This window comes from Mastacembelus armatus, chromosome 3 (assembly GCF_900324485.2).
Source record: "Mastacembelus armatus chromosome 3, fMasArm1.2, whole genome shotgun sequence".
NCBI lineage: Eukaryota > Metazoa > Chordata > Actinopteri > Synbranchiformes > Mastacembelidae > Mastacembelus > Mastacembelus armatus.
In genome coordinates this window covers 11,949,389-12,051,101 of record NC_046635.1, presented here as the reverse complement: position 1 = coordinate 12,051,101, position 101,713 = coordinate 11,949,389, and the positions used below count along the sequence as shown (strand labels likewise).

The 101,713-nt window shown below is 38.9% G+C and overlaps 7 protein-coding genes across 20 annotated transcripts; 2 read left to right on the top strand and 5 right to left on the bottom strand.

The window, feature by feature from the left end:
• Positions 1–1,881: 1,881 nt before the first annotated feature.
• On the bottom strand, positions 1,882–27,353 carry nedd4a (NEDD4 E3 ubiquitin protein ligase a). 3 transcript variants are annotated; one of them, XM_026319802.1, is made up of 29 exons: positions 27,097–27,353; positions 26,139–26,212; positions 24,381–24,459; positions 24,253–24,291; positions 23,975–24,028; positions 11,868–11,918; positions 11,413–11,474; positions 11,146–11,248; positions 10,437–10,600; positions 9,842–9,959; positions 8,928–9,092; positions 8,675–8,755; positions 8,286–8,405; positions 7,926–8,141; positions 7,634–7,711; positions 7,463–7,517; positions 7,313–7,371; positions 7,052–7,117; positions 6,658–6,887; positions 6,387–6,508; positions 6,209–6,279; positions 6,005–6,100; positions 5,826–5,899; positions 5,674–5,734; positions 5,513–5,572; positions 5,312–5,419; positions 5,068–5,164; positions 4,759–4,831; positions 1,882–4,104 (listed from the first exon to the last, which is right to left on the bottom strand). In XM_026319802.1, the coding sequence occupies exons 1-29, from the start codon at positions 27,139–27,141 to the stop codon at positions 4,002–4,004; spliced, it is 2,724 nt and encodes a 907-aa protein (XP_026175587.1). In that variant the 5' UTR covers positions 27,142–27,353; the 3' UTR covers positions 1,882–4,001. The 3 variants fall into 3 exon arrangements, with proteins under 3 accessions (XP_026175587.1, XP_026175585.1, XP_026175586.1); XM_026319800.1 differs by lacking the exons at positions 23,975–24,028; positions 24,253–24,291; positions 24,381–24,459; positions 26,139–26,212; positions 27,097–27,353 and adding an exon at positions 16,802–18,366; XM_026319801.1 differs by lacking the exons at positions 23,975–24,028; positions 24,253–24,291; positions 24,381–24,459; positions 26,139–26,212; positions 27,097–27,353 and adding an exon at positions 17,444–18,360.
• Positions 27,354–30,655: 3,302 nt separating this feature from the next.
• On the bottom strand, positions 30,656–49,551 carry LOC113137954 (DNA-binding protein RFX7). The gene is made up of 9 exons (XM_026319981.2): positions 49,403–49,551; positions 42,428–42,461; positions 39,550–39,635; positions 39,343–39,465; positions 37,828–37,944; positions 36,861–36,945; positions 36,561–36,774; positions 36,027–36,313; positions 30,656–35,553 (listed from the first exon to the last, which is right to left on the bottom strand). Exons 1-9 carry the CDS (start codon positions 49,528–49,530, stop codon positions 32,320–32,322), a joined length of 4,308 nt encoding a protein of 1,435 aa, XP_026175766.1. The 5' UTR covers positions 49,531–49,551; the 3' UTR covers positions 30,656–32,319.
• Positions 49,552–49,600: 49 nt separating this feature from the next.
• tex9 (testis expressed 9) lies at positions 49,601–55,528 on the top strand. 2 transcript variants are annotated; one of them, XM_026319988.1, is made up of 12 exons: positions 49,601–49,724; positions 51,876–52,012; positions 52,262–52,325; positions 52,488–52,564; positions 52,742–52,787; positions 52,883–52,953; positions 53,089–53,258; positions 53,710–53,801; positions 53,882–54,055; positions 54,222–54,356; positions 55,186–55,320; positions 55,394–55,528. In XM_026319988.1, the coding sequence occupies exons 3-12, from the start codon at positions 52,323–52,325 to the stop codon at positions 55,469–55,471; spliced, it is 981 nt and encodes a 326-aa protein (XP_026175773.1). In that variant the 5' UTR covers positions 49,601–49,724; positions 51,876–52,012; positions 52,262–52,322; the 3' UTR covers positions 55,472–55,528. The 2 variants fall into 2 exon arrangements, with proteins under 2 accessions (XP_026175773.1, XP_026175772.1); XM_026319987.1 differs by lacking the exon at positions 49,601–49,724 and adding an exon at positions 50,475–50,561.
• A 260-nt stretch (positions 55,529–55,788) lies between these two features.
• On the bottom strand, positions 55,789–61,293 carry mns1 (meiosis-specific nuclear structural 1). 3 transcript variants are annotated; one of them, XM_026319983.2, is made up of 10 exons: positions 61,132–61,293; positions 60,806–61,015; positions 58,756–58,883; positions 58,578–58,680; positions 57,917–58,146; positions 57,301–57,517; positions 57,100–57,207; positions 56,497–56,754; positions 56,017–56,142; positions 55,789–55,927 (listed from the first exon to the last, which is right to left on the bottom strand). In XM_026319983.2, exons 1-10 carry the CDS (start codon positions 61,132–61,134, stop codon positions 55,817–55,819), a joined length of 1,494 nt encoding a protein of 497 aa, XP_026175768.1. In that variant the 5' UTR covers positions 61,135–61,293; the 3' UTR covers positions 55,789–55,816. The 3 variants fall into 3 exon arrangements, with proteins under 3 accessions (XP_026175768.1, XP_026175767.1, XP_026175771.1); XM_026319982.2 differs by having other exon boundaries at positions 58,578–58,883; XM_026319986.2 differs by lacking the exon at positions 61,132–61,293 and adding an exon at positions 59,556–59,657 and having other exon boundaries at positions 58,578–58,883; positions 60,806–60,825.
• A 1,028-nt stretch (positions 61,294–62,321) lies between these two features.
• On the bottom strand, positions 62,322–76,226 carry LOC113138109 (zinc finger protein 280D). Of its 3 annotated transcripts, none has more exons than XM_026320261.2 (18): positions 75,902–76,226; positions 73,534–73,658; positions 73,105–73,310; positions 72,850–72,949; positions 72,523–72,747; positions 72,357–72,431; positions 72,116–72,222; positions 71,572–71,753; positions 68,354–68,511; positions 68,170–68,270; positions 67,933–68,079; positions 67,378–67,512; positions 67,040–67,272; positions 66,025–66,165; positions 65,857–65,922; positions 65,629–65,744; positions 65,506–65,530; positions 62,322–64,688 (listed from the first exon to the last, which is right to left on the bottom strand). In XM_026320261.2, exons 2-18 carry the CDS (start codon positions 73,649–73,651, stop codon positions 64,355–64,357), a joined length of 2,469 nt encoding a protein of 822 aa, XP_026176046.1. In that variant the 5' UTR covers positions 73,652–73,658; positions 75,902–76,226; the 3' UTR covers positions 62,322–64,354. The 3 variants fall into 3 exon arrangements, with proteins under 3 accessions (XP_026176046.1, XP_026176047.1, XP_026176048.1); XM_026320262.2 differs by having other exon boundaries at positions 65,506–65,527; XM_026320263.2 differs by lacking the exon at positions 65,506–65,530 and having other exon boundaries at positions 64,493–64,688.
• Positions 76,227–77,932: 1,706 nt separating this feature from the next.
• Positions 77,933–83,257, top strand: LOC113138033 (dynein regulatory complex subunit 4-like). Of its 2 annotated transcripts, XM_026320148.2 has the most exons (11): positions 77,933–78,063; positions 78,434–78,529; positions 78,653–78,850; positions 79,638–79,838; positions 79,980–80,034; positions 80,123–80,325; positions 80,587–80,742; positions 80,893–80,973; positions 81,067–81,276; positions 81,434–81,499; positions 81,603–83,257. In XM_026320148.2, exons 1-11 carry the CDS (start codon positions 78,061–78,063, stop codon positions 81,759–81,761), a joined length of 1,428 nt encoding a protein of 475 aa, XP_026175933.1. In that variant the 5' UTR covers positions 77,933–78,060; the 3' UTR covers positions 81,762–83,257. The 2 variants fall into 2 exon arrangements, with proteins under 2 accessions (XP_026175933.1, XP_026175935.1); XM_026320150.2 differs by lacking the exon at positions 79,638–79,838.
• A 20-nt stretch (positions 83,258–83,277) lies between these two features.
• On the bottom strand, positions 83,278–96,810 carry LOC113138034 (uncharacterized). Of its 6 annotated transcripts, none has more exons than XM_026320154.2 (13): positions 96,375–96,483; positions 92,339–92,409; positions 91,900–91,995; positions 91,661–91,729; positions 91,306–91,504; positions 89,978–90,044; positions 85,519–85,623; positions 84,996–85,103; positions 84,820–84,879; positions 84,621–84,737; positions 83,912–84,021; positions 83,727–83,795; positions 83,278–83,590 (listed from the first exon to the last, which is right to left on the bottom strand). In XM_026320154.2, exons 2-12 carry the CDS (start codon positions 92,360–92,362, stop codon positions 83,755–83,757), a joined length of 996 nt encoding a protein of 331 aa, XP_026175939.1. In that variant the 5' UTR covers positions 92,363–92,409; positions 96,375–96,483; the 3' UTR covers positions 83,278–83,590; positions 83,727–83,754. The 6 variants fall into 6 exon arrangements, with proteins under 6 accessions (XP_026175939.1, XP_026175938.1, XP_026175940.1 ...); XM_026320153.2 differs by lacking the exon at positions 96,375–96,483 and adding an exon at positions 92,522–92,720 and having other exon boundaries at positions 91,661–91,716; XM_026320155.2 differs by lacking the exon at positions 96,375–96,483 and adding an exon at positions 92,522–92,637.
• Between the last annotated feature and the right edge of the window lie 4,903 nt (positions 96,811–101,713).

The following is a 101,713-nucleotide window of genomic DNA, read 5'->3' as shown; positions in this document are numbered from 1 at the left end:
CTGAGCTGTGAGAAACGAGAAAAAAAATGGAAATGAATTTGTCCATTGTCTTGCAGTGAAAACTGGGACTTGCAGTAATATGGGAGCATTGATAGGAGCAGGACAGCTGCTGTGTCAATGCCAGTATTGATCCAGTGTCCATCACTTATTGTGGAGAGAACGATCAAACGCCTTCCCTCCTCCTCCGTCTGTGAACCTTTGTTCAACCCAGCTGGGATGTTCAGGCAATCAGGAAAAAACAAAAAAACGAAGTGCTGATTCAGCTCCAATAAAGAGTTACACTGCTGCAGAAATATTACTGCTGTTACTTGTACCACTTGTCAGCAATGTTAAAAACACTGTTTATTAATGTGGGGAAAGGTGCTGCCAAAATACAGATGATCCTGTGTTCAATGATTCAAACTGTCTCAGTGAATTCATTTTTAGCTGGGTGCTATGACCTCATTCATGGCCTGACCTCATCCATGCCCAAAAAAGTAAAAGTTGCAGTTACAACAGTCATATCCAAACGAAGAAGTATGCAAAGAGACATCAATATGAAAGCAAATCATCAAACTGTGTTACAGATAATGAATTTCAATATACAATATAATTTACAACTGGTTCAGCAATTTAAGATGTATAATTAATGAAAAAAACTATCTTTAATTACACATGATGCAAAGCTCTCTCTCACACACACGCAATTGACAAATCTATCTTATGTTTCTCTTTAAAGTACTTGTACTGTACTACATAACCTAATAATTGAGCGCAACTTGAGTTTTAGGCTGTGGGCTCATTTTTTATGTGAGAAAAGTGAGAGCCTGACCTCATTCGTTGCCAGCCAGGCTCACCCCAGGGTGTTTCATTAATCACAAATTCAGATTCAGCACCTGCCAATATGGCATAGTTTGTGGATGCACTGATGGTCAGCCAGCATGTGAACTCGGGTCAAGCTCTGAGGCCAGATCAATAGTGTAAAGTCATTATCAGGTTATGAATGTTGGTAAGGATGTGGGTAAAGGAGAACCAGCTTTCCCAAGACCTGCATCCACTGAGAGCTGTGTCTTGCAGCTCCACACATGCCCATCCCCACTGACCCCCAGGAGTGTCCAAAAGGCCAGCCTGAATAGTGTGTGACCTCTATGGAGGATAGGGGGTTTTAGTGCCACGACAGGGGGTGGTGGAGAAATTAGGTCTGTGGCTGTTTAGCTGAAACACACAAAAGACTCCAACCTCAGAGAAGTTGAAGAGTCCTCTCCACACACTGCTTCAGTACCACACACTGTTGGACAACATGCACACAGGAAAAACTAAATTAGTTTGAGATAAACTTAGACTGTGCCAGTCAGTTTATGCAGTGAAAAATAGTTTAAAGCAAATCCCACAATGAAACAATAAAGACAACAGTTTTACCTGAAAAAGTAGAATTCAAAGATCAGAGTTGATGTTTCACTGCCAATATGATCGGAAACAAATCAGTTTTGTTCATATGATGTAAGTTTTGAAGTGAAATGAGGCCCTTCATGAATAACTCGCAGTGTTTCACGTCCCCCTGCTGGAACAACTCAGAACACCTACGTCTGTGCAAAGCTGAACAAGGTTATAGTTTGATCATTCAGTCAAAAATATTCAGTCATTCATTACGAAACCATAAAAGTGGTCATTTAACACAAAGCCTACATTTGCGAATATGTGATAAAAACAAAATTGAATACACTGAATAATTATTTTTATATTTTTTATTTTACAAATATATTTATATTTAATTAGGCACTCTATAGCTCATCAACTTGGGATTTAAAAGCTACAGTTAATTTCACTCTTGAAAGTTGTAATGCACTTGTGTTATAATTATACGCTATAATAACTATGATATATCAGAAATGACAGTTACTCTTCAGTAGACAAAACATATATAACAGTATTTCCATTTTGAGATTAAAACATTACTAAACAATCATACTCTACAATATATTACAAATGAAGGCCTCAGTATTTCATTTTAAATAAGAGAATGTGCTCATCTTCAGCAATGTTCACATGTAAACATTTGAACACATGCACGTGAAGCATAGATGTTTTTAAGGAGTGGAGGAGCATTCTGCAGGTGACAGATTAGCAAAGATTCAGATAGTTCAGAAGTAAGACTCATCAATATTAACAAAGTGCTTCACTTTATAAAAGCATAAGTATAAAATTGTGTTATTGGAGACAAAAGATCTTTCCTCATAAATGACCTGTAAACATGGCAGGTAGTGTAAACACATGTTTTACCATTCAGAAAAGGTTAAAACTACTGCTTAAGTACAGTTACTTTCTTAGAAAGGTATTACAAGTGGTTACTAATTTTGAAAACAATCTGTACATTTTGACAACCAACTAAATTTTTAAAGTTGTACTCTTAAAAATAGAGCACTGTGCTGCAATTAGACACCCATGATGAGTAGAAGAAAACAAAATTATGCCATTCATTGACAAAAGGCAACAAAACATAATATTTCACATACTGCATGCAAATTTAATAAGTTCAGCTTGTCTGGTAATGTTTCTGTAAGCTACTGCCCAGGAGATATAAACTGTATATATCTTTATTTAAACAGTGTTGAACTTGAGTGTGAGTAGTTATTGATCATGACTAAAAAACAAAAAAGGCTACATAATGTAGAGGTGCACCAATAAGTATTTTTGGCTAATTTTACAACTTTGAGTAGCTTTACCTGCTTTAACAATTAGTTTAGTAGAAGCCAACGGTATATTTGTATATACATTCTATTTATGCAATATTTGAGAAATCAGGTGATATTACAAATAGGCGTAGTATTTTAGCACAACCTAACAATGCATATAGTCACTTCTTTGAGTCTGTAAACTGCACAGATCCAAAATACAACATAATTATTTTAGCCTTTTACTGGTCCTGGAATTGGAACATCACGGTTATAATGATGTCCGATACACTGATTGATATATTGATATTTACGTAACTGCTCAAACTTATATATATATATATATATATATATATATTGCACACCTTCTGCTACAACTGCTTTTTGAGGTGTACATTATCTATATATAGGCTATTTTGCATCAGTGTTTTAAATATATTGGAATGAAAAATGTATATATAAATGTATATATAAATGTAAATTTAAAATGACAAGAAAAAGGGATGGCAAATATCTTTGGGCTGAATTACTAATTTATAATGATGCATTACTCTTTAAAATTGCATATGCATTTAGAATAGACTGTTGTCTTCTTTTGATTTCAGAACCTCTGGAAGACATTTTCTTCCAATGTCATGTTTAAGGAGATTTTAGACTGCTGACTACTAAATGTTTGAGCTGAACAGTACTGGACATGAAACATGGGCTATAAGTTATGACCAAGTTGTACCATCCATCAGTCAAACACTAATACTATCCATACATTACTTTAACTTAGTGACCTCAACATAGTGCACTTGACTATTCTAACCCATGGTCCAACTTTACACCCCTAACATGTAGTCATGTAGCAAATGAACCCGTTTCCAACAGAAGCAACATAACTACATTCAGGCTCACAAGTACCTGATGTGAGAAGGCAATTCAGCCCAAATGAATGTTAAAGTTATATGTCTTTGTCATATACAGCTTCGCATTCACATTAATTCTGTAATTTCAGCATTTCACAGAATCAAGTTCTTTAAATATTTAAGCAAAAAAAAAAAAAAAAAATAAGAGTGATTACACTATCACAACTTACAATGGAGAATGAAATAATAATAATTTGTAAACATTACTCAGAGTGATTAATCCCTCCCTCACTCCCCATTTAATGTCCTTTCTGCTTTGGACCATAAGAGGACCGAAGTGAAGGTTGTTTGACTTTCCATTATCTTCCGCTTTGCTGTCATGGTAAGACGTCAGAGTCTGACACACAGCTCTCTTCTCACAACATCACCACTACATCATGCTGCCTGGCTTTACTCTGATAGGAGTAAACGTCAGCTCAGTTCATTCACTGCACCTGCACTAATCCACCCCGTCGAAGCCTTGTGCATTCTCAATGGCAATGTGAAGCTTCTCCCTCAGCTCCTCAAAGGACTCATAAGGAGGAAGGTCCAGCCGGTTGAAGCTTTAGGAGGTGAAAGTAAATACAGAGTGACTCAAGGTTAAAATCACATCGAAGCAGGAGTCATAAAAATATCCAATAACATTATATTTTGTGTCACATTAGCTGGTCACTGTTCGGTTCTCAAATGGCAGTGAGAGCTGTAACTGTATGCAGCCACTAGAGGACTCTGAACCACTGTGCGCAGCCGCATATTGTTTTATCACTGTCATTATCTCAGCCACACAAACCTCCATGTAAAGTCACAAATCCTCAACAAAACAGCACATTTTTTAGTGTTGTATCAATTCTGCAACTATAATAATGTACTATAGCGGCAGTGTATTTGTGAAGCGCCAGACACCCCAAAGTATAACTTTTCAAGAACTTGCAAGAACAGATTATGAATTGTGTGCACAGTGCATGGTGAGTTTATGATTTATAGTGAAAAGAATATTTGTCAATCTTCCTCAGAGCTCTGACAAAAGTTAAACTGAAATCTCTGATCTCAATATAAACCTCATTGAAAACCATGACTAACAAATTAGTAGCAAAGAGAGCTAAAAGCAAAGTAAGCAATCTGCTTTGGCCTATTCAAACCTCAGTACAGACTTTCAAGTAGGAAAAATGGTCTAGAGTTAGATATTAGGAGAAAAATAATTACAATAAAGTGCTCACCAAGTGTGGGCTCGGGGGAGTTTATCACGTGTTCCCCACTGTTCGATGGTGAACAGCTGTGGTCCATTAGACCCTGGAATATAACAGACAAACACAACATGACTTCAACTGGAATCAATTTACTAGAAACAAGGAAGGCTAGTGAAGACAAGTGTATACAGCATAGAGGGATAATATGGGATACACAGTGCACAGTCTCTCATCTGGACATGAAAGAAAGTCGCAAGATGAAAATAATGATTTGTGCTGAGTGGACAGAAGACAGAACAACTAAACAATGTGTTCCAAAAACACAGTAGAGTATCTCACCATAGAGTTCAGCAAAGCCATTCATTGGGACCCTGGATGTTCCTGTTACAAATTGTAAGAGCCGGATTCGCTTTTCTGCATCCATCAGCAGCACTGTCTATAACAAGAACAGAAAACATACAAGTAAACGACTAATACAACACTCTTCTTCAAGGTGAAAAAAACAACAAGAAAAAAAAAAAAAAAAAACAGGTTCATGCCACAGCTCCAACTCTTTGGCTCCAGGCATGGAAAGATGTCTTACTTTCCAAAACCACTGGATAACGACGTGGTTAGAGCAGTAGCCATTCTTGTACTTGGTGTTCTGTCTCCAGTCATTCACATCCACATCTCCAAGACCACACATGAGCAGCTGTTGAGGGGAAAAAAAAAAGGCAGGTAGATGGATCGCTATTCTTCTTACTGGAATGAATTTGACAGCACATCAGATCATCTAAAAACTCACCTCAAGCTCATTTTCATCAAAGATCTTGATCAGATCTTGCGGTATCAATTCAAAGAATCCCTAAAACACAAATGTGCCAGATTTTTTATTAATTTTGTCACCTCTGTGACAGTTGTGCTATGTTTCTGCAACGTTACAAAAAAATGCATCAAAAAAATTACCTCCTTGAAGGCAGACATCTGCTTCTGTATCCTGTTGACAAACCTCCACTGTATCACCAGACTATCAAACATAAACCACAGATTAGCATCACTGCCATATAACAAGATGATGAAAGGCGCATTTTTGTTAGGAGAGGAGGTCTTCTGCTTACTGGATGTATTCGCTCTTGTTTTCATTAGTAACGACAATCTCAGAACCGCCCGGTTTCAGTTTATGCTGGTGAGTCTGAACAGGAAGAATTAGATATTTCATATAAAATTCACAGAAAACCATTTATTACAAATTGAAATTTTTGAGACAGATGTTGAGAAGAGACAATGATGAGTAAACCTGTCCAAACAACTCTTCATCAATGGTGAACCTCAAATCCAAGTCTGCTGGATCGTTCTCTAAAATCCACATCAAGGAGTTGAAATATTCACTGTCCTGAAATAATACATCGGCACATTTAACAAAAGGAAAATGTTCCACATCATCTGCAGAAGTGGATTGAAGTCACCTTTATTATTTTATATTGAACAAAGTGATACTCACAACAGACTCCATGTCCTGAAGGGTGATTGGTTTCTGCAGCATCATCTTGTAGAAAGGCCGAATGAAGAAAGCTTTGAAGAGCACAAAGGTGTCAGGATCTACAAAATCCTTCTGAATTCAACACTGCTATCAATGTCCTGTGAAATGTCTTAATATTTATAAATACATTTTCACCCACCATCGAGCAGCTTTCCATGATATACAGCCATGCCTGCCACGCGGCCAATGAACTTGAAGTAGGACAGATGGTCCTCATTACATAAACCTGAGTTAGGGTTAATCTGCAGTGTGTAGTTGTCCCTGAAAGACAAATCAGAGTATAAAACATATGAGCAATCTTTCTTCAAGATAGAGCTCTTTTATGTGCTTTTACATTGCCACTGACAGGACCACTCAGACACCAAATGTATAAAATTATTAGGTAAGGTTTTAAACTGAGACAGCCTTACGTGGCAGAATACTCAAACAGTCCATAGTATGGGTTAAACATCTCCTTGGACATGAGAAAGAACCACTCTCTGGCTACGCCACCGTAGTCCAGGCCCTTTTCTCCCTCAAACTCCACCCACAGTCGTGCCTTCAACAGGTCTGTCCTCTTAACTGACAGGATGCGTCGGTATGAGTCCTCCAGCACAGCACTTCGCCTCAGTTTCATCTCAAAGCGGTTCGGGATGTCAGCCTACATTCAAACGTATTGAAATCAATAAGAAGAAAGATTACAACCACCTCCAGTTTAAACAATCACAGCATATATGAAAGGAAGGCTGAAAAACTAAGATCAGAGATAAAAGAATAGTTTTATTTATATTCTGTAAACAACAGTTGTCCCTTGAAGACACTTACAGGTTTTTTCAGCTTCTTGCGGAAGTAGTCATACTTCTGTTTATAATCTCTGGAATAAGGCACAGCCTACAATAAACAAAGAACAGTGTTCAGCCACAAGAAAATCATTATTAACCTCACGACCTACATTGTGGCTGATGGTAAATATTTACAGGAAACCCGTGAGCTATAGAAGGAGAACCGTCTTTAAAATCATACACTGATATATGTATATATACTCATATAAGGAATAATCTGCTTGTCAAACTCCGTAATACTCACTGGTCCAGTAATAGCTGACTTCTGTAACCTGGGATCATCCCATTGTGTGGTCCTGGTGTCTGTGAAATAAAGACCACTGATTATTAAACACACACATTCATTACTACATATGAGTCCAAGATATATTTTAGAATTAAATCTCCTACGCACTGTGATCTATGTAGAAAATCCTCCCGTCAGTGTGGACCCTCTCCTCCCAACCAGGCTAGAAAAGAAAAAAAAAAAAAAAAAAGATGGCTTTAGAGTATTAAATACTAAAGGCAGTACTCTCTGCTCCTTTCACTTGATTTGTAGGTGATTGATTGTACCCAACCAACTTACCGGCAGAGCGCCAAGATCAGTAGGGTCGAGTGAAGCTCTCCTCCTCACGTGCACAGGAATCTTTAGCCTGGGATCTTCCTGCTCAATGGAAAGCAAAGAGGGTGTGTTTCAGTCAAACAGGAAATACTTACATACACTTCACACACTCATGAGGACTCTGCTATTCACATATTTAAGTTGCAACCATGACGCAGATAAAAAAAAAAAAAAAAAAAAAAGCATCCAGATGAGTGTCAAACACCACTTGGAGGTAAACATAAACTACAAGCTCAGTTGTCTGCCACTTTCTCACCCAGGTAGTTGTCTTTGTATTGTGGTCGATGAAAAAAGGTCTGCCGTTGGGAGCACTTCGAACCTCCCAACCAGCCGGGAGGAAGCCAAATTCAGCTGTGGCCTCAGGGCCTGGGCTGCGCTGAAGAGACTCCTCGGGCGTCACTGTTGATTGGGATGGTGTACGGCTTCGAGGTAAACCTGCAGCACTCGGTAATGCTACTGCCTCTGATGTTTTCTGTCACAGAAAAAAAAGCATACATGACACACTAAAACACAACAGTGTTTATTTTTATTTCATCAGAAGGAATTAACAGTGTAAAATGTAATGGTAATGTAAACTGCAGTATACATAAATGGCATAAAGAAGCCCACTATGCACCTGAATGACAGGTCGTGTCCATGTAGTGGTTTGGGTGTTGTGGTTCACAAAGTAGCGTCTTCCTTTACTGTCCCACTTCTCCTCCCAGCCTGGAGGCAGCCCAGCTGAGGTTGGAAGCAGCTATTAAAAGAAAAATTGTACACAGTGTTCAATACTGAAAACCTCAAGTTTGGTAAGTTATACAATGTCCATGAAAGAAATATTTAACCTCACCAAAACTACCTCCTAGCATTCCAAACACAAAAAGTGACAGAAGTTGAAACGATTAAAGTATATTCCTGGGAATCTTGAACAGTTACGTCTGTTTGCATTAACAGCAACATTGTGATGCAAGACAAGTTTGATGAAACACAGGAAAGAGTGACTTCAACAGGGAAAGAAATACTCACCACAGGATTAACAGGATGCTCTTCTCCAGTGGAAGTCTGGGCACTTCCTCTGAGACTGGAATGGCTCAAATTAGCATGATCCTGCAGCAGATGGGAAGGATGTCAAAGACAACAATGATCATTTGGCCACAAATGCATATATGCTTTCCACCTCTCTGAACAAAGGCTCATGGTTCTTATTAATCTAATAGTGAGTCTTAATTCCTCTAACTTTCAGAAACCAGAAACCTGTGCTGCACATAAAATTGCTCACCATCTGGGAGGTGTGCTGCTCGCCAGCTGTGGCCCCCGAAACATGAATGTTTCGCAGCTCATCACAGAACGAGTGGAACTCCACTGCCGAATGGGGTGGAGGTGATGTGGGCGGGTTACTACTATGGAACAAGGTGGATTCATCCTCTGTAATAATCTCCCAGCTCTAGAAAATGAGAAAGAGACATCAGGGGACTGATCCAAATTGCTCAGTTTAAATATACATTGTAAGGCAACAGTACTGTAAGTACTGTTTTATAAGAAACCTATGACTCATGTTGTTCAGTGTTAATGAAAGTGGATCTCCTGAAGTCTTTATATCTAAGCCCTCAAAGGACACACAATGCTAAGACCACACCTGAACACCTGGCTCCACTGTGGTATCTGCATAGTTACGATTACATGGTACAGGTCCCACTCACATTTTACCTTTTTTTGTTCTCTACCAATTCCTGGGGAAATATCAGCTGTTCTCTGTCCCCAGCTAACATCTCTAGCTATTAAATGCTGCACTATGTTCAGCAGCTGGTTGCTAAGTGAGTGTCTGCGCTTTGGTTTTGAGCAGATAGTTTGCAGTGATTTTTCACTAAAACAGCTGCCAGCTGGAGCAAAAAGCAATACCATCAAAGAGCAGTAAAAATTAACCAAAACAATACACTGCAGGCCATTGCAGGCTGATAAACTACATCATGAAGAAAAACGCTAATGAGATCCATAAACTTAAGGACTTGTTGTTATATGGAAACACTTTACTAGGCATGCTGGGATTTAAAAATGTTTGGTTTTGTTTATGTGCATGTAAAAATTAACTATTAGCATTTCAAAACTAATCATTTAATGTCTAAACAGAGAGGAAAAAGACAGAAGGGGCACAACAAAAGACAACAGCAAATAGGTTAAATACATTAAAAATACCTCAGGAGACGCTCGTATGGTGGTCTCATCAGGATCTGAGATTTGTCTGCGTGTAATAAACGCATGCTCCGCCTCCACATTATTGTTCTGTCTTCTTTGCATCTCCAAATCACTGTCCCTGATTAGGTGACACACACAACACAGACATTCTTTAGGGATGCTTGAAAAAATGAAACACCTTTGAGAAGAAACCATTCAGGAAGTGAGCTTCCTGAATGGTTTAGAAGGGAGGCACCACCATCAACAGATTACAAACGACACCCACACAATGAAAATCATTTCATATTTCAGGTCCTTACAGGCAAAAACAAAACAATGACCTCTCCTCATAAATGACTAAGATTATTAGGGCTAAAGACAAAAACACATACACTCTCATACACACTTTGCTCAAATATGCTACTTTTGAAGTCATTTTAGATTATGCTGAATGCACTTCTACTGAAATCTAATTGTGATGTCGATTCCGTCCTGAGTTGAAAAAGGCGTCCCCAGTCAACTGGTGTGTGTTCAAGAATTTGTCCACCAAAAGTAGCAGAAGTCACACATACACACACAGTATAGCACAACAATTAAAGTGATGTAACAGTCTTACTGCATTGTGGGTCGCTGCCACTGCGTAGTTCTGTTCTCATGATTAACGTAGTAGATTCTTCCCAGGTTGTCCTGCCGCTCCTCCCAGCCAGGGGGCAGAGGAGGCAGAAGCTGACTTTGTTCAGGACCTGACATGTCCTGAGTCTCCAGAAGCTCCCACCCAGGCTGCACAACATAAACAGAACATTATAAATGGTAGCGACTAGCCAAGGTTTAAAATATAATCCAAGTAACTCATATTACTGTCAGGACCTTCCATTGTTTCTTCTGCTGGGTATGGTGAGAGCAATTGAAACCTGACTTTTGTCGCAGATTTATAAGCATGTAATGGATGTTTTTTATATAGCTCTGTTCAGACTTCGTAAAATAAATTCTATGTGCTATGATAATAATATCCGCTGTCAGTGGCTGCACAGAAATCTATATGCAAAAATATATATGGAAAAAAAACAAAAACAAAACAGAACTAGGAGAACACTTGCATGTTAACTCTGCTACAACTGAGGTCACCTTTAATTCATTGGGGACATTTACAGCAATAATAATGTAAAAACTCAGTGCCTGGTTTAATCAGAAGGCATTCACATTGACTGGAAGCCAAACTAAATAAAGTATGTTTGTTTCGCTCCAAAAAGTTGGAAGTGGATCTGTGATATTTGTAAATATCATGGGATATATAAATATGGTGAACAAGCATTAGCCGAACTTACTTCCATGTCCTCAGTGTGATCTGTTCTTTCCTCCTCTGAACCAGAGTTTTTTGGTAGATAAGTCATTTTAAGACGGAGATGACCTTTGACCCTAGATTTGTGGCTGCGTGACAAAGATTTATTTTAAACAAGCAAGAAATAAATACCACCAAGAATGTTTAAATTCAAAGTACAAACAGTGACCTATCACTTCTGCTTGAAATAAACATGTAAAAATGGAATGTGAAACAAAGAGAAAAGATTAAATAACCATAAAATCATGCCAACCTTCGTGGGTGAAGAAGAAAATCCTTGAATGTGTATGGTGTTTCTCTATTAGGATTTTCTGTCTGAGGAAAAAAATAAAAATAAAAAACAAAAAATGAAAATGAAATATACTGAATTCTTCAAACACATTCAAAGCTTTATGAATAAATCTATATCATAACACAGTGTTTACTGTATAAAGATAACATCACATAAAATGATGGTGACAATGCACTACAACAGCCAATTTGTGGGTGTTGTATTTATAATAAAACAAAAGCAGGTACAGAACATAAACGTGACAAACTGTTTCCAAAACTAAAGAGAACGATGTGGAACAGACACTAGAATAAGGGTGTGTTGCTTATATTCACATGGAGACATGGGTAAGACAGAGGCCAAAAAAAAACAAAAAAAAAACAAAAAAAAAAAAAACATTCAATATATGTGAACTTAAAGAAGTCACAAGGACTCACTGGTATCTGATTTAGGGGGACGTTGACCTGGCCCAGAAAGTCATCACGTGTCTGAAAGCGATGGAGAGAGAGGCCCATGTCAGAATCAGGACAATTTTTACCTGCTCCTCCACATACACACAAGCCTGCACACTTGCCCACACACACTTATATTTTATACCTTGTGGAGACATTTCAGCAGTAGAATTTGTATTGTTTTATGAAGTCTCATGGTCCCTGTATGAACATTGTTTAGCTTTACTTCACACTCTACTGTACATGGTCAAAACGACAATAAAAGTCCTTGAACATTAACTGAACACACACACACACACACACACACACATCAAAATAAAGCCGCATTTCTCAGGTAACCCATCTTTGAACACAGCACACATTCACTACCTTTGTCACAGTCTCAAAGTAAGAAGGCAAACACAATGGAAGTCAGCTATGTGACCAAATTAACACCCACAGCAGGTCAAACAGTAACAGGAGTATTGAGTGTTTACATCAACACATATAGATGGAGGCCTCCTTTTTCCTGGCCTTGCAGGTTTAATTAAAGGCTACAAATAGTGACAAAGACAGCATCCAAATTTGTTGATCTAGGAATTAAATCTTACTCAGTGGCAGCCCTTCAAGCCTCTGGATAAAGACTACCAGCTAGAATGGGTGCAGCCCTACTTTGTACATTTTAATTACTGAGCAAACTGACAATGACAAAATGTTATTCTGCAAAGTCCCAAGGTGTGCTTAACCTAAAGATAATACATTTACTATCAAGCCATGGCAAAGAAAGGCAGCAAATCCTCACAACTGAGAACAGTAACCAACTCATTTTAGTTTGAAGAATCAATACAATTAATCAAGTATAAATTTCTGCTCTGTCAAATCAAGCATATTTGCTATTTTTCTTGGAAGCTATAAGAGCAACCAATTTTATGGCTGCAGTGCACTTAGAAATGCATTCTGCACACTTTGCATGGTGTTCCCCTCACACTGAGGTCTTCTAAAACACTCAAATGTTCAAATGTACTACAGGCTACAAGATACTAAGCAAGTAATGTTTGTCTATCTTTTGTCATTGTTTACATACAACCCCTCCAACACCCATTATACTAGAAATATGCACTGGGTGACATTTCAAAACTGTATGAGTATTCATATACAATAATATTTTTCTAACTTTCACTTCACTCTTCCAATCAATCAATCAAGCACATTTTGAGGTGCACAAGCATCAGTGTTCAGAAAATGTGTCCTTTCGGTCGCTGATGAAGTTACTACATACATGCTGAAAATATTTAGGAGGATAAACTTATTTTAGCATCACATTCACAGCAGTTGTCACTGATCAGCTTTTGATCATCTAAAACAACTATAACCGCGGTATATTTTATCTTATGATACACTGCCCTAACATTCAACAATATGCACAGGGGCTCAGAAGCCAAACTCTACAGTTACAAACTAATTGGGCAACTGATCCCTCTGTCAAATACAAACTCAACTCTGCATATCATAAACAGTAACACAAACAGTTAAAGGCTAATGCCGATGGCTGTTCCTGCTATAAGGTGCCTGTATATCTGTAGCAAACTATGAAATTACTATGAAACTTAGGTCACATGTGAGACCAAACTTAAAGAGAAAGAAGTATATGCATTGGATACATCAAAGATTCCCAAGGTTAAAAGAAAACCACTATAAATGTTCCTACAGAGCATCACTGAAGGTTCATGTGACTGTACTTGTAACTCAGCTTAGCACGTGGCATTAAATAGTGCTAACCACACGCAGTAGGAGGTTATGGCAAACAGCTACAGACACATTTCAGTATCAGTGGAAAAGATCAGTGGTAATCATCTTAGCTCAGCAACGGCAAACTACTTTTCATGGGCAAACTGCAGCCAGTGAAACCTAAACTTCTGAAAATATGGTATCTGATGCTCCTGATCAGGACCTGCTATATCTGAGAAACTCTTCAACAAACACAAGTGGAAGCAGGTTACTTGTGCGCAAAGACCCATAAAGTGCAGGTATAGGTGGGTCCTGACACTATCAGAGCTGTAAGGACTATGCTGAGTGCCATGAAAGAGTTGGGTCAAACGGTGAAAATGGAGGTGGTCTTGTTTTCCAGGCCAAACAAAAGCCATATTATTTGCTTGATGTCCTGCCTTGCACTACTCATTTCTTATGCTCAAGGAGAATGTTGAAACAAAATACTCTTATTTTAACACCAAACAATGTGACAGCTGGACAAAGTTGGACCGTCCAATATGGCATCAAGGGGATGTTCAACCTCGTCCCCTAAAACAGTGGTTCCCAAAGTGAGGGTGTGACCCAATGAATATGGGGTCCTTAGGGTGCATAGATAGGGCATGGAGCTATTGCACGGAGTTGCAAGGCATGCTTCAGTACTGATAGCGTAACATAGGGCCCTTCCGGACTGGAGGAACTTTTTCATTTTTCTTAAAACCTTTGAGGGTTGTTCCCCTTTTTTGTGCAGAAACCACAGGAACAGAAAACTATAACAGTTCTTAGACTGCTGTTTTAGAGGACTTTGTTTTTTAAGCTCCTATTTAGGAGTAGCTACTTTCCAATACAATCAAAGTTTGGAAGCAAAAGACGTGTACATGTGTGTCAGTGTTTGTGTCCCACTGCCACTGCCCTAAAATGTCTGGCCACCAGAATTTTATTTAGAATTAATTATACTACATCCATATCAAGAGAATGTGGCTACATCAAAAATACACATTCATTATGTCTGACTGGGGGGTTGTTCAAAACAAGCGAGACATAGGATTCACGTTTTTACCTTTGCTGTGTAACATTATCACATCTGGTTGTTCATTAACTCATGACCTGAGGTAAATGGGCTTATGAGAACACTGCAGATAAGAAAGGCAGATCTGAAATTTGCATTGTATGACCCTAACCTCGCTGCATACCAATTTAAACATTCAACTGCATAGTTTAAAAGTTTTTTCTTTGTTTTGGAGTACTCTAAACAAAATTTTTTAGAAAACCCAGGAGGGTAGTTTATCTACAATCTTTATTAGATTTTACTAATTTCATCTCATAATTACCACATTGTAAATATTTTAAACTTATCCTTTAAACATATTCATCTTTGTTGGCCTGTTTGTGGGCATGAGATGATCCTTTTGATCCTGCTACTATAAAAGGAAGGCAAGATATTTAGACAATAAAATCAATACTTAATTAAACAGATTTGTGCAATAAGTGCTAACACGTATGTCCTTGGTCTTTAGTACACTTACATGCATTTCTGAGTTATCTGAAGATGTAGTTTTTGATAAGTGTCACCTTTAAAAAGTGCTGCCTTTGCTCTAATGTCGGTGGACATATATACAAAGATGCATTGTATCACATACAGTGACTGTGGAAAAATGCCCGGAGGAGCTGAAGTGTGTGTAAAGGTAACATACATGCTTTAATTAGTGACCAGTTATATTTTAGGGACATGTATCCATCCATTATCAATATCCACTAATACATGAGTGTTGTCATATTCAAATGACATGGGGTACACACCAGACAGGTTGCTCGTCAATCACTGAGTTGACACAAAGAGACATAACCATTTATACAAAAACGTGCAGGTCTTCAGCGTGTTGGAGGAAACCAGAGGAGCCAGAGAAGAAATGCAAACTCTGCACAGAGAGAACTGATTCAGGTTGCCAACAGGTTTAAACCCAGAACCTTTTTGCTATTAGGTAACATCTGTGCTACCTGCCCAGTATGAAAATATCATCTAGATTTACAAAAGGAAATGTAGATCTTTAAAAAGTAAATAGGCTGGCTAATTACGGGAAGAGATTTGACAACCTGCTAAATGCAGGGACGAGGCTGACACCTGATACTTCACAAACACTGCATGGTGAGGGGGACCCAAAGGGAAGGGAACACACCACCCTTTTACTAGGAAAGGCTCAGCCTTCTACCATGCCTACATGACCCCACCACACACAGACACATCCCATGTCCACAGATATCTGGCATGACTATGCACTGCTCTAGTATCATGCTGTTAAATTTGAATCCACGGGACTGGGCTGTGCAACAGACCACCAGACTATCTGGAGTCAGGGGGAATATTTCAGAGGCATTTATTTATATCAGCAAGGGGCTCTGCTTTTCCCACCACTAAAATTAGCCCGGGTAAATACTTTAGTCGATTACTCATAGCGCCAACAGAATAATAAAAATGGAGAACCAATCCAAAGTTGAGCTGACAGTTCACACAAAAAATGAACAGACTCCCAAAATGAATGATGGGCAACTTTTCCTTTTCATTCAGACTTTTCATGGAACCCAACATGCAAATGGATTTACTGTAATGTAACCAAATACCTCTGAATGTTTGTCCACATTGGGCTAGTAAATTGCATGACTTAGCTGCAGCGATCTTCTAAGTTACTGAATGTCACTCTAGCTTGTGGTGAATCTAGTGGCAGTAGACAGTTTTAAAGATGTGAATGGCAATAGCAATGAATGAGAGCAGTATTATCACAGCATATTATTAGATAATGATAAATATCTAGGACTGTACATATACATGAAAAATAAACTCTTGAACGATACATTTTCATGTATCAACGGTAAGAGAAAGCCTACCATAAATGTCAATTAATTTGTTTTGGTAGATAATTTTAATACAATCTGCCTTTGTAATATTACATGACAGCACAAGCTAGCATGACAACATTTTAGCAACCAAACCAAAGCAGTATGGAATCTACTTCAACCAGTTAAGCTGCATTAAAGGCAACTCCACAGTCGTCATTCATGGGACCTCTACGTATGTTGCAATTTGAAAAGATGCTTATTTGAGAGCTGTCTGCCTCTTAATTCATAGTGACTTTTCAGGTTGTTCCTGATGGTCAAAGTGCACCAGGAGAAACTGCAGAAAAGACAGAAACACTCACCTCAGTGTTTTGACCTGGACTCCTTGGTGTATTATTCTCTTTGTGATTTTTGTTTACACCAGTAACAGAGCCTGACAACTTAGCTGGGAAAAATGGAGACAAATGAATGTGCACATGGGGAGAGCAAGGGCTACTGAGGCTTGGGTTTGAAACGTGACATGAAATTCCAGTGTTAGGGTAGGGCACCTCCAGGGAAAAGCTCCTTTGTATGGCACGAAAACAGTGCTTTTCCCCAGGCCTTTCCTGGCCTTTTCCGTAGGAACAGAGTTTAAGGTTTTTCTCTGATGGTTTAATTGAGGAGAACAAACAAGCAGAGGTACTACGATACAGTTTTCTGCGAGGTTCTTGTTCAACCTCAGGGTGTGTGGCTGGGTTAGGAGCCTCAGGATATCCCACATTAACGGTAGCCATGGTTGTAGCTCCCTTCCCAGATACCACAGGTCTCTGGTGGGCAAAGTGTAGCAGCACACTGCTAGAGTGACGATTCGATCTGTCTAAAGATGCTGATAGTTCCATTACTTTACTACTGTCCTCCATTTTGTTTTTTGGTACATCCTGTAAAGGAATATTGAACTGCACCATGTGTTTGGTGTCCCTAAATTCAGCTAAACAGCTTCCTTTTGGGAGGCGACGGCCACTTACTGCCGTGGTGGTGGACCCTTTCCAAGGAAATTCTTCATCATCTTGTGAGACTTGGGTCTGAAGAGGTGATTGCTGAAAGCCACGGACAGATGGAAGAGCAGGTAGAGCCACTGGGTTGATTGGGGAAGCAGGTGGGGTGCTGCAAGGGCTCTTTGGAAATATAACCAAGGAGGAGCATCGTCTTAGAGGAACCTTGGACTTGCAAAAGTGTAGACTCCTCTCCTGGGTGGTCGAGGGCTTTTCTGGAGCCTCTGGTTCAAAGATGCTGTTGCTACTACAGTACCCAGCATCGCTTGCCATACTGCTGCTGCATGAGCCTCCGTCAGAGCCAGTACCTGCTCCTTCACTAGCTCCGGGGTCTCCATCCTCTATACTCCCATCCAACTCACCACTGAGCTTTCCACAGGGCTGCAGCGAGATCTGCAGAATGCTCTTCTTATTACATCCTCCAGTGTTAACCCTGGGAATGAATACTGAAGAGAACTGCTGTAAATTAGCATAGTCTGGTGACAGAGGAGTCACCTTCAAGTGGACAGAACTGTGCGCCAGACTCTCTGCGGGGCTATGAGCTGACACACCGACCTCACTCTCCTCACCATGGCTGCTGAGGCTTTCTGACAGAGGGTCCGTGTTGCTTCTCCTTGACGCAAAATGCAAGCGGAGCCGACGTGCCATTCGCTTAACTCTCTAATCCCTGCAGCACTGGTGAGAGCTGCATGATCAAACTTGCTGGTAGGAAAAAAGGAAAGCAAAGCAACTGCTCCGAGTACTGCACTGAGATCACAATCATTAGCGGGTGTACGTTGCCAAAATAGGTCTGGTGACAACCTACATTCCGCTCCAGGCTGATCCCAGCTTTTAAACAGCAGAGGTCAGTGGCTCTGTTTAGAGACATGAACCAAACATACGACCTTTGAAACCAGAACAAGCCCAGAGCTTTACTTCTAAGGAGTTTAGACCCTACACAAAAAATTACACTAAAGTTTAATGGGTAGTTTCCGCTGCTGATTGTTTTATAAACTTAGATAAGCTGCTAGTTAACTGTGCCTCCTGAATTCCAGCCAGATTAATATCAAAAACACCTGGCGTCTATTCCAGCTCGATTACTCCGGTTTACCCCCTTTGGGGGAAAAACTAAAGTTCTCTAGACTGCATCTTAGGAGCTAAGGTGCACTCTTACATCTGCCTCGGACCACTTACTCAAGACTCTACTTCCTACTGCAGCTCTGCTTCTAATGTTTCTGCAGCTCTGTGCTCCCACAAATATTTTTACCCACTGCTATTGAATTACACTAAATCAAAGGGAATGACTTTCAATCTAATTCTGCATAAAACTGAGGACTGGGGTGCAAAATTGAATAGCACTCATTAAAACAACCACAACATGTGAAAACATGTAAGAAGGTGGTTGTAAATCACAAGTCATCAACCATATTACGTGCAAGTACAAGTAAAGCCATAAAATGTCTGTTTTTTTGTTTTTGCCTTAAAAAAAAAAAAAAAAACATCGTTAAGCATGAATCTGTAACATTATCTCACTGAAAAACCACAGGAAGATAAGAATGTGAACAAACAGATAGTACACCTGCTACATGACACCTCGTGTAACAGTCAGCGCCGGTCTGATTTCCTGTCCATGGCTGTCAACAGCGCTGTTTATTGATGGAAGCCTTTGTGAGCCAGGCTGGCCTATTTCAGAGCATTACTCCGCTATCAAATCACTTCCAGTATAACGCTTTAACAGTAATAGACACAGCCAGGATAAAGACATGATTCACCAGAGGGACAACACTGCTGCACTGGAACTCCTGGACTATTTTTTTTAAACCAGCATGACAAATACCCAGGAAACCTCGTGACTAGATATTAATCACTCATCTGGTCTAAAGCAGGTTTAAATGATGGTGGTGCATGGTCCATAAGTTAAGACTGATGACGCACACTGCACAGTTATGTAAGGCCATACAGTTTGGTGTAATAAGCCAATTATAAAGCAAAGCTGTCTGTAATGTAGACATGATGTCAGCACTAGAATAAACTGTGTGCCCAAAAGAAATACAAGCTATATTTAATAAACTGTGTTATTACAAACTGTGTCAGTGGGATGTGGTTAAAGTAGACATTAGGCATGAAAGACAAGATGGCTCTATTAATCGGTATGCACACCTGTAATGAGGCCAACGAATTGCTAAATTTATGTGTTAAGATAACTTGTAGATGCTCTGCAACCCTGCGCACCACCTCTGAGTGGCAAAACAACCCTAAAAATCTCTACTTATTTCTCTCACTTACATGACAGTACATCAGTATTTATATTGGTGATCCTGGCCCTTTTAAACTTGGTATCAAATCAAAAACAAAATTTGCAGTGCTTTTTTCTTAATGACAAATGTGAATAATGAATGAATGACATGAATGTTATGAATGAATAACAAATGCAGTTAATAAACACATATACTACAACTCATGAGCCACTGATTCAGTCTTGTATTTAAATGGTAATATGGCAGGACTCATTTACATATTCATTATTTTTGCCATCAGTCACCTGAACAAGTGTGAAATACTGATATATTCACTACCCATAAACAATACATGATAATCAGAAGTGAGTTTAAAGTTGCTTTGCTGGTGAAATCCTTATTTCAGAATTGTGACATCATTTGACAAAAACATCATAATGGGAATAACAGCTGTCTTCTACCACCCATCCTCCCCCACTATCTACAGAGGGACCATAGAGAGCATCCTGAGCAGCTGTATCACCATCTGGTTTGGAAATTACACTCTACAGCGCATTGAGAGGACAGCACACGCACGTACACACACGCACGCAACTAACAAAATCAACCAACCAGTGGCCACTGAGTATAATTGACTGGGTCAACAGGATAATCAGCATCTTGCCCATTTTTTGGCTGCTACACGCAACAATATTGCACATTGTTCATCTGTAAAATTATGGATCCACATTATGGCTGCCAAACAGTGTAATCTTACATTTCATCACATATTATAAATATTTTGTACTACCTTGTAGTGACTGGTGCTGAGTGCCCTTAATTGGGCCTTTGTTGTGTACACTGTCTAATGTACTGTCTGTTCTGCTTGTATGTGCGCACTTGTCCGTCTTGTGCAGTTTTTGTATCTACAAACACTTGTTGGCTGTTAGGTTATTATTTAGCAAAAAACCTGTTTACTGTACACAATGAAACAGTCTGGACAGAGGGCTGACCCAGAGAGAAAAAAAACATGCATTTACAAAATGAACCTGCTCTGTGTTGATGTTTTCTGACTGTGGAACAAGAGAAAGTGTAAATGCAGTATTGCCATTAGTTTTCAAGACATGTTCTTATAATAAAACGCTGACCAAAGGATGCTCTTGATGGAACTAGGTGAAAGATCATGCTGCTGATCAGAAATTAACAACCTTGTGTATTCCCCCCCCCAGTCTTTCTGTGTCAGAGCAGCAGTGACTCCCACATTGACAGAAATACACTCATAGTGCTGCCACACCCTCCAAATACTAGGAAATCTACCTGAGCATGACAACATGTGACTGTCAAATAATTCTTGACTCGTTCCAGGAATATGCAGCTACACCAAAAAGAAATAACAACAAAGTGAAGAAGTTATATTTATGTATCTCTATTTAAGTGCCATTTATGTGTAAACTGTATGTTTTTATTTTTTGTGAGCTACATGGGGACTGACTATAAATTAACAAGAATACAAAATAATAAAGACAAAGAAACGAAGCACTAAAAGACAATGACAATCTGAAATGTTAAAGCTGACAGGAAGTGGGGGAAAAAAAAAAAAAAAAAAATCATGTGATTTTGTTTTTGGAGCACTGTTAATTCTGTGCAGAAGCTGTGACTGGCTGTGCATAAATGATTGGATTTTTACAAAAAGTTACAAATGGTCTGACACATAGCTGTGTGATGAGACTCTTCTTTTGAGAATTTAATGCTGCTCCCTGGGCAGACTTTACCAGTTGGACAGGTTGATGAAGCAGTCTTTAGCAATGGTGTGGACAGGACAAGTAAAGACATTCACAAGCTACAGATGTTAAAGCCAGCACCTACTGGAATATCAATTCAACATCCCAGAGTCGGAGTCAAACCAATTTCCTTTAAAAAGAAAAAAAAAAAAAAAAGGAATGGTCTACTGTGTCCTGTGAGCACAAGACCACTCACTGCTCTCACTCACTCAGCATGGACCTACATCAAAGGAATAAAAAAAAAGCCAGTCGGAGTAAAATTAGACAGGAGCAATCAGTGTAAGGCAAGTAACAGTTCTAGTCTTAGCAGTTACTTTGAAGGCACAATAGCTGATAAGTTCACCTGGCAATAAACCAAGCTAGGAGCTGTTTGATTCACCAGGACAAGCATCTGTCTAGTGTTAATTTGATTTCGACTCTGGAGCTAAGGTATACAATAACAAGTCTGAAGCATTTATATGGAAAAAATGCATCCCACTATATGATAAGGTGAAGCAGCACATGGACACAGTACAAAAGTTTGCTGTAAATCACCATTTGTAGATCACTAACACTTTTTAATTGTCTAGTCGAAAACATGCAGTGTACTTTAATTTCTGTATAGTTTGTCAAATAAAAGTTATGTTTAAACTGAATATCAACTGAACCGGATGGAAATTTCTGTGAATTCCACTGTTTTTGTATTGAATCAGGGACCATCTATTACAAAATAGATCAAATAACCTGAGAGGGTGACCTCATTACAGCAAACATACTTAAATCACTACAACATTACAAGAGTACAAAATAACTTTAAAGAAAATTGGAGCATAAAAGAAAACAAAATACAGAGAAATACAAGCTACTGTACTTTCCATTGAAAATCCTCGCCTACACATAGTACATGTGAAATATGCAGTAGCAAATCCATGAGGAAAACTATGTTGAGGCTAGGCTGCATTAGAGTACTGAATGAGCTTACAGTAAATTCTACATACATAGCTGTCGACATTTTTTCCAAATGAGCACATTGCTGTTTTTTTCTCATGTTATGTTAATTAAGTGATAAAAGTGTGTCACTTGTTCACTACATTTAATTATTATCATAAATAATTTATATCCAGACATCTTTGTGGGAGATGAGATAGTATTTGTAGAGGTCAAACTCTAGTTTGGGGCCATTCATGCTGGCGAACTATTTGACTGTGTTTATTTTACATAAACATAGTCTCGGACAGCAGCAGCGCTGTCTCTGGTTTGGCTGCTCAGGTCCCAGGGCCTGTTGTACATCAGACCGACCACCATGGAACTGGGACAGCGGGTCACCTGTCTCCCAAAACCTTTCACATTTCACTGCACTGACTATAATCAATAAAAGAACACTTTACTCTGCCATCACTGCAGCCTCCTATCTCCTAATTCAGTCTAAAGCAGAGGCCTCCAAGCGCTACTGTTCTTGAGCGCTACTGTCCTGCTTGTTTTCCAGACATCCCGGTCTACCCACTTCTCATTACCTGGATCAGGTGTGTTCAGCTAATCAGAAACTTGGAAAACCTGCAGGACAGTAGCACTCAAGGACCAGGGTTAGAGATGCCTAGTCTAAAAGCACACAACAACCCAAACCTCAGTTATGCAAAGCTGTTGCTACACACAGGAACCCTATGCATGTAGGTCACAACTGAAACTGTTTAGCTAGATTTCACTACATATAATATCTACATCATCTGCAGCACATCGTATCGATCACGCAGTGAGATAAGCAACTGGTTAAATCTCCATCTACATGTGTAAACAACATGTGTGTACCTATACTTATAGCTCTGAGCAGTATGGTATATTAAGTCTCCAAACTGTTTGCAATTTGAAGCCTGCCATGTCATGTCTCTCTAACAAAGAAGATCTTAAAATCAACTTCAATCCCTTTCTCATCATCAAACATCTTTAAAACAGGTTTAAAGATCCAGCAGCCCTGTCCATGAAAAGCTCATCCAGGGCTTTTAGGGACAATATCATTAACAACAAATGCTTTGAGCCTATAATTATAACAGCTACGCTCACATTTACCATGTTGTTCACTGTTTTTGAACATGTATGGACTTGAACATGGATGGCTGCTTTTTTTCTGTGAACTTACTACTAAGAGTACAAAAGTGATATATACTAAAAATAAGCCTTGGTGGAAAATGAAAATTTAAAAGTTGTTCACATCAAGAAATAGATGTGAACCCTATCTTTAACAGACCTACAGCTGCAACAATCATCTGATTAATGAATTCGTTGACAGACTATTTGAATAAGTCATAATCATGAGTCATTTTTCAAACAAAAAGTGCAAAATGCCCTTGATCTAGTTTCACAGATGTGAGGACTTGCTGCACAGCCATTTCTGTCAGTTTAGTTAATAAAAAATAACTGGAAGAACAACTGATAATATTTTCACTTCAACCCCCTCCATTTATCACACTCCACTGAACAAACATTTTGCAGAGAAAAAAAATCAGAACTACAGCAATTAAGGGATTAAGATTGAATCAAAGTAAATAACTTACCAGGCGGTTTTCATCAAATACCTCCAACAGCAGGCGGTGCTTTCTGGGATTAACCTGAAACACAGTATAAAGTGTACAAAGTCAAAACATAGAAGTACTCAGTTCAACAATGAACTATGGTTAACAGAGCAAATAGCCTGACTTTTAGCAAATATATTTCCTTCCTCCACAAACGTTCTGCTGGTTCATAGAAGACAAGCATGTGTGAATATTCAAATTATATAAGAGAGGCAGAATTGTTTAAATGTTTAATGTCATGTATTTTAAGACACACTTACTCTAAAAAAGAATTCTTCATTCCACTGCGGGTCCAGGGTCTAAATGCAGTATGAGAAATTAAAATTTAAAACAAGGTAAAATATCCAGAATTCTCTAAGTGTAGCTGAAAATACAGATATGCATTTACCTTTTTTATTGTTTTAGTTTGAAGACTTGTGATTTCTCCGTTGACGGGGTCATAGAGAGACAGCCTTGTATATGGATCACTGCAAGAAAAAGACACTTCGATTTGGATGTGGTGGAGACATCCATTTAGAAAGACTTGAACACTGGTGACCTAACTCCTGTTCTGTGTGTTTGTGGTTTATGTAAGTCTTCTGTCATGAGTCTACTTCATTTCTAATGGAAGTAAAACATGTTACGTCATCATGTGATCAGATCCAGCACTTGATGCATTTAGACCTGAGAAACATTAGCATAATGGTTTCAGCTATCTTATGCTCAACACAAAGCTGACTGGTAATTGTTATTTTATAATGGTTTTGGGCACCATGACATGAATTAAAACCTCATCCATTAATCACTCCACATTATCCATTACCCATTCTTAACACCACTTAGGGCCTGCAGCAATGTTTTGTCATTAGTAACATATTAGGTGCTACATTAGAGTTATACTAATGCAACATGAATGACTGAACCTACAATAGACAAAGACAGAGACATAACATTCCCTTAAAATCAACATTTTCTAAACTCTTAATTAGATTTCATTTTTATGTTAAAAAAAGAATAAAGAAAGACAAAGTGGGACATGATCAGCAAATATTTTCAATGGGGAATTAGAAAATATAAATTTAGTACACTATAGAACTTTTTTTGTTGTTGTTTTTTTTAACTATAGAATTGCCCAAAAAACCATTACCTAACCATTTCAGCACTTATGTCCCTACTCTTGGAGGAAGTGCCAGTATTGCAAAAGTCGGACAAAAAACACCAGAGAAAACTTGTTAACTCAATGTTTTAAGTCCATATTCCTGTTGAGGTTGATGATGAATTTCATCTGTATAAATTAAACTATGAAGGTTATAGTTATATATATATATATATATATATATATTAGTTATATATATATAGTTGTACTGCTGACTACTATATACTGTAATGTACATGTACTGCATTACTTATAAAAAATCATTACCTTCTGTTATTCTGCACCAAGGGTGGGCAACCGATGATCCTTGAGGGCCACCGCCCTGCTTGTTTTTCAACTGTCCCTGCCTTTCCAGTTTCTGATCCAGGTAACTAGCAGGGGGTAGGGTAGGAACAGTTGGAAAACAAGCAAGACAGTGGCCCTGAAGGAACATAGATTGCCCACCCCTCCACAAACACACACACAGAGGATGGAACTTCACTAAGTTCTGACTCAGGCTTTGCTTAAGATAATTTCAAAAAAACTGACAGGACGTGGGCACTAAGTTGAGCATGACACAATCTACATAATTTCTATGAAACTGGCAGGACATTCTGATTATTAACTTAACACTAAATCATTGGAGAACAATCTGCCTCCGGTCTATGAAATGTGAGGCTTTGCTGCTTTGTTATCAATGACCTGGGAAACTGCAGTAGACCGTTTTAATTCATTTTCATAGTTTTATGGACTAAACGGTTAATCAGCTATTAAAAAGTGGCTGATAGTCTAACGTAGAGGTGAAATATTTTCTGCTGAGGAACTACGAACAAACAACACTAAACTATATTGATATCCAGAAATCACTGAAATAACTTTTCAAGAAATTATGCCATATGTTTGATGGTATTAGTTTCTAAATTGTGGTGATTTGTCTTGTATGACAATAAACTGAATGTCTTTGGGTGTACGGCTGTTTATCAGACAAAGCAATATACAGTTCCGCTAAGTTAACACAGCTTAACAGCTTACCTGGCTCCAAGGATATCTTTTTTGGCCAGCCTAAGTCCAGCAATGACTTGCACTTTGAGGATTCTGAATTCATCCTGAAATAACAAAAAAAAAAAGTTTATAAACATCTGAATTCACACACCACAAGCCACTAGGACATTCAAAGATTGAACTAAAATCTTAATTAGAAACAAAACTAAAACTCGTGTAACACAGAAAAGCATTCATCTTCATAGAATCACCTAAGAAGCTAGAAACGACAGGTATTTAAGATTTTGTTGTTTATTAATGTTTTGTTGATCTACTGAACACTTAATTGAATAATGCTTACTGCCCTAGTCTATGGGAAATAATAACAGGTTAGTGTTTCATGATTTCAATAGTAAACCCATGAATCACACAGATGTGAGTCTGAGTTCCTGTCACATGAATGTTGTACACACACCCCTGTGCACTCTCGGGGATGATGTAAGATCCTGAAAAGAGTTCGCACATTTCCCATCAACAGCCCAGCTGCAATTATAATTTATTACGAGGTTTGTTTATTTCACGGCGCACTGGCCTGACGGAAAACACAGCATAAGGTTGTAGCCCGGTGCGATAGCCCCCGCTAACATGACTTATCGGAAATAGAAGTGAGAGTTTACTCGGTCTGTAGTTGGTGTGGGTGTGTTCAGGCGTTCACTGCTCAGGACCCTGGTCATGTTATGAGGACGTGCTTGCTGAGAAATTGCTCAACCAAAAGTCACAGATAGCATTAGCTTTGAAGTAGCTACAGGTGATCAATTACATCGATTTTGTATTAATAAGCAGCACAGTAAAACTAGGACGTAACTACTGTTATCACAAGTTGAGCAGCTAAATGAGTCGGGCGGCAAACATTAACTCAGCGCCGTGTCTCCGTCTAATTAGCGAGTTAGCTTCAGGTGGCTAACGACGTGCACCGTCTCATTAACGACTCGGACCGCAGGTGGTTTACCTCATCTGACCCGAGCCCTCGGATTTCTGGAGAAGCTGCAGCCATAATATCCTCGCCCTTCTTCCTCCCAGAGCGGTGGAGGGATGGGGGGGGGGGGCAGCAACAAGAAGACAGCAGCGACCGACAGTACACTCCTGTGGTGTGCGTTTAGCACTTCGCCTCTTTTACTCCCGCCGTGTGTTTACGCTAAGAGATACTGTGAACCTGACCTACTGGGTAGCTGTGACACCGTCGTCACTCCATCCTCTTCCTTCTCCTTTTCCTCTTCTTCCTCCTTTTCCTCCTCCTCCTCCTCCTCCTCCTCCCTTCCCTCCTCCTCCTTCTCCGTTTCCTCCTCCTCCTCCTGTTTGTTCCTCCTCCTCCTGTCACTGAATAAACAGCGTGCCCCAGGTATTCACACAAGCATGGGCGGATTGTGAGATAATCCTGGGCCCCCTGGGCGCAGACATGGAATCATGGAAAAGCCCCTACACCCCCCACAAGGGAGCAGGAACCCCAGACTGAAATAGACCCAAAAAGGCTAGAAGCAACACAGGAGTAGTCATTTCTGCACTTTATGCTGTAATTTTGTGTTTCTTTGTTTTGCATCTATTTATTTTTGATTTCTTGGTACCTAATGTAGGCCTTATTTTGATGCTAACACTTTTACTTACTTTAGAAATCCAAATACAGGACGTGTAAGAGAGCCTTTTTACACTGTACTATTTCCACTGCTGATGCAAACCAGTATGCAGCATTTTACTGTTGTCCCTACAAAACAAGAGGTTAATGGTGAAACCATGTACTTAAAAATGAATCTGAAAAATTACTAATTTATTCTGGTTTTGTGAGAGAAGTACAAAACCAGTGTACATAATTTCCGGTGAAACAACTAGTAAACTGTGATAAAATGCTGCAACACCAACTATTTTTCACCATATTGTCCTCTCAGAGTACTGAGTAAGAACTACAAAACTGACCCATCTGAAATCAAGCTACCAGTAGATCATCTGTAAAATCATAGGCACTACAATACAGAGCTCTAACAACTACTCAGGCCTGAGTTGGGTTGCACTGAAGCCCATTAAGTATGCGCACTACACTAAGACTTCAGAATGATGCATGAAGGAGTTATAGGCGTTTACATCTTTCTTACTGAACTTTTCACTACATAAATAATATGCTTTGTTTGGATATAGTTATTTCTATTAAAACAGTATGCCATCTTTAAAGACCTTGCACAACCACAGGGGTGTTTTCACATTAATAGCAGGTCTTTTTTATTCAGATGTTTCCGTAAGCAACGACAGTGAGCCAGCGTGCAAAACAGAGGGATTCCTGGACCTGTAACACATAACTGGAATGTTACCTTTATTTATTACAACTATGCTTTTCCTGGTATGACGTGAAAATAAATAGTGTGGGAGTAGTGGCATAAGGGCTAGTCAAAGTGTTTATCGGTCCCATTCTTCGAAACAGTAGGAAAAAATAAGCTATGAAGTGAACACCAGGCGACCCTTCTCTGGTCCTTCTTTATATGGTATTTTGTCATCGTTTGTGGCTTGTGCTATTTTGTATGTATTTTATTGCTGTGTTTTATGTATTTTATGTAGCCATCTTGTGATGGGCATTGCAAACTAGCTTAGGCCATGCATGTTGTGGTATGTGGCTTTGGTTCATGCTATATATAAATAGGTGTGCACGTGTTTGTATATAGATAAACATTAAATACATAAAATTGACCTTGAGCACTGCACTGTCACAACTAATAGTAAAATGATTCACTGTACATCAGCACACTGAAGCCATGTCTAAGTCAATGTCAGCTCACCTGCCAGTGCACTACATTTTGAGTATTTGAATTATCATTGGGAATTACATGCATAATGCAATGGCCTAAACATATAACTCCTATCCTCTACTCTTCATTGGCTCCCAGTACATTTTAGAATTGATTTTAAATGATTGATTTTTTTTAAAGCACTCTGTGGCCCAGCCCAACCTTATTTAACAAGACTTTTTTTATTCACTTTGGCTTTTAGTTTCTTGTAATAAGTTGACATGTTTTATGCTCTGCACTTTGGCCGACAGCACAGTTTTTGAAGTGCATTATAAATAAAGTTGGTGTGGTATGTAATATAACATATTACATATATAATATATATTCATCTTCTCTTTGTAAATTTTTCTCTGTATTTTTATCTTTGATTAAACAGTCATGCACTGAATCAAAAAATGCAGCATCCATAGCATGTATACTATAGTCTTAAAATGCATTGTTTTGGGTTTTCAAACTCCAGTCATTGTCACTAATCTACTGTTGTGTTTATGTTATTTTATTTATTGGCACTAGTGAACGAGGGAAGAATTTCTGACACAGCATGAGGCAGTTGCTTCAGAAATATTAGTGTAGGCCTGTACAAAAGTTCCCACATTTGTGAGTGCTATGAACATGAGTTTCAGATTAGATTAATTGGCAAATCATTTTCTAGTAACAAAGAAGAAAAAACACTGTAGTGTTACTGAAGATCTCATGAAATGATCTAATAGGGATTGTAATTACTAAAGCCTCTTTTGAAACTCAGTAATAAAGTGTAGAGGCAGGCGGTCTTGAGCCTTTTTCTACTTTCATGCAGATGGTAAAGAAGCACTAACTGATATTTATACTTACTGATACTGGTACTTAAAAAAGTTTATTACTTTTAAAAAGTTTTCAAAATCAGTATCGACAAGCACTTCCTCTTACAAAAACACTTGTTAAAATGAAAAAAAAAAAAATCACTGTACACTGACTACAGCAACATAACTACAGTGACGGCAGTTCTACAGCTGTGGCCTCACTTACATCAAGAGGAAGGGTAAAGTCTTCATTGAACACAAACATCAGTGCTTACAAAATAAATGCAAAGGTTTTCACAAACACACGTTAAATATCAAAACTGAGAGAACACATTCAAAAACTGAATATAATAAATAGAAAACGTTTGTCTAGAATGCTCAACCTTAAATTAGAGTTGACATAGGATTATATATTACAGTGATCTGCTTTTACTGCTATAACCTGAATAAAATAACTGGAACCGATTCAATGTTCTGTTTGAAGTATGTCATGGCATTAATAATACACCATATAGTTATGACTAATCTTTTTTCCATACTTAGATAACTTGAGTTTTGTTAAATTTACTCATTATTTGAAACAATATATTGGACAAGTCATGTGCTGCAAAAAGTAGTACTGCATATGATGCACGGTAATAAGCTATGATGCTTATGGTACACAACATAACAGTGCAAGATTAATGCAAGAGTACTGTGAATACACAAGCTTATATAGTTTGCAAGATTTACAAATAACTGTAAAACAAAAACACAGGGAACAACTGGCCACAGTACCAAACTGGACGAGAAATAGTGTGACTCAGAAGACTAATGCTAACAGAAAAAACAGTTCACAAATAAGTTAGTGTTTTTGCCTCCAGTAAAACTTGTTTAAAAAAAAGCATCAATAGTAAACCAAAAAATCCATAATATTGTCCTGATACAATGATTTTTAGTAACAAATGTTTTTTTTCCAGTGCATAAACATCACCAAATTTACCATTCTATCTTTCTTATGGCAGAATTTGCTCATTATAGCTGTTCTCAAACATAGCTATATGCAAGGTGTTCAGCACATATTATATTCATATCCATAGTGCATGGTATTGCAGGTTTACAAGTTTGTCTTTGGTATGGACAAAAGGCTCAGAAACCAATATCTTTCAGAGGCAACTTTGAGCCCTGTTTACATGACTTCTTTACACACTGCTGTCATCAGTTTTAAAGCTAGACTTTCACATTTGATCAGGAATTATTACGTATTTTGATTGATTCCTTATGACAGGCAGTGAAAATATTGCTTTATCATCCAAACTAAACCCAGTGCATTTTTGTACAGAAACACAAGCATTAGAGATTGTCAATGCAGTTTGATGAGTGCAGCATTACAAAATACATTATTCAATTCCTGTCAATTTTATCTTCTCAGTCCATTTTGTCATTTTCAGTCATCTGCACACAATATGAATAATGCATTTTCTCAGTGCTAAAATCATTTCAATTTTAATTTTGCCATCCTATCTTCCTTTTTTTTTTATTATAGAGATTTATAGTTGAAAAGTGCAAGAAACCCCCATTAAATGGGTTTATTTTTATTCTTAGGAAGACTTTTATAAATGTTATCCCTTTTTCCTAGTGGTTCAGAACTCTGCTCTTCTATAATTCTGTCCAAATTGTTTCCATATATCCCTGATTTTTCTTTATATATTTGGATTAAATAATTGACAGACACGTTTTGAACGTCTATATTATTAGAATCATGATTGGCTCTGAGAAGCTCAAAGTCTATGATTATAAAATAACATTTCAAGGCTTGATTATGTAAGGTATATGACTTTTTATGGTTGTGGTACATTTGCAAAGTATTAATGGATAACTTTTCATAGGTGAACAATCAGTCAAAGACACTGCATTTAAGATGAGATAAACAGCTATTCTATGTATTATTTTAAATGTATCCACATCCTGTTATATGCTAAATGCCAACTCTTTACCACATGATTTAATTGTAACAATTGTAACATTATATTAAGTGGTTTAATGCCTTGTTGTTGTCACCAAACACTATTTCGATAAACTGTATATATGAATATTTTAGGTCTTGTGATTAATACTGTTTTCAGCACCTAAAGCTCCTAACTGAATTTTTCAGTAAATCTACAATGCAGGCAATACATTATATCAATTATAACATATTCTTAGATATAAATATATGTAGTGATTTTTACGGTATATTTAGATAATGCCTGCTGTCGATACATTTAGACCCAATAAAAAGTTTATTAATGATAACCCTTTTTCATTGATTCATACAATTCTTTACACTAAGAAATCCATGACTGTTTTTAAATCACTGCTTATTCAGAAACATATCATAGTACACATCAATATAAAAAAAAGAATTGGTTTCGTTTTTGTTAGTAACTTTTGTCTACTTTTGGGAAATGCACATGATCAAAAATGTGAGGTGATGTTCTCTGATTAAAGGAAAATGACCAGCATTTTAATCAGAGCGTTGCAGCATTATTTCAGTTCAGCCTGGCACTTTACCTGGACTAACCTCAATGTGTCCAGTGTTGCATTATAAAGTTTAAATGCCTGAAAATAACTTAAACACCAACCACAGATTAATATGATCTATCCTTAACCCAACAAACCAACAGTTGGATGATCTTTACTTTCTAACCAGTCAAGTCCACTTGAATGTGCTGTCTCGCTGGTAATTTGTTGAAACAGCGGATCGTTCACCAACTCCTCTGGAGTAGCATTTTGATATTGCCCTTGCTGCTGACTGGGGTCAAACAGCAGGTTTGTGTCCAGCGCGTTAAGGTCATTGATGCTACTGGAAAGCTCTGACGTCATTCTAATTTCACAAGGGAAATCTGTCCCACCTGTAGTCAGCTCTGACACCTGTTCCATGAGCTGACTGCCAGTACTCAGACAGGTATTTGTCAGGAGGTCTTTGGCAGTGCTGCTGAAATCCAGTTGTTGACGCTGCTGTATTTCTTGCTGCTGCTGTGAGTTTAAAGTTAACAACATTGACTGGGCCTGATGATGCTCTCCAGATGCTGATTGTATTTGGCTGTCACCTGCTGAGAGAATCATTTGTTCATTAACAGCATTTTCTATGAGGTAATTTGACCTCTGCAACTTGCATGTGCTGGTGGAGTCAGAGGTCATTAGGCTGAAATGGCTGTCAGTGCAGGTGAGGCTGGGGTCAGACTCGAGGATGTGGGTGAGGTTCATACGTGCAGTATAACTGGGGGGTAAATTACTGATACCCAAGCCCCGCACTGCATCGTCATGGTCCCCGTCCATCTTGCTCAGTAGGACACTGGTGATGTTTTTGCTGTTGCACTGCTGGCCTGGCGTGGGATGGACCTCAGTTTGCATCATGATGTTGAGTGGCACAGAACGGCTCCTCTGAGCCATGCTGCTCACCCCAAGATTTGTCTGGCTGTTTGCAAAGATGTTCAACACCTCAGGTGTCACAGGAGAGTTAAAAGGAGACACTGCTGAACGAGGGATATTGGAAAGGTTACTGTTTCCTGTGGTTGCAATCAAAGTCCTCTGATGTACAGCAGGACTTACACTGCGACATCGAAAATTAGTTGCTGGTGTGGTGGTTTTATTATCCAGAGGGGCAGGCACGGCAAAACCCTCCTGCCGGGTCAGGTTAGCCATGCTAGCTACCTGCTGCTGCACAGGTGAGATAGGAGTCAAGCGGCCAAAATTGTTGTCGTGCCGTGCGTGGGGCACGGCGAAGGCATGAGCTTTCTGAAAATGGTCATCTATCAGGCCTTGGTAGCTGGGGAGGATTCCCATCCCACTGTTTGACTTGTTAAAGCTCCCACTCCCGCTGTTGTAACTGTTATTCATCCACTCCAGCCTGGTCTTGTCAGGGTGAGTGGCCATCGGTCTCTGCATGGGCTTCACAGGGCTGCTGGACACAGTGCTGCCATCATGGAAACCAGTGATGCTGGAGTTGATGGGTGTAAATGCAAACGGGTTCCTGCACTCCACTGGACTGGGTGGCACAGCGCTGCTGCAATTGGAGTGTGGAGTACCTACTGGAGTGTGACGACTGCTTCCCAGTGCGCTGTCCACGGGGGTGGTAGAGGCAATGCGAGAGCAGGGGCTTTCCCCAGTGAGACCTTGGGCTCCTCCTGTCATTTCTGATGTGGGTGTGGGTGTTGGGGTTGGAGTTTGGATTTGATTGTTGCTGTTGTCTGCAGAATGATAGAAAGTTGTCATGGTCTGATTGGCGGACATTATGTTGTCTGGCATAACAGCCTGTAGACTTTGCAGTGTGACACAATCTCCAAACTCTTGCAGTTTGTTAAGTTTCATCTGCTCCTCCATCTGAACCAGCTCCTCCACAATGCTGTCCTGAGTCACATCATCATCAAAGGAAAAGTAGTCCATATCTGTCTGCATGGGAATCTGATTGGTCGATGAATCATGATTCAAAAATTTTAAAGGTTCAGTAGCAGGGTTGGACTGAGTGTAGGTTTGTTGCGTTCCAGTCAAGCTCCCAGTGACTGTGATAGGATTGCTAACGTCACTCACACCTGAATGCTTTTGGAGGCTGGGGTTATTGGGTATGACCTGCATGTTAGACATTGCGTACCCCTGCTGTTGCTGATTTAATGTGTGGCTGGCTGAGGGGCCGGTTTCCATAACAGTAGGAGTGTTTTTCCTCTGCACTGTGCCTTGTGTTTTGGCAACAGAGTAAAAGCCACTGGCTCTGAAAGAAGAAGTGCAGAGAGCATGGACTTGAGTGGAGTTCATTTTCTCCTCCACCTCCCTGGTGACTGGTGCACTTTCAGGTCTAGCTGGAGCTTCTGGCCTGGAGATGTTACCAGCCATGTTTGTGATGCCGTAGTCAAGACCAGCAGTGCCCCCTACTGGCTGCTGAGGCATAAAAACCCTTTTCACTGGTGAAGGATCTGGGCTGAGGCCCAGGCGTTTCCTGAAGCTCTTAGTGGACAGGAAACCTTCCTTTGCTGGTGTTACACTGCTGTTTTCCCCAAAAGTAGGTGTTCTGCTGGTGTTCAGTAAAGTAACAGCATTGTTATTCTGAATGGACTGGTTTAAGTACAAAGTGCCTGTATTTGCAGCACTATTATTGCTGCTTTCCACTGCTGCCACATTGTCATTGCTAGAGGAGGACTTTCCATTGCATCTAGTGATGGATGTTTGCTCCTGAACCAGAAAGCCTTTAGTCTGAGGTATGGGTACACTTGCAGCCCTCTGTACAGCCCGTCCAGTTCTGTTTGCTATTGCTCCTTCAGTCAAAATGAGGCTACAAGGATTTTGCATTTGGCTGTTTTTATGTATAGCTTCAACTTCCATTTCAACATCAATGCTTTGAGTGTTAGCAGTTTGACCTGGCCTGGCCACAGGGGCCAGAATGGGGACTGCAGAGGCACTCCTCATGCTTTGACTGGAGCCGATGTCTTCTGCTGTTGTAAAACTGCTAATGCCTGCAGATGCTGGCCGCAGAGTGGTGCTTGCATGGGATGCGGTTGTGTTGCTGCAGTTGGGGGCAAGCGATATGGCTGTCATCTTGACTAAACTGACTGGACTGACATGACATGTAGTCATAACAGTCTTAATGGGACTGTTGGCAATGATCATGGCGGAGGGTGAGTGCAAAGTGACAGGTGTTGTGGCTGAAGGTTTGGGCAGGATTTGAGCATAGCGCTGTCGAGCGGTGCGTTCTCCCACTGGACTTGCCTGAATATTTTGGTGACTTTTGGGGCTCTGTTTCACCGGCTGAATTGGTTGGGATACCATTTGGAAATTAATGGGCAGCAATTTGCTCTCCATTGTTCCCACTGGACTGGGGGACATCAGCTGGCTGCTTCTCTGTACCTGAAGATAGAACAACCAAAAGATATATGATATGGCTCACATTTTACTCAATTTCTAGAATGTCCCATTTACAAACAGAGATATGTGCTCCTATTATGACTACCAACAAATACATTTTCATAAGCTGATATAGGTTAAAATAATACACAAGTACTAAAAAACTGATACTGAAGTAACAAAACTGATTACTTGTTTGATTTAATTATATTTAGTACTGATACGCTTTATTAGAATGGAAGAAAGTGAAGCTTAAAAATTAAATAGACTTTACCTGTCATTATTAAGCTATTCCTTATTGAATCTAATTTTTTTAAAGTGATTTTGGATACAATTTATCAGGCAATAAAGCATAAATAAAAATAAATAATTTATTAATATTTAAGTAATATTTCCTCTTACATGGGGTCAGTTCAGTAAATAGGACAACATTACACTGGACAGTATGATCTACACTAAGGGTCAAGAATACTCACTGTGATAGGGCTAGGGACAGCAGTGACCATGATGCCTATGGTTGGCTGAGGTGACGGAGGGGTGGGGCTGCTACAAGGTACACTGTCATCTGCCCTTTGGGTTTGTCCATCCCCAGGTGGTGGAGAATGCAGCTTCTGTTCTTGTTGCTGTTGTTTCCTCTGGATCTTCCTCTGGAGTTGCTGCTTCGCATCAACGGAAGGCGACGACAGGGTCGTCCCGTGAGGCTGGAAGGAATGAGCTTCCGCAGTGGGGATGAATGCTGACACTGTTGGTGGAGTTTTGACCTCTGAAGATGAATAATGAGACACTTTAGATATGTAGCTATCGTATGCTACTATGAGCAAATAATATCCAGTGGTACAAAGTAAGGCGATTTACTGTACAACAGAAGGATTTAAATACTTTAAGTACTAATAATATGTTACTGTATATCAAAGCTGGAGTCACATTCAGTGAACAGATGAAGTCAGTAAGTGCAGTAACAGGCAACTGCCACCAGATGTCCCCGTTGGCTTGTTTTTTTTTAGCCTTACCTGTTGCTGTACCAGTCACAATGGTGAGAGCTGCCAAAGACTTGTTGCTGATGTAATGGCTGTCGATCAGGAAGCGAGCCAAATCTTCCACGGCATCAAACTGGCGTTTCAGCACCCTTTGGGCCCACTCACACACCAGATCACAGGCTGCAAATCTCACCTCCTCCTTTATGCTGTTTAGCTGGCCCGGCGACTCGAGGACATCACACTGGACCTACGCAGAGAAGATATATGGTCACAATGCAAACAGGCTCAGGGATAATTCGAAAATACTGTCAATGATGATGTGAATGTGCTTACTCCATCCCCTGTTTTGTGGAGTTCCAGGGTAGGTAACGATGGCATGTGAATGAAGGGTTTCTTCCTTAGTCCACTATAGCAATATGTAAATTAGTGTTAAGATTAAAACACACAAGTCCAGAAAACAAATATGTCAATTTATCAAGATAAAATTAACATATGCTGTATAATATGGCTAGTCTGTCATCAGTTCAATTTTCCATGAAAAATCTGTAAGAAAAACTGGAAAACTACACAGAGAAGATGGCAAAGAAGGCTGCATGGAAAGCTAAAAGCAATCGACAGTTTGGTTCCGATAAGGCATTTCTATTAGCCGATATAGAGTTGAGGGAGAACAGCTGCTTGAATTAAAGTAATATTTACTACACATTAAATTTGTGTTGATCATAACTGCAGTTTAGTAATAAAACTGATACATAAACATTCTGTTTAATGGGATTGAGTGAGAAATGTAATGTAACTGAATAAATAATCAAACGTTTAGACCAACTTAAACACCTGTTGGAGTAAAAATGCTTTAATTTTAAATTGCATAGGAATCTTTTAGTTTGTGCTTAGAGTAGAAATATTGTATGGATGAAGATGAATCCTTGATTCCTTGGACACTGGCAGTTTCTTCAAGAAAACCTGGCAGGCAAACATTTATATTCTCTGTATCATAATCTAAAAAGTCATGACAATCTCAAATTATACAAATTATAACCATCACTCATTCATTAACCTGAATGAGTGATGGTTATGAAAAAACAAAGACTTCAGCATAACAGAAAAAAGCTATGAATGCATCATGAAGGTCAAGATCACAGGGCCTCCCGAGGGCCCCTGTATTATGCTTCTGCTTCTGAGGCAGAGGGGGACTTTATTTCATTTCACATCTATATTTAGCGAGCTTATGAATTGCAACAGCAGATGGTCTGTGACCAGAGACAGAGGCCAGACTGTTACAATCCATTCCAGCAAAGGATATTTTGATTTTCCTCTCATGCCAAGTCGGCGTGCCTTCATGTTCGGGAAGACATTTTTCATCATTTTTCCAAAGTCTGCAGCACTCAGTGGATGATAATTAAGATTGTCACAGAAGCTCCTGAAACACAAATGCAACAAAAGCAATTAAAAATACAGAATGAACAAAAAATGTGAAAATTTATTTCATACCAAACTACAGTATATGCCTCAAATCATGACCCAAAGACAACAATACAGGCCATTAATGCTTTGATTTGTTATATTTTGAAATGTTTTTAAAATGAAGGTGTAATCAGGGTATGAACAATTAAAGCTGCCCTAATGAATATTTCTTTATTAATTACATGTACATGTTTAATGCAATGGCGAACAATTTAGCAGCTAAAGAGCAAAATCTTTCCAAAGCGTGTCTTAGCTTAATCAGCTTCAGATGAATGCTAATGTTGCTCCATAGTTGCTGGATGTATAAATACGCAACTGACTGATATGTCAGCATTGTGTTAACAGCTTGGTATGTTGTCCCCAGGAGGCCCAAATTAAGTTATTGCCAGTTTAAAGGTATAGTAAATCTCCCATATGCAGACTAAAACCATCAATGAATTTTGTGTACTCACCATAATGTCACATAAGGTTTCATATTTTAGAAACATGTCACCTACTTTGGCTCTCTGCTGTGTTTTTAATAGTGTTTCGACCCCAATACTCAGTTGGACAAGCTAGATAAGACCAAGACCATAAGACAAAATCCTATCTAACATAGAATGACCTTAATAATATATCTTATATATTATATATATAATTATATATCTGAAACATGCACTATACAGACGTGTTTGTATTGTAAATGGTAGTTTATTAACATCCTTTTTTACCTAGAAGCTTCACTATCCCTTCAATAATAAATCCTTGTGATTCACGAAAGCACTGACACTGTTTACACAAAAAAAAAAAAAAAATCAAACCCTTTGAGTACAGTTCAGTAGTCACTGTAAGAAAGTTTGAAAAAGTTTGGGATGATGTGATTGTTAAACTGATTTTACTCTTCTGAAGCATAGTACACTAAGCCTTTTCACCTGTCGACCCTAAAGGCGCCAATATTTCTGGAGGGCACTGTATTTCTGTAGAGTTAAAAAGACACTTACATAACACTGTCAGAACATTTCAATGACTGTCTCAGACTTTCCATTCTAATATTACCAGCATATGCTGCTCTGTGATTCTCATGCCTGCAGTGTCTATTTATACTGACGCTTTAGCTGACAGTAGTTTAGAGGAGAAACTCAAACATCAGTAGCCCGGCAGTACAGCACCATTGATAAAGAGTCAAATACATAATGAAGGACAAATATGAAAAGAAAAATTATCTGATTCTTTCTGCCTCTGTGTTTTATATTTTTATGCAAAACTATCAGCAGAACAACAGAGTTTCAGGTTGATTAACATGAAATGTGTTCTTTTTAAAGACAAATATTAATGTATGCAACAAATACAAAGAAATCCCAGTGTTTACATCTACCTGTATTCATCATAGACCTCCTGTTTGGGAAGAGAGGTCTCGGGGTACTCCTCTAGATGAGAGCGGATCCAGCTGAATGCATGCATCTGCTGTGTGCGGCTTGATGACAGGGCACTCTGGTCACTGAGGGAAGATGTGGATCATTCAGTAAAATAAATAAATATTTTATTAACTACAAATACCATCAGAAAGCAGGTGCTTCCTTACCTTTTATCACTGCTACTGCTGGGACCAGAAGGCAGCTTAAGATAGAGGTAGAGTTTTTCAATGTCGGAGAACTTCTCTACATCTTGCTGTAGAAATAAAAAGAAGGTTTTCAATATTTGGCCCCCCCTGCTCATAAGCACAAACTTATTTCATGCAGTTAAAAGCAGAGTTAGCCTTGTTACACTTAAAAAAAAAAAAAAAAAATACAAATTTTGGATTCTTGGATTGGATAACGTTCAGAATTTGTCCTGACTTTGTGTTTGTGCAGATCTGATCTGCAGCTACCGAAGTACTGACCAGTTATTAAATCCACCAGTTCACTTACTTTGGTAATGCTTGTGTACAATAAAGATGCAAAAGATTCTAACTACAGATTATGTAAAAAAACATTGTATAATAGTGTGACTATTTTTTTCTGATTAACTTTTTTTTGTTAGAGAACCACATCCCACCCATGGTTGAAGGTAACAGACATTGGCATAAGGACTATGGGTAAAATATGATTATCATATCATTTTTAAAACAGAAAATAACAGTGGGCATTTTGTTTTATCAGTGGGCTTCATTTCAAATCCAATCCTTATAAATCCGTATGTATAATTCAGAGCACATTTTTGGCCTTTTTTGCTTGACTTACGTCCTGTGCTGCTGACTTTGACAGTCAGTGCACTGTGTCATCAGCTCTGCACAGTGAACTCCAGTCCTCCCTTAAGGCACTTATCTTGTTACCACTGTGCAGACACAAATGGACACAAGCTCCAGAGTACAATCTCTGTGCAATTAAAGTGTGTACACATGTGACTTCCAAAAAATGCAAACTCCATTGGCAAAATCAGAAAAAAAAAACAAGAGAACACCACAGCTTTGTCACTTTTCGCTATGCTGTTTTTAACAGCCTGCTTTAGGTTATGGTGGTTATTTCTGCACTGAATTTAAAGTAGAAGCAAACTGGTTTGTTGACAAGGTTCAGACAAGCCATTTAGTTTGCTGTGTATTAGCAGAAGAACAATAAGCTCAACAAGTTTCAGCTAATGTCTTTCTCAGTGTGCAGGCTCAGGAAAGTTTACTAATTGTTGCTACAATATTGGAAGACTGGTCTCAGACATAGATAGTTGATTAGATCATTTGTACTTTGTCTGTATTAAACAGTACAGAGCAATGAAAGATCAGAACTGGTGGATGATGTGAGACAACATAGGGTGCGTGGTTGATCAGTTTTTTAAGGCATGACAGGGATGATGGGAGATAAACTAGTCTGTATTTACAACTACATGACACCACACATTATATATAGAATATTACAGGAAAACCAAAGCCAACTTCCACTAGTCTTTTGCACTGAGTGGATATTTTATTAAAAGCTGAAACATAATGATGGGGTATTCTGCTAAAATGAAATGACAGCTAAAACTGCACATGCTGGTAAATGTTTAATTCATCAGAACTTTAACAAAAAAATTATTATTTCTCCATTATTTAACATGTAGTCTACACTCCCACACTCTTCCACACTTTCTAAAGACTGACTTACTGTCAGTAAATACCAACAGGAGGCCAAAATGTGCTAACAAGTACAATACCATACAACATTTTAGTGTGGTTGTCTACTATTGGCTGGCTCTTGTTAGTTCTGAACAGAGCATCACACAAAACCACTAAATTTGGGATAAACACAGCATCAGTCACAGTATATCTTGAAACTATGGACATCCCACCATAACTCTTGACAATTTACTGTGTAATACTACAACTACATGTACTGTAAAGCATAAAAGACCTCTTGCTCCACAAACAGCCAGAGATTAAATGTCTTACAGATATTTATGATCTACTAAGGGACCCTAATGGCTCTGTTGTTCTACAGTGGGTGCACAAAAAGACTACCACACAACTGACTGAGCCCAGTACAGCTACAACACTTATTTGGTTAATTGATTGGTCAATTTAACACAAATTTCTAAAATGAGAGGATTTCTGCTTGTTTTTATGACATATGATAATGAATGATTTTGTTGGTTGAATGACACAAGCAATTAAAGCAATCACTTTGGGCTCTGGACAGCTGTGATGTGTGATTTTCACTACTAAATGTTCATTCGCTTAATTATCATAATTAGCATTTTTATCAAAAATGAAAATATTGTTCCCAGTGCTTGACCACTCCATGAGATTTCACTGCACTGACCAAACTTAATTTGCTCCAATCGGGAGTAACCAATATACAGGAACTGCTTTACATTTTACCAATCACTGGTAAACACCTGGGAGAGTAGTATGTTTTAATATGTTTTGTCTAATGTTTTCCCATTGTGAAGTGTAATAAACTGGTCCTTACATGATACCACAGTAACTCTAATATAACTACAACTCCTACTATTTCTGTTTCAAAGTTTAAATTACAATGGTTCCCTCTAACCTTTAGAGAGTACAACATGCATACTGATTCATAAGCCATGTACAGAGGAGACAAACATATGACACTGGTCTACTGAAAGCATATTTGACCTATTTATGAGCTGCTGTCACCAGTTAATGTGTGGGCCCATCCCACAGACTTTACATTGAGCTGACGTCATGAATAAAAATAATGTTTTAGGCACTGGGATAATTTTACTAATATGAAACCTTAAAATATTAAATATTAATGCCATAACACAGAAAGTTATAATTGATCTTGTTGAGCCCCTGATCATCCCTCACTAGCTGACCACAGATGTAAAAAGCGGCAGACAACATTGATCACTTTTTGAAGATGCCAGAAAAGGAATAAAACCACCACAAAAATACATCAGCTCTAATAAGTCAGAGGCACTAATAAATTGCAAACAATATTTTAGTAAAACACAATCTATAGTTTCATCATGTCAAGAATACTCACCAGAATGTTTTCCACTTTTGATTGAACTGATTTGCTGCAAAATAGAAACATAGTATAAATTAGTATGAAGTTGGTGTAACATGAGCTCTTGTGTCTAAAGTGTATTTATTTATAAAGCAGAGGAATGTTTGGTATGAGGCGACCATCCCTTCAGCATCTCTCAGGTCATGTATCCCACCACCAGGAACACATGCTGTCATATGTGAAAAGGCACTGTGCTAACACTGACTCAGACAGAAGGCTTTTTATCACTCACAACTGGGTCATTGATTTTCACTGAGAAAATATACTACATGTCTGTTTCATCCTAATTGAATTGAGATTTAATCTCGAAGGGAAGAAACAACCATACTAGACCTTTACCCTTTACCTGTGTTTTATGTATTATGTTAAATCATATTTCAAGAGAAGTACACAGATTAATCCTTTAACAATCTTCCCAGATGTTTTATCATGATTTCTAATGTTATCCATATACACATTCCTGCTGTATATTCTACAAAGAAGCCAGTACAGGCAAAAGGTGCACAGCCAGTAAACTTATGCCAGTTAGCATTTCAACAGTCAGAAAGAAGAAAATGGATAAGCATTAGGCGACTCTTGCTAATTCAAAGCCAGATATACAGGACAGTATAAAAAACTTCTCCAGACCTAATTCCTATTCTGTTGACAGGTCAGCTTGTTGCTGTGAAGCAGAAGGTAGGTGGCATTTAAAGACTCTTACTCCTCAACACTGGGCAGGTCAGAATCAGGAGACGGCTCTAAGCTGTGACAAGATCAGTTCACTTTAATTCACTGTTACTAGGAGGCCAAGGCTGTCTTTAAGCTGTTTGTAATGCAGATTTAGCTGGTACACCAAATGACACCTGAGGTCTTTTTTTAACAGACTTTGATTAGAAAAAGAATTCAGTCTCTAATTTGAAATCTAACAGGAAGCCACTTGACCACAAGCTTCATATGAAGACACACAATGACAGTGTGGTGGCAAATGAACTTAATTTTGACTGAGTTTACCCGGAACAACTTGGCATGGTGTTGAGATGAACGTCGATATTTATGCTTTAATCCTATGAACCATTATTTACAGTCTGGCACAAGTACTGGAACGGGCTGCATTAGGCTTCTGTTGAGGTATTTCCTGCAAACAAGTCAACTCTGAAGTGTTGTGCTTTCTGGTAGGTCAGCCTTTTGACCTTTCACAGTAGTTTGGTATTTAAATGATAGCACATGAGTTCAATCAAAACGAAAAGGGTATTTACGTCAGAACATGGCCTTAAATCACAGCAACCACAAATCAAGTACACTAGAAATAGTTATTTTTCTCCCCGACCAGGGCATCACCAGTGCGGGCCTTAGGCAAGGTCCTTAACACTACTAACCTACCTCGTTACAAATGAGCGATAGAAATACTGGAGTCATACTGGCACGGACGTCGCCCGGGTCAACAAGGTCCGCGTCAGGTGCTAGGGGACCAGGGCAACCTGATGAGAAATGGGCTACTGGAACACGACACTCATGGACGAGGGCTGAGAATAGAGAACTGTTGGAATGCTACTACATGAGTAACCTCAGCGATAGGGGTTACATGAAGAGGATGTGGGACCTATGGAAACTTCGAAACCCACCATCTATACTAGGGCCAAAACAACTAGTAGCTCAGTGTTCCAACATCTGCAAACGGCAACTGCTATCACAGCTGGAGATCAAAGAGATACAACACAAATGCTACGGCAAGGGGGAACCAGGATGCAAGGTCAGGGGGGAAACAATACCATCCCCACCCAAGATTGGGTACCAAGCCCCAATAATAACAAGCCCCCACACGCTCAACACAAGAGAAGCTGACCTGAAAGTGAAGATCGTGAGTAAGATGGACACCTGGAACCTCCGTAGCCAGTTACCAAGACTAAGTGAAGTACCCTCTGAAAGTCTACTAGAAGATGTGAATGCAGCATTACGAACGATCCCTACTATGACCATCACTGAGAACAACAAGCTGATATACACCACGTCAACACTGATCCTTGAGATGCTTGGCCACAAAACACACACCACCACCAAGGAGCAGTACCCTGCATGGAGAAGGAGGTTGGAGGCAAAAATAAGGGCAACACGGAGATAAGTTAGCCAACTATCAGAACTGCAGAGAAGTGGGATGAAGTTGGGTAAGAAGTACAGCAAGCTCTCCGTATCAGAGGCCCTGGAGACTGCCAAAGAACGACTCACAGCGCTGGCTACACGCCTGAAGAGGTACACTAGAGAAATAGAAGCAAAGAGAATAAACAGGGTGTTCTCCACTGAACCGTCCAAAGTGTACTCTCAGTGTCAGGGTAGTAACATGAGAACAGAAGACCCACCAAGGCTGGAGAATGAACAATACTGGAAAAACATATGGGAGAGGGAGGCATCACATAACACCAATGCCTAGTGGCTGGCAGACCTGAGAGCAGACTACAGCAACCTCCCTGAACAGGAACCAGTAACCATCACAATGACAGATATCCAAGAAAGGGTCTCAAACATGAAGAACTGGACAGCACCTGGGCCTGACATGATCCACACATACTGGCTAAAGAAGCTAATTGCACTCCATGAGCACCTGGCAGCTCAAATGACCCAGCTGCTAATGGATGGGACTCGCCTACGACTCAATGCCTCACACATAGATCCTGGAATGCCTGGAGCTATACAACATCAATAGGACTCTAAGAACCTTCATAAGGAACTCAATGGGACTGTGGAAAACAACCCTAGTGGCCAACCTCAAGCCAATTGCACGTCTCCATCAAGTGCGGCATCTACCAAGGAAATGCTCTATCCCCGCTGCTGTTCTGCATTCTGAGGAACCCCCTCAGCCAGATCATGACTAAGACTGGCTTTGGATACCAACTACGAAATGGAGCAACCATCAGCCACCTCCTGTACATGGATGACATCAAGATGTACGCCAAGAATGAGCGAGACATTGACTCAATGATCCACACCACCAAGATATGCAGCAATGACATTGTAATGTCATTCGGACTGGACAAGTGTGGTCAAATGATAACAAAGAGAGGGAAGGTTGTCAGGACTGAAGGAGTTAAACTTTCAGAAGGTCAGCATAGTGGATGTTGAGGGAAGCTACAAGTACCTTGGAAATCCCACAGGCAAATGGGAACCAAGAAGAAGCCTCAAGGAAAGCCGCCACAACCAAATACCTACAGAGAGTAAGGCAGCAAAAGTAAGGCAGAAGTCAGCTAAATGGGAAAAACAAGGTCCAAGCCATCAACACCTATGCCCTGCTGGTCATCAGATACCCCGCTGGCATAATAAGCTGGCCAAAAGAGGACCTAGAAGCCACTGATATCAAGACAAGGAAGCTCCTCAGAATGCATGGAGGACTTCACCCCAAATCCAGCACCCTGAGACTGTACACTAAGAGGAAGGAAGGAAGCAGAGGACTGGTGAGCGTCAGAGCCACCATCTGAGATGAAACAGCAAAGATCCATGAGTACATCAGGAAGAAGCGATGGAATACTTCAGGCAACAGAAGCCTGATGCAGAGGAAGAGGAGCAAGAACCATCATGGCAGGACAAACCCCTGCACGGCATGTACCACCAACAGATAGAAGAAATGGCTGATATCGAAAGGTCCTACCAGTGGCTGGAAAAAGCTGGACTGAAAGACAGCACAGAGGCACTAATCGTAGCAGTACAGGAACAGGCTCTGAGCACAAGATTGATAGAGGCCGGGGTCTATCACACCAGGCAGGACCCCAGGTGCAGGCTGTGCAAAGATGCCCCGGGGACAATCCAGCACATAACAGCAGGATGTAAGATGCTAGCAGGCAGGGCATACATGGAACGCCATAACCAAGTGGCTGGCATAGTGTACAGGAACATCTGTTCCGAGTATGGGCTGGAGGTCCCAAGGACCGAGCTAAGATCCTGTGGGACTTCCAGTGACAGACTGACAAACTGGTGATGGCTAACCAACCGGACATAGTAGTGGTGGACAAACAGCAGAAGAAGACCGTAGTGGTAGATGTAGCAATCCCAAGTGATAGCAACATCAGAAAGAAGGAACATGAGAAGCTTGAGAAATACCAAGGGCTGTAAGAAGAACTAGAAAAGATGTGTAAGGTGAAGGCAACAGTGGTCCCCATGGTAAACGGCACCCTCTGGGCTGTGATCCCCAAACCGGGAGAGTGGCTCCAACAGATCCCAGGAACAACATCAGAGCTCTCAGTTCAGAAGGGTGCAGTGCTAGGAACAGCTAAGATACTGCGAAGAACCCTCAAACTCCCAGGCCTCTGGTAGAGGACCCGGGATTGAGGAAGACACACACACACACACACACACACACACACACACACACACACACCATATATATATATATAACTTTTATAATCCTGTATGTATATTATGTGATAATATCCATAAATTAATTACCTTACATATCTATTATATATTATAATATATTTTTAAAAAATTGAATAATAAATAACCTATTTTATGTATATTCAAATTTAAATTTTATTTGTCACATGCATCTTCATACATGCAGTGAAATGCTTTTTTACGACTGTCCAACATGTAAACATTAGAGTATGTAGAAATAAGGATAAATAAAATAAAATAAAATAATAAAAAATGAAGTAAAAATAAGATAAGGATAAAGATAAAATAAATAAAAATAAAAATAAAGATAAGATAAAAGGATAAGGAATTTGACATATATATATATATAAATATAGATACACATATTCTAGAAAAATATATACACATATACACATGAATGGTAGAATATACATATGAATGGTAGTATATACATATGAATGGCAAAATGGCAACAAATGTTTGTGTATATGACAGAGTCTCTCTAAAATGTCCATTTGCTGGGATAAAATATTAAAGTGTTAAAAAGTGGCTCTGTGCCAGTCCAGTGTTGAAGTGATAGGTTGCGCAAATGTGCAAAGTTTGTGCAGTGAGATAACAAATTAGCTTATAGTATTCACATAACCACATGCACAAACTCTATATATATTTTGTCGACTATATTTCTGCACATTTTTGTATAGTACATATATTTAGTTTATTTTGTATAATCTTTGTATAAGTTATGATCTCTTTTAATTTATTTCATGTCCTTGGTGTTAAGTGTTTACTATTCTCCATTATTGCACAGTCTGGGAGTGTTGCAATCACATTTCACTGCTGTACCTGTACAACCATGCAAGTGACAAATAAAGTATCTTGAATCTTGAGCCTAGTTTTACCTTAGCACTTCTCATTTCCCACTGGTTCATCTAAACACTTGTATTATCAAAAGCTCTTAAACAGAACAGAAAATCAAATGGCAATAGCAATTGTAAAAAAAATATGAAACATGCTTATTACATCTTCTGGGAATTTCCTACTGTATGCTAATTCTTATCATCTAAAACTTCTGCGTTGTTTAAAAAAATCAATAGGACTAAGAATCAATTAAACAATAATCTAAATAATTATCTGGAGCCATAAAAAACATCTGAGGTCAATGACCACTTCCAATTAACCTGAAAATGATAGTGTTATTATGACAACTTATGGTATGCACACACAGTTTTAAAAACCAAGAGTACATTTTAACATTATTACTGGTGCACTGAGGTGTAAGCAGCATGTTAATTCTCACCAGAAAATACTATACTTTTTCTCTACTGTACTTATTTAAAAGCTATTGTCACCAATTATTCTGCAGATTAACATGCAACATACAAAATCATCTTATACTGCTGTAAGTGACATCAACTGTCAAAGAAATGACAAGGACTAAAAAAGTCATCACTGTTTTCTGTTGAGATGTAGCGGAGAAAAAGTAAAGGAGCACAAAATCGGGATACATTAAGTACAAGGTTGCGATGGATTGGTGACCTGTCCAGGGTGTACCCCTGCCTTACCACACAAAGAGAGCTGGGATAGGCTCCAGCTGATCCCCATGACCCTGAATAGGAATAAGCGGGTATAGATAATGAATGGATGGACTAAGTGCAAGGACCCTAAATGTTGTACTGTCCTTATATATAAGTTACAGATACAGTACAATCTTAAAACTGCAGTTTAATTTTAAGTAGGCTGAGATATCTGAACAGTCTGCACATGAAGTTGAACAGCAGATATGCAGATGGTATTTTACATGCAATCACACAAAACTCACTTATACAAAACCCTTAACATACCAACAGAGTCAGTAACATTTCAGCCTGAATGAACATGCTCCCCCTAGAAAACATTCATGAGGTGAAGTGTTGAAGCTCTGGCTTCTCACCTTTGAACCTATATCTAAACAAATTTTCACAGCTACTGACAGTCCTAAGTACATTTACTCCAGTTCTTTTTCTTACTACTTTTACTCAAGTGAACAAGTGATAAAGTACATGCAATCAAGGACTGTACTTAAGTATTTATAATGAAGTAGTTCAATTTCTTGCTACTCCAAACTTCTATTTCCCTTCATTCTTCAGAAAATATTATACTTTATACTAAACTACATGTATCTGTCAGTCACAATTACTTCTTATTTTACATATAAAATGTGATCAGGTTACATATATTGTATTGTTGTAGACAGTAGGTTGGTGACATCAGCTCCAAACTAAGTAATGTGTTATTCTCTGTACACATAAACGCATTTGTATCCATTTTTAAAATATCACAAAAGGTTATTTTCACAAAGGGTTATTTTCTGTCCAACTAGTGTTTTTTTACTTTCTATACTCTATGTTATACTGGAAGTACTGCTGATGTTTTTCTTTTCATTTTGCATGCAGGATTTAATAGAGTTACATGTAAAAAAAAAACCAAAAAAAAAAAAACAACTTCCTTATTGAGGAGGTAGATGATGAGACTGTCCAAACACAATAAATGTAGGACCAAAGAGGGTGTAAATGTGGTCATGTTTCTCTCCTACAGCATCAGACCATGCACGGTAGTGTGTGAACAGCTCCTCACCAGATGGAGTTCTTGATCCTGAGCTGCAGAGCACTGGCCTCTGTGCCCTGCAGCCCGGTAAGCAGGCCAGGCAGGCTCCCCACCCCGCGGTCTGCCTGCTGCTGCTGCCGGGGGTCCTCATCGGCCATCACGGTGGGCCTGGGGCAGGATTGGACCAGATTGGACTTGGAGAGTGGAAAGGTGTAGTTTCCCGGCGGGGTTAAATCACCCGGACCGGTGGACGCTGCGATGCTAACGGGACAGCAGCAGCTCGCCCTGTTGTTGTTGTTGTTGTTGCCACCCAGCCCTCCTCCTCCGACATCGCTTCAAGTCTCAGCACTTGGTGAATTAAAAAGCTTTTGCAACCAGCCTACAAGCTACTGTCACACGCCACGGTATGCATGCATGTGAAGAAAGGAAGGTGGAAATAGTGAACGGACAACGGAAAAATAACGACCTGGTCCGTCCGGCGTGCTTTGCCCCTCACGTTGTGGGATTTCTCCGCATGTGCACGCCGAATAGTAGCTCCGGGACACACGCATGCGCACTAACACCTCTCACATTGAAAACATGTAAACAGAAGACACTGCTGTGCATCTTAACCTGATGATGAATTTACATATATGTTTTATAATACTAGGACTAACCCAGCTATGAAACAATATGGAATAATTAGTTAATGACAATTCAAGATCAACTGTATTATTTTAGAGCCATTGTTTAAATCATGTTTTTGTGTTGTTATATTATTTGATTAAATATAGTCAGTTAGCTACTACAGGTATAAATAAAATTCCCTTGCTTTAGCTTGTCTAATAAACTACTAGCTAGCCTATAACAATATCATCAAGCTAACTGGTTTATTGGGTAGCGCCCCCAGGATTTCAGTCCATTATATAACGTGCAATGTAGTGATTTATAAGTTTATATAACTCAGTTATGGTCATTAATATGTTAAGTAAAGCTATCATTTTGTATTAAGCTTCATACATAGTATTTGTATAACTTTCATTGATGCTTTCAGTTCTACTTGCTGTGATAAAAGTGTCTTTAAAATGTTCTTCAAGGGCTACCGTACAGTGCGCAAAATAGTTGCTATGCAACCAGAACTGAGTCGTCTCTGTGCGTCTCATCGACTCAAAGAACTTTTGATAAAATGGCAACTCCTGTCGTTTCGCAGGTCGGTAGCGTAATTTTCATCTTTTTCTCTCATAGTTTTAGATAAAAGTGTTTGTGTACTAAGTACAACAATTGAAAAATTAATAATTTATTTAGGTTTTCAACAGGTGAAGTCTCTCGACACAGTAGTTAATTGTTAACAGTAACTAATGTTAAGCCGCTGGCAAACACTGCGTACTAAGCTAGTTAGCGTTAACTAGCGTTAATGTTGACAAAACAAAAGAAAAACAGAATATAAAGCGTTAACTATAAATATATTTAACATTAAAACTGTCTCGCGTTTTTCTATCAAGTTTTTGAAAAGAGAAAAACACAGACATTACGTAAACTACAGGTTTCAGGAGCTGAAACTGAAGATATGATTAAAATACTGTAGGTAGCAAAGCAAATCTGGATACACTTAATAGCTTTGCCAAGTACACCAAGCTAAATCAATAAGGGTAGCCTATTTTGCTTTTGAAAAAGCCTTGTGTTTCTTTCTTTATAGAATTATACATAAAAAATGAGACCAGACTTACTAAAACCATCCATCCATCTATTATCTATACCTGCTTATTCCTAATTAGGGTCACGGGGATTTTCTGGAGCCTATCCCAGCTCTCTTTGGGTGAAAGGCAGGGGTACACACTGGACAGGTCACCAGTCCATCACAGGGCCACATAGAGACGAAGAACCACACACACTCACACTCACTCCTGTGGGCAATTTAGAGTCACCAATCAACCTGACATATATGTTTTTGGACTGTGGGAGGAAACCAGAGTACACGGAGACAACCCACGCAGGCACGGGGAGAAATGCAAACTCCACACAGAAAGGTCCCTGATGGGCCCTTTTTGCTTTGAGGCAACAGTGCTAAACTTAATAAAACCTTCCCTGATAATTACTTGTCCTAACAGTTAAAGATTTATAAAAGATCATGTCCAGCATTGATTTTTAACCAACCTGCAATAACAGGCTTTGATTGATTTTCCCAATGGTGGATAACAATCCTTAAAGTATTTATAAAGCTTGGCAGTGTAAGTCCAATTTTCAGTCTGTATCTGCTGGTAGGACAGATCTTTCCTCTAATAAGGACAACCAGAGAGATTCTGGCAGTGGTATCTGCAAGCACACACCAGCAATTTTTCTGAGGAGAATGAATAGCTTCATAAAATCAATTAAAGCATGGGTAGGCACCCAAAATCTAGCCAAAAACAAGGCAAATGAATTTATATTAAATCCAGTCTTGTTGATCCCATTAAATGTTACATTTATCGTTAGTTAATTAATCTAATTAAAACATTCTTCTCTGTCTTGTTATGATGTTGTTTAGACCAAGAAACCCCCAACCTTTAGCTCTAAGGCTGTGAGGTCCAAGAAGAAAGTTGAAATAAGACCTGAAACAAAATCTGCCTCTGGTTCCACAAAGACACACACAGATGATCTTTTTGCCAAGGAAGAACAATACAAGTAAGGTGGTCTGGTCCTGTATCTGTTGGCTTTGATTCAGTAAGAATGAATTTATGCCTGTCAGAGTCAATATACCAACATTTAAAACTGGCTTTTCACTTCATCAAAGATGCCATATGGCTCTAAGTTTGTGGTGTTTAAACTGCTGTGTTCCCAACTCAAAAATATGGTACATTATTGTTGTATTTCATGCAGTCCTGTAGCACAAAATCAAAAAGTGAAAACCACCATATTTTGTTTGTTCTTCAGACTCCTAAATGCAGAGCTGGAAGCCAAAACAGCAGATCTGGTCAAACAGGCAGAACAACTGATGGTAAGTAAAGTTTATTTAATGTTTGCATTATTTACAGTAGTCGAAAAATAAGTTTTGCTTTTGATGAGTAAATCTGCCCATGTCAGTACAAAAATTTGGTGGGTGAATGGGTGGGTCTTGTTTTGTAAGTGAAACTGCTTTTTGGTGTTTATCATATTTTAGAGAGAACAGAGTGAAGTTCTGTCAAAACCCTTATCCACCCTCCTGCTCACAGATATTGAAGATGAAGAAGATTCAAGGTAATAAATCTTTAAGCCTGAGACTAGAGCGTAGAGAATGTCAAGAATGAATCAGGGCTTATGCTTATGCAAACAACATTTATTTCAGTGAAAAATAACCTATTTAACAAAAAATATCAATTTCTTGCTTACTAACTACCCACCTGTCTCTGTATATTTCTGTTTATTTATTTACAGGATAATAAAGCCTCAGCAGTGCACTGGACAGGAACCCAATTTGAAGGTATCAGTTCAAAATATTAAGTTAGCTAAGAATACAATTACAATTTACACTTAGTTTCTTCATGCTGCTTCTATTTGCTGTTCTTTTAACATTAGGTGACCAAAAATAGAGTCCCTTCTGCATCACACAGTAGAAAACAAGGAAAACAGACTCACTGTAAAACAGCGTGAGTTTGATTTTATATAATTACTAAATCCAAGCATTGATATTCATAAAAATAATGTGTTGGTTATGTTGGTAAAATTTATTCTCTAACACATTATACAAGGTGGCTAAATGTCTTCATCTTGATTTATTTCAGAACCTCAAAGGTGTCAGATGCAGGTGAGTTAGGAGCTGTAGAAGATTCCACAGATTTTTTCCTGGCAAAGACAATACGCAGCATGGAGGAGAAGATGAACAACACTGTCACCCATGAAAATGATGTGGATGATCATGACATGTGTAACACTGGAAACAATTTAGGATCAGGTAATTTGTTTGTAACATTGCATTGAATCAATCCAAGTTAGTAATATGTTAAAAATAATTAGTGCAAATATGTACACAAGATGTAATTTTTTCTTTAAACAAATCTACAGGTCTAAACAAATTTAGGTAGTTCATTGAAGAAATGTTTTCCCTGTTAGCTTTATAGACTGTTAGTATGTGATTTTTTTAAAGATATTTTACAATAATAAAGGGTTTGGTTACATGCATGTTATTTGTTACACTTTGTAACAAACAGTTTGTGAGTCAATGTGGGATCTGAGAGTTTGTCAGAAATTATCTGAATCCTTTGACAGTCCTAAATGAAATCTAAATGGGAGCTTTTGCTTAATTCATGGCGAGTTTGATATGTTTTTCATTTGTTTGGAGGGAATGGCTTAAAACCATATTTATTTGGATTATAAATCTGTTTTTATTGTTCTGTTTCATTAAGACATTTCAGATGCTCAAATACGAGTTCTCAAAGCAAAACTACGGATTATGCAAGAGGAACTAGATCAACTTTCATGTGAATATTATAAGAAGGTACTGTAAGTACCAGCTTCTAATACATTACTTAAAATTCAGACCTTATATAATTTAACATTATGCTTCTTTTGTTGCAGGATGATGAAAACGCTAAGCTTAAAGCCAAAATTAAGGAGATTGAGGAGGATCGAGTACGACTACAGAAGACCATTAGCATTCAACAAACACAGATTGAGAAGCACAGAGCTTTAGCAGATGAGTCTTCCAAAAAATGTGACGGTCTTCAATCGCAAGTGTCTGGTTTACACAAGGTTTGTGTCAATGGGAAAAAAAAGTGTGTGTGAGCCTTTTCAAATTTGACACAGAAATATCAAGCATGTCCAAATATTTCCTAATAAACTGTACAATGTGACACCACCCTCAATTGCACATATAAATGGATCCTGTGTGATTATTTCCTGACTGTGCTCTGTGTAGGAAATAGAGAATCTGAATAGATCCCACAAACAAGCATCAGCTAGCCACAGCACTGTGGAGGTTCGTCTGAACAGAGCTCTGGAGGAGGTGGAGAGGTTAAAGTCTCAGTTGCACAACATGAAACAGATGAACAAGGTAAGCATATTACAATACTGTCTGATTAAAACATTTTCCAGGTTCAAAAACTCTAGGTATTCATATGTGATGTGTCCTTGATTGAGCCAAATCAACAAAAATTGTTTTGGTTTTGTCCTTCTCTATATTACATCATGATTGTACCAAGCAACGCTTAGCAGAGACCAGGAACCAGAATTTTCCATTTTAACTTGATGTTATTTTGCATTTGATGAACCGAACACATTTTACATGCACTATTTAAAGAGCAGACTTTCATTGAATGAATAATCTATACAATGATGTATATTTAAAATGTTGTAAGATGACACAGATGTAAAAATTCTACAAAAAGAAACACACCGTGTATGTGTTTCTAAAGATACAAACTTGAAGAAGTCATCAAAATTTGGTGGCATTAAAACTTTATTTCATATCACTTTGAAGGCGTGTTTTTATAATGAACATTGTGAGTTAAATAAGGATGCGCTAACACCTTCAACGTAAAACGCTAATTCATCTTTCTAGTAAATAGAAACTCCCTACAAAGTGACACTGAAAACAGGGAGCTCAGTTTGATGATCCATAGCATAAACACTATGCTGTGACTTAAACACTACAACAAAAGCCTGTTCGGTCACATCAGAGGTATTGCAGCTGAATTTTAAACTTCACAGTGAACTTGAAAATATCTGTGCAGTACGTTATCTGAAGATGGCATCATAGGGAAGTTCTTAAAGCACCAGCATTTTAGCTGTGTAACTGTATCTGGTCTGCAACTTCTTATGTGCTTATGTAGTAAAAAGGTTCTTCTTTTCCACTAATTTCATCTTAAATTCACTTAAACAAGGACAAGATAAGTGAGGAACATCAGAGTAGAGAAAATCTACTGGCTGAAAACAAACTGCTGAAAAAACAGAAAGCAGAACTCATTGTGGGTTTCAAGAAACAGCTCAAACTGATCGACATTCTCAAAAGACAAAAGGTAAGTGTCTGTACAATGTATATGCTACTTTCAGTTTTCCATTGAAATCTTAACAGTTTTGTTTTTTGTGCAGATGCATTTTGAAGCTGCCAAGCTGCTGTCATTCACCGAGGACGAGTTCATGAAAGCTCTAGACTGGGGAACGTTATGAACAGAAGTTTTTAGATCTGCTGTCAAGTAAAAATGGGAGTTTGCAGTCTTTCAGAATTGATTGGTATGGCAATTTAAAAAGCTGAGTTTGAGTTCAGAGTGAATTTAGATTTAGATATTTGTTTCCAAATTATAATCACTGATTTAATCTGATTTCATTTTTTTTGAATGATTTTAATAAAGATCCTGTCAGCACTGTCCTTACAAAATGTTTATAATTTAGAAACATTTGTTACTAAATGCTAAAAAATGCTATCATGAATAATGGAATGAAGAAAAGAATGCTCTATACATTATTCAGAGTAACATTAAACTGCCCTCTAGTGGCATACTGGAAGAATAAACCTTAATCATTGCCGTCCCAGCCATCATCAGAGAAGATGTCAGCCTGACGTGATTTAAAGTTTTTTCTGAAGTCTTCATCAAAGTGCTCTAGGTCATCCTCACGGAGCAAGCCCTGAAAATAGATGCACTAATGGTCATACACTTGTTTGATCTACAACACAAAAAAATGATTTATCACTTATACACTGTACTGCCTCATACCTTAGGTAAGTATCCAATGAGTTTTGTTGCGTGACGTTTAAGAAGTTTCTGCCTCTCTTCTTCAATTATCTGTCTATGCAACGCCTCCCTCTCCTGCTCAATTGCTTTCTCTTTAGCCTCCAGCTCCTTAAAGAGAGAGATGAAATATTATCAAAGATGATTTACAGAAGACATTACAATAAAGAGATGATGCGCTGCAGGTGCACCATGTATGTCTTTTACCCACAATATTTTCCTAGAATGAGTCTTAATTTTTTGGTAAAATTTGTTGTGTTCACTGCTGCAAATTCTTTTCATAGTGCTGCAGTTTAATTAATATACTTTTGTCATGAATATGTTGCACATGAATCAAAATAATAAAACTCCCTCCTACCCATTGCCATCTACAGTGGAGTACTATCAGTACAACTACTGACAGTAAAACTAAGCCAATGACACCTTACCCCTTAGGGTCATGCAGACAGAAAGCATGATTCATACCATGTCAGCCTCACGCTGTCGTCTTCTCTCCTCTATCAGTTTTTCCACCTCACGTTTGTGCTCAAGTTGCTTCATGCGTCGTTTCTGGGCATTCATCTGCTCTATCCGATCATCCTCTGCAAACTTAGCCATCATAATTCTCCTGAAGGCCTCCTCTTCCTCTCTCTCTGCCTGCCGCTTCATCTCTTTGAAAGCCATCTGCTCCTGGCAGGTCTGCTGCATCATCAGCCTCTGTCTGATTTTCTTCTCCATCTCTTCCTGTTTTTTAAAAAACATTTTAAATGATATTAAGATAATTCAGGTACACTTCAAAGTCAAGTCACAGAGCACACTCATGAATTGCAATAGAAAAGCACAACAGTGAATAGTGCAGTAAAATTTGTGTAAATAAAGAGAACTCCTTATTTTCTTTCAGACTCATTGCTTTCTTCATAGACCAAATGATTAATTTAAAAAGTTATTAACAAATGAATTAATAATTACTACTCACAATCAATACTTACAGCCTTAACGTCCAATATATAAAAGATACATGTTTTTTGGACATCTGCTTTTCCATTACTGTAATCTCTTAAAAAGTGAGAGTAAAGGAATGGTCCTTACAATCTCCCTCTGCCGGTTAGCCTCCTCTTGTTCCTCTAAATAAAGTTCCTCACGGATTCGATCCATCTCTTCACGCTGCTGCCTCTCCTCTTCAATCTGTTTCGACAACTAAAGCAGAAAAGAGGTTAGTGACATTTGGTGTCAAATATCCAATTATATCCAACGACTGAATGGATGAGCATTAAAAAGAGAGTTCTCAACTATTTTATGAAGCTGCTCTTTTGCTTCTTCTCTCTCTCTGATCTTAGCCATTCTGCTCTCCTCCATGTGCTGCTGATGGCTTGCATACTCCATGATGCGTCTATTCTCTGCCTCCATTTTTTCCTGCTCCATGCGTCTCCACTCGTCCTGCTGTTTCTTGAATTGTTCAATGTGCTGCTGAGTGGCTCTGACCTTCTCCAGTTTCAGCTGCCTGTCCCTTTGATGAAGCATAATGTATGGGAGTTTTTTTGACTTTTTTTCTCTAATGTCAGAGTTGTGTGAAAAAAATCATATAGTGGCTCTAATCCTCTTCTGAGAGATGTATGCCCATACTGAACCAGTGAATTAAAAATATGTACAGTACTAGTTGCATGAATAAAATTTATGATTGAATATGTGTCACTTGAAAATCTATTTGAAGTCCATGGCAGTTTTGCAGTTTTTTTTTTTTAGCTATTACATGATTTGACTGAACATACTTTATCACATTCCTACATTCCTTGCCCCATGAATTCAATTCTGCTCATGCTAGCATCCTACCCCTTTTTTGTAAGAAAATATTCCTGTATACACTGTTCATGTTGAGAAATGTAAAATGTGGTCATGAAGAACTCACATCTGATCCTCTTCGTAAATCTTCCTGACAATCTCATCCACCAAGAGCTTCTCTTTGAGGAACTCCTCGTATGCCTCTTGTCTTTTGCGCTCCCTCTCCATGAGCTGCTGTTCCAGCTCTCTCTGATACTGCACTATTTCCTCCTGGCGCTTCTGCTCCAGCTTCTGCTTCTCAATATCTGCTCGCTCATATTCGCTCTTCATCTTGCGAGCAAAGTCTGCATCCTCACGCTAGTTTAAGAGAAAAGACAATATATTGTACATCCTGTAGTGTTCACCATAGAAAAAAATTCTTTTGTGTTTGGACTAAGTTAGGATGAAATCTGAACTAAAATGAAATTAAATGGTCTTCATTAATATATAGAACATGTCTTTCTCATCCATTATTAGGAATAATAATAAGATAAGATAAGTAAACCCTTATTTGTCCGTAAGTACTTAATCTTCTGATATCTACCTACAGATGATCCAACCTTTTCTCAAAAAATACACAGTGAGCAGAGGCAGTAACTTACAGTATTTTCTCTCTGCCACCTGGTGTCTATTATGCAAAGAAGACCATCTTATTTAAGGACATTTGGAATACGCCATGTTTAACAACCAGCAGTTCAGAAAACCATTGTTTCTGATAGCTGAATTCAATAAACAAAGGCAGTGCTCACCATTGTCTCAAACCTCATAGCTTCCTGCTCTGCAATCTGTGCAGCTCTTTCCTTGTTCAGATATGCAGACTTCAGTTTTGACTCCAATTCTCGAAGCTCCATGCTGGAAAGTATATAAATAATAGCCTCAAAGTACAGAGTATAGAGTATGTGAAGGCAATGAAGTATTTGTGTGTACCTGTTCTCTTTGATATATTGCCGCATTTTCTCTTCTGTTTGCTTTTCATAGTTAATGCGGGCCAGCTCTTTAGCCATTCTCTCCTCTTGTTCGAGTTGCTTTTTCCTGCTTATTTGCTCTTCCTCTGCCTGCATGTCAAATTGTATTATGCGTTTAAATTGCTGCAGATCATACCTTGATGATGCATTGTGTTGCATTGTAGACATGGTCAAATATGTTGCTTCTTTTTGCTGACGCTGACTGAGTGATACAATGTACCTGCATCTAAAAAATGGATTAACTCATAATTCAGTAAAACATTACAGCTGATACCAAGAGACATTCATCACACAAATATAGCAACCAGTGACAGAAAGTAGCAAAAACTACTTTGTTACTGTTCTTAAGTACATTTTTTACATATCTGTGCTTTACTTAAGTAGATTTCATTATGGCTACACTACACTACATCTAAAAGCAAATTTCTATACTTTCTACTTCACTACATTTCTAATCTAAGTTGTGTTACATGTTACAATCACGCTGCTTTGCACATTTCGCAATACAGACTTTTTTTCTTTCACTAAACCTATCAGCACAGGTAGGCCGTGCTCTAGTACTCCCATCCTCACGTGAGAACAGGGCACCTTTATCAGTGCACCTCCCAAGATGGCTGCTAGTCACCATTGGCCTTACTTAAAAGAGTATTTTGACATGTTAGGTTCCAAAAATGACTCGTGGAGACTGGCAAGCACAGCTACCAACCATGGATGTCCTTAAGTCATTTAAATACTTCAGTTTTAAGTTAAACACACCCCTACCAGTCTCAGCAGCTTGTGAAAGACTGTTCAGTACAGCAGGACAGATTTTTTTCACCAAAAAGAGCCAGGCTGGACTCAAAAAACGTTGAAAACCAACTGCTTCTGAAATTGAACAAAAGTTTCTGGCAGTTGTAAAACAGCTGAAGGGTACAGGGTGAGAGAAATGCAAAGAAGTGTGACCAGTTGAAGTTGATAATTGATAGAAATGTACTGTTCTAATGTTCACCATCTTATTAGGTAGACTGTCCAGTGTTTTGTCATCATGTGATTTGAAGATTGGTGACAAGTCCAACCTGAAATATATGTCATAAAATGCAAAGGCAAAGAGCTATGCCATCCACTAAAATAAGACCTGTTTAAGGAATTTAAACAGGAATTTGGGGTAACACTGTGCAGATAAGTCATTTCAAAATGGTAAATGGTTATTTATAGAAATTGGTTATTTCCTGTTATAATGTTAACTAATTACTGTATCTTGACTTTTGGAAACACATTTTGAATTAATTTTACATGCATATATACACAATACATTCCTTTAGTCTCTATGAGTGTAAAACTAAACAGTACATTTGTTCTAATTACTCAAAGGCAGAACTGAAATGTCAGATTGCCAACCAACCCTCCCTTAGCATGAAGAAACCAAATTTTCAAATGCTGTAGTGAAGGTCTGGCAAAAACAAAACTTTAGACATAATATACTGAAATGTCTGTTTTAGCAGCATTGCCTACTTCAGATGGTGTGTTTAATAAAACTTTTCAGCCAGATTGTTTTGTTTTCTGCCATCCAGAGTACAATGATTTAAATGTTTTTACAGTTTCATTGTTTTGTTTAAGGGTATTTCGGTTTGAAGGTACCATAAGAAAAATACTTAGTTTGAGCCATTTTATGGGGGAAACACATTCAGAAATACAATAACGTTTGATATTGTTTGATATTTGATGGTCGTTGATGTTCATAGAATGATCTGTAATCTTAAAAGAAATTTGAAAAATGATTTACATGTATTTAACAACAAACATAAAACAGTAATGTTATTGTTCCACAGTACTTACTTACTTTTACTTAAGAAGAAATGTGTGGTACTTCTACTTTTACTAGAGTACATTTTGTTTGTGCATTTGTACTTGTACTTAAGTAGAGTTTTTGAGTACTTCATCCATCACTTATAGCAAGTAAGCATAGTCCACTTTGGACATACATTGAACAGAGTTAGAGCTTGTCCAAGCCAGCCTACACACAGAGGACGTACCTGGAGCAGAGCGCTCTCCATTTGCCTCTCCCTGAGCTCCTCCTGCACCTGCCGCAGCTGCCTCCTCCTCTCGAAGCTCTCCTCGTTCCGCAGACTGGCCTGCAGCTGCCTCTCTCTGTCCACACGCCTAGCCTCCTGCTGCCTGTGCTGCTCCTGACTCCGGCGCTGGGACATTAAGTTCTGCTGCTGCATGTACGTCCATTTCCGACTCTGTCCCAGGCAGGGAGACGCGTGAAAACAGAGACATACACAGTGCTATGCTAACAGTGTGCTAACGGCTGTTTGTAACAGGCTAGCTGACTTTCGGTTCGGCAACGAGGATTTACCATGGTTGTGATGCTTTGCTTCAGTTCCCGCCGTTTTAACTTTATTGTTTTTGAATTTCTGGTTTGTAAACAACTTTGCGTGAAATGACCAGGCGTGATTTTTCGATGCAGAACGGTCCCGCGTTGCTAATCAGTCGAAGTTAACCTCTGTTGTCTTCGATTGTTTAGCGGCACGTTGTCCTGGCAACGCCGTGTTTCCGTACACTTAGCCAATGAGAATGAGCGCTGACAATGACGTATAGTCCGGGAAAGTTAAACTGGATCTCCTTCCCATCTTCATGTCCCATTTATTTAAGCAGCGATGCAAGTCTTCCGATCCTTTACCGAGGTAAAAGTACAACACCACGCTGTAAAATACCGTACAACTCCTGCACTAAAAAAGTTATTGATGTAAGGGTTTGTAAGTGCAAACCTCTAAGACTGTGACTAATTCAGTTGCAAGAAAATGTAAATGCACTATTTGTAATTTCTAGGCTATGTGCATAAATTAGTCATGACCCAAAGTCACAAATATCTATATTTCTAAATGGATAAAACACAGTTAGTTACTTTTTCACCTTCATTTTGTATGTTTAATGGGTGTGTTGAATAAAGGCATGAAAGACCTTGACTGTTTGTGTTTTATCAGTTTGGAAATGTTGTTGATATTTGTGACTTAGGTGAAGATCTGATCACACTTCATGCCCAATTTATGCAGAAAACCAGGAAATTGTGAACAGTGCATCACTTTTCCTTGATACTGTAACTATTTTCTCAGTGAAGTGATTAGATTCAGATTTAAATCCAGACCACAAAATGAGAAGAAACTTTGAAATTTTTGTAATTTTGCTCAAAATTCTTCATCACCAAATAATAGTTTTTCTGGCAATCAGCAATTAGCTAAATATTTCGGTACAACAAATTACAGTAGATTCATCCATATAGGACTGTGTTTTGTTTTGTGTGCAAATATCTTGTAATACAGCACCTAAAGCTGCAATATACAGTAAATGCAGTAGAGTAAAAAGTACAATATTGCCTTTTAGTTTATAGAGGAGTACAAGTATAAAAATAGCATGGAGACAAAATTCTTACACAGTGACCCATGTTTCAGGAGTGTCTGGCTACCTGAAAGTCATTGTGGAACTATTGGAACTAGTAGTCTGGCTGTTTTAGAACATTTACACAAATAATAGTTAAAGACTCAAAACTCGTATACTAAAGATTTATTTACATAACAAGGGAAAACATAAATCCGAACCCAATAGTTAAATAGAGGTGAGCAAAATGTGTCCTATGGGAACCAATTTTTTTTTTTTTTAGAGGAATGTATTCAAAACAGACTCACGGGGTGGCAGTTATATTTACAGTGCCATCATAGACATAGATACATTTACACACTTGCTCTACAGATACAATATATACAAGTAAAATCCCTTTTTAAAAACCTATGACATGAGCAATGACTTTCAACATTTTAAGCTACACAAAATTAATAAATCACATTGTATAAAACATTCCTCCAGCAACAAAGAATGTGCCTTTTCTCATTGAGTGTAAAATAAAAAGGCAGCTGGGATATAGAACCTGTCAGAGAATTCAAGCTGACGTGCACCAAAGGTAATAAGTCCGCATTTCTTTTACAAGCTGCTTTAAATACTGTAAAGACAAAACTTACTTGATACAGTGGTATTCAGCAATTATTTAGCTAATTCCTCTAATAGCTGGTCATTTACTACCTTAGGTTACACATTGTTGCATACTTTGTTTTATAAAGCTGACATCCTTTCTCTTAGGGAATACATTTCAATGCCACTGACTCACTAATGAATTTCTGCTTAAAGGAACATTCTGTGTCCCAAAATATCAACTGTGGGATTTTGAAATTTCAACTTTCAATGTACTTGTCCCACATCAAAGACCAACCAGTATTTCTGCCACAAACCAGGAACATTTCACTGCAAATGTTTTTGGTATAGTAATAAAGTTCAATGTAAAAGGGACCAGATTAGAGATTACATCTCAAATGATAATGTACATGTTATAACAGAAAACCACAGATTAAAGAAAAATAAAATGTTACCAACTGAAAAACCCAGATTAACAAAAAAATATCAGAGATGGGACTCTCAGCTGCTACAGCCAATTTGAATCAGAATCCATCCATCTACACGGATTATTCCAATCCAGTGGGTGGGTGTTTGAATGAAAGGCTGGGTACACCCTGGACAGATCACCAGTCTATTACAGGGTCGACACACAGAGATGAACACACAAAAAGTTTATCCTAACTTTAACTTGCATGTGTTTGGACAGAGGAAGCTGGAGTTCCTGGAGAAAATCCACACAGACATGAGGGAAACATGTCCCGGGAACAGAACCTTCTTGCTACGAGGTGACGGTGTTAACCACTGCTGCACCATGCTGCCACAATCAGACAAAATGACAATATTTAAGTATTTTGAAGGGAACCATGTGGAGAACTGAAATTGCAAAAGAACGTGTCTATACTTTGTGGTACTAAGAGGGTTTTTCGGGGAAAGCTCCTTTTTGGTAGTGTTGGCCAATAAAAAATAAAATCGGCTTTGACTTGAAATCTAGTGGAGTTTTGCTGACAAAATGCAATTATCTTTTTCAGTAAAGCAAATCAAAAACATTAAGGATAAGGAGCAGAGCTAAACACTGTCCAAGTTATAGCAGATGGCCTTTCTTTAAGGACAATATTGATCAGTTTTTGAAACTTTTCAGAAACGATCAACTGCAACCATTTAAGTCAAATCCACAACTAAGATAAGCTAAGGTGCAGAATAAAGATTTCTGAATTCTTTAGAGGGCAAATACAATGTAGTGGAGATAGTTTTTTTATTTATAAATACAAAAAACGCTTTACATACATTACTAGTTAAAGGCCTGGGCATATTTTCTCATTCAATTAAATGGAAAAGCATGTCCAAGCCTGACTGGTAGAGTACGTTCAAAAAAAAAAAAAAAGGAAGTCTTACAGTAGCTTTAAAAAATATATATATAAAACAAAATAAAATCAAACCTTTTTTTTCCCAAGTGTTGAATTGGAATTGTCAAATACTTAGGGGATTAGTAGCAAATACTAGCAGCCAAACACACATTATCATATAACTGATATTTGTAGAAGAAAGTACAGTGCTGAGGTATAGCTGATGAATTTTAATTCACAGCCGTGCAGACCTCTATTTTGTCATGCTCATTGTTTAGTTGACGCAGAGATTCATTCTAGTTTAGTTTGCTGTTCTTTAGTCTCATGCTCAGAGGGCTCCTGTCTGACGTCTGGCCTTTCTGAGTCACCCACTGACTCATCACAGAGACCCAAAACACCACCTGACACAGAGGAAGATGATACAGTAGGCAGCAAACACTGTTTCAGCTCTCCTTCTGAGCAACCTGCTGTGGAAGCCTCTGATCTTGTTTGACCAACAGGGGCAAGACTACCACTTCTAGATGAGAGACTTTCAACTAGTTTCAGGTCCATTTCCTTTGGTCTTTGAGCAGGTGCTGTCGTCAGGAGGTACAAGACTTTTGCAGGCTGTGCCATGATGAGATGCCTGCATGAGGAAAAAGAGGACAGCAATTAAAAAAAAAAAACATTTCAGTGGAACATGCAGCCTTCAACAATTTTGTGATGCATTAATCTAATATTCGCCTATCAACAATGACCAAACTGTGTTACATAATAAACAGGGTTTACTTTTTGAAAGCAGCAATCGAATTTTGTGAGCAGCTACTTCATATTTGTAACCTTTAAGGGGCACTCCACCAATTTTATAAATGATGGACAGTTTTCACAGGGACCCAATGAAAACAGCAGTGAGTTGACCACTGTCAACTCTGTGTAGCTTGAGATGAGACAGGCTTTCACAGAATTGATCTCTGAACAATGTATGCTGGATTTTTGGCTGATTTGATCCCAACTTCTCATGTAACTGCAAGACCTCTGTGCTTTATGGGAAACATCTGGCTGTTTTATAATCTGGCCCAGATGTTTTCACTATAACAGCTGAAGCTTGGATCTTATAAGTACCATTGCTCATTCTGTAAACATAATAAAAGTTCTACAGTCGATGACAATGTTACAATTAACATGTTCTATTTTTGTGAAGCAACACAAAAATTTTGTTCAGACCGATGTTAAGCGAAAACAGATCAATGAAGTAGAATCCAGCACTTGTTGCACTAAAATTCAGAATATTTCAGCCTCTGGTGCTTCCATATTGACCTTTTTCTAACCTTTCAGTGTCAGTTCACTAAGTCACTGGAGCGGCCCTTTAATAAATGTAATGTTCTACAGGGTCAAGTATTTTTTTTCCTAGTATATTAAAGATAAACGGGTGATGAGATGTAATGTGGGTAGTTTCTACTCACACTCGATCTTTGGCTTTGATATCTGCTGGGTTAAACACAAGAGATAATGCTTTCAAGAAACTTGTAACACTAAATACTAGTCGTGACTCAGGTCCGTGAAAAGAGTGAAAAATAAAAACATACCTTTCCCCTGAATGACTTTGCACCTGTGATTTGGTCGATCAGTTAAATGTTTGCTCATCAGATCGCCCCGTGATGCATCCAGAGAGAGGTCACAGTCGAGACAGACCAGAGACAATCTGAGGAAAAACAAATTAAAAAAAAAAAAAAAAAAAATCTTTAGACATGTTCAGTTCACAAGAGAATACACTATTTTCTATCTTGTGCAATGTAGCTATAAATCACACTTACTTTAATGATGAACTTTTCTTGTGATCCATTTTCAAAAATCTGTGTTTGGTGATGGTGCTATGAAATCTAACAAAGGCCAGAGAAAGTCTGGTAAATACAGTGTTATAAATGCAATGCACCTAAAATTAAGCACCATAAATACTGAATACTTTTCAAACTTTTACTCACTTTATCATGTGATTACCAATAGAAACTTTGCAGCTTGTCCGGTACTTGCACGCACCACAATTTGAAATCATTGGGAAATGAGAAAAGAAGTTGTCAATGCGTGAGTTGCACTCAATGCATGTGTAACACCCTCCATTGACCCTGAAAAACAGCACAAAAGTCATATAAAGATTAATGTCTGAACATTAAAATTAAATCTCTCTCCATGGGTAAAGTCAGATTTCAAGGCAGTACAAAGGACAAATGACTTGAAAGCTGTGCTGGTTCATTATAGCAGATCCACAAAGCCAAATTATTATTAATCTTCCACTAGACCAGTATCTTATATCTCATATGACTAAAACCAACATACTATTTTTTTGATGGTTAAACTCAAATAACTACTTAGTGCACTCTTTTCAAAAGAAAGAAAGTCCCACTTTGGCATGCTGTTTTTTTGTTTTAGTCAACATTGAAAGTTTGGAAAATTAATTGAAAACAATTGACTACCTTAATTCATTCATATATTAAAGCCATTTTAAAAGGGTCTTAAAATGTAAGTTCAGCTGGCATCAATCAAACACATATTCAGTGTTGATTGTTCTTAAAACAGTGTGCATTCATGTTAATTGCTAAATTCCATCCATGCATCTTCTTCCGCTTATCCAGGGCCAGGTCACGGGGGCAGTAGCCTAATCAGGGATACCCAGACTTCCTTCTCCCTGGAGTTAATTGCCAAATTCTGGTGCTAAAATTACCCAAAATGCAACTCAACTGTTGACAGTTTGTCTAGAGATTCAGGTGTTATTATAGTAGCAGTTAGTAGCCTCAAGCTGAGCCATATCCCAGATTTCAGTTTTCCATTCTTCCATTTTCAACCTAGAAATACCATAACCTAATAACACAGATATGACCCTATGTGGATTTAAAACTACTGGCCTGTATTACCAAACAAATCTGTTAAAGCTTCCATAAAAATGACATTAGCCGTTTATGTGCTACCCCTGACTGCTGAGTAAAAGGCTTCGATAACAACCTGAGGTTCTTGAGGGCCAGGTTGTGCTTGGCGGTTCGACCATCTTGTTTCTTGCTCTGAGTTATCCTGGTCTTTCCACCTCCAGATACATTTGACTTAGCCTTGGACACACTGACTGGAGGTTTGGCTTGCTGATTGGAAGATGATTTTTCTGGACTGACAATAAAACCTGATCGATCTGGAGAGATTGGCATTACAGGCACCTTTCCTGTCAGGGAAGCTCGAATGGTCACCTGGAAAGAAAACACAATCTATGAAACTGGTATTAACATAACAATAGATGAAGCATAGTGGTCTGAAATAAATCCTGTACTAATACTACTATAACAGGGTCAGACCTTTGTACCCGGAGGAAGGCCCTCCAGGGCTTTGGGTTTTCTGAAAGTTTTGTGGACCTGAGTCCTGTGCTCCACTTTCTCCTTGTAGGTGAGGAAATTCAGTCGGCACTTTCCACAACGATTGATCCCTTTTTTCTGAAAAAAAAAAAAAAAAAAAAAACATCACGGTGCAGAAAAACAAAAATGTGATTAATTAGTGCAACTAGAAGATAATTGCAGAAATGTTTCATTTAGATCCACTGAAAAAATTATAATGGGTATTAAACTACTTTCATTTCTATTATTAGAAAAGCAATTAATTTTGTTTGGTTCCAACTCTACCATATTTATTGCTCCTTCAGGTGAAGAAAAGCAGGGTTTATTGTCAGGTTTTTATTTATTACAGATATGCTCTGGGCAGACAATAAAATTAATTCCACCTTGGAATTAAAGTTATGAACTAGATGTAAATTCAGACTCCTGCAAATATACTTTTATAGTCTGAAGAGTTTACAGAATCAGTAGACTATTACAGACGCACTGGTCTCTGACTTTATGAATCAGGAGGTGTCATACCTGATGTTTCATGTAGTGTTGCATGTATATATGACTACTTCTAAGAACTTTGAGACAGAAGGGACAGAGCAAGTCTTTTGTGTTTTCATGGACGCTTCGAAAATGTGTCTCCACATCCGCGAAGAAAGACGACCTGTAATTGCACACCTGTGGAATCAGCAAAACAGAATTTCCATATCAGTGAATATTTTCATGAAAACATTAACCTAAACCATAGCTGAGCAACATGTGACATACCTGGCAGACATAAGGCATTTCCCCAGGCTTGTGGTTGTCCTTCATGTGTTCAAGAAGGACTTGCTCTGACTCAAAGGCCAGTTCACATATCTTGCAATTGGCTGTAACAGAAAAGAAGGAAATGGTCACCAAGAGTCTGCCTATGCTGTCATCAGACTTTTTTTTTTTTTTTTTTTTTTTATACTTGAGGATTCGATCGGGCTGTGAGCACTCTCGATGTGGCACTGCAGCTGGAATGGAGTCATGTACTGTCTGTAGCAATGCTGGCAAGTTGTGTGGCTTTCCCAGCTCTCACTGTTTTGCTTTTCCAGCTCCAGGTGGTGTTTCATATGGTTCATAAACCTGCAGGAATTGGTAGACAAAAAACACAAAAAACAAAGAAAATTAGTAAATAAAACGTGTTTACGAGTGTGCATGGCCAAAGCCAGACAGACACATAACCTGGTGTATGGTGTAAACAAAACAGGAAAACAGTTTAATGAGTCACTTTACAACCTACATTACACGCATGCGTGTAATGTCCAATTTCCAATCTAAACAACTGAAATTGAGGAACAGCTGTTCATTCCAAAAACTGTTCTATATGACCATTTAATAAAACAGGCTTATGGGTGGGTGAAAACACCACTCCAAAATGCTGATCAAGTTCACTAGTGGATTTCTTTGTCATATTTTGGAGCATTGGTTAGTCAAAATAGGCCATTTGAAGATGTTACTCAAATGGGGTTGTCAGAAATTGCAAATGGCATTTTGTGACCACCATCCTGATATTTTATGGACTAAACAATTGTCTATATCATCAAGCAGACAACTCAACAATCAAACAGCTCACATGAGCTCTTCACTCCTCGGTTTATGCTGTAAATCTATGTAGCACAGCATCTGTTTTCAGCTGCATCATCCTGTTAGAAAGGATATTGTCATTCCTCAAGAATGGCCATTCGTACAAAACCCGTGTGAAAGTAATTTAAAAAAAATAAAAGTTGAGGAAAAGGTAAAAATACCACTATTGTATGAATGTGTGTGCAATACGTACCGCTTTGATCTGTCAAATTTAACAGTGTGCATGCATATAAATAAAACAAAACAAAAAACTTTAACTATGGGTTCATAATCTACATACAGAGTACACTGAATCTGCTCTGATTTGAGGAACATTTCTATTTTTCAAAAACAATATAAAACAACCCAAAGCCCAGTAGTGGGAGGAGAAATTAAATATTTATAGTCTGTGCATATACAGTGGTTATGGTCCATGTCCCAAAGGTTTTTAAGATAAATGAAGTACTCTCCTTGTAGCTCACTCCTTAAGCATGTATAATGGCTGTTATAATATCAGCAATTACACAGAGATCGTTGTTTGGTCTAATGATGTAGTGTCCTGTGGCAGCAACAACCACTTCCACAGCTACTTGCCACCGCTGCCCTGGCAAGACATGGCCCATTTTTCAGCCCATATATTTATTCTGCTACCTCAGCTCCCCTAATAGAAATTTTTATGTGGACGAACTATGGCCTCCACTGTGAGAGTATGCCTGCAGTACAAATGTGTTTCCCCATTAAAAGAAGCTTACAGAAGCTTTTTTTCTTGCAATGTTCTGAAGCAAAGTTATTTAATCAAAGAAGCAGCTCTATGTCACCCAAACTAGCAGTCATTTTTCATCTTTAAGCCCACGAGAGAAAACAGTTTGATAATATCATCCATTTGGGGGAGAGAAAAAAAAAAAACTACACTGAGGGCCAAGAAAGAAATCTAAACTTTTGTTATTGGAACTGATGTCTATTCAGCAAATCATTCAAGTCCCAGTTAGATGTTTGAGAGCGCAGCTAACTGTACCTAGACAATTTCTGACCGGAGACTTGATGTTGCAAAATCATTTACTTGAGTTTAATACTAATCTCACATTACAGGTTTACAAACAATGCAAATGTAAAAAACTTAATTTTAACACTGAACTTTAGAGAAAAGCCTCAGGTTGTGGGACACAGTGTTTATACATGGGATGTCATATTACCAACTGGGTCCTTAAAAGAGTTAGCAAACTGACGGGTACTACTTTAATTCCCTCTTAAAGCCACTATGCAATTATAAAAAATAATGCTTATTAATTAAAATGCGATTTGCTGCAATTCACATGCTACTTTTAGACATTATATCTCATTATCACGGGGCTTGTGACTTTGATGACATCTGACTCATGTTTATAATGTCGATTATTTAAATCAGTGTGAGCCACAAAAAAAATAAATAAATAAATGTACAACAGTGTTTCTTATCTTCCCTGACTTTAGTCAAGAGCAGGGGTTGGCAACCTGGTCCTCAAGAGAAACTGTCCTGCTTGTTTTCCCAACCAACTCTACCCACTGCTAATTAGGATCAGGTGTGTTGAGTCATCAAGGAGCTGGAAGATGCCATCTTAGATTAGGACGGAGTGGGGGAATACAAAGTGAACTAGTATCTTCTGCCTGAACACACCTGTCAGTATCGAGTAGCTCAGAGGTAGTTGAAAAGCAAGCAGTGCGGTGGCCCTTGAGGACCATAGATTACCCACCACTGGTCCAGACGAAGGTAGCTGGAACCTGGATGTCCAAGGTCCATATTGTGTCCATAGCTGCTATGACTAGCTAAGGGTTCAATGCTCCAACCCAAATTAACACTGAGCTTCAACTTAACCATGACATATCTGTCATCATCTGCCTGTCACCCCTGTCCGGGAACCTTATAAGCCTTTAAAGTGAAGGGGGTCACCAGTGGTGGAAGGTAACCAAGTAATTTTGAATGCAGACTTGTAAAAGAGCATTATTACACAGTGGTATGTATACTCTTAAGCAAAGGATCGCTGACAGCAATGTATCAGAGGTTTCACTCAGATCTGCAGAGAGTTTGAGCTCACTGCTTAGCTGTCTAGCACATATCATTATTGCTTTGGTTCACTTGCAGGCAGCTATTTTCATTGAAACAGCTTTAAATACTGACACAACATTCCCTGCTCAGCAGCAAACAGTTAAAGATAAGCTGGTGTTCATACTGGAGCAGCTGAATTTTGGATTTGTATACCGTATTTTCCACACTGGAATATTAGTCGCCTCGTTGAACAGAAAAAAAACAAAAAAACACATTTAAGTCACTTCAGTGTATAAGTCGCATTTCTAATTATACTAAATATAGTCTAAATTAGCCTATGAAGAACATAGGCCAGGCATAACAACAAGCAGAAGTGCATTATGATATTCATTCATCCTTGTCAAGTAATATTAAAACAACTCCGCTCACATCCAGTTGGGGGGAGATAAAAGGACAAGCACTAAAAATAGCACGACCTATAGTTCAGAAAATACGGTATATACAAGAAATTTATTATTACCCAGTTATCTAGTGAGAGCAAGAAAACATGATCATACCTTATATTGTTCTTGAGGATTTTTAAACAGCTCTGACATTTGAAAGTAGTGTTGGTCTTTTGCACCTCCTTGCCATCGCCCTCAAAGCGGCCATAGTAGAAATCGGACACCAGCATAATGCGTTTGTTCGCACTAATGTTCAGGGGTGATGGAGCTATAGTTTCTACATTTGCACAGCAACTCTGAAAGAGATTTTGACATGAACATGCCAACGTCATATCAATGCCTGACTTATGTATGCAGAATATTTCCTTTAAAAGAACTGATATTTGACTGATTGTATGCGGTAGAAAATATGACTATAGGGGGGGGGGGGGATCCTCATTACAAAAAAAAACATGAAGTTAATGACATTAGATTTTGCTGCCCTTTATTTCCATAGGAAAAAATTATGAAGGGGAATTGTTTATAAATGTGAAACTGTCCTCATGATCTATACACACTATTGGATGGATACTTACATACCTCCGTTTTTTCTATATTTTTCAATATTTCAATTGTATTTTCCCAGCATTTCCAGTCTTTCCACAACAGTTTTGCTCACCATAATATGAAATTTAAAGGCATCCTGTGAAATTTCTTGTTGACACTTTGGGCACTTTTGCTTTAACATCTTCCCATTTTCCAGTCTGACAGGTACTTTTGATGGTCCTACAGAAGTTAAGAAGTTTAGAAGTCAAAATAAACAATACATTAATACTAAGAGGAACTAAGCAGAATTAGGGTTTGCTTACAATAATAAAAATAAAACAGTATTAATAAAATTCCTGGCAACAGAAACATACCCATATCAAGCTTTGCTCTTTTTGCCACTGTATCTATCTGCTGTGGTGCCAGTATCCGTTTGACTGTGCTTTCATCTGTATAAAACACATAAGGATACATTTACATTTTAGTCATTGCCAGATCTACAAGTATGGTTGAGTAATGTTAAAACTTGAAGACAAGTACCAGTGGTATTGCTAATGGCCTTCACAGGGACAGATAAGGTCTGCAGGGACTGGGAGTTGGTCTGCGTAGGTTGCAGCTCATTAGGTTGTGTGGAATAAACAGCAGGGGTCTGGACGTTAGACAGCGTCACAATGTTGTTGGTGATTTGTTGCACCTGAGGCCTGTGGACAGCACCAGGTATTACCGTACCTGGATGGACCTGCTGAAACAGCTGCTGCTGACCAGCTGAAAGATAGAACCAACTATTAGGACTAAATTGGCATTTCAACATTGAAACTGCGGAAGCTATTGATGAAGATTTTCTATTACATTACAAAATCACTGTACCTGGCACAATGGTAAAGGATGTCCCAGGGGGGTACTGTGTCCCAAGAGAGGCAATAAACTCACTGCTGTTTGCTAATTGCGAAGAAGTGACAATAAAGCCCTGAAAAAAAAACATTAAATCCCAAATTGAACAATTCAAGCATCAACCCTTCCACAATTATTATAATACAAAAAGCTATCCACTCCATACAAAACATCACAATAAACAGGCACTTGTTTTTTTGCACATTATTTGGAAAATTAATATGACAGTACCTGGTTATTGACAATAACAGGCTGTGGGGTCACTGTTGTCAGACTGGGTGCTGCAGCATTCACTGCATTTCCAGCTACAGTCAATGGCAGTATTACTGGTGAGGAACCAACGGCAGGTGGAACAGCAGGACGCTTTATTTCTGGCTTCACTGCATTGTTCTTCTGAGGAGCGGGAGGGTTACGTTTACTATCCTTTTGGTTATTAGCTGAAAGAACATACAAAACCCACTTCAACAGAACAGTTTGTTTTTGAAAGTAAATAAGCTCTAGGCATTATATGCAACATGCTGGAAGGCAATTAAACAGAAAAGATTAAAATTTTATTTTAAAAATAACCATTATGATTGACTGGTGAAGCATAACCCATCGCGAAAATTAGGTTTTCCAACGCTTAACATTAGTACATTTTAAAAAGGTGCTATGACATACAGAGCACTCCAACGAAGATGGGTTCATCATCATCATCATCTATCAGGTGAACTTCAGGAACTCGTTTCTGCCACGGCTCCAGCTCCTCCTCAACACACTCCATAAAAAGTTCAGACATGGCTGCGCTGCAATAGATAAACATGATATTTAGCCAACCGGACGAACTACTTCCTGAAGCATTTTTAAAATATTTTTGGATACTAATACTCCAAAGAAACTGCCAAATATATGCTACAACAAACTTGGACTAAATGTATTCTGTGTAACTCTAATGAGATAATAGCAACCCTCAGAAGTGTTAAAAACAGAATCATCCATGTTATTTTAAGCTTTTGGTTAATGATTATGGCTCAGGCTCAATACTTGGTAGAAACGTAAAAGTGTGGGACATCATTTGAGAGTGTGTAGTTCTGGATGGAAATATTTCAAAACATACACTAATAGGTCTTTTCAAAGAAGACATTTCATCATATCACAGTGAGATATGCCGAGAAGTAAATAATAAGCTTGTTCCTACATTAGTCTGGCATGTCTTAAGTGTTATATTTGAAGCTTGAAAGGTTTTTGCTAGTTAATTCATTTACAATGGTGATGCCCTGACCATTTAAACTACTCATTTAAAGCTACCAATCTTCTCTGTCTGGATGTTACTCAACTACTAGTAGAAGATGGACTCTGGCTGGAGTAAACTTATTTTTAGGTGAGCCTCTTGACTGAGTGTTATATTACCAGCTGTGTCTAGTATAATTTTGCAAGGCGTTCACTAATCAGGTTTAACCAATTCAAGTTGTTGCCTCTGTGTTTTGTGCTACATAAGACATAGATTCCTGAGGGAAAAAAAGAGCTCAACACAAAATGGATCAGACAGACAGACTCATATTTCCGAAGACAGCTAAGAAAACTGTGACTAATAGGTCACAACACATTAAACCCAGAATGCAACCTTCTCAACAGCCTCTCACACCCCACCCAGGCATGAGGGATAGCAAACATCTTTAAAACAAAATATGATTCCCAGTCTAGATCCAGTGTTTGCGTTTGTCCATTCCGGGTTACTGTAGAAACATGGTGGTGCAACATAGCTGCACTGGTGAAAAGAGACTTGCTCCCTGTTAAGATTTAAAAGGCTCATTCTAAGATTACAAAAATATAACACTTGGTATTTTCTGTAGATTACACACTGATAACATATTTATGAATACTAAATTCCATAGCTACTAACAAATCGCTCTTAATGTTACATATTGACTAGTTCAGCTTGCTCCAACATGCTCATTGGCAGCTACGCAATATTTTTTATGATATGCTGAACACGCTATTGTACTGTGGGTGTTGTCAGCACTGTTTTGCTGAAAGCAACTGCCTGTTTCTGCCGGAAACAACCTTGATAAGAGAAATCTGTTACCACTTCAGTAACCAGTCAATGCAATAAGCCATACACACAATGCTGTCGTAATACTATTTTATGATGATTTGCAAGCCAGCTGGTGCTTATCTACACATCAAGCAAAAACTGCAGCACTTCTGTTTAACTGGATTCATATTTCTGGCCTCCTGGCAATTGAGAGCCTAACATTCACTCTCCTTTTAGCTCCATTTTCTTCTCCATCAACATCTTGGTAACACAGCTGACACAGTCCATGAATGCACAGTGGGTTGCACAGCAGACTACCAAAAGTAGGATGGGTTTTCTGTTCAAAACTTCTTAAACGACCAACCACAGCACATGTGACCATTAAAGCAGTAGGTGGAAACGGGTTCAAAGAAACAGAATTATTTATTCATGTAATTATCGTGGTGATATGAAATAACTAGAGCTGGAACAAAGCTTCTGCCTTCCAAGATGGCGCCATTATTGGTTGCTATAGGAGACTGCTGGTAACAGCTGTCAAACAAGCAACAATTTAGATTTAAAACGCAATGAAAAGGCATTGGTTTTATTTCTCTACTTGTAATTATCTGCTACTATGTACCATGAAACAAGCCTGGGGACAGGCCGTTCTGCCAGTGTAAAGATTATGCTGTTTTAGCTAACGCTAGTTCGGAGCTAATGCTAACCTCGGTGGCTAACGCAGTGGTGGCTAACACAGTCCCTTCACAATTAAACCCTACCTTTAATATGAAACACACCACTAAATTGAAAAGATGATTATCAGCGAAGTTACCCGATAAACTACCTCTAGCTAACGTTTCATATCTTACGTTTGGCTACCTGCGCTGTATGTCATTTGTCTTCCGCAGCTAGCTAATACTTAACGGTGTGGAAGAGTCGCAGTGCCGCTGCTTCCAGGTTGCTGCAAGCTGCTCCCGGATTAACCTGAGGTACAACAGCGGACACATTCTCACATCTGGATCACTGCATCGTTACCTGGCAAGACGTGTCGGTTATCGATCACCGCAGCGGGACATTAGCTAGGCTCCGTTAGCATTTTCCCACTTAGTGGGACAAAGGCTGCACTCGCACTATAGAGCACAGGGTTTGAGTTCTGCCTGCCTGCCTCCCTCACACACAGGCTCTGGCCTTCAGGGAGGAGACGGGTCTAGATGCCAAATTCAGCAGAGGGCTTAACCCGAGGGCGCCGAGGTTCAGGGGAGTCTTCTTCACACAGGGTGGAAAAGTACATTTGCGGCCCAAAGCGGCGAAAATTGCACCAATCAGACCAGCAACGCCTTTCACTTCCTTTTGCATCTGTAGTACTTCCAGGTCTCACTAGCGTCATATAACCCCTGTATATGAACTGTGCAAATAACAATACTTCAAATGCAAACTTTAAAAACTAAGTAAACTTATTTAGTCAATAATCATCAAACGACTTTAAATCTTAAACGAGGTACTAAAGTAGAAATGGCTGAAAATACTTGCTGAGTATATGTGCACTGGCCCATAGGCTACACAGTACTCACGTACTATACAAATTTCACTTAGTTGTACTTTCCTTGTTATTACATTTAACACAAAATAATAATAAAAATAAACAGTTGCAGTCCTATAGAAATATGCTCCATTTTCAACTGCAATGGCAAAATGGGGCTTACATTTATATTATTTTTTTAATGTAATATGGTAAAACCATTACAATCAAATTTTATATATTACTCATGATACTCTACATTTGTTACTAATTTTTGGAACTTTAACACATTAAACATAAACATATACAAGCAACAAAATACAATGACAGTCATTTGCAAATCATTCAGAATAGTGAGGTTCCAAACCTCTACAGAATTCTTAACCTTTCTTTTGATAGTATAAGTCCAAAGGAAGAGCAATCTGCTGCTTTATCCACAGGTATTTCTATGATCTTCCATAGAAAGGGTTTGCTTACATAGAACCAAAGACTCCCATAAGCAGTGAAGGTAGGCTACCTCTTTTTTTCTGTGCACTTCACACAAATACTGCACATGAACTATTAGGGAATGTGGCAGTCTGGCAGGTGTAAGATAAGTTCTCTTTAATTATTTGTATTTCAGTAACAATAATTAAATAAACAAAGCGGACATTGACGAGTCAGGTGGTTGAACATTAGATCTTTAACTTCTGGCAGTGGCAGTACAGACAGCTGATTATGGGTTAAACCTCAGATTAAACTCACCATCTGCTCCTGAACTGTTACAGTTTAGGTGTGTTCCTAAAAAGATAAGATAAAGTAAGATCAACTGCCTTCAAGTAGTGTTGCAGTGAATGTAGTCAGTAGTAAAAGCAGTTAGTAACAGTCCAGTTCATGTTGGTTAATCATCTGCCATTGGCTAAGATGTTGTAGAACCTGATGGCAGAAGGGATGAAGGATCTCCTGTGTCGTTCAGTCCTGCAGCAGTGAAATGAGTTGTCCACTGCATCTGCTTCTCTGGTCCGTCAGGATGTTGGGAGGGGGATGGTCAGTGTATTCCAGGATGGGCTCTACCTTTTTCTGTGTGCATCTCTTCACTACAGCCTCTAGTTAGCCCAGCCTCATGCCAGTCCCTGAACCAGCTTTTAGCCCCAGTTTGTCCTGCCGCCTTGCATCCTTTTGCGTTATGCTACCTTCCCAGCAGACGGCAACATAAAACAGCACACTTACTACAATACTTTGGTAAAATATGTGCAGCATCTTCCTGCACACGTCTAAGGACCTAAGCAGACTATGAGGCTGAGGTATTGTTCATAATTAAAATGTGATGCTGAAACATTCACCAAATCATAAGATCTTGTTTTTTGTGCACTTGATTAATTGTTCTCTTCAAACTTAGAGCATACATTTGGCTCAGTGTACATTTAAATAATCGAATACACATCGAATAAGTGTAATAATTTTTTTATGTGGAAATTTTTTATGTGGAAATTATTATTACCTATGATCTTACTGTTGAAAACCAGCAAGACCCCGTTTCTTTGACGCGTGTCACATGACCAGTGACCAGAGTCGTGTTGCTATGGCAACATAAAACTTATGCGTGAAACGTTAGGTTAACTGTTGTGCTAGCGTTAGCTTCTCAAAACGCTAGAAACGTGGGCCGTCTCTTCGAGTTATTTTGGCTGTATATACGATGGTGAGCAAACCACTCTTTGAATTAATTCATAATTGCCAAATGGGTTCATAGTGAACTAACTACTGTAAATAGCTATCGTTAGCTGTTAGCTACTAACGCTAGCACCTAACGCTAGGTGTGTGAATATCAGTAGATATTAGATGCCAAGACTAGGAAGAAGGCAGCGATAACTTCCTCCAGAATATATCCTCGAGCCATATAATCTAAAGCTCACTATTTCATATTTAGCAAAAAACTACTTTGTGCTTCTACTGTGTTATCATTACATTAATCACAGGCGCAGATTGGGGCTTAGCTACTTAACCACAATAACAAAGATATGCTAACGCTAGGTTGCTATAAGACTTCTGTTATGTTGACTTTTGTCCAGCCACCAAAAAACAAAGCCACAAGTAAGAAGCCTGCAAAAACAAGGACACCTACACTGATAAATGGCCTTACCAAGGAGGAGATGTCCAAGGAGCAGGTCAGTTGATACAACAGACACTACACTACTACTACTAGATACACATTACTGTAGTACTATAAGTGAAGAGTGTGTGGCTCAGATATGGCCGTGCTAACGTTAAAATATTTACCTCCATTTCAGTTGGAAAACCACATTTTGCACCTTCGGGCAGAGCTGGATAAAGAGAGGGAGGAGAGAAACTACTTTCAATTGGAGAGGGACAAGATACACACTTTTCGAGAAATCACAGACAGACAGCTAGAAGAGGTCAAGGCTGAACTGAAAAACCTAGATAAGGAAATAGAAGAGGATGAGAGGCGCCACCAAGTAGAGATCAAGGTAAGGGTTAATACAGTATTGTACTGTAGTCACCTAATTAAACTGTACACAAAGTAGGAATATATCAGAACAGGCAAAAAGACTGTCCTATTTTAAACACTTAAGAGGACTGCAGTCAATAAATGCAGCCAGTTTTCACTGAATTTGAGGGCACAAGTAATGTAACCATTGCTATCCTCAGTGCCCCACAACTCACTAGGACCTAGCACTGAGTGTGTCATAAATCATATATATCACTGGAAGTAAATCACTTCTAAGATATTATTGATTTACTACACCAAAAAAATAAAATAAAAGCGACCTGAAAATGTAAATAATGGAATCCATCTGTTATTTCCACAGTTTTGTTCTAATCACTATCTCAGATACCTTGATGTTAACATTTATTCACAGGCAGAAGAAATGAAAGTCATGATTATGTTGTAAGTACAACCTCAGCACTCATACTATAAATGGAGGTGTGATGAAATATTCCTGAAAAAATCCCTAGTTTTTCTACAGGTATAATTTAATACTGAAATCCTGAAAACCCCTTAAAGCATAGAAACAATTTAGAACATTTTTAACAAATACATTATCATCAACCTAAAAAAGGGACTGTTTTAGTTGTCATGACTGTATGATCTTGAGTATTAGGCAGAGTAAAGGTAAAACATTCTTGGCATTCAGAGCCAGATGGACCAAACACTTATCAGTAATATTGTAGATTTAAAGCCCAGCAAGCAAAGATTATCCATGGAGTGATTCTTTGGTTGAATTGCAGATTTGATGAATTTCTCTCCTCTAGGTGTATAAGCAGAAGATGAAGCACCTCCTGTGTGAACACCAGAACACAATCTCTGAGTTGAAAGCAGATGGATTAGTCTCTGGTGAGGCAGTGCAGAAAGAGAAAAACCAATTAGAGACAAAGCTTCATAACGAAATGAGGGCCGTCATGGTAGACATGCAAGAGCTCGACAATAAAAACCTTGTCAAGGAGCTTGAACTGGTTTGTAGTACACACCAAATTTTATTTGATTTCTATTTAAAGATCTGTTGATTTAGTGTTTGTCTGGTGAACCCTGGTGAACAGTAATTCAACAAATAGCCAGCTGTGCAACAAACTCCACTTCGGTTTTTATCTCAACAGAAACACAATGAAGACATGACTAAAACAAGGGACACATGGGAGAAGCATCTTACAGGTAAACTGCTTCATTCTGAGCTCAGTTCAACACTACGTGCTGTCCTGAACTAAATGGAAGCCATCATTTTGTGTCATTATTTGAGTAGAAATTAAAGCCAAGTATGGGGAAAAGATGAAGGTGCTGCAACAAGAGCTCAACAACATGAGAAAAAATGTGATCAGTGAGGCAGAAGATGATTGGAACAGTCACATCACAGGTCTTATAGACATCCACAAGAAAGCTTTCAGTGAAGCTACGGAGCTTGTTCATCTCATGGAACAGGATTTGAATGTGAACAGTTCACTGAAGGTATAAATGCACAAATTCTGTCGCTGACAACATCATACTGACATCAAATAGATTTCAGATACAACTCAGGAATGCTTTTACTACTAATGATTTTGTTATTAATTAGTTTAGTCCTTAAATTTTGAGGTTGGTCACCATAACATTACAGTATGTCCTTAAATTGCTTGTTTTGATTGATAATTAATTTGATGTACAATGAAAATGTTGTTGCAGCTCTATTTTAGATTTTTTTTCACATGGATTTTTATTCGGTTTTCTTAGACACACATTAAAGAAGTTAAGATGAAAATAGCGGAGAAAGAAAAGGACCTGAACCGTGTTTTGCAGGATAATACACAGTTCAAAGCAACGCTCTCAAAACTCAAGGCTGAAATTGCTGAAACTGAGAAAAAAATGAATTACCGTGGAATGAAAAAGGTGATGTGGGTGAATTTTTTAAAGTTTATCTCTTATTGCATCTTGTGTATTTATATTTGTTGCTCCAAGTGGATTGATTGGTTAAGACACAATACATGTGCCTTAGTAACTGAGATGTAACCTAATGTAATTTGCAACAATGTTTGACAGGACACTGATGAAAAGATTAAACATAATGAGCTGAAAGATCTCAAGAAGGAATGTGAGGAACTAGAGGAGAAATTCAGCATGGTAAGAGACTGAGCTGCACAGTGTCATGTTTGTATACTTGTCGGTTATGTAATGTTTTTCTTTTTTGTTTTTTGTTTTTTTTATGTCACACAGCTTCAGCAGGAAAGGGACGAGCTGTACAAGACATACACCCAGAATATTGAGAAGGTGCAGCATCAAGCAGATGTAAAGAACACACTGCTGGAAAGGAAGCTGACAGCAATGACAGACAGCCTGGAGAAGACACAGGCTCAGCTGAACTCGGTGGTTTCTGCCTCCAACATGGACCAAACTGCCCTCGCTGCGGTCACAAAGAAAATGGAGGTACTGTTGTACACCCCCCTTTTATTTCCTCCTCTGTAGCCATTCATTTTCTTTAATGTTGATGTTACTGATATTCTTTAAAATATTGCGTAAGGTGTGGTGTGTATTTTCTGCACACTGTCCAACAGCTTGAAGATGAGCATGTTTTTGTTTATAGGAAAAGCTGGACTCCTACAATTATTGCATCAAGGACTTGCAGTATAAAAAAGCTCAGATTTCCAAGGTTAGTGGTTCATTCAATTCCTCAAAGTCATATTTTTCTAAACTAAAGATGATGTTTAAACTAAATTTGCACTGATATTCATACTTAAGTGTTTATCTGGCAGGCCCATAAGGATTTGTTGCTGACCTTCAAAGCCAGGCAGAGGGCTCTTGGTGTCCCAGTGGAGGAACTTGGTTTAAAGCCCTTTGAGAACAGTCCTGCTGGGAAAAGTCTAGGACAGGACTTTGATCTTGGCATTCAAAATAAGAAGCAAGTAATCTAAAGATGGAAGCATTCCCAGTAAATATCCCTATTTTAAAATTACTTTTACATTTCCAAGCCTATTTTCCTAATTGTACTTACATACTTTTACAAAATGTTGTCAAAAATTAGCGATTATTTTTAACAATTTCTACATTGTATTATGCAATTTGTACCGAAGTAAAACATCTGGATGCTTCTTCCACCACTGTGCACTAGTCCTTCACAAACAGTAGCTTGTTGGAGCCCTTCCTATACAGTGTGAATAGTACCAAATTAATTTGAGGTAAATGAAGATAAACTGTCAAAACTGTCAAACTGGTGGCTTTCCATATTGTTTCTGAGTAATACTATTTTGAAATGACTTTGTAAACACTGAAAATGTTGGAAACACATGGTATTTGCGAAAAGGACATTTGTGTGTGGTTTGTTATTAATGAAATTAATGATAATTTTGTCCATTTCAATACAGCATATACACACACTCATGTTCTTTCCACCACTAGGCCACAATTTGCAGTCGTTAGCAATGGAGAAGAACCCCAAGTTGCACTTCCTAAACACATGCTTAACTATTCAGGAGACTGCACCAGCATAGCTCCGATAGGTGGTTGATATCTAATTTATCAAGATTTTCATTAAGATTTGTTCAGAAAGTGAAATGTGATTTTTTTTTTTTTTTTAAATCATCTTGGCTCCTTTTCTCACATTTCCTCAGTAGTGTTTACCTTGATAAAAGTCATGGCACTGTGGATGTCTAACAAAGGGCTTGAGAGTTTGGGATGGGTGATTTTAAGCCAACTCTTACAGAAAACAGCCATGGTTAGCCCACAGTAGCAAACTAGACACAATGACTTTCAACTTTGTTCCAGGTTCAACAGTATTTGTTTCCTAAATCCTAAAACATATTAGAGTATGAACCAGCCCAAGGGTATCTTAATAATGTGGTGGTTAGCACTTTCACCTCACAGCAAGGTTATGTGTTTGAACCCTGGTCTTTCTGTGTGGGTTTTCTCCAGGTAGTTGTTTCCTCTCAGTCTAAAGACATGCAGGTTGGGCTGAGGATAACTGGCAACTCTAAAGTGCCCATAAGTGTGAATGTGTCTGACTCTATATGTCAACTATGATAGATTTTCTGTCCAGGGAGTACACCACTGTAAACTGGAACTGGCTCCAGCCCACTATGACCCTTGATAGCAGGAATTCTGCCATAGTTTGTGCTCTCTGTCTCTGTGCCTTATGCCAGTATACCTGGCCCCAGAGCTTTATATTGCTGATGTGCAGTTATTGACCCCATCAACCTGCACACTGTTTGTCGTCGTTTTTTTCCTCTCTCCTCTATCTACTCACCCCAACTGGTCTAGGCAGACGGCTGCCCAAACTGAGCGCGGTTCTGCTGGAGGTTTCTTCTGTTAAAGGGAGTTTTTCCTCTCTACTGTCAAAAAGGTGCACATGAGTGATTTGTTGGGTTTCTGTGTAAAATGCCTTAAGATGATTTTATTGAGAAATAAATTAACTTGAACTGAACAATACAGCAATGGAGCACTTGTTAAATTTATTTTACTTTATGTAATATTACCAAAAACCTGTACAACTGTGCAATTTTCTTGTATTACATTTTTAACCAAATCGATCTTGTTTGACTTGGAAAGCAAAGCAGAAAAATAAATAAAGAGCTGGCCAGACTGTTCAGACTGCAGTGGGTTAGATGCTGTGGTGCAGACTGCAGAAATCTGTACACTAGACAAAGACAGGGATGCTGCTGATTTGCTGCATCTCAGAAGAGTGGACCACACCATAGGCTTCAGGTATTACTGTTTCTGCAGACATGGAAAAGTTGCTGATGAAAAGCTGAAACACACAAAAACAAACACACAAACTCTTGAGAGAAACTAAGCAAAAGAAAATATAAACAGAATTACCAAAATAAATGAAATACCCCATTACACAACCATTAAAAAAGTGAACAGAATTAGAAAAACCCTACTGTAAAATTCCTGGGAGGCTCAATGGGCTCAGTGTTGCTCGTTAACGGTGGAGCAGCCATAATGAATTCCTTGAAAAAAATAGGGGAGAAAAAAAGTCATATATTAATATATAAAACCAGTGCACATGTAACAAACCATGACTTCATGACAAGCGATATATATATGTATATACACTGTTACATACGTAACTCTCCAACATCATCCTCGTCTTTCAGATGAACCGGTGAAATTGGTTTCTGCCATGGCTCCAACTCCTCCTCTTCACATTCCAGTAAAAGTTCAGATGTGGAGGACCTGAAATTAAAATATATATTACTGCTATATTTCTAGTTTTCATCAATGCAATCCCCAAATTAAAAACAAGTAACATACTTTGTTACATCATTTGTGTGTTTATGGTTATAGCAAAGCTGTGTAGTTCAGTGATTCAATACAGATAAATGCATAATATTACTGACAATTCTTATCGTCTCTGCTACTGTTTTTAAGCTCTTTATTCAGCCATTTGCCCTTTCTAAATTCCAATATCATATTGATTAAATCAAAAACAATTGGCCATAGAAAGTTTTTTTGTGTAATCTATTTTGAGTTGTAAACGTATGAAAAATAGTTCATCTTAACTTGATGACTAATAATATGGCACCTTTTGGTCTGCTTTTTGTACAATAGACTGAATGAACATTATCCCCACATACTTTTTAAAATTAAGTTTCAAAGAACATCATCTGTCATTATATGGTGCATTGTAAAAGCAAACACCAATTCTATTGATTTAAAATGAAATCTACAACAATACAGTATGCAAAAAGTGAGCTGTCATCAGTTAATTTAGAGTACACAAGATTAACTTTATAAAAAAACATTCATGAAAATGAACCCTGTCAAAGACATACAAATACTTCTGAATAATTAGTGGTATGTAAACATCTTCATCGCAGCTGTTATCTGCTCCTGCAGCTCTCAGTTCAGTTGTTTCTCTGACATTTTCCACATCACCATCCAAGTTGGATCTGTTAAAATAAAGAAAACAGCTGGTGACAGCGGCACAGATATACGATATGCTGTATGCTGTATAATACAGTATAAAATTACATTCTGTTCTTCATAATGTTGTACTCATTCTCATCAATGGTGACCTCCATTTCGTCAGGACTGGAAATGACAAATTACAATGACATTCAATGCCATAGACAGAAAATGAAGTCAGTAAAGTATTGAGCAACATAACCCACTGAAATGCACAGCCCCAAAAGAAAATCACTACTAACCTGTCGTGGAGCCAGGCCACCTCTGACATCATATGTGTAGTTTTAAACAGATGCTCATCATCATCATCATCATCATCATCATCACCACCTTGCTGGTGCTGTTCCCCTCTGCAGACACACGTTCAAAGTCATTTTCTGACAATTCAAAAGCTCTCCCAGCATGGGGACAGTAATGTGAGTTCGAATTCGAGTCGTGCAGTGAACACAACAAGAATGGATGTAAAATATAAAATCTATATCTATATATGTCTATATAAAATCTGATAACTTGACCCTAAGCACACAAAAGGAATACAAAATCCATGCAAGGGTGTTGAGTTCATGCTCTGATAGTTCAAAAAAACAAAAGCTAATTTAGAGCTTTATTAAAATAAATCTAGCCGATACGTTTAGCTTGACGATCCTCTAAAAACACTGGGGTTAAAATTTCAAATGATCAGTCATGGTCAGGTTGGACTGTGCTAGTGAAAAGTGAAGTTATAATACGATATGAACAACATAACAGCAGGGTAATAGTGCTTACATTTCCGAGGCCGATACATGCCCAGGTAGTAATGATGGTAGTGCAGTGAGCTCTTGGACACAGTCTCCGATAGAGGTAGTCGATATTGAGGATCTCTTTTCGTAACTGTAAAAACAAACCATATCATTAGACACAAAGCCTCACTAGGAAAATGTCTAGACTGCAGATGTTCCCTTTGCCTGACAAAGCACCCGAGTTACAGACCAACTTGTTTCTGGTTTACCTGGTGGGTTTTGTCTGAGTGTGGTAAAGCAGATATATTATCTAACTAACGTTACAGCCAAAGGTAAATACATTTGTAATGTCTATGGCTGTCGGTCAGGTGTCGTCTCCTGGCCCGCATCAAGTAGCGATATGAGGTTATTTAAATATCTGTGTAAAGTATTTAGAAATCTACCTAGTCTGAGAAACTACCAGCTTTGACTTAAGATATCGATTATGATTGTTACGTTACTTCCATTGTGGTAACGTTACTGTGATAGCGCGTTAGCGTTACTGAGCCGTTTTGCTAATCCAAGCTAAATTACCAGTCCAGCAGAAAAGAGGCAACTTCAGCGTCACTCCGGTAACACTTGTCCCTCATCAGCGACCTCCACCTGGGTAGTGCCACACTAATGTTTATCCTGCTTTTGTGCCGTCGCCTGTCCCGGTCTCGTTTTGCTTCTTCCCGTCTTCGCTTGGTTGCTAACGAGGGTTCACGCTCTCTTTTTTTCTTTTGTAATAAATTGTAAGTATGATCCCCCATTTTTCCAAATTTCACTTCTCAAACTTTTCGGAGCACCGATTGTTCCTGGTTCTTCTTATTCTCCATCTTCCAAGCAGTGGCGAAGCGTCACCATATCCAAGCAGCTACTTCCACACGAAGGGGTGAGCTTCTCTCTGGAGCCGCGGCAGTTTGTCCTGTCTGGGCTACTGTAGAAACACGACGGTGCAACATGGCGGAGTCTGTGAAAGGGGACCCGCTCTCTAGCGTTTATGGACAGAAAATAATGGTCCCAGGCTAAACAAAACGCACTGGCACACTGGGAATGAATACAGAATTATGAATACTATGGTGATTCTGGAAGACGGTGGTCAACAGGATTGTGAGCCAGAGAGAGGGGGGTAGGTTGGGGATCTGTGGGCGGGGCCGCGTGTCAGCCCGGCGCACCATAACAAAGAGGGACGAGAGCTGAGCCTGTTCATGTTTTATATGTCCTGCGTGCTTTTCTGACATCATGAGAAAGCTGTATGAACAGTCATCAGCTTTGGTATTAGAACCTCTGATCTTAAACACCACTTTTCTGTCAATGAGATATTTGTTGATGAAAACAGCATCCAGATTTGAAGACAATGCAGACAAAGATTAAGCTGTGCCAGTTTCAAGTCTGATAACACACACGCCATCATTATACTTACTTTGAATACAATCTCTGGTAATACTGCACGGCACAAAAACAATTGAAAACATCAAATCCATATAAAAGTGAAAAAGAACAAAAGATAGAAAACATACTGTGGAGTGTTAACATATCTATGAATTAACAAATTAATGATAAGTTACCAAAACCTCTTACATTCATGTCAAACACATTGTTACTGCAATTTTCATCCCGGCATCAAACATATTGCATGTTAGCCGCTCTTGTAATATCATATTAAGCAAATCACATTATAAACAAACACATATGAATAATCTTCCTACGTCCCATGTTAAAGAAGAAAAACAGCTTCTCCAAATTGGGGGGAAACTATTGGACACGGCTAAACTCAAACTATGTGCTTACTTTGAAAATGTGATTTAAAAAAAAACCCATTTAACTAAGACTGACAATTGAATGTTCCCTTTTTTTTTCCTGCTCCCTCCAATTTCTTTTACATCTCATGATAATAATTACTTAATGATGTGCATGTTAAAACCCAGGACAGATTTACTGTAAATAAAACATTTTAAGCAAACTTTTTAATTACAGTAATGAAGTGAATTTTCTTGATAAGACAAGAATATTTTTCTTGTTAAAATAAGTTATGGGGCCGGATTGGTTGGCTCAATACTCTCACCCCTAATAGCCACTCTGCTCGTGCTCTACGTTACTCACCCCAGGCTTGAGCCAGAAGATGAACAAAATGCTTACCAGAGGAAGAAGCTACCATAGCCACAAAGGGACAGCGTGCATCTCATTTGTACAAAAACTAAAGCACACAACACATAAGACATGTACAGAACTATAAAGTTGTCCATGTTTTCACTACTTGACATGCTACCAGCTTGTCGCTAGCTAACTCAAATGTTTGGTGTGTGACGTAATAAAGACTACAATAGAGGCCACAGTTTGTCAGGCTGGGGAACTGCATCTCTGATACACAGGGTTTGTTTTGGCTCCATTTCTGTACACGCTGTACACAGCAGACTTCATATACAATTCTGAGTGTTGCTCCATTCAGAAATATTCTGATGACACTGTTATTGTTGCATATATCAGGAATGAAAAGAAAGGAGTACAGGGGCCTGATGAAAGCCTTCAGTTACTGTAGTTACTGTACAAAAACTGCCTCCTACCAAACACCTCTAAAAACCAAGGAGATGGTAGGTCTAAACCCCCTGCTTATCCAGTCAACATCTGTGATGCGGACATCGAAGTGGTGCCACTCCGCAAATATCTAGGCGTGAACCTGGACAATAAGTTGGACTGCTAAAAGAGGGCAGAGATGACTTTTCCTCATAAGGCTTAGGTCCTTATACCTCAGCAGGAAGATGCGGCACATGTTTTACTATTGTAGCAAGTCTGACTAATAAGCTGAAAAGGTGCATATCACCATCTCTTCTAGCAATGTAGAACATACTTGGGTCGATAAAACAGTTCTCCTCCCATGTTTGTATACGCAGAAAACAGTCCAATCAAATGGCCTAGTCAGGATATAACAGTAACTTTATTAACTGTGCATGTAAATGGACTGAATGACCTTGGGAATCAACTTCCTTGTGGGCACCAGGTCCGCACCATATGAATTACTGAATTTTAAAGAAAAGACTTGGTTTAAGGTTAGTGAAAAGTTGGGGTTATACAGGTAGCGGTTAGGGTTAACGTTAGGGTAAGGAAAATAATGTAAGTCAATGTAATGCCCCTATGAGGGGCAGAAAGAAAATTGTGTTTGTGTGTTTAAAACAAATGTTACGCACCCGGGGTTGTGTAGCGTATGGAACAGAAGGCAAACAAAGGCAGGAGTCTCTCCTTTGCTACAACATACACACTACATTGGTTGTCAGACTATCAATCTGACCATGCAAAGAGACGTCTAAAACCTGACTGTGCAATTGCAGTGGGAAGATCTGGCCTGAAACCAAGAAGTGCTGGTTGGGGATGATGTACCACCACACCACCCCAATGGAGTCAGCTGTGTCTGCTACCACCCTACACAGTGGCTGGGTGTGGATGCCCCGGGGGGCTGCTTCCCAGACCCGTCTGCCACCACCAGCTCCAAGGACAGCAGCCAAGGTGTCTAAGTATAATGGCTCGACACCCCTAGAGTCCAAGTGCAGATGGTGACCTGCCATGGTGGGTGGGAGAGTGACGAGACGGCCACCCACCTGGCCCTGGTGTCGGAAGGGGAGGTAATGCAAATCTTTCTGGACCTGTCATCACTGGAGCTATGGGACCTCCAGGCTCTCACCATGCTGCTGAAGCGCTGGCTTGGACAGTAGCCATCAGTGAAGCAGACACGCAGCTTCACGCTCATCGTGAGTATCCTGAGTTACCCACAGTGGTTGGGGAGGAGTTGGTCCTGCATACCTTCATGAAGGGGCTCACTCCAAAGCAAGTGTGTCCAAAGCACATGCACCGTTCTATGCTGGGGTCCTTCAGCGAGAAGCAAAGCAAATACAGGTGGTGTTGGCTGACTGGAGCAAGAGGCTGGTAGCGATACCACACCGTTGATGATCTCAGGCAGATGACTACACTGACAAAAACAGTGTACAACAGACCAAACACCTTCACCAAGGCGGGCAGGCTGATGTCACCAGTGCAGAGTATGGACATGTCCTGGGCTGTTCATTCCTAAATATGCAAATTATATGCGGAAAATGTAATAACCATGTCCCTTAGCCCTTACCCTCACAGCCTTCCCCTCTACACCACAGTGACAGAAACCTGACAATTTTCATTGACATCCACTAAAAAAAAAAAACAGCATAAATCAGAACAAGCCTGTCACTGTCACAGAATTTAAAAAATATATATGAAAGTAAGATTTAAACTGACTTTCAGTAAACCTTTTTCCAATATTAAAACTTTTCTTTAGTACCAACAAAATATTTTTCCATACAAGTGTTTCAGTGCCAGTGTTTCCTTTTTCAATTCAAATTTTTCTTCTCAATGCCAAATATTATTTTCAGTGCCAAAACAAAGCCTGTGTTCTGGCTTCATAGAGAAGTACAAGATAAACATGTTTGGCTGTGCAAAATTAATTCCCATTGTCTCACCTTGGCACTGATGATAGAGCTCTCTTCTCCCTTCGTCTCATCTCAGCCTTGATTTTCTTCAGATGATCTTTAAAAAAAAAAAAAAAATGTCACAAGTTAAACACATTCAATGAGTACATTAGACATTACATTTTCACTTACTGATATATGGTATATTGAGTTTTTACAGAGTAAATTTTAAAATACTTTTTTAGCAATTAATGCAAATTAGTAAGAGTAACATGAAATATAGAACCTAGATTAAAGCAAAGATAGTCAGCTGACATCCATTTACCCAGCATTCACATACAGTACAAATGGGTTTCTTTTATTCTGCCATTTGACTGGTGGTGCAGATAAGGATGTTTATATACAATCATTTGATTGAGGTTATCTAATCTGGCTTGTGTCTGTGTGTCCTGGGGCTAAGTGTCTCTGCTGAGGTCGATAACAGCATGCATCTCAATACACTGTCAACAATCCAATATATTAAAGATACAGCTGCTGCAACTACAGTACCAAAGTGATAGGAGATGATTCAAACCCCAATCACTTCGTAAGCAGCAGATAGGCTAACTCACTAGTGAACAATTTCTATATGTTCTCAGCCTGTGCCATGTTAGTAGTGCCCAACCACAGCACAGACACAGTAGTGAGGCACACGTTTAGATTCTAAATAAATACATAAACATCTAAAAGATAGGATTTTGTCAATGTAAATATTTAATAACCAATATTTGCAAAACAGCATCCATGCATAGCTGCTCTACTGATGCATTTACATTGTGCATTACATTGTCCATAGTATGTACTATTTCACAGTTAAGAAGGACCCTGCGTACAAATCTGACAAAAAGAATACACAGGCATATTTCTGACATTGTGAGTACACAAAGGTCTATTTCTGTATACACACAATTAGATCTATCCAGTTCCCTAAAAAAAACAGACAACTTAAACTTCTGTTCTTCATTATCGGACCATGAGAAACACAGCAACCATCACTTGAAGAGTGCTGTCAACCTTTCCTGCTCAGTCCTGTTCAACTGTTTTAAGCCTTCTGAATTTCAAAATAAGTTTGATTCTCCATGAAGTTCAGGTGCAGATGCTTGGTACATTTTTTAAAGTGTGCAAAGGTGTCTCCAGAAAAAAGAATGGAAAGAGCTTGGCTTCACTGGTTCACAGGTCGAAGTGTCCTTGGGCAAGACACTGAACCCTACGTCACCCCTGGTGGCTGTTCCACTGGTGTGCGTGGGTGATTGTGTGCGTGAATGGGTGAATGGACAAACAGTGTAAAGTGCTTTGAGTTTTTTTTGTAGAAAAGTGCTATATAAAATAAGACAATTTACCATTTACAATAGTCCTTGACTGACTCAAGTTCAAGTCTTCTGGGTTATCATCTGATTCTGATGCTGCTGTCGAGTTTAATTGAGTCTCTTGGTGGAAGCTATCACTCAGACGACTGACAGATGCTACACTGCACAAAGTTTCACTAACTTCAGCTGGTGGAGGGGACTGAAATGATGTGCTTAGAGGTCCTGTCGCAATCTGGGACAAAAGAGACAGATGTATAATTTGAAACTAATTACAAAGTAGTAATGTGACAAACTCATCTGAATATGGTTAATACAAACATACATTACTTTACACTGCTTGATTTGCTCATTTATAGGAAAAGGGCTGTCACTGTCATGTTATACTTACAGGAACTAGCTGGGAAGGAGAAGCTGACACTGTACCCACACCAGTGCACTGAACACCTGAGGAAGACATCTGTGAGTAAAAATAATAACTGTTAGGCCAAAATAAGTGCTACTTTCAGAAATGAGGTCAGAGGTCTAACTTACTACTTTATACTTACTTAAAAACCTTTTCTTACATAAATTAACCACATGCGAGACCATGAAACCGAAACATAAAATACTATGAATACTCTTACTTACTGAAGTTAATACAGAAGCCCATTGCCACACACTGTCCATGCTGAAACCCGAAACCACTGAGGTACAGGCTTGAGCAGCTATACTGGGAGACTTCGCCTAATAAAACAACAACAGAAAAAAAAATTTTTTTTCACTTTAGCACACATTGACAGTTCTGACAGACATTTTTCACCTGACAGTTTGCACCCAATTTCACTTTGGAACACGTTGTACTCCTAAATTGACGGCACAGTGCAAAAAGTAAACAAAATCTTTTTCTGCCTCATTTATTCCAATTTCATTCTAGTCACACAGTCTAGCCAAACATTTGTTTTCTCCACAAACACTGAAAATGCTCTGAGGGTATTTGAAAAATCCTCAAAAAGTCTTACATTCATTTAGATGAATAATTATTATTTTTGCTGACCAATAATAAATATTTCAAGCTCAAATGTTGCACCTGATTGTTGACGATGTTTTTCATACAAAGACTTCAGCCAGAAAGTACATAATGTCCATAGTACATTTGACCTGAAAAAAAAAAACTTTTATCATTAATTATATTTGAATATACTGATTATAATGTTATATTAATTCTTACAATAAGACAAAATCTCAAGTTCATATTAATCTTATGTCATACATGACAAGGAGTTCTCTCTTCCCCAGCCTGGGTCTTCTCTCTCTCAGCCTGAGTCTCTCCTCCGTCAGCCTGAGTCTCTCCTCCGTCAGCCTGAGTTTTCGCTTCCCCAGCCTGGGTCTTCTCTCCCCCCGCCTGAATCTGTCTTGCAGCATCGCCACCAACGGCAATGTCGTCAGAGAGGGGTAGCTGCATCTCCGGTCCTGCAACCAGAGCCCAGTGCCTTCTCGCTACCGGACTCCAGAGCCCAATGCGTTCTCGCTGCCGGAGTCCAGAGCTGCCTTCTCGCCACCGGAGTCTCCGGTGCCGCAGCAGCTCAAGTGCTCAGCGCCACAGTCGCAGTCCGAGCCTCCAGCACCGCAGCAGCCGGAACCTCCTGTCCTGCAGCCTCAATGACAACGGAGTTGCCGCTGTCCGAAGAAGCATATTCCAGAATCTCAGGGTGCCGACGAAGCCATCCCCGCTGAAGTTTCTCCCTCTCAGTCACATGAACCTCAGTGCACCGACGACACCATCCCCGCTGAAGTCCCAGCCCTGCTCTCAGAATCTTGGTGCGCCGACGACAGCGTCCCTGCTGAGGTTTGGCTCAGGATTCCAGAACCTCAGTGTGCCGATGACAAGGTTTCACCCAAGGTTTCTTCCCAGCTGCCTCAGCCTTGGTGTGCCGACGACGGCGTCCCTGCCAAAGCTCCTCATCAGCATCTCTGGTCCCAGTTGTCCAAAACAGACGTCCCGGACGAGCCTCTGCCTCCCGAGCCACTGCAGGATGAGCACTCACAGTCCCGGTCCGAGAAGTCAGAATCCCCGCTGTCGCGTCGGTCAAACTCTCCAGAACCGCAGCAACCCAAACCTCTAGAGCTGCAACATCCAGAGCCTCCAGCGCTGCCACCTTGGCCAGAGTCTCCAGTGCCGCAGCCAGGGTCACCAGACCCATCACCAGGATCGCCTGCCTTATGGCCTCGACGATGGCGTAGCCGTTGCCCCAAGAGACAGACTTCCGAACCTCAGTGCACTGACAACAGTGTCCCTGCTGAGGTTCCACCCAAGAGTCCAGAACCTCAGTGTGCCGACGACAGCATCCCCGCTGAGGTTCCGCCCAAGATCCCAGAACCTCAGTGCACCAACGACAGCGTCTCCACTGAGGTCCCCTTCCAGTCTCCGGCCAGTCTTTCACCTGAGTTTACAGCCAGCTCTTTGCCTCAGTCTCCAGCCAGCCCTTCACCTGAGTTTCCGGCAGGGCTCTCACCTGAGTTTCTGGTGAGTTCTTCGCCTCGGTATCCAGCCAGCCCTTCGTCTGAGTTTCCGGCAGGCATCTCACCTGAGTTTCTGACTAACCCTTCGCCTCAGTCTCTGGCCACCTTGTCACCTCAGTCTCTGGCAGGTCTCTCCCCTGAGTCTCCAGCCAGCTTTTCACCTCAGTCGCCGGCCAGCCTCTCACCTGAGGTTCCGGCTGGCTTCTCACCTGAGTTTCTGGCTAGCTCTTCATCTCCGCCTCTAGCTAGCACCCAGAAGTGTCACTACATGTGTCCAAAATGGCAGGTTCTACTAAAGTGGAGTGATGGTCAGTGTTTGCTTTTTATTCAAAAAATATTTTGAATAAATACACAATACCCAATAAATAAACCATCTCCATACTAGTGTCATCCTAATCAGCTATTACCATGTAATTTATTTGGCATTTGCTATTATTATTGTTCATGCCTGCAATAGAGAAATTCAATTGTGTTACTTCTGAAGAATGCAACCATTGTGACAGAAATTCTCAACAGAACCAACATCAGGTTTGGATTGAGTCATGTTTTTGGACCTTCCTTGGACTGGATGTTAAGGAAAAAAAAGGGACTCATTATGTCTCCAGTCCTTATTTACTGCTGAACATGTTGGCAGAGTCTTCTGCTACATCAAAGCAGAATTGGGTAAAGATTGTTGGGTTGGCAGGGATCCTGAACACAAGCTTAAACACCTGCTCATTGGCATGTTTCATAGCAAAACACTGCCACAGAATAAGAGCAGAGTGCTGTCATCATTTAGTAGAGAGGCCAACTGCAGAGTTATTGTAGCAACAATTGCCCTTGGAATGGGTTTACATTTTCCCAACATATCACATGTGGTTATCTATGGTGTACCAAAGGATGTGGAAGCTATCATTCAGGAGATTGGCAGGGTAGGCAGAGATGGCACACATCTGTGCTGTAGTTTATTGTATTAAACAGCACACAAGGTTAAGGGGTTGCTAAATGAAAGCAGAAGTACATGCTTTCAAAAAGCACTGTACAGTCATTTTGAAGAAGGTTCGACAGGCTGCACCATTCGATGTGCCTATGGCACCCAGAGGGTTGTAAGGACCCGTGTATGAATTGCCCAAAAATGAGATTTCAGCAGATGCTATTTGCAGAGAAGTGACAGAGGAAGATAAGGTGCTGTTAAGGGACCTCTTGGAGCAATACCAAAGTAATTTATTTCATGAAAACACACAACAGCTTGCACTGGTTTTGGTTATAGAGCACAGCACAAAAGTATTTGACTTAAATTACCACCATCATCACCAAGCACCTCCCGGTATTCACATCACAACATGCACACAATATTACTAATCATTATAATACATGAGGTATTTGATCATATTGAAAGCTGTTCAACTACTTCACCTCCTCAAAGGCTTTTCCTGCCTGATGAAGACTACATGGGATACTTTGATGAAGAGGAAATATTTGATCAGGAACCCACATCTCAAAGTAGTTCTGAATCAGGAGTCACCTCTGTAGAATGCTCTGAATAAATCTTATTGGTTGTTGTATATACATGCTTCATTGAATAGTTATTGTACAGGGACACATTTAAATGTGTTTGTGCCTTTTTGAGATTATAACTCATTTCTATTTCTCTGTCCTCTAAATAAATGGTCTATCATTGAATATTAAGAATAATCTGAAAGTTTTATTTAAAATAATATCTGTTAATAGGTAAACAATGTATGAGTCTACATCTTTATTATACATTGAATAAAAATTGCTACTTCACCAGTACAGAAATAACTTAGAAGTATGTAAGGAAAGCAAAATTGTCTCTCTTTTTTTTTTTTTTTTTTTAACAAAGATTCAAAGATTTATTTGTTAACAAGTCACAATATTTACAGGACAAAGACAAATTGCTGCTTCTTTTCTCTCACCTCTTTTACAACATGCAATAAAAATAGAATAAAAAGAAAGAATAAAATCAATAGTATAAAAAGTGGAAATAGTATTTCTAACAGTGGAAATAATGAATAGACAGCAGCAGTGTGCAAATGATAAAGATGTACAAATTTATATATATATAAATAAAAGCAGCATAAGTACTTAAATATCAAAAAGACAAAAAGTTTTTAGTTATTGTTAGTTAGATTTTTTTATGCTGCAGTTTTTTATGGGGACAGTTTCAGAAAGAGATTGTAGACTACTTGAAAAAAATGGATGCTATACTGAGCAACTTGAATCATCCCCTACATTGAGCTTTTGAAACACAGAAAGCAGACAGTGGACGTCTGACACCAGTGAGACCAGTGAGCAGAAGAACTGCTTCTTCCCTATGGCCATTAGACTGTACAACCAATCAGTCTATGACAGATAAACTATAATTCAATTAATCTGAAGAGACCTGACAATTGAATTCCTCCCTTGGGGATTAATACAGTCGAATTGAATTGAATATGCAATACGCAATAGTGCTGTATTCCAATTTTAACGCTGCTTCACGGACTAGCCAGACTCAAAGGCTACTGTGTTTTTCTAATAAGGGGAGTTGTGTTATACTACCCAACCTCCACACCAACAAGCCTACTTTGGGCCAACAACAAAAGTGTACAAGTTAAGTTTACCTGTGTGACGCTTCGCCTTGGAGACGCCTGAGGGGAAGGGCTACGGCGAATCTTTTTCATTGCCCTTGGTGTTTCAGACGGTGTTAAGCGCTTTCTTTTCTCGGCAGCTGATTCAGATGAAGCTGGTGTTATTGAGTCCCCTGATTTTATATGTTCTTCGTCTTGTTGCCATTTTTTAAAAACGGTTAAGTCCCGCTCCAGTCGTCCAACCAGATTTAAACAAACCTTACACATCCGCACTGACTTGTTCTTAACGTTCCTCAATACCAGTCCCAAGTTCGCAAACCTTTCTACAACTGGCTTTCTCTGTTTGCTCCGTTCAAAAATGTGCACAGAACTGGTGATAACACCGTGTATTCTCATGTTTTTACAACAAAAACGACAACAGTCATTCACTAGCTTCTCTACTTCACCGCACGCCATGTTGGATTAACGCTAGGTTTGTTTATTTTATCTGTCGCTTTGCTTGCGTCATATCCTTTGTTTCTCTGATTGGTTTATTCCTCGTTCATTGACCCGCCCCCTGAAATTAGACCTCGATCCATGAGATTCCGGACTAATTCTTTGTGTAAAACAGAGAAAGAGTTATCTTGGCAAATCCAGCACAGCCTTGCACAGAGTGCACATCGGCATCGCTCCCACACACAACTGAACACGGCGCAAGACGAAAGAAATGTAGTCAGGGATTGTTAGGGGACAAAATTTAGCAGAGCAGGTATTCGCGCCAGTACAGTGATGATGATGCTTAAACTGAATATGATTTCCTCATTAATTGACTAGTCATTTATCTTTGAAATATAAATATTAAACAAATATCCCTTGCACGCATATCTCCCAGATAAAACCTGAATAAAATGAATGCAGTTTGATGCAACAACAATGCAATAAAGCATCACACCACAGTGATTCACTTTCATTGAATTTCATAGAGGAAACTGCACTGTCTTATGTTGTGATATAGCTATCTTCGATTATGTAAAATGTTGTTTCCCTAAAACACACCCACTAAGCAGGAACATTTAGAAGACCTCTGGACTCCTGAAAGGTCTTTGAAAGGATTTTTTTCTTAAGAACAAAAAAATAAATAAATAAATTATTTGAGTGGCTGGGTTCCCTCTGATAGACAGAAAAGGGTTGCCTTGTCCCTGCCTTGATATTCCATCCATACTGTCTAGACTATGGATAATCAGTGTGTGGGCTAAAGCCACTTACACATTATTAGGGGGCCCAGAAATGATTTCTTACAAAATATGTGCATTTAAAATGTTTTTAAAATAACTACACAGCTGTGAAACATCTGTTTACAATAAATTCTTACTTTGTGTTTTAGTGTTGTGTACTAATTTCTTTATTGTAAATGTTCTTGTAATATGTGAAACAAGAAAATTATAGTTAAAGATTTATTTTATATTATTATTTTAGTTTTTATTCATATCATTTTCATTGGTTTACGAGTATAGTCATTGGTTAAAGACCATCTGCTGAAGTTTGGGTGATCTGAGTTTGTCCAACAGGTGGCAGTCTGGAATTGATAATACAGGACAGAGGTCCCACCCCTGGATCCATGTGTTAATAGGCTATATGGGGAAACTTGCCTGCTATTCAGGCTGTAATTCAGAGTTACACAATAAACTAAATTTGAGCATATGACGTGGTTGAATCTTACTGTTTTGCTCATACACTATTTTCAGTTGTGTTTTGACTGTTAACACATTAAGCAGGCTATCATCTTTAGTTACAAGACATGGAAGGTCTGAGTGTCCACACTGTCCTATTGTTTGGGTACTTTATTTCCTTGAGTGTGTGCAAAATGTTTCTGAAAACACTTTTCAGTTCAAATGGGGTTACTACAAAGAGATTTCATGCCTTGGACAGTAACATAGGACGGGATTAATTTCTGCTTTCAGGCTACTGTTTTCTTAAATCATCCATCCATCCATTCATTATTATTCCTACTTAGGGTCTACTTAGGGGTACACCCTGGACAGGTCACCAGTCCATCACAGGACCAAATATAGACGAACACCCACACGCTCACACTCCCTCCTATGGGCAATTTTGAATCACCAATCAAACTGAAATACACGTTTTTGGACTGTGGGAGGAAACCTGGAAAAAACCCATGTAAGCATGGGGAGAACATGCAAACTCCACACAGAAAGGCCCCTGCCAGGTTTTTCGAACCAGGAACCTTCTTGCTGTGTGGCAACACTGCTTACTACCAACCCACCATGCTGCCATCTTCTTAAATCAATGCTGGGATAAAATCAGCACATGGGTCACGCACTTGGCTATATTTTTAAGACTTAAGCAGACCACCAACTATGACAAAACAGCACTGCATTATCTAAGAACCAGCAGTTACCAGTGTTTATGTTGTCCTTACTGAATGTAAGAGGCTTCATATAGTTGGTGGAACAACAGGTAAAGCAACTATTGAATAAGAGAGGCTGTAGAAAATGGAGAAAACTGAAGTGGATTCTGACTTACTTACTTTGCATCAGGACAGTCTTTATTCTACTCCACATTCACGGTCTGGGTCTGTATCTTTTTTTTTATTTTAACAGCATTCCTTATCAGGCTTGACTGTGAAGTAGGTTTTATATTTGTTTAACTTCACCTAAATTCATCTTTGCTTCAATAACATATATTCATTCATTCATTATCTATACCTGCTTATTCCTAACTAGGGTCACTGGGATCTGCTGGAACCTATCCAGCTCTCTTTGTGTGAAAGGCCACCAGGACCAATAACATATATTTAAACAGAAAATAACAAGACATGGATGAGGAATGCATGATCTTCACATTTCAATCAACACAAATATACCTTACATTTACTAAAATACAGCATCATCTGATGTATGACACTAGTGCCCAATATTTCCAGTATTAATAACACAGAAACCAACATCATGATACTAACAACTCACACTGAAAAATATTGACATTTTTGAGAAGCAGCCTGATATTTAGGTACTATAGGCTAATAAAGTATTACAGTCAAGGTTGAATCCATTATCCAGTCAAAGTGTGATTTTTAATTGCAATGTGTATTCCCTCCATGTTCTGAACATACAGATAGAAGGTCTGAGTTTGATACTTCCTTAAAGAGGACAAGTGATCTGAACAGTGCCAAAAGTGTTGGTGGTTCGGGGTCTGAGTTTACTGTGGCTCCTGTAGGTGAAACAGGCCTCATTCAGTAAAACATCTGGATAAGATAGGAGAGGCAACCCCTAGTGATGCATCAACACCCCAGTTGTTTCTCTTAAGTCAAAGTCAAAGTCTGCTTTATTGTCAATTCTGCCACATGTAGAGCACATGCAGAGAATCAAAATTTTGTTGCTTTCAGACCCTTGGTGCATTCAGATAAACTCTAAACACTAAACATTAAATAGTGCAATTAAAAAAAATACAAATAACGGCATGCAAAATAAACATAGATAAGATAAAGTAAAAAACAAAAAAACAAAAAACAAATACAAATAGTATAAAACAAGTACAAATATCATAAGGTTCTTATATTCTACTTTCTGGCTTCTTAAATGTCTCAGATTTCTTGCATTGCCATGTGAGCTAAAATATTTGTTTTGTACCGAAGATGGTTAGGGCCAGTATAAATATTTTTTGAGTTCTGACAATAAAAAAGACAAATTCTGATCTTTTTTAGAAATGCAAAGCCTGTGCTGGAAACAGTTGCCTGGCCAGCTGTAACATAAGTGTATATATATATATATATATATATATGTATATAAGTATTCAAAGACAACTATCTGGAAGGCTGGCCTATATAAGGGGAAAAAAACTTGTTTACACCAATGATATCTCAAATATGTAGTCATGGCAACAGGTACAAAAAGTGCAGAAATGATAAACCTTTTTTTTTTTTTATCAAATATGACAGAGGAATCTGAACAGAACATTTGACTTTAGGCATAACGTAAAATTCCCTGTGTAAAAAGCAACACTTTCCAAGTTAGACCTGGGAAAGCAACACAACAGGACATACATAAATAATTCCAAAAGTTTTTGCATTTCTGTTTCACGCGTAGAGCCACGACATGTGTGAAGTCATTAAGCAGATCCACAGTCACATCCCAGCAATAGTTATTCAACAGTGAGGCAGGGTGTGGAAAAGCAGACAAACAACGGGTTTGTGTTGGTGCACTATACTGTATAAAGTGGCACCACCTTTGCTACAATTATCATATTGCTAACTTCAAGAAAGTAACGTGCTAAACATCCATCCATCCATCCATCCATTTTCTATACCTGCTTATTCCTTAACCGGGGTCACAGGGATCTGCTGGAGCCTATCCCAGCTCTCTTTTGGGTGAAAGGCAGGGGTACACCCTGGACAGGTCACCAGTCCATCGCAGGGCCACACATAGACACACAAAGACAAACAACCTCACACACTCACACTCACTCCTATGGACAATTTAGAGTCACCAATCAACCTAACAGGCATGTTTTTGGACTGTGGGAGGAAGCCGGAGTACCCGGAGTAAACCCACGCAAGTGAGAACATGCAAACTCCACACAGAAAGGCTGGGTTGCGAACGCAAGACCTTCTTGCTGTGAGGCTACAGTGCTAACCACTCAGCCACCATGCAAACAGCACATTGGGCAGCACAGCACTAACATTTATAAAAATGGCAGAACTCACAATCTGAAGGTCTGAACTATGGTCATAGACAGTTGAAATCATCCCATCCCTTGGGCACTAGTTCTGTAGTGATTCCTGCCAACAATTGGTCTCTGCTGTGGAAGTAGTTTGAAGTAAAATGGTTTACTAATCAATGTGGGGACACTTTTGTTAAAGACAAATGTAATTACCTGGGTGCCGATTTCTTCAGTTAGTAGGTATGCATAAAGTCTTCTGTGTTTGTTCTTTCAGTGGCTTTGCTCTTATCTTCAACACCTTCCTGAGTCTACGATGGCAGACAGCGAGGCAGCTTCCACAAGCTGTTCCATTGACAGGGCATATTATCTAGCTGAAGGAGGTGATATGCAAAATAGACCCAATAGGACAATTAGAGTAAAGGTGCAATTAGCATAGGTGACCTTAAAGATTAGGACTGGCCTTATGTTAGCTGACTGAAACTGCATCTCACAGCAGAAACTATCTTTGTAGGGGTCAATGCTGCAGTCAGCGGCAAGTATACAAGCTTATGCATCACCCTTGCCTCCACCATGTCCCTTATATTATTAAACAACTTCAAAAAGTTTTTAGTCATGATAATTGCAAGTGTGGGTATGCATGGTGGCTTAATGATCAGCGGTGTGGCCTCACAGAAAGAAGGATCCTGGTTCGTAACACGGCAGGGGCCTTCTGT

Bases quoted from the DNA above. Each gene is read 5' to 3' on its own strand.
- tex9 (XM_026319987.1), top strand. From the start codon at position 50,538: ATGGCAACTCCTGTCGTTTCGCAG. The intron at 52,013-52,261 runs GTAAGGTGGTCT...TTTGTTCTTCAG, and splicing joins GCCAAGGAAGAACAATACAA to ACTCCTAAATGCAGAGCTGG. The intron at 54,357-55,185 runs GTAAGCATATTA...CACTTAAACAAG, and splicing joins ACATGAAACAGATGAACAAG to GACAAGATAAGTGAGGAACA.
- LOC113138034 (XM_026320151.2), bottom strand. From the start codon at position 96,797: ATGGCGTGCGGTGAAGTAGAGAAGCTAGTGAATGACTGTTGTCGTTTT. The intron at 91,730-91,899 runs GTAAGTAAGAGT...TTTTACTCACAG, and splicing joins GGGCTTCTGTATTAACTTCA to ATGTCTTCCTCAGGTGTTCA. The intron at 84,022-84,620 runs GTATGTCTTTGA...TTTTAATTTCAG, and splicing joins CTAATTATTCAGAAGTATTT to GTCCTCCACATCTGAACTTT.
- LOC113138033 (XM_026320148.2), top strand. The intron at 78,851-79,637 runs GTAAGGGTTAAT...TCTCTCCTCTAG, and splicing joins GCCACCAAGTAGAGATCAAG to GTGTATAAGCAGAAGATGAA. The intron at 80,326-80,586 runs GTATAAATGCAC...CGGTTTTCTTAG, and splicing joins ATGTGAACAGTTCACTGAAG to ACACACATTAAAGAAGTTAA.
- LOC113137954 (XM_026319981.2), bottom strand. From the start codon at position 49,530: ATGGCCGATGAGGACCCCCGGCAGCAGCAGCAGGCAGACCGCGGGGTG. The intron at 39,636-42,427 runs GTGAGTATTCTT...TTATTTCTACAG, and splicing joins CAAAAGTGGAAAACATTCTG to CAAGATGTAGAGAAGTTCTC. The intron at 35,554-36,026 runs GTGAGTATTCTT...TTCTATCTTCAG, and splicing joins CTGTCCCTAGCCCTATCACA to GTACAGAGAAGCAGCCAGCT.
- mns1 (XM_026319982.2), bottom strand. The intron at 58,884-60,805 runs GTACGTCCTCTG...TTTGACATGCAG, and splicing joins TGGAGAGCGCTCTGCTCCAG to GCAGAGGAAGAGCAAATAAG. The intron at 57,208-57,300 runs GTTGAGAACTCT...TTTCTGCTTTAG, and splicing joins AAGAGCAGCTTCATAAAATA to TTGTCGAAACAGATTGAAGA.
- nedd4a (XM_026319800.1), bottom strand. From the start codon at position 18,118: ATGGCACGTCGGCTCCGCTTGCATTTTGCGTCAAGGAGAAGCAACACG. The intron at 6,280-6,386 runs GTGGGTGAAAAT...TGCTCTTCAAAG, and splicing joins TCATGGAAAGCTGCTCGATG to CTTTCTTCATTCGGCCTTTC. The intron at 5,165-5,311 runs GTAAGACATCTT...TTCTTGTTATAG, and splicing joins TTATCCAGTGGTTTTGGAAA to ACAGTGCTGCTGATGGATGC.
- LOC113138109 (XM_026320261.2), bottom strand. From the start codon at position 73,651: ATGTCTGAACTTTTTATGGAGTGTGTTGAGGAGGAGCTGGAGCCGTGG. The intron at 72,748-72,849 runs GTACAGTGATTT...TCTATCTTTCAG, and splicing joins ATCCTTTACCATTGTGCCAG to CTGGTCAGCAGCAGCTGTTT. The intron at 68,080-68,169 runs GTATGTCACATG...CTGATTCCACAG, and splicing joins AAATGCCTTATGTCTGCCAG to GTGTGCAATTACAGGTCGTC.